Below are 144179 nucleotides of genomic sequence, written 5' to 3' on the forward strand. Positions count from 1 at the left end.
GTAGAGCTTTTTTTTGGTGTATATGATTTCGAGTGAACGCGATTGTGCATAATTTTGATGAGTCTGAGTGAACTGGACAAAGTAGAAGTGGACCATGCACTACCCAGTGGCCCGGGTAGGTTGGAAAACGGCTAGGTTTAGGTAGATACATAGGTAGATACATAAGCTGTTAGCCCACGGAGAGCGCATGAAGTACCCTAAGAATGGTAACGCATTAAAATAACCCCCCAAAAGTTCTGGAAAATCATCTTTCCGAGTGATACAACTGTACCTCTTCTCGGGGATTCGGGCGTTTAGGATTGCGCAAAAACGTTTCTGCTATGTTTATACAGGAAGGTCATTCCGATAGGCTTTCCCCGACAGAAGTAAAATGCCCGTTCACCAAGCCTATCACCATAACAGCTGCCACCATTTCCTCACTAATCAGCCACCTTAAGGTACCTACTTCTGCAGAAGTAGATGGTACCAACTCTGAGATTTTGAAGTCCGCTGTCATTCCTTTTAGCATAATGACAAGTGACTCCAGCTCCTTTTCGCTGTTTAACTTTTTCGACACCTCGCAGCCTGTTAGGACTGAATGAATAAAGAAATGACTCCCAATGTTAGCACCCTTTGCTCTCATATTGATCTTTGTATACCTGCATTTCACTATCTTGCCGCAACTAACAGAACGGATGTGGTATTCCATGCCAGGGTAACGGATGAACAAAGACTGTATTTCGCCTTTATGGCATTTATCTTCTTGTGTCACAGACACGTCTGCCGTTGCGATATCGACGTTAGGCTGTGCAGACACATGTACAAATACGGACGTTGCGCGAGCTCCCGCTAGGCCTTAGACGCGACATCCGCGAAAGGCGTTGAAGGCGGGCCGGAACGCTGAGGAGTATCGGAGGCTTACACTGGAGTGTGCAAGCAGGTCTCTGACTGGAAGACGCTCGCAAGCGGTTGTGAAAGGTGCAGCTTCAGTTCCTCCCTGTCGCTGACACTGCACCACGCGATATGACGGCGGAAACACAGTATATCAAAATATGTGTGCAAACAAAAAATACAGCCATGCTTTTTGGATGTTCGCTAAGATTCTTCATAAAGCGAGGCGTCCACATTAACGATTATATACAAAAATGACAATTAAAAATTACTTTAAAAACATAATAGTTTCTGTTTTATTCGCCGGCTAGAGTCGATAGGCTTGAGATAGCCTAGAATAAATTAGGGAAATGCAAAAAAGAAACTCGGACGGACCAAACTAGGTGTGGTTCACATTTGTATAATCGTATTTATCATTGAAGGCATTTGTAAAACTGCATGAGCATGGTTGTTTTTAGAGTAGCTCTAAAGAAATTGCAATTTTCCGGAGGGCAGCTATTGTCGTCGTTGTTTCAAATGTCATTAAAGTTGGCAGCAGCATCGAAATCAATCCCATTTTCAACTTTAATCATCATCATCATCATCATCATCATCATCAGCCTGGTTACGCCCACTGCAGGGCAAAGGCCTTTCCCATATTTCTCCAACAACCCCGGTCATGTACTAATTGTGGCCATGCCGTCCCTGCAAACTTCTTAATCTCATCCGCCCACCGAACTTTCTGCCGTCCCCTGCTACGCTTCCCTTCCCTTGGAATCCAACTTTAATCATTCGCAAGTTAATGTAGTTTTTTGCCCGTATGACACAGGCATTACGCCTTCCAGCAAGTAACACTAGCGTTGAGAGTGATCGTAAGTATCGCTGGTGGGAAAAAAAGCAGATCTCCGAGCCTCTATTATTTACCGCAATTGGCAAAATCCTTCATAACATAAACAACCTGCTATTTACTAAACTGTTGACATCATCTATGGGTCATGAGAAAGAATGCAGGCGATTTAGATCGCAAATTATTAACACGCATCAGATTGTTACGACGCCCGTCCCCGGTATATTGACACCCACAGTTTAAACCAGCAACCTGTCGAGCTCTGCCAGGGCTTTTGCCAGCGCACAATGGAGACCCAACGTTCATGATTCCGGGCATTACCTCGCGGCCAATACTTCGAGTTTTGAATAAAGGGAAAATCAGACATCCATCCGTTCGTAGCAATTGCTAGAAAGGAAACCTACACGGGTTCCTCGAAAGAAAAGCCTCATAGTTGAAGAAAAATTCTTCCTGGTCCGGGACTCGAACCCGGGAACACCGCCTTTCCGGGGCAGCCGCTCTACCATCTGAGCTAACCAGGCGGCTAGCAGATGGCAGGGCGAAGTCGAATTCGTCGACAACACGAAGCAAAGGCAAGAGTTTGACGTAATCTAATCTACGTCTACGTCAAATACTAATCTAATCTACTAGTCTAATCTACTAATCCACGTCAAATACTTCGCGTTTTATAAAAACCAACGATTGTGTAGCATAAGAATAGCCATTTCGACGAGCTGGCCGAAGTTCATGGTGTGATTTTTGCAGCGGAAAGCTCTGAAATGCGGAAAGAAAAGTAAAACAACGAAGGGTTAGCGATAGAAGAAAACACACTCCTCGTGTTTGTCCTTCTTTGGCTACCCCTTCGTTCTTTTCTTTCCACGCTTCAGTGCTTCACGCTACAAAGTCGTGCTTGTTTATGTAGCAATGATGACTTTCTCCTCACCAGATTGATCCCTAACTCGCAAAAAATACTTCGTTATCTATCTGGACAAATAAAGTTTTACAATCCAATCGATTTCTATCACCTAACAGTTACGCACTGAGCACGCGAAATTCAGGAAGGGACACTTTGGGCGTCATCTTCTCCATGTTAGCCCTTAAATTTTTTGCAGCCAAATGACTCTAGTCAAGGTTTCGAAAGAATATCTCCCTAATCATACTCAAACAGGGCTGCCTATATTAGGTCCCTTCAGCTCCTACTCTCCACAAAGCTGCTACCCTGGTTGAATAACTGCGATGCGAAGCCGCTGAAGAGATCCCGCGCTTGTCTGAGGGGCTCAGTAAGCTTCGAGAACAGGTCTTGCAGTAGTTTAGCAGTAGTTGTAGTAGTGGGTATATAGTAGTAGTAGTAGTAGTAGTAGTAGTGGTAGTGGTAGTGGTAGTGGTAGTGGTAATAGCGAATATATAGTAGTAGTAGGAGCAGTAGTAGTTCATGCATTTATTAGGAAAGGGGAAAAAGAAACAAAGACCTTGGTCTTCGTAACAGTCTCAACTTTTGGTGGGTACCCCAACCTTATCTTGGAGCAGACAGAAAAAAAATCTAAAAAAGAAGGCATCGAATAGCCGTCTACTAATTGCGTCCGGTACAGGCACCTCTGTATTTTCGGCTACGGGTATGTCCGGTACCAAGAAATATGAACCCTGAGTTCCACAAAGAGCGGCGGGCGGCGAGGGCTAAGGCGCTCATCGATCTCCATGCCAAAGACAGGGGTGCCGTGTTTGTGGACACGGCAGAGTATCCACATGACAGAAAGGCATTCGCCGCTGCAGTCGTCGGGGCATCGACCGGTGCAACTAGAACAGCGGCGAGTGTGCGGACTCGAGGGGCGCATCAAGCCGAGGAGGTGGCCATTGCTTTGGCCATCGCCGAACCCGAGTGCACGACTGTGCTCTGTGATTCTAGGACGGCAGTGAAAAATTACGCCAGAGCAAGGGTGTGTGGTGAAGCCGCGCGTGTGTTGCGTGTGGTCGATCTCGCGAGTGAAAGTCGGTGTGTGGTGATAAAGTGGTCTCCGGCCCACATGGGCAGTGATGTGTCGGATCGCGGCAACGCTAACCACAACGAGACGGCGAACGCGGCGGCGCGAGGACTAACCAACCGTGCCGCTGCTACTACAGCCGACCCGTCGTGGTGGTGGGAAACAAAGGACAAAATGACTTCCTACAATGAAATTGTGAAATGGTACCCACTAGAGCGAAGGACTATGCCGCCACCTCATCCGGGCTTGACCCGTAAGGAGGCGGTTTTATACCGACAACTTCAAACGGGGTCGTTATTCACCCCGGTGCTGATGAGGCACGTGTGTCCAAGTGTTTATGAAAGTGATCTGTGTTGTGTGTGCCGAAAGGAAAGAGCCACTGCAGCTCACATCCTTTGGGACTGTGCTAAGAATCCGCATGAAGCTGCAACAATAACAACGATCCCGCCGCGGTTCGAGGCCGCAACGAGATGCTATGACCAAGATGTCCAAACCCAGGCCGTCCAGCAGATCTCGGCGGCCCTCGAAAGGCAACGACCGAGCGAGACCGGAGGGAGGCTGCCACCCCAAAGGAGGGGCAGGCGCGGTCGACCAAAGGGAATAGTGCGGCCGCGGCCGAAGTAGAGGCGCCACACGCCGCGAAGACGTCATGGCCGCGTCACGGTAATGCCTCCCTAACAGGGGAAGGCTAACCGTCCTGCAGGCGTTCAGAACAATGTTTCGTCACTCACTCACTCATCTGAATACATAGGAAATGATAAATCGTCTTTCTCGGCAACCACAGCCCTGAAATTGATTATGTTTGTTGAATTTAAAAGAAAACTTTGAACTTTCATAACTGTAGGAAGCCTATTTTTTATTTACGTGGTCAGCTTTCTCATAAAGATTGATGAAAATGGTGAAATTTCATAAAGCGAAACTATCATGGGTACAATTCTGTAACTCGGCAATGAAAAACGATATCGTAATTCTGTAAACTGCACCTAAAGGTGTATCGTTTTAGATGCTCTACCCGATGCAGTCTACAGATTCACAAAACTCCGATATCTGTTTGTGGTGCAAAGTTACGGAATTCTAAACTTCATGATTCTATTCTTTTAAACTTAGCAATTTTCGGTAATTTTAGTAAAACATTCCAGGTTTTAAATCCAAATTCTACGTGTTACATTCATTAGACTTTACCTTACTTGCTCAAATGCAATACATTTCATCCAAATCGGTCAAGCGGCTATCTCACAAAATGATTTCTGAGCTTTATGTGTATTTAACTAGGTGGCATCGGAGTTGACCGCGAGCAGAACTTCCTCTTATGTCGGAATTATCACAGGATGATTTTCAACTGCAACCGATGGCTTCTCGGTAGACCTGTTAAGATATTCTGCTGATATCACATATTGGTTATTTTTATTGTGCTAATGTAACGAGGAGAGTGGATTTCGTGTCATTTTACAGCCCCCAAGACCCTTCCGCGTTCCAAGTCACTTTAAAACCTGGTAAGGACATATATGGTGCTCTGGATTTCAAGATCCGCCAACCAAGTCAGAAGATTAGATTACACAACCTCTGGGATCAACTCATGTTTGACTACACTGGCTGCTGGATCGGCTCATTTTTCTTGACCAAGCATTGGATCGTGGAAAATGCGTGAAAGGGCCAAAAGAAAAGTGCCCCTTTGAAAGAATGTTCAAAGCGACACTCCTTCATGCATAAAGGACAGAAAGAAGTGACGTGATTAGATAGCGTCCGAGAGCCTTTGGATGTATACATGAATGCAGATATAGAAACGTGCAAAGTACAGCAATACTACACAGAGAACTTGGATTCATACGTGCATTCTAACACAAAAGTACGCTGCTTGGAGTCGGGGCACTCAGCAGTTCAGCACTGTGTTCTTTAGAATTAGGAAATGTGCTGAAAGGAGTGTAGTGTGCCACAAAGGAAATAATTAGAGGCAAAGAAATTGCCAAACTTAGGTACAGCGGATGCTTCACTGTACTGTTACCCATTCTCCAGATTTTTTTTATTGTACCCCTTTTAAGTACAACATGGCAGTGGGCCACTCATCTGACCTGAGGACACAAACTATCTGAGTATAAGCCTTCGCCAACGTGAAAATCACTTCACACGCGGAAAAACCGATTTTAACAAAAGATACAGGATCTGTTTTACAGCTCACAGGCCTCGAGTGTATGCCCAGTAAAGCGCAGAGAATTTCGATGCTTAGTGCAAGATGGCTTTCTGCAAGTTCGTGTCCACGAAACCATATCTTTTTTTTTTTTCTGATTCTATATAGAGGGGGAGAATGACTGAGTCAGTTTGAAATGATAGACCAGGGCCTGTCCCATGAAATCGTCGCTCGAGCTTTTCTGACTGCATGGGTAAACAGGTAAGCGCACGATATTTCACCGAAGCTCGCCGTACATAGATTTCACGGAGGTGGTAGGTGCGCTGCTCTTCATAACCGCCGCCCGCACGCACGCACGCACGCACGCACGCACGCACGCACGCCTACGCACAGCTGAAAGAAGCAGCAGCCAAATTGCACTTGTGCCGCTTTATTTTTAATTCTCGTCCTCCTCGCCCGCCTCCTCTTCCTGGCATTCGTTCAGAGTGACCTGGCTGCAGCTTGGGGGTCACGTTGCCGTGAGCATTTTTTCTTATACTGCTGCTCCAACGCTAGCTCCTGCACAACCCGACCGCTGTTTAAGAAACTATATACGAATGCATACTAGCAAGGTGTGTACAATTATGCAGGTCCCACGTGCTGCTGGAATCGTACGTTACGCGGAGAATTTTGAAATAAGACGATTTCGCTCGCGCGATAACAACTGCGAAAGTGCGACCCCAAGAAACTTCCGGTCACGAGCCTTACCAGTCGACTTGCGTCGGAACACAAAGCGCGTTTTTCACTTGTTTCACTATGAGGGAAATATATAATTAAATTTTCAGATCAGAATCAGAATCAGAATTTATTTTTAGAAGTTGGGTCAAATTACAAGTATTTATAGTATGCAGCAGGAGGTCCCATAGTCAAAGACTGTATCGGGACCTCCTGTACAAAAATAGTTCTGATAATTGACATCTCAAAGCAACAGTAGCCTATAATAAGGTATTGTACAAGCAACAGGAAATTAACGTTAACAGAGCAAAATACAGGATTCATTGCAAATAATAACAAGGTTTAGCTTATCTCACAGTAACATAAAGAATTGTATGTGAAGAAAATGCTAGTAGTTTATTTACAAGAACAAAAACAAACAAAAAAGCAAGAAAGAGCAAAAAAGAACGGACAAGAAACAGTTAGAGTAAATTTTCTCATTAGTTTGTCAATAATAACTGCATTTTGAGTTCCCTTTTGAATTGATAAGAGACATGCGCATTACGCCTCAAGACTAAAACATAAAATTTTTTAGTATAACTCACTCCAATCTTGGCTTGTAAAATTCTCGTTATGCACTGAGGAAAAGAGTCGAAAATCTGCGAGCTTAGATTTTAACGCACTCCTGCTACCTCGATATCACCACTGCGTCCTTTATTGTTCGCTACATTTAGTACGCCGTGCCACTGAGCGAAACCGGAAGCCGTCCAGGGCCTGTGTTTGTAAGCAGTGAAATCGTCTTGTCATCCAGCATGGTTGGGGGCTCCCCAAACATCGCTAGGTGGACCGGCACGTCCATTTTTGTTATTTTTTTTTAAAGGCGAGCTATTTTGTGTGTGTGAGGAGAGAAACAGAGCAATGACGTGACGACTGATCTTTAGCCATTACGGTTAAGAAACACCCCAAGTTTCATTGTACATCTCCCAAAAATTCCGAAGGCGCCTCAATGCACGTGAACGGCAGGAGTAAGTTTGACTTCTATTCTCACGTTCCAATCATGCATCAGTTACGTAATGGAAGCTGAGTCACGCGTGCCCACCCTCACGCTAATTATTACCTCAGAAATTTATTGACATATCACGTGCCGCACGCGTCAATTGTTGGTTTTGGCACGGGAGAAGTCGACATGAGGGAAAATCGCAGGTGTTTGTCGCCGTCAGCGGAATGATCGACCAGCACGCTTTGCTAAGATGCGATGGTCTGCTTTACCAACAAATTAGTTTGAAGTTCAACTAGAATGTTATCGTGATTGAAAGTAACCTTACCAAAACGAGCGGGAGAAAAAAACTCAAGCTTGGAAGGAGAAAGGTTTACTGACGATTACATGGGCCACAATTTGTAACCATATGGTGTTGGGCTGCTAAGCACGAGGTCGCGGGATCGAATCCCGGCCACGGCAGCCACATTTCAATAGGGGCGAAATGCGAAAACACCCGTGTACTTAGATTTAAGTGCCCGTTAAAGAACCCCAGGTGTTAAAAATTTCCGGAGTCCCGCCCCACCCTACGGCGTGCTTCATAACCAGATCGTGGTTTTGGCACGTAAAACCACATAATTTAGTTTCAATTTTAATTGGTAACCCTCTTAATTTTTGTTACTAGCTATGGAATATTATGAGTGTCTGGCATATCGTATGTCCTGAATAAATGTTCAAAAGATCCATCGTCCATTAGCACTTCACGTTTCTACGAGACCTGAATGTCGAATTCCGATGAACAGTCATGCAAGTGGGCTTGCGTAGACTCCGTACAGAATTTATACTGTCTTCTAGTCCAGATATATATTGACGTTGTGCCAGATACTATTGAATGCTTACAAATTTTACAGGTGCATGTTTTCATGAATTTCCTCTGCGTAGTATCACAGAAAAGGCTGTCTAATGACTTGACTGGCTACTTGTTAGCCATCTTCATTTACCACTAGTAACTAGAGTCTGGGATCCCAGGGCAAAATGATTTAAAGAAAGCAAAGAAAATGAAAGTCAAACCATCCATCGAAAAAAATATTATTTTTCATATATTGCACAATGGTGCCCTTCGCGTTATAACGTGCGTTAAAAACGAGACATTTGCATCAAGGACGACAAATTCCCTGCTCTGCAAAAATGCTTGAACACTAGAACATGTGTTTGTAGAAGGCTGGGACCCGACATGCCACTGCGACGTCCTAGAGCGAACAATAAAAGGAACAAGTTTCGAATAACCCCCATACAATTTGATTCGAGCATCTTGATAACGCCTGTATAGTGCTGCATAATCTAGTGATGTTCTTGGGAATTCACATTTTGCGTAAAAAGTTGGCAGTCACTTTATCATATGCTAAAGAGGATGAAGGCGAAAGCCTGCGCACACGTGAGACATTCATTAAATTACTTGACATCTTCATTCGAATGCGTTGTTACCTCCTGTTACTTGTTTTACCCCGCGAAAGGTCGTGAAGTAGATTGCCTTAATTACCTCTATTTTAATTAACTGTGCCTTAAAGAACTTCGCCCTAATTAACACCAAACGTCCTGGGTTCGACTTTCACCAATGGTCGACGGTACGACTATCACTAAAGCTTGTGGGTTCGAGTGCCTTCACTAACAATATCAACGAATTGCACTTTAATTAAATTCGTCTTAAGTAACACTAATGATAGTGGGTTTGGCTCTGGACCTTCACGACGTCACTTGGAATCCAACTTGGAGATCTGGCCATTTCGCCCATAACTCTAAGTCGGGTAGTCGGTTCGAGCGCCTTAACTAACCTCCCTATAATTAGCAGGAAAGATCGTGGGTTCGACTCCAACCAAAGGTGGTGGGTTCGATTCTCGACCTTCACGATGGACCTTCACGTCAAATGAAACGCAACTTGTAGATACTACCGGTTCGCCGATATCTCCAAGTTGGTTCGCTAGAATTTAAAAAAAAATTAAAATTATGGGTTTTTACGTGCCAAAACCACTTTCTGATTATGAGGCACGCCGTAGCGGAGGACTCCGAAAATTTCGACCACCTGGGGTTCTTCAACGTGCACCTAAATCTAAGTTCACAGGTGTTTTCGCATTTCGCCCCCATCGAAATGCGGCCGCCGTGGCCGGGATTCGATCCCGCGACCTCGTGCTCAGCAGCCCAACACCATAGCCACTGAGCAACCATGGCGGGTATGCTTGAATTTTGGTACCATATAACGTCGGACAACGGATTTTTCGACCCATGAGGCATCAAAGGCTTTCGCCTTAATAAACAGACGTATATAGTTAAGAAAGCACAGGCAAATATGAGCTCAGTTTACAGAAATTTATTGAAAACGTGGTGCGTGTGTGAAAACAACACCGCGGACTACGTGAACGTTCCCAGTGGGCATTTTTAATAGCTATTTTGAAATGATCCCTTTAATACAGCCTGTGAACCGCGGAAGACTTCTATATGTTTTGTATATCTTGTGCTGATGTAAACGACAAAGAAGCGAGAAAAATAGAGATTATATAACCCATTGAGTAAGGACAAGTGCTATATAAGCTAACAGGCGCTCGTTCGAAGCCCAGTGGGCACAATTTTTTTTTTCTTGAGGCGGCCTGAAATGAGGCCATGCAGGAACCTACTTAGCGCAAATAGTGTGCCTGCTACAAAGCATGGAATGCGTAACATCAAAAAAGAAAAAAAAAACAATTCGGTAAATGTCATGCAAAAAAAATTGCCCTCACCCGACTGGCGCGGCGTCGAACACGATCTTTAGACTATGAGCGTCAGGCATAAAGAGACAGCATTCGAAACTGCGTACTGCTATGCAGCTCCTTTTGATTCAACGCGTTTTGTACGAAAGGGGAGGAGAGGTAAGGCAGACGAACGATGACAAGTTTGCGATGCGGGATTCGAGCAAGAGGCGATTTGTAATGGACGCAATAAAAAGATATACGGAGAAGAACAAAGCGTGCGTTCATATACTATAGCCGAGGTGGCATAGTTTCCCAAACCGGTCTATTGCATAGCAGCGCGCTTGAGTGCAGCTATAAATGCGTTTTCTTCTTTTTATCTGGAATTGTTGAATGTAGATCCAACAGCTGAGATTATGATAATAATAACACATAGATAGCGTGGGTACAAAGAAAAAAAACATGCAAGAAAGGGCCTCAGTTGGGCGCGGGCACTGCGACTCCTTGTTCTCGTCGACTTTTCTGCCTGGCCGCAATGGAGACCTGAAATGGATTCGGGCAGGGCTTTAGGAAAAAGAGAGGCCGCGGAAACGGGGACGGACGCATTCACGCGCAAACCGCCGACAAGAAGGCCTCCCCCTTGTTCGACGGCGCGCAAACTCCGCGCGTGTCGGAAATATGGAGGACAGTTCGGTGCCGCACACTACACCGCGTTCGGCCGAATGCTGTAGACGGCGTTGATGCAGCAGTGTCAACACCACCGACCCGCTTCCTCGACGAGCTGCACGATCGACGCGTTTATAGTTGGCCCGCAATGCGCTCGGTGCCATTAGACAGCTTTAGATCACGGGTACGCAAGAGACTTGCGCGTGCGCAAGAACAAAAACCCTGCAAGCGTACAAGCAGCGACAACCGGGCGACTTGAAATATGGTCGTGATCTTAACAACCAGACCAAAACGAAAAAGAAGAGGCGATCTACCAGATCGGCTACAGTGTTTTGCTGAGAGCGGGTAGCGTGCGCGAGGAGCACGCACGCAGTTTGTGCGCCAAGATTATTGGGCAGTTTCAGAAATAGGAGACCTCAAGTTAGTTGAAGCCATTCGCCAGGTTTACAATGGAACACTTCATTCGTGCAGAACCAAGGAATCTGGGGAGGGGGGGAAGGGGGGCGTTGTTGGGCAGTCAATTAAGGACGAGAACGTTAAATCGCCTAAGATGAAGAGCAAGACATTTTAGGATTTGGCATTTTAAGGGCAGCGCAATACTGTTAGCATACATGGCCTATGTAGCCTCTATCCATCCATTCATGGAGTTTCATAATATAATTACAAGAGAGAACTCTGGCGCTGGTGTCCACGGGAGTTGCAAGCGGGTCGGTTCAACCACCGTGAGAATGATGGCTAGTAAAAATATTTGTCTAAATTTCGTTCTTGGCTTTATTGCGATAAAAATTATATGGACACTCCAGGCGCATTTCTGCCGCCAGCGTCACCATGATGTTGCGTGTAAAGTCCAAAGGCAATAACATTGTGGCCGCGTGCCGGGTGCTGTATGTGCGGGGGAAAGCGTGTCAGGGTGAGCCGACTGGCTCAATCTCGCGGTCGCAAGGCCGCAAAGAGGGGAGGAAGCGCGCCGTCTTACGTCGCGCGCAAAGCACCTGTTGGAGGGAGAAGGGGCGGCGTTCTATTCCGGCTACTGCTGCGCATGGGCGCGGCCGCGCACGTCTGCGCAGATCTCATCTGGAAAGCGATCTGCGATGAGTGCAGAGCCTAGGTTCGCTGTGGGCTCATAGCTTGGTGTACGCTGCGTCGTCGGTTATATTGCGTTGAAGTCAGAGTCAGCACGAAGGTGAATTCGCTCGCTGCTGCTGCCGCTCTTCCTCACGCCAGTGTTTCGACAGCGAGGGTCCGCGCTCATCGAATGAGATGTATTCACGTTTGCCTGTGCACGCGTGACACCACGCTTGTTAATTTAGTGATCCGCCTTCGAGGATAGCGGCTATGGTATTGCTTTGCTAAGCACAACGTCGCGGGATCAAATCCCTGCCGCGGCAGCCTTATTTCGATGAGGGGAAATGCAAAAACGTCAGCGTCCCGTGCATTAGGAGCACGTTAGACATCTCTTGGTAGTCAAGATTAATCCGGAGTCCCCCGCTACGGCGTGCCTCATAATTAAATCACGATTTTGACATGTTATACGCAATATTCCTATAATCAAAATAATTTAGTTAGTAAGCGAATGCTTACCGGTTTGTACGGCCAATAAAGCTACTATGCTTACTTCGTATAGCTGTCTACTAATTTGCTATCGCATACGATGCTTCGCGTTTCGGGTGAAACTTCGACTTTTTTTTCTGAGGGCTTCGTGACTTTGTAAACTCGTCACTTTCAACAAAGTACTGTGAATTAAATGAATATTTGAGAGTTATTAAAATTGCCCGTTGGAGGGATTGGAGCAGAGCACCTGTAGCACAGTTACCCGATAGTGAGAGGCTTGCACACCGGAAACACCCTTCATAATTTCTCGAGGACAAGGTAGTGCGTTGAGACGCTTGGCGCGTTAAGCTTTTGGACACCTCGACAGGCTGAACCGTTGGAATTAGTAGAGATTAAGCACGTTCACAGGATTTTCTGCATTTATACAAGTATAGATTGTTCTGAAATTCAGGACACTTGGTCAAAGATATCACCACCGTAAATGGCGGTGCTGACATCGAGGCACACTACTGTAGCTGTCTTGCACGCGCGCTCGAGGAGTGGTTCGGAGCGTGTATACACATTGCAGAAGCATAACAGAGAAGAAAGGCGACGCGAGAAACTCGTTTGGTAATTCCCATCGCGTCGCACGTGCACAGTGGGCTCTGGAGCTCTCTGTGCTTCGCCACATTAACCTCTTGAGACCTGTAATTATCGGCGACCTCTCCGCAAGAGCATTGCACAAAGGTGCAGCGCTTACCCGTCTACTAACGCGCGAGTCCGCAGGGGAGATAGAAAGAATGGCAGAGACGCCAAGAATGGGTAGAATCGATGCAGTCACAAAACGAGTGAATACTAAATAGCCTTCCACTCTTTGCTCACAGTTCCCTACAGGGGAGGGGAGGAAAATGTGTGAGAAGGCAAGGAAATGTTGCTACCATAGACACGACTGCTGTTGGGGGCAAGCTGAAGGTACGGTATGGTACGTTTCAGCTATTGCTGAGAAATAATGCAAATTTGTCAAGCGGACAACTCAGGCTGGGCGCTTAGACGCAAAGCCGCATTAAGTCACCGTAGGCTCGAAGCGACACTGCGGAAGTGGTCGCACGTCAAATCAGCATGTCTGTGCGCGCCGCGGTATCTTTGAGGCTGGGTCGTGGGTTCGGTTCCGACCGTGGCAGCCGCATTCTGACAGAGTGAAATACAAACCGCCCGTGCACTTAGGTTTAGTTGCACATTAAAGAACACCCGGATGTCAAAATGAATCGGGAGTCCGTCACTACGGTGTGCTTCATAACCCGATTGTGATATTGTCACGTACAGCCCCGTTTTTCAAATATAGTTTAGCACTTCTGTAACGAATGTGATGTGCCATGTGAGGCAATGACAATGGTCTACCCCCTCAGAGGGGTCGAATAATAGCACACAAGAACATCTCAAGTAAACGCGCCTCCCTGTGTGTTCTGCGTACTACGCGGAAAAACAGCAATGGTGCACGCAAGCTAACGTTTACCATGAGCTCACCGCTCTTGCATTGGACTAAACGTCAAAGAAATTAAGCTTTTGCTGTCAACATCTCCGCTAATTATTGTCAATCAGTGCAAACAGCATAGAAAGCTTCGCTTACATCGATTCCCGCAGTGCATGGAATCGGCGTATTTTTCTTTTCTTTCTCAGTAATGTATGATATAAAAGTCGCTGACACTAACTTCGTAAAAAACATCTTCATTGCAGTACAGATACACGTGGCATACTTCACAACTGGATTCTTGACCGACTCCCAAACTTGGAACAAAAGAACCACTTGAAATACTATCGTACTTAGTGAACAAGGATGACAGTCATGAAAGAAAGAAACAGCAGGCCACCAGAGGCATGTAGAGTGTTGTGTTCATTAGTGTAGCCAAGTGCAATACTGCACCATTAAATAGATTTTTCGCAGTATCATGCTTTTGAGACTTTTGTATCACATGCATCAGAGCATGTTCAGATAGGTTTGTGCATATAGCTAAGACAAACAAGTATACGTACGATCGACATTGAATAGCCAACCTTTGAAATAACGTGACAATGTTGAGCTGTAGGCACCATCGTTTTCTCGCTCGAATCGCGACCTAATGTGGCCTGAAGAACGATGGTGCACACTGGAGCGGTCACTCTTGGATGTTCTTGTGGTGAATTGCGTGCTCTGCCACTTGCCGCTAATATCGCCGTCAAAGCCTCTGTACGATCACCTGGACCCGTTGCATGGGAAAAGGTTTGCAGACTGCTCTTCGTCAGCCACAGACAACTAAATAAAATAAAATTTTGTTGTTTTACGTGCCAAGACCAAAATCTAATGAGGAGGCACGACTCAATGGGCAGTCTGGATTAACTTTGAATACTTGGGGTCACTCAGCGTGCACCCAACGCATGGTACGCGAGCGTCATACGAACGCGGGCCTTCAAGGCTCCCGTTCCGAATCCGCAGGTGGTGGAACAAAGCAATGTATTGTGAAAGTAACCTAATATTATATTGTAGGTGTCCTGTAGAATGCAGCGGAGTATTTCGCTCACACGATCAGAGCAGCATTGTCTACAGATCAAGTACATCTTCTGGTATTGGGAAAGTTGTTCATTGGCCATTTATTAATTTGCACCTTACGCAATGGGCGACTACGCAATCAGCTGATTCACTTACTGGGCCTTCATGCTTTCGACGTTTCCGCTACGCAAGAGACCAAGATTGAATCAAATTATGGAACACCACGAGCGGTCACATCCGGCATTCAAGAGTATGAAGTCGGTAAGAACCATGAAAACAGTCTTACTCCTGCCTGCAAGTTTGCGAGGCTGGAGCCGCTGCCGAGCTACTTTATTGCCATTGATATCGATAGACAGCGTCTAGAAGTCTCGTTTCGAACCCTGAATAGCCGGTGTCAATACAGCCCGAATACTGATAGAGAACAATACTTTGTAGCTCATCACGTGAGATTGATGTATACGTGTGCAGAATTTCTGGCACTAAATATTTTTAGAGTGAAGTTTGGGAATAATTTTTTCTACGATAGTCTTATTTATTCCGCCAAATGAAACATTTAACAGTTCTTGAAAGTACGGCTTTACTGCTGCCAAAAGAGGAATCAACTCCAAAAGGAAACCATACCTGATTGGACAGAATAAAGTGTTTAACGACTTCAAAGTTATTTAACCCAATAAACGATGCAGAGTGCTTCCGCAAGTGAACTATTTACATTCCAGTTTGTAAATATCCTGTTTGTAAACTATTTACAAACCTGTTTGTATCACCCAAGTTCACGCCCAATATGTTAGTACCAGCAGACTTAAATGATGGCAGGTCTGTTCTCAAAGATAACGGTAAGCTGACGTTAGCCATAAACTACCGCCATGAAAATGTTTTGGGTGGTGTTTTGTTGATGCACACTGCGGTATGCCACACATTACCTGAACTTTTCCAACCGCACCTTGGTCCTGGTATTCGTGATCGCTTTATTAAGAGTGCTAGCCGCCGATTATCGATCGCATCTTTCCGCACCCTGGATATTGGCTTCTTGGACGAACACCGCGAAACCGACGATGCGCAAGGATTCGCACAGCATGAGCACTATGTTGTCTGAATCCTTGTGCGTTATGCGTTTCGAGCTGCTCGTTTCTTCTCAATTCGCCCAGCTTGCTGTTTTTGTCCTGGATACCGGGATCCTCCAGCACACAACATTTATAGCTATAGAGACAACCGAAACCATTTCAAAGCGATAACTGTGATAAGCTCGCTCCCCTGGTTCCTTTGATTTCCACCGGCGTCCGCTGGGCGCTCGTCCATCGCTGAAATCTCCAAGTCAATTGCGGGAAATTTACGGAGCAAGAAATATTCTCATTATGCAGGGAGCATTCGAACTTACTGCGAACAGATTGGCAATCCAGAATTGCACCTCTCAGCAACCCTGCTGATGCTACAACAGGGGAACGAAACAGTGGGAAAAAAATTGGAGGACGCTTAAGCTTCGCATTCAAGAGTGGGACGCGACAGCGTTCCCGTCGACCCGCCAAGGGGTATAAGACAATGCGCTACGGCACAGCGATCACTTACTATGCGCCCCGCATCGGACTTAGCGCCCACCTATCACGCGGTGAGCGTCGAGCAACGCAGCGTTCGGCGCGGCAACGAAACGTGCGCCTGAGCGAACGGAACGAACCAAAGAACTCGGTGTCTCGGAGGGGAAACGATCTACGCCAGCCAAACGTCGTGATCGGCACGGGCAGAGAGATAGATAGTAATCTAAACCGGGAGCACGGCGAAGCGCCGTCAGGGGAGAGGGAGTCCCGCGACGCGCCTGGCAGTGGTCCCAATGCGGGCGCGGCGCGCCTCCTGTCGGGGCAGCGCCGTACATTGAGAGGAGGGAGTCTTCTGTGTTTGCCGCAAGATGGCTCTGCGTGTGCGGAAAGCGCAGAAGAAATGCAGCGGAAATTCACTTCGCAACTCGTGTAATTGCGACTTCTGTACGTTACATGCTCATAATTACCGATATACACCGCATTATAACTTTCCACGGCTCGTTTCGAAGGCAACACCGCATTCACTAGAGGCGCGTTTGCACCGCTTGGAAGCATCGAACTCGTGGCTGAGCAGACGCGTCTTGGCTACCGAAGTGGAAGGACGTGCTATCATGTGCTCCCTTGTAGGGGCGGTTTCAGCGGCCCGTGTGGGCCGTGGTATCAGGTGTACTGAAAAGCCGGCTGAAGACTACCAGGTTGTTCTGCCTCATCTGCCCACAGGTGCTTCTGTTTTAAACACCGTTTTTTTGCATGCCGATGTGAAAGCCAGGCCATATCGAGTGGAGCATGTCCGAGATAGCCTTGCACGTCTTTCGTTGATGCCGGAAGTGGTGGCCCTCGGGGCATACCAAATGAATCACCTGTGGGCAGTGACGTTTAAGGACGAGGAAGGCAAGAGGAAGATATTAGAAGCTGAAGCGTTCAACGTTAAAGACCACCGCTGCATGGTCATCGACCCGCGCGACCGAGGTGTCCGACTGAAGCTATACTGGCTGCTTCATGGCGTACCGGACGAAGACGTGCGAGTGGCTTTGGCGCCGTTTGGAAAAGTGACGGAAATTAGCAGAGACAAGTGGAAGGTCAAGGGCTGCATTGACAAAGGATCAACCACCCGCTCGGTGACGCTGAAATTAAATGTGGGCCTCACTGTGGACGACCTACCACACCAACTGCGTGTTGCTGAGGATATGGCGCTCGTCTTCGTTCCTGGCAGAGCGCCGCTCTGCCTCCGATGCCGTGGCATCGGACACATCCGGCGAGAGTGCCGCGTTCCACGATGTGGGGTCTGTCGTCGCTTCGGCCACGATGATTCCCAATGTGTGCGCTCTTATGCCAGCGTTACAGGCCCACTCCAAAGGGACGTAGTATCCGAACACATGATGGACGCCGCAGATGCCGAAGAAGCTAGCAGGGAGGACAACGACGTGGCGAAGACTCCTGCAAAGCCCCTTGAACCCTCCCCAGGAGCTGTCCAGGAAGCGACCCTGGGGGGTGAGACCTTGGCTGCAGCCCCGGAAACGAAGCCAGAGACTGCGACATGCGACGCAGGCGTGAACGCAGCAAGCGCGTCATCGTCACTGCCGCAAGAAGTCGGCCAGGAAGCAACGGACGTCGAGATGATTACGACCGGAAGCATCGCTGCAAAGCGTGCTCACGAAGACACTGGCAATGCAGGAATAACTACTGCGTCGGGCACCGGCGAACCTCCAACGAAGGCATCGACTACGCGGCGGTCTATGCGCAAACCGCAGCCGAACGTGCCGCCTGGCAGTAGGGTGGCCCCTAAAACGCCTCCGCCCTAGCGGAGGACCCGTTCCAGTAGCCTTCAACGATGACTACAAGAACCCCACAGCTTCGATGTGAGTAGGACGCTTGGCCAAGCAACCCCATGAGATGGCGTCTAACTTTAAATCTAGCCTACGCGTTGCGACATTGAATGTGCGAGGAATGTGTTCGCGCAGGCGGCAGTGCCAGATTAGTCGCATGCTTTTAGAGAATGACGTTGACCTTCTGGCTGTGCAAGAAACAAAAATTGAGAGTGAGGAGCAAACAGAACAGATGGTTCAAGTTTTTCGATCTAGATACAGTGTATGTGTGTGCCATGCTGTTGGACGGTCAGGAGGCTGCGTCATTTTTATTCGCAATAGCATATCGGTTGTAGAAAAAGTGTCCACCTGCGAAAGTGGGAGACTTGTAGCATGTGATTTTATTTTTGCTGGTCTACTGTGGCGCGCTGTCTGCATCTACGCACCGAACAAAATTCATGAACGCGAAATTTTTTTTAAGTATGCTGAAGGATTTTTGAAAACAGAACGACATGTTGTGCTTCTTGGGGATTTCAATTGCGTCTGTACAGCTGAAGATAAAACGACGAGCCTCAAAGTACGTGATAGAAGCGCTGAGCTGTTGAACGCGATAGTAAATGAGAGAGAGCTTGAGGACATTGGTTATGCAATGACGCGAGATGGCCAAGCACGGTATACGCACTTTCAAGGTGATTCCCATGCGAGGCTTGATAGAATATACGTACCGGCGAAGTTTGTACCACTGTGTTCCTCTTATGAAACACAATATCTCAGTTTTAGCGATCATAGTTTGGTCTCGATTACGATTGGCGAAAAACGAAAGAGTGTCAAGTTTAATTGGTTCCTGTGGAAGTTCAATGAAAAACTGCTGCAAGATGAATTGTTTGTCACGAGAGCCAAGGAGTATCTTTCAAATGCCCTGCATACGGAAACCAACTGTTTCATATCAGTGTGGGAGCAGTTTAAATGCGACTTTAAAATTGCTGCCATCGATAGAGCATGCGTATTGCGTCACAAGGAAAGGCAACAAGAGGAACAGTTACACAGTGAACTGGTGTACATGTTAGGGGTAGAACATGAAGTGCCTGGAGCGTTTAAAAAAGAAATACGAGAGGTGAAAGCGAAACTCGAGTTGATCGACGAAGATAAGTACCGCGGCGCAATGATAAGGGCGCGCACTGAAAAGTTGTGGCTGGGCGAAACGCCCAATAAGCGTGTGCTAAGTGAAGAAAAGAAGCATGCTGCAAATAAGGAGATAAATGAAATTCGCTATTACAACAAAATTACCCGAGAAAGCGAAGAAATAAAACGTGCATTTGTTGATTTTTATACCGAACTTCTTGGAGGAAGAATTTATGACCGCGAGTACTTCAAAGCCCACTTTCTAACTCTTATGCCAAGATTAGAGGACACGGTTAGAGAATCACTGGAATCTGAAATTACCGTGGCCGAAATTGAAGCGGCAATCGATGACTTGGGTAATGGCAAGTCACCTGGGCCAGATGGACTGGGCGCAGCCGTATACAAATTCTTTAAGGCAGAAATGGCAGTGGCTTTACACCGAGTGATCGCTGAATGCTATGAAAAAAAGCAAGCGCCTCTCTCGTTCAGGACAGCGCACGTAGTAATGATCCCCAAAACTGACGATCCTGCAAAATTACTTTCAGTTGAGTCCTACCGTCCCATTAGTTTGACCAATACAGATTATAAAATATACATGAAAGTGTTAGCTAGAAGGCTCCAAAACGTTATTAAGTCCCTCGTTGGCCCGCATCAAACCTGTGGCATTAAAGGTAGAACAATTTTTACAAACATACACATAGCAAGAAGTATTCTGGAATGTTGTGACGCAATGCATGACCGCGTAGCTATGATTCAGCTAGATTTACATAAAGCGTTCGACAAAGTTGTACATGAAGTTCTGTTTTTATTGCTGGAGCACGTAAATGTTGGATCTGTAATTACTGAAGGCGTTAAAATGGTGTATCATGATTGCACAGCCAAATTAGTGATCAACAAAGAATTAAGTATGTCAATTCCTGTGCGGTCGAGTGTGAAACAAGGATGTGCGTTGTCCCCTCTACTTTTTGCGATATACTTGGAGCCGTTTTGTTTACGTTTGCTTGCAACACCATGTATTCGAGGCTTCACTTTTTTCAGCAGTGAAGTTAAGGTCTTAGCGTACGCGGACGACATAGCCGTGTTTTGCACTGATGCTAGAAGCGTGCAGGAAGTTGTCAGTGTTGCTAAGGCGTTCTGCACAGCAACTGGTAGCGTGATCAGTTGGTCGAAATGCCTTGGATTTTGGCATGGCAACTGGCAGAGCAGCCCCGAGGTGTACTGTAATATGAATTGGACCGTCTCCCCCGGAAATTACCTCGGTGTCCCACTAAATAACTACCTCAATGCTGATGAATATTGGTCTGAGGAAAATAAACGCGTCAAAAATGCTACCGATAAATGGGGTGGCCATAACTTCTCCATGTTCGCAAGAGCTTCCGTTTGTAATGTGTTTTTAATTGCAAAAGTGTTCTACGTGTTGCAAGTGATGGCCATGACAAGAACTTCGGTTCAAAAAATCCACCGAGTGTTTGCGACCTTTATTTGGGGATCGCAATGGGAGCGCACAAGCCGGTGCAATTTGTTTCACAAGGTGAAAAATGGTGGGCTAGGGCTCTCACACCTGTTTTTCAAGCAGCTAGTAAGCAGATTCTTCTTTGTGCGGGACCAAACTGATGTGTTTTTGAGAACTGTGATCCAAGCACGATTGCAGGATTATCTATCTGACTTTGTCGTGTCATCTGTTTCTTTTGGAGCTGGACCGCTCAGTCCTTATTTGCGTGAAGTGGTTACTTCTGTACGCCTGCTCAAGGCAAGGTTCTCATATGAATACTTGTGTGATGTCACGAAAAAGCGTTTGTATTCTGATATTCTCGATGTATTTTTACCATTACCGGTTTACCGAGCTGCCTACAGGCTAGGTCCTGAGCGCGATGTGCTAAAGCGCGTTAAAAAAATGCCAGTGAGACCCTCTGCTAAAACGTTCTTTTTTCAATTACATACTGACACTCTCCCTGTAAAGCCATGGTTACAAAGCAAAGGTCTTTCTGTACCTTGGTCGGTAAACTGCTTAATCTGTAATAAGCCAGAATCAATTGAGCATATTTTTATTGACTGCCATGACGCCGTATTTCTGTGGGACGTCCTACAAAGAACACTTAAAAAAGAATTGCCGATAAGCCCTTTTGGAATCCGGTTTCTTCCACGTGCAGAAACAGGGGAAGCGCCGAGTGATATGCTAATGCTGCTTTGCATGCACAGCGTATGGAAGACGAGAATGGACATCAGACATTGTCATATACAGGCTCACTCAGCAAGACACTATTTTGTTGAGAGCATTATATACACACGCGACTTGTTCAGAGCACTATGTGAACCCCCGGAATGGCTTCCTGTACTAGACCAATTGGCTTCTGTGAAGCCCTTCTAAACATCTTACACTGGCCGAGCTGTGGCTGGTGTTTTTAGGATATGTACATGTCGTGTAATTGATCTTTTTGTTTGCGTTTGTGAAAAGGCAATAAAGAAAAAAAAAAAAACTCGTGGCTGAGTGGTAGCGTCTCCGTCTCACACTCCGGAGACCCTGGTTCGATTCCCACCGGGCCAATCTTGGAAGTTGCTTTTTATTTATGAAGCGCCTGCCGTGATTTATCGCTCACGGTCAACGCCGCAAACGCCGACGCCAACGCCGACACCGGCTTTTCTGCGACACGAGCTCCTTAACGCTATCGCGTTAAAATATGATCCTCGGAAGCACAATCGTGTCATCACCTGCCATGATTCGATAGCGCCCGCTCGACGTCGGCGCACTGAATAGAGCTGCAGTCCGCGCCTTCGCGCTTTAGCCCGCAACGTTCCCAGTTGCGTAGGTGGTCCTAAATTAAGTTTTCTTCTTCTGGATGTAATTACAATTATTGAGTACGTCCGATTCATTAGTGTCCTTCTAGCGCTCGCCTTCTTCTCATGTTCACTGGATGGCGCAGACATCGTCTTGTTTTCTTCAAGAACGTGAGGCATATTAATGAGGTAGTCCAAACATGTATTTGAGAAAATATCCGCGCTAATTGAGCAGTGAGAAACTAAAGGGCTTGTTTTAGTAGAGACCAGTGGCTCAGTCACGATAGGCAAGATGAGAAAGAAAAGCAGAGCCTTTCTACCCTTCACTCCATGGAGGTCCTATACTTCCACAAACCAACATGACTCCCACTTCTTCTACTTCTCAAAAGAAGATTGATCGTTCTCACATCGAATGTTCTTTCCAGCAAACACCGCACGAAACAGCTTAAGGCTTGTTGCGCATTAGATTTCGACGAGCTTGAAAAAAATAGCAGCACATTTACATATACGTAACTCTGTACCAAGAACAGATATCGCAGTTCTCTATACTGCATCCGCTAACGTCTCAAAAAAAGACGAATTTAATATATTAATGAATTCGTTCTATTGTTTACAATGGTTTTGTAAAAGTCCTGCCCACATATTAGTGGCGAGCTGTACAGCCATGTATAATATGTCAATTCTGTCCGCCTCAGATGTACTATAAGATGAAATTTACAGAATTCTGATACGATTTTTTATTGCTCAGTCAAAATTGAAAACTTAATGGTTTAGCTTTCGAAAGTTTTGAGATATTTACTAAATGTTTATATTGATGGCCTAAACCAAAAATTCGCTTCTAGCAGTAACTAGGTTTTAACTTCTTCTAAAAATACCACAAACTCTGTCAAATTTGGTGCACTGATTGCAGAGAAAAACGATTTCTTCTTTCACGTGTATTTAGATAGGAGCCTCTTAGCTAAATCTTCCTCTTAACAAGATTCCCTACTAAGGCAGCTAACAAAGCTGGGCTCAATATCAAGATACTGAGATGGTGCTATAGACACGAAAAGAATTTCGTGTCGTCCACTCTCTGTAACTCGTTTTTTTGACCCAATAGCGCAGCTTCCTTGCCCTGTTCTGTCTAACCTCCCTCTCTTTCTGTCTATTCTGTTCCTTCTCTCCTTGCAGTGTTTAATTATGTTGACAGAATGTTCCTTTCCATTTTTTTTGTTAGCCTCCGCTCACCAAATTACTACGGTTGCTGTGTACAAACCAATATTTTGTTGCACTTCTTTCGTGCTAAGCTTTCAATACACCTAAAAGATTTATATAATTCTTTCAACTTCATTTTACAACTCACCATGCAGATGTGTCGGCTGGCGTCACAGCTGGAGTGATGATGGCTTGCTTCTGGAAAGAAGGGCACTGTGTTTTGTGCGACACCGCAGAAGCGACTTTCAACTTGCTTTTGTTAATATTAATATAGTAACAATATATATTATTTGTAATGAACATATGTAAAAAATACAAATTAACTAATTAATTACTTTAATTAATTAATTAATTAATTAATTAATTAATTAATTAGTTCATTTATTTATTTGTTTATTTGTTTATTTATTTATTTACAATGCCTCAAAGGCCCCAGAGGAGGCGTTTTACATGGGGGGTGAGCTATTCCAGACGTGTTAAATCTTATACAATTTCTCGATCGTTGCCCTGAAGTCGTTGATACTGAAATGGAGCTCAACGTACGACAGCGGGAAGGCCATTCCAGTCTTGAGATGCCTTGACAAAAAAATTAAGAAAGGTGCGCAGTGGTTCTAGAAGTTGGCGGGTATGCAACTTCGTCCTCATGGGTGTGATCTGAATGACAATGGGCTGGCTTGATGGCAGGAGTACAGGGTGACGTGTGTTAAAACTTGAAAAGTAGGCACAGACGTGTTGTTATGCGACGCGGTTAAAGACTTTCAAGGTTTGCACGAGATTTTAGCTCCGTGGCGTTTGAGTGATATGAGTAATCTTAGGAAACTGAATCGGGCTGCACGGTTCTGTATAGGTTATAGCGTTTTATTAAGATTACATCGGTGAGGGCCGCAAACATCATATGCGTATTCAAGTTTCGATCTGTATAATGTTTGAAGGACGAGAAGTCGGGTGGAAGGAGGTGCTAGATAAAGGTTACGATGTAGTCAACCAAGAAAGCGGTTAGCTTCATTTTTAACGTGCGTTATGTGGAACGATCACTTTAATCTGACTGCAAATTAACACCTACGTAGTTGTATGCACTTACACATGACAATGCTGAGTTGTACATCCGATAATTTGGTGGTGAATAACATTGCCGGCGGTGAGAAATAAAGTAGGGATGTGTTCATCGTGTTTAACCATTTGTCAACGAGTGTTGCCTACAGGCAACATACCAGAATTTTTTTTTCTTGCCGAGTTTCAGTATTGAGTAAAATGTTTCTTGCTAAATATCTTCGGCCAATACCGCATGACAGGCAGCAAGTGTCATTTGTTGGTTTAGAGCAGGAGCACTGGACGAGGAAAAAGGAAGTTTGGGACGCGGCTCCCTGTCTTTTGAAAGCAAGGTCAGAGGAGGGATACCGATGCAAGATATGAAGCTGCAGTGGTGTCACACATTGTGATGTAAAGCAAATGAAATGTACACCTATGGTTCACATATGACGAGAGCTGTCTATACAAATTGAAAACGAAGCCTTAGGTGGCTTAAGGTGAAGCCCACCTCCAGCTTCCTGCCTGGGGTTTTCCCTCTATTGCTGAAAAAAGATTCCGCAAATTATTTTTTACTTTTTGTTGATTATGCTAATTCTTGATTTGTTTTGCACGTTTAGATGAAAAATAAACATTTTTTCTGGGTATATATATATGTCTCGTCCTTAAAGGGTTAATGACATGAGCCACTTGTAACACCAGATTTCGATTCGATGAAGGTCTAACTAAAGTGGGTGAATGTCAGACACGTTATTAATTGGACGATAAATGACGCGGTATACTGCGTAGGGTCTGATGTTAGAAGAAATGTTACTCGTTAAGTCGTTGATATAGATTAGGAATAACAGTGGGCCAGGGAACGTGACCTGAGGCACGCCTGATACGACAGGATAGTAGGAAGACGACTGGTTATTGGCGTGAACGAATTGCTGGCGGTCACTTAGGAAGTCCCGAATTCATTGAAGACCAAAGGAATGAAGGCTAATGCACGGAAGTTTAGAAGCAGGTGTTTATGCGGAACTTCGTCAAGTGATTTCTTTAAATCTAAAAAAAAAAGAGCGTCGACCGGTACGTGTACGTCATCACCAGAGCTAATATCATTGATGAAAAGCGTGAATTGGGTATCGCAGGAAACATCTTTCTGGAAATCATGTCGATCTTTATTAGAACAGTTTAAAGGTATTAGAAATTTTAACTACGTGAGAATAGATAACACGTTGCATTACTTTGGGGCAGACACACGTGATGGATATGGGGTGATAACTCTGTGGACGATGATGTGGTACCTTTCTTTGGTATTGGAATGACCGTACTCACCTTTATGTCTTGTGGCATCACCCCAAATGAAAGAATTGGCTGAAATGTATGCGATAGGCTCATACTTGTTACATTTTTAGTATCCTTCAATATTTTAGCATTGATGCCATGTATATCAGTGAATGATGTTAGCGTTTATGAATGCATGACTTTGGCAATACCATGGGCGTCGAACGTGATTTGAGGCATGATTGGGTGATTAACAGGAAATGCATGAGGTGGTTCATTACCCGGTTTTACTGTATAAACTGAATTAAGCGTCTCATTTAGTACTTGCGCGACACAGTGTTCTGGGATTAAAATATTAGGTTTGTCTTGCAGCACAATGTCCAATCAAGGTGTCGTGGTTGTTGGGTTAAGAGTTTTCCAGAACTGTTTGGGGTTATTGCGTGGCATGACGGGCAAGGTAAATAAGTAAAATGAGCTCTTGGTTTTAACAGCAAGAGGTGGAATAACTTTTCTTTCTTTAACATTCAGTTACAACGCATGCGCCTCTGCATGTGTCTCGTTCCAAAACCGGCAAAATCCTACCTTCCCAAGTCCACTATAAGTCTCCCTGGCAGCCTTGATCATTTTTACAGCCAAGATATATAAGGCTAGGGATCCGTGTATTTTTAGTGTCAGTCAACGAAAACTGTCATCAATGGCTCATACCGCCATAAGTACTCATATGCCCGTAAGCAATAAAAAAACGCAATGGCTGATAGCCCCGTAAGGCGGAGGCTTCCATCACTCAACAAAACAAAGCGAACAGTGCTTACATTCTTTCTGATCATGCATACAACATACTGAACAGCATGTCTAAAACATTAATCATCAATGGCTCGTATACCCCTAAGCAGTGGATACTCCCGAGAAGCGAATTTCGATTGTGTTCTGCAGTTGCTACGGGAAGGACATCTATAGTAGGACAAAAAATGAAGTTCTCAACGGCTGTACCGATGTGTGTACCGTTCACACAACGGAGGTAATTGTTGTATACACTGGCACACCCAAGAGCAAGATCGAGAAGCTCATGTCAACGCACTTTGAATGGATCAGGGACGACAACACTAAGCCCATCATCGTGGTTGGTGATTTCAACCTCGACATCTCCACACCGCACAAGAAATGGCTTGCGCAATTAGGGCTGCAGGGCTTCGGTTTCATGTGCCAGATAAATTGCGCAAACACCACCGCTGACCACCGGTTGGGCATGCGTAGATTTGACTCTGGCTAGCAACGTGTCCAAGGTCGTGCCCGAGCCGATCACTGTGTACCATAGCGACCACAAGGTTATGGTCACGACCATAACGCCCGAATAATATTGATCCACCTATCAAGACAATATATTTGTGCGTATCTTTCGTCATGATCACCACAATTGAAAATTATGAGTTCCTACCTTTATTTAAAATTATGTGTCACCTCTGTGTCCTGTGCCAAACAGCTTCGCTAGTCATCGAACTTCACAGAGTAGAATGGCTCAAGATTTTTTTCTGTTTGGTCAAATGTCATTTCTGCTTTCTGCAACACAGTACTTACTCTTTTCACAAAAACACGAGTGTCAGGAGCTTGAGGATTAAATATGTGTCGAATTTTGACAGCGCTTTCAAAAAATCTACGGCCTTTGGCTCCTTCGTCGTCCCGTTCTTTTGATGCTAGGCCACGAAGCGAGATCAGGTCGCTATGGTACTGAACAGTCCACTTCATCAAAGTGGACCTTAGCGTTGACCTCGTGGGAAAAAAAATCCGCAAGTTTACGCTGTAATCTTTCTGAAATGCTTGGAACATATCTAGGCGCTTAGGGGAGCACGTAACAACGTTTATCATTTCTGATATCATGCTCAAGAAATCGCGACACATTTCCACTTTCTGACTGAGGTCCTGCAGCACCAGGTTACGTATGTGCGCAACTGTACGTACTGTGCTCGCGGCTTCTCCTGTTGTATGAGGGCTTGCGGCCCACTGTGTTGTCCTTTCATATCTGCAGCACTACCATAGCGTTGCCCACGGCAATTGTCAATGTTACTGTTACCTTAAGAAGGGCAAAAAGACTGGCTGCTCTCGTGTACGCAGTGTCATAAAATCCACAGAACAGCTCAAATTTTTCGAAGCTCTTTCGACAATACGAAAGCAGAACAACACTTGCTCCTTGGCAGATATGTCCGCTGTCTCATCCGTGGTCAGGGCATAGAGCGCTGCTTCGCAAACCTCATTTGTAAGTGACCGGATAACTTCATGAGCCAAAACTTCTAGCATATCGTTTAAAACAGCGTGGGAGAGCCACCTGTACTTGGTTTGAGAAATCCATGATTGCAGCTCTGAATGTCATTGGCGCGAAGTTCCAGAAGCTGTCTTAGATTACTTTCTGCATCATCATGAACATCCCTCGCTTGCTAATCAGTGGAATTAACATAATATCGCTATCGGTGTTTTCTTGCGTCTTCCATTTCTTTTTGTTTCCTAATCGCACAAGCAGCTGCTACATTCATCCCCTTTTTCAAAGCTGCAGTTTCGCCCATGGACGCACAGTGCAGATTCGAGGCCTCATGACTTTTGAATCTTATAAGAGCTTCCTTCCGGCTAGAAAACCCATTTTGCACAAACGTCCAGTGAGCGTCCTTATCCCTGGGTATATTTGGAAGAAAAATGTTCATCTCACAAGGAGCGCGACAGGTCTCACAAAATACCTTGTCCACTGACGTTTCATACAGAAGCCATGCGTACGCACGTTTCCAAGCTGCTTGGTAATGCCGTCCCTGTTGTGCTTTACCGTTAGGGGCTGGATCCTCATCAGCAATTCGCACACTTGCAGGGGCAGTGGCTACATTGGCAGATGTCGAGCTTGTACCGCTAAGGCAAGCCTCGGTTGAATGGCCGTTGAAATTCCCATACCGGGGGAAATGCGTGTCCTTTGGGCATCCTCTTTGGGAGGTCTGTTCTTCTTGATGACATACCTGTCCAATGTTTTTCATGGTTTTCTGGAATACAATACCATGAATGTAGTACCGCCAAAGAATGGAGCGCCAAAAGCGTGTGCCGTGTTTCAGAGAAATAAACTGGGGGCCAATCCAATCTGCGAAGGTGGAATGCCAGCGAAGCTGCTGTTGGGCTCACAAATTTGCTTTATTAATAAGGCAATAATAATTATTAATAAACGGTGCATCGTTGTCCAGTGGGTGGTAACGCACTCCTGTTATAACGGGTGGACTAGACGTATGGCAGCATGCGTCTGATCCACCCAATCCACCCACCCAGTCAGGGAGAAGGGACGTTGAGGGTAGAACACAGAAGGCTGTTGTGAGCGGCTATCAACATGCCACCGCCACGTTCATTTAATCGGTCATGATGGAACATACTAACATCGGGAAAACAAGAAGCCGAATCGGTATCGGGAACTTATTAATCCAGCCAAGTTTCTGTTAAAATGACAAGGTCACAGTAGGTTGTTTCGGCTATATGTGAGAGTGTGTCGTGCTCTAACGAGATACTTCTGATGTTGGTATTCTATATCAGGGTTAAAGCAGTATGCATAAGGCTTCCGTGAGCAGAAACATCAGGCGATAGCTATCGAGGCTGTGCAACGACTTTCTTTCAATTGAATAAAAAACATGGGTTGTATTAGCAATTACTAGTTTGTTATAAAGGAGCTTGAGTGTTTTTTTTGTGCTTTTCTGAATTGGACGACATTTTTAATTAAATGTTTATTGATGAAATAATAACAAACATGGCTTATTGCTATATAAGAAGAAGAATAAACGGCGTTTTGATCGCTCTAATCAAATGCTTTGTCATATCCTAGCAACAAAACATATATATTAAGCTTGCTAAAAATTTATTTATCCATCCTACGTAACCGTAAAGCCAGGGGGTTTACCTGAAACGCAGTTTACTACGAATAATGTGGCGAGATTTTATTTTTCCTGTGTGCCCAAAGCTCTCGAGCATAGAGACATGCCACAGTTAGGACCACTCTTTATCGGAATGGTCATATTATTAAAGCGTATACATCTAACTGCCTGAAAGGCACTGCTATTTTCTTGGACGGCGTCGTTCAGCGCAAACCCTAAGATACACGCGAGAATGGCGTGCTGCTTTCTAATGGGGAAATACACCTCGTATAGAGTAAGCCAGTTGCTAGCGAAAGCGTCGCAGGCAGATCTGCTTGCGGCTTATTCGCTATCTGCGTTTGCGTCTGTAACAAATGTGGCAGCGTTTAGCTTGCACCAGAGAAGGCAACCACGGGCAATTCGATTAACTGTCACCGGCCAAACATAACGTCACCGCGCTGAAGGAGGGCCTATAAAGGAGATGCAGAGAGATGTGCAACACGTGAGAGGACAAACACGTGAGAGGAGCGAAAGCCGAATCTAGAGATTTCGTCTACGTTAGAAGTGACCTTAGAATATTTTCGTAAGCCTGCGAGACATATCCGACGGACGCGAGGCGTGCTAGATAGAGTTGGCCATTATAGCATACGATCCGTCGAATGGTCAAGCTGGGGATAACCCGTTGCGCAGGGGGAAGCAGTCCAATACCGTGACCCCGAATGGGGGACGAGAGAGTCGGGTTACATTAACGCTCAGTCCGCCGCGCCCTCGCAGCACTGTTGCGGACGCGTGCAAGAATCCGGTAAACGCGCCTCGTGACGTCAGAAGCGCCGCCATGTTGCGGCACTGGCAACGCGGGATCCCTCTAGCTGGTACCGCGCGCGAGGCGGTGGCGAAGGGCGTAGACGCGTCAACGCCGGCGGAGCCAACTTGGAAAGCTAAGAAAAAGAAAAGAAAGAAAGGCATCAAACAAAGAATCAACAAGTGAAAGTCGGTGCGTGGCCGTGGCACAGAAAAAGATGAGTAGTCTCGGCGAGGGAGGAAAAAACGCCCGAAGGTCCGCCCCTGGCGGCATCGTCAGCCAGGCCGCGTTACGCCATGGGAAAAGCGAGCGAGCGTGTTTTGCGAGTTAATCTGCCACCTCGAGCGTCTTCGAGCTTTCGCTCTTTCTTTTCCGGCTGAGGGGGAGCAGCGGCTTCGCAGAAGGTGGCCCCTTGACGACGACGACGAGAAATCGCTAGACAACATTTCGCAACTCCCACTCGGGGGGAAACCGCCGGTGGCTCGTGGTGTACGCGCGATTTTTTAACGCTCCTTGCGAGGGGGGCAAGCACACGCACAACAGAGTCGAAGCCGAGCTCGGCAAGTGGACCGGCGCACCGGGACGGGCCTCCATTGATGCACCGCGTGTGGAGAAGAGCAGTGCGTCTCCAGGATTAACTTTCGTGAGAAGAGGTGAGTGAAAGAATGTATATACACACGGCGCCTGACCGCAATGACATTGAAAAGCGCGCGATTTTTACCTTCCTCTCTGTCGAAAAAGGTAGGCGGGCACCTTCAATACCCGCGACGTTCTTCTGGAGAGGTTTCGCTTTTCATTGGCTCAAGCAGTTCACGTCGCACAAGGCTTTTGCGTATCACTTCCCGGGAATCAGCTGTTTGCAGGGCGTTCGGAAGAAGAGGATCCCGATTGATCGATATCGCAATTAGCAGACAGTTTTTAAACGACACCTAGCAAGAGCATTGATAGACATTCATTGTGATGGTGACTTCGTGCATGCAAGGCCTGTAAGGGGGCTCGAAGTAGGCAATTGATTCAAGGCAAATGAATGATTGAAATATTCGAGAGAGGCCGAGTGATGGAAGCCTCAGCCTGCAACCGACAGTTCGACAAGAGAGGCTGTCGAAATATCGCCCAGGCAAAGAAAAGTAATTCCCTTGTCAGAAACAACTGGCTCAACTATGACGTTTCGCTCGATCACCCGCGGTTGATCCTGTCGGGTCGGGGCATCATGTGCTAAGCGCTTGTTCTATAATGGTGAGGCTGGTGTCAAAGGGTTCGCGAGGTGCCAATTTTGCCACGTGTACGCCAGAACCATCGATCAGGTATCAATAGCAGCAGAATGGTGCCGGGTTTTACGAGGAAGCAACGGAGAGCCCTTGCACAACAAACCTGAAGGAAAAAGACGTTAACGTACAAGCCTGCCGGCGCTTTACACGAACACGCCCCCCGCTGGTTTCCGTCTGTCCGAGACATGGACGCAGTTGAATCTAGGAGGATAAACCATCGTAACACGTGCGCTACAGCCTTTGTGTCAAACCAAAAAAAAAGAAAACAACAATCAAAGCTGAAGCACTTCGCTTCTGAATGTTTCAAGTGTGCCACAAACAATTTCTCGTGGCGAGTCTGGTGGTAGTAAAATTTGCAACAGTGAGACGTAAGTGATTTGCGGTGAATGAAATTATAGAATATCACTGCGGCTGCAGGGGAGAATACAATTATATGCCTTGTTTCTCTAAGTGAATAATTACCTTAGTATTTGTATTTGAAAACCAGACAACAGAGGTTGGAAATGTATATGCTCAGCGACAGAAATGAAAGTAAACGTGCTACTACGCATTAGTTTTCTTCTCACTTTGCTTGGTTTTCTTTCATTGGACCCGAAATAATTCTCGATACAAAATATAGTGCAATCGGCTGTTAACCGTACCGAACATCACGTAAGGCTCAAGAGCAACGAAGAAACTGCGAGAAAGAATCTTACTCTCTTCAAAATTCGATTGCGTGCGAGTATTCCTTGAAAGCGTGGCACAAATTGCCCACAAATTGCATTCTCGCAGCTGTTAACGTCTGCTGCCCTTGATTACGCTCGAAAATTTCGATCTCTTGCCGCAACGTCACTGCGGCTCCAAATATTAGTCAATGAGAAGTATGGTGTAACAAGGGGTCTCCTCGTTCTTGTGCTTCTCAGGAAGCTTGTATGGAAATATCCAATGGCAGCCCGTAATCTCGATGCGCACATTCAGATGCGCGCACCTCTCCTTTCTCTCATTCCGTCATATAAGCCCTTTCCCTCTGCTCAGGGTAACAAACCGAACATGCGTCTTGTTGACTGCTCAGTCCTGCATGTTCTTCCCTCTTTCTCTCTCACACATACAGAGCGACCGAAGACGCTCCAACTTGGCAATTGGTGCAAATCTCGTATAAAAATGACGACAAGTAGGTGCGTGACTAATGAAATATTCGGCACATAATAATATACTGCAGCACGGGCCCATAAAGCACGACTGATTGCGCGTTACGCCAGACTCTCCTTTAAGTGTCTAGAAAGACAAAAAACTAGAACTCTACTTCAGCGGCTATTTAGAATTGTGATAACATATATGTATACAGGAACTGCAGTACGCATGTAGTCACCTTTCTATGCCACTCTAAGCGAAGAAGAGGGGCAGTTGGCGCTTCTATACGTCATCTGTCCAGCTAACTGACGATGTGCACTGATGCATTTTATTTTCATTTATTCATTAATTCACTCGTCACACTACGAAAATATTGTACAAATAGAGCAATCACAAAAAGCCGTTACAATGTTCCTCCCTTTTGGCAATGGCAGTGACAAATCAACAAATGGAACAGAAACCGCTTAAATAAACAAGAAAGGTGAGCGAAAGCGCAGAGCACATTGACCGCACGTCGAACTTTGTACAACTAATATGCACATGCATCGATAATGTTGTATGAAGAGCAGCACAAGACAAACCTGGGACTGTATTGGTGCTTGGACTGATGTTTTATCACCTCCAAACAGATATTCGAGAAACAACGCTAAGGCGTTTCTGAGGCTTAGGCTTGTGACATCCATTTTTGCTTTTACGAACCCATGGAGGACCCGTGCCAACGGGTCTTTTTTATCATTGGCAAAATATCAATATTTGTGCAAGTACAAACCATTCATAGATCGTGTACCTTGTCGTATTATACGGACTAGAGTATCAATACATTATTAGCTTCCGCGTCTGCTTCCGGCCCGACAGTGCACCACTTGCATAAAAAAAAAAATTAAATGAACAATGTATAAAAAGATAGAACGGAAGGTAGGGTTCATTCAACTATGCCGGAGTAATTGCATTGACGGAAAACTCGGTGCCTAACTGATACGACGCCGGCTGCTTAGAGCACAAACAGCGAAATGGGCGAACAGGACGGGAAGCAAGACGGTGAAACAAAAGAGAGAAAAAAAGAGTGGGAGCAACGGCAGGGTTAGTATGGGTGTATAGTATACCAGGTTAACTGTTTATTTTACCTCCGCCTCCCCTTTCTCTATCCAGCCTAGGGTAGCAAACCAGATATTCACCTTTGGTTAACCTAGCTGCCTTTCTCCTTTCCTCTCTCTCTCTCTCTCTCTCTCTCTCTCTCTTTTGGCCACATGATCTGCCCTAGTGACGTGAAATATATCTGACGCCTCCCTCTCTTTTTTTGGCTTACTTACGAAGAATGGAACCGAAGTCTGAAACAGTCTTTGAGAAAAGCTTCAGGCGGGAATGTAGCTTTGAATATGGGACGGATAATTAGTTCAGCCTAGATGGGAATTTCACGCGCGTCAGCGGACTTCGCGGTAGCGAGCAGGTTCAGTTACAAGGGCGTGCACTTGCGCGCGTGATCGGCTTCATTAAACAGGATCGGAAAGCGTTTAGCGTCGCTGCATTTAATTTTCCTCGCAGCGAATGTGTCAGCCGGTATACTTTCTCGCCACGATTCACAAGCGCTGCGAATGCTGCTATAGCTGTAATTGTACACAGATAAGTGAGTCGTAATTATTCAAGCGTGTCGGTAACGATTCAAGGAAAGTTTAGCTTCACGCCTTCTTAAAATAATCTTTACACTCCGCAATTTTAGGTTAACGCTTTTATAAGCCTAATGAACATGAAACTGCCGCTGCAGAAAAATTGTTTGACTTTAACGAGCGCTCACTATATTATTTTGTATCTCTGCAGAAGACTGTCCGTAGATAAAGAAGTTAACATCTCTTACGCAATCCCCGGAATCCACACAATTCTTTTCAACTAGATATGCCTTGCAGTCTTACCCACTACAATTTGTAAATTGCAATACGTGCCTTAAGGTAATTAGGTACACACTTAATTAGTAATTTTTTGTTAATTAGTTGATTATGCATTTCAATTTATTGTGCAACAAATGTCCGCCTCTTCGAGTAGACTTGCCCATGGTCTAGAATTGAGCAACCTGCCACAGGCAATTAAAAAGAATTGGACTGCTTGTTGAAATACCCTGCACACATGTTGTCGCTCTTACGAGTACAGTAGAGGACATATAACCATGCAATGAAAGCAGTAACCCATTAAAAAAAGTGAACTCCGCTGTTGGATGGGGGATGCGTGCGGTATGCTCGAAGAGTTATTACCATACGAACTCTGAGGAGTAGCAGCAGTAGCGTTACTCGGCTTCCCGGGTGCGTGGCGTGTCAGTCCCCTCCCCCCCCCCTCTTCCCCCTCTCTCTTTTCTTTGTCTTGCCACTCCCTCCTAATTCTTGACGCACATTTATTGGAGTGATTGTGAAATAATTTAAAAGAGATCGTTCCTATTTGAGTCTGTGATTCAGCGTTTATTTTCATATTTTATGAACTACGAACAATTGAAATTGCTGATTTCTATGAATCTTTAGTTCTGAATTTAGCGTTTCAGGCACTGAATTAAAAATACGCCTTGCTTGCAGAAGAGGGTTATAGCGCCGAAAAAACACAACACACAGCAAGCGAGACGGGACAGGCGCCTGTCCCGTCTCGCTTGCTGTGTGTTGTGTTTTTTCGGCGCTATAACCCTCTTCTGGAAACATGCACCAACTAGCCCCCCAACAAGTACTACTCAGTTACGCCTTGCTTGGCATATTTCGGTAGTGAGTTCAATAATTGGGAGCCGTTGCTTGAAAGCATGTCCCATCATTTCTAGCATTTACCACGCTTAATGTACGCGGTGTCCCAGCTAACGTTCGCCAAGCTCTTAGAAATAATATATAGAATATATGAGGACGTTACCAATGGTATTTTATCGGCATAGACGTACTGCTGCAGGATAATTCTTTTTCATATTTATGATAGTTAATAAAAACTATGATATCAATAAAATGCGCCTTTCGCAAGGACCACCTGTAGAGCGAAATATATACAGACTCGCTTACTTCTTGACAGCGTGATACTCGCCACGAATATAGCATCACTGCTGAACTTAAATCGAGGCGGCTTGATGCCTCAGTGGCTACGGTGTCGCGCTGTAAACACGCGATAGGGGGGGGGGGGGGGTCAAATCTCGGCCGCAGCGGCTGCATTTCTATCGGGGGTGAAATGCAAAAATTCCCATACCTAACTTGTTAATTACTAAATTGATGGCGCGAATTGCGACAGAAAAGTAACACTTGTGTTTAGAAAGACGAGATTCAGTTGTTTTCAGTATGCTATGTTTCGCGCAATTCCCCCCCCCCCCCCCCGCCTTACTGAGCAGAGTTAATTCTTCCGAGTAACGCATAGGACCGCTGGTGTCCTGGCACGCAGACGGGTAATCATGCGGCGGTTTTCATATTTCGCGCGTTTTCTTTATAACGCGGGGAAAAAAATACGCGAGACATAGAACACTGCAAATAACTGAATCTGATGTTTCGAAGCACAAGCATTCCTTTTCTATAGAAATTTGCGCCATCAATTCAGTAATCAAAAAGTTCCTTAATTAATCGAATCTAATTACTCATATTTCAATCATGAAAAAGAAATTCCTCTTGATGCGGTATGTCACTGCTGACAGAATATCATTGGTTGCGGCCTCGTATAATCCCTATTTGATATTTAAGAGCTTGGCAAACGTTAGGTGGGACATCCTGTAGAAAGAAACTAATAAATTACATTCAGCCGTTGATCCCGCTGACGTTGGCAATTAAGGCGAAAATTTTCTTTGATACATTAGCACACGTTAAATGGCTCGCCATTCATACCTTCGAGAATGGAGCAGCCATTTTCAAGAATCTTAGCAAGGAACTCAGACTTCGAGCTTTCTGGCCTTCGAGACATCTCTGTACACGGAAGCATACCGTTGAGAATGTGTGTGCAACTTTTAGCTACAGAGTGAGCAAATACAAAGAGAATGTACATTTCACACTCAACTTCGTTTCCTTAAGAAATGGGGAGGCGAGCGAGCATTAGATTTGAAACTTCTGTCAACGATCACACCATCAAACTCATCTTTCTTTGTATCCACTCGGGCTCGGCGTTTGTCATGTACATCTTGTTGTGTCCTGTCTGAAATTTCCCGTTAAAAAAGTAGCATATAATACTTGTAACCGACCAGCCCATCTTACTTCACAGCCGCATCAGAGCCACAGTGCAGTAGTGGATAATCTCAAAGCCATTCGTCATTAAGGGGAAAATTTTAGTTTAATATGTTACTGACACTTTTACCACAGTCTTTCAAACTTGGCATTTCAGCTTCGCTGTTACTATTTCAGAGAGAACGCTTGAACATTCTTAAAACTCTTGCGTCCTCTCCGCGCTATGCTGGTTGTTCCTCTTCTTCATTGCTTACTACCAATGAGCATTGGAGCCTAAACTGAACTATTATCTTGATTTTTGAGCTGTTAAATCTGAGGTGAGCCTTTCTGCAGGACACGCAAACCCGCGGTGGTGATTCAGTCTGCGGATTTTACACATAGCGAAGATTCCCTATACAATGTCACTTTCTCGAGGTAAAAGCGGCTGCGTTTACTTTAGGTGGCACCGAATGAAGGTTCCTCGATTAGACGCGAGCACTCATGTATGCTGATATGCTGACTCATTGCGCACTTTGGACAATAGCAACCACGAAGGTACCATGCGGTTGCCCCTTGCCTGAGTACCATCCCTAGTAGTCTTCTTTGGCAACATATTTCAATCAGGAAGCACGAGAAATGAAGTTGCAGCAGTGTCAAATTTCTTGAAATGGGCTGATGAATACTGACAAGGTATTTCACCTCCGTTTATTAATTTAGCCAACATCGCTAACGCAAGGAAGCAAAATCTAGATTTAGAGTTTTTGGTTAAGTTTTTTTTTCAATCCAGCATTAAATTCAGACAACGAACGCCACAAAGCCCCTGAACGACACGGCACCAGTGACGTGAAATTCATCAGGGAAAGTTCTATAACAACCGCTTCTCCAAAGACATGCAGTACTAAGGATTAACGCAGAGACGAGGCACTGAAATCAATCAGCACTCTCTCATTGGTGACTCAGGGGGTGCCTGTATAGTCTCCCCTTCACGCTTAGCGTTAACGAGCATGCATACGGTAATTAGGTACTTCGAGAAGGAACGAGTCTCGAATACGGGTGCTATTTTCAACCACGAGTGACACAGTAGCGGAGTGCTCTGCTGCGTCCATAGCAGTTGGCATAGATGAATTCAGTCGCGATGTGAGATAAGGTTACGCAAGCAATGACCAATGTTTGACGAACCACGCAAATTCCACCAAAATATTTGTATCTCTTTCGAAGCAGCATGGGTGCGCCGTCAACCGTGCGGCGCTTCGAGAACGGGCAGTGCGCGCACATATGGCGTGACCACCTCACTTCCGGTGTACGCATCGGCGTTAATGTGCCTAAGGCAAAGTCAAGGACGAAGTGCATCGGGCAATTTGGCGCCTCACCCGCCCGGGCCTTTTACCTGAGCAGGTGCACGGCTCACGCGAACACAGTAAAGAGAGAGGAGAACGAACATTATAATTACGACGGGCATACGCTTGCCACGAAATGGATTGGGCTGATAGTATCGCCAAGGTTTCCCGCCATAGCTAAATGACTACACCACATCGCATTTCCAGGGCACTTCATTGGTAAACAGCTTCGTCTTTCTCTCCTCTTGCACACTTTCCACATGTTTAAGGTTTGGAGGTCGAATCGCTGGGTAGACTTTGCAGTGTGCCTATACATGTAGGAGGTCTGCAGCAGTCTATCTATGACTAGAGTCTCCGTTCCTTTTCTTCTATGTGTGTGCATTTGACACTCCCGTGCAACTCATCACAGAGGTAAGTAATATGCAATAACTATTTAAGGCAGCTTGCTTACACGTTAAGACCTTGATCTATAAATGTGGAGGCTGTTAACCGCTCTGCCCTATTCATCGCGCAGCGGCCAGTCTTCCAACAACAGACTTGTTAGCTGTCGCACGTGAATAAGGTGCCGCTCAGCGCAAGAATAACGCGTGACGCTTCTTCTCACAAGAGGCGGCGGACGCAGCCACCCATTTATGAACGGCCTATAGGGAACGCTCGTTCAAGCGTCAATGAGTTCCTGTTTTGGTGCGGATCTTCTCGTGCTTAACTGCCGCAAAACGTGCGGCAAAACGTTTCACTGCTACGAGCAAGCGAGCGGCCTCACGTTCAACCAGCCATAACAGTCGAAAGACCACATACGGCAGCACGAAGACGGTCCTTGAGAGCGCGTTGATTGTTATCCCTCGCCGCGCGAAGCCGCAGTGGCCGCAGGCCAAGGCGAATCTGTGAACAACACGGAGGACTTCACCTTGAAAAACCAGCTACGCGGCGCCGTGCATAATCGAGTTGCACCGTCGTGCTTGGTCTTTTGCCTGTTAGACATAGAATGAGCAATAACGACGTGCGTTGGGAAAAGAAAAGACGAACAAACAAAGAATGCTAGAACGAGCGCACTTTGCCGAAAGCAGAGCGATAGGAAAAAGAAATAGAGAAGCCAACAATATTAACCGGGAGAGCATCTGGTTGACTACACTGCGCTGGAGGAGGGGAAATGGGGTATAGAAAGAATAGAGAGAGCGAGAGGAGAGAGAGAACGACGGTGAATGAGTTCAGGAAATATGACAGAACACTAAAAAAATTTGCTAAGTCATCTTAACGTTGACGTCCTGCTATGTGCGAAGTATTAGATTAGATAGTTTCTTTTCTTCAGTTGCTTGATATTCATTTAATTATTGAGAGTCTCTTGCGTTCACATAAAGAGTTGTTTTCAACCAATTTTACCAGCTGCTTCATCAAAATTGTGGTTCAGTTACGTTTCTTTTACATACAGCATGATCTTTACATACTCATTGCACTGTTTCATTCTGTTACCTCTACGCGATGTATGGTGCGAATCCAAAACCATGTGCTGCATATCTGAACTTCAACAGCAGCAGTAAACTTTGTCACACCTGGAAGTCGTTTGTGTTTGCTCTCGTTTCTGTACCAAAAATAAATGAACCTCAGGTTTCGAAATTAATATATATAGCCTAACACGTCGGCCCCTTCAGACATGACACAGCGGTGCCGCACCTAGCAGTCAGTACGCAGTAAGATTGTGCTACCAATGTCGGCACAGGATTTGCAGCAGTGGGAAGTGTCCCCCCCCCCCCCAAAAAAAGAAATACACACACACGCGGAAAATAATCGTCTCGGCTGAATGAGCCATCTTTGACAGACAGCATGCGCTCAGCGCGCAGCGCGCACTGATGGTCACGCACTTTGGAAGAACGCAGTGGCTGGCGTCCCGTAAAGAAAATCACACACACCGTCACACCGGCTGTCACACCGGCTGTCACACCGCTTGTCACACCGCTTGTCACACCGGTAGCTAGCTACGCCAACATCCGTGCTCAAAGGGGGCATTGGAGGGTGACTCGAGGTATAGCGACGGGTCAACAAAGTTCCTGGACAAGCTACAGCCTCTAACATTTCTTTCAGCTCACCATGAAGCCACTCGCAGTGTCTTTAGTTTTCTTGCAGACTAGAATTACCAGCAGACGGCGTGAAAATGCTCAGTACTTTGATATGAAGAGGTATCGCTTGGTGACCAGGGTGAAGCTATTACACTGTGGCTTGGATTAGGGACGCTCGCCAGCTCAGAAAATTCTACCGTCGGTTTACTTTTATAGCGTTTATACCTCCTCCTCATCGCGGGTCAAATATGTCAAAAGTATTAGAGGCATACTTCACTTTTTACATGTATGGACGAAATTTTATTGCATTTTTTGCAATAGGAAGCGTGTTAATTTAATACAATTTCCCGCTACCCACGAATCTTTGTTCCTAACAAAACTAATATTTGGCTGTTTTTTTATGCTCAATGTAGTTAGATATTAGCAAAGACAATTTGGGACGCGGGCGTGCTTGTGTGCGTGTGTATGGCTATACCTTGGACGATATCAATGTGGTTGTGCGTGTGCGGAATACGGTGAAGGCGAACTTCATCCAGTATTGCACCACGTGAAAGCACCTTGTTGGGTCGCGCAATGCTCCCACGATATGCAAAGCACAACTCTTCTCTTTCTAACCGTAGGAGTTACGCCTTGGAAAATCAAATAGACAATTTTTTTGCAGGCAGTTACATTCTAAACGGACTCACTAGGATTGAAAGTGTCAGAGAGCCCAAACTGGCATCAGATGGGAGCTCTTTTTCAGGATGTTACCACTTCGTGCCATGGGATCGATGGGTCCGACCAAAACAAATTTTCTGTTTTTGAACGTGCAGGTATCCGAGCAACGAGCATGCGCACCGGGATACTGGGCGCACTGGTAGTGATCTCCCTCGCGAGCACAACTGCTGTCACTGCAGACAACACGACCATTCTCGTGCGAAGCAAGAGGCAAGGTAAGCAGTGAAGACATATCCGCGCGTTAGTAACGTACAGTCGAGTGGGGAGGATTTAAACTTGGTTGATTCGTAATCGCGGTTGATTAGACTTCGGTGCGTATAGCTTACAATGTGGACCAGCAGGACTTCGTGCATGCCATTTCTTTCACCGTTCAGCAGCAGGTTGGTGCGACGGTGTTACTTCCTACATGCATGAGGTCTTGGTCTGAGCTGATACGTGCCCGCTCATAGGCATAAGGGTTACTGAAGGACACCTCCTTCACAATATTTGCGCGTATTTCTAGAAACCATACACAAGCACATGCAATCAATGTCAGTTCGGGTTGTTGAAATAACTTCAGATTCAGATAGGTCTATCCGAACTTGAGAAATCAAGTCTGCTTCAACGGAACTTTATTAACGAACTTTTTTTAGGTAAATCCATTTATCATTACGTTTATTTTATTCGTTTGGTTTAAAAATGCTTCATCGGCAATGTCATACATCGAAAAAGGTAACGTATGCACCAAATGAGGTTGGAGAAAAAAAGAAAAAACGTGCCTCCATTCCACCCTGTGAAAGTGGATGTACAGCGAAGCTGGTGCGGACGTTAGACAATTAGCACCACCGCAATTGAAGGTAAATGACGTGCGTTACACAAGCACTATCACCACAAGCGACTTACGTCACACGCGCGCGCACATGTGCGGAATTACACTACACATCCTCATTCTTATAGGCCATACGCCAAGTGCCAGTGCCTTGGGATTGTTATTCGAATATGCGAGAAACCATAAATGTATTGTTATGCTGAAACTATAGAAATGTTACTTTATTGAAGAAAGTTTACAGAAAAGAACCCCTCTGGATGACGTTCAAGGATGCCCAAATTCTTCTACGGGAACTTGAGAATCATCTAATGACAGAAACATGTTGCATCATCTTCTTTGGAACAGTGTTACAAATTACACCTTTTGAGAGAATGGTCCATAGCGCTGAAATGAGCATTCCGATAGGGAAAACGTAACAGAAGGACACGCATTGTTTCCTGAGCCTTGCTAAACGGCAAGAACCGGGTATTTGCGGTCGGTGAAAAATGGTTTACAAAATTTAAAAAAAACGCGCATGCACGTGCAGACATGCACACACAAACACAGTTACACACGCGCATTCACACAAACGCACATACACGTCAGGTTTGCACGGGTGACCTCAGCGTTGACAATTGGGATGACATTTACAAGGAGCACAAGAAAATGTTTGTTTGATACAAACGCTCAGTTCAAATATTAAGTAGTCAACAATAAGAACAACCACACTATCACGTTGTGCGCAAGGTTGTTCATTATTTATTTTATTTTATATGAAAGAAGGGAAGTTAAAGGTACCAAAGCAGAACCAGTGTAAGTGTAGCCATACGTTGTCGTTTGTAACGACTTTTTTTGTGTTGTTTGGTGCTATTTCTCGCACTTTCGACGTTTAGCGGGAAACTGCCTACTGTTAGTCGTGGCATCGAGATTTTGCTTGCGTAACCGCTTATGATCGTTTATCTAAAGTTTCAACGTATGCAGTGTCACTTTCGATGAGCACGTGGTAGTTCTAAGATGTTGTTTACAATACCGAACATAAAACGCAGCTTTTGGTTGACAGATATAACGGGTCGAAAGAAATGGTCAACGTGAACTGTAGTTTATTATCGCAACTATATATTAGCGCTGGTCACGATGGTTACTAGCGCCGAATGAACATTTAGGTTGCCCCATACCTGAGGTAACTATTAATGTTTTATAAGGTAACTAGTTTCACTGCTAGGTCCACGGATGGGCAGGCTGCCATGTCGAGAGCTACAATAGTAAAAGGAAACAACGAGGGAAACACAAAAACAAAACAAAAAGATTTGGGTAGCCAGTTGCCGTGGCTCTCGAGAGCTTCCCTCATCTTCCAGGCATCAGGTCGATGGCAAGTTTCAGCAATGCACGCCATGATTCACTGAGAGCCTCCAAGCTCGTGTTTTAGACGTGACCTTCGTGGCAGGGAAAAACCTGGCTCACAACGAGCGGGCACCAGGGTGGGTGGCTGACGCCACGTAGAGATACCCACATGCGCGTGAGAGATGCATTAGGATTCCACACACGGAGAAAGGAGTGTTCTTGCACCGGCGTGCTTACGTGCTGCGCTGCTGCTACTGCTACTGCTCCGTCACGCCTCCCGCAAGGACAAATCGCAGGCATTGCTTGTCTCAGTATATGGCACGATCGTGTATTCATAACATTTCCGAGCCAAGCTTTTCCTCCCAGCGAAGCAGCAGCAATTTCCATTCCCAGTGCCACTCGAATAATAATCGGGCAGTCTTCATCCTTCTCAGCCATAAATATGCGGTACATGCTGTTTAAAAAAAAATTGAAGGTCAAACCAAAACGTTTTCATACTGAAAACAGTGCCAGCATAGGACGGAAGAACAAAACGGCCGGTATTTTGAGCTGTTGTCACTATGAAACCTGACCAAGAACACGCGTTTTCGGAAGCAAAAGATTGTTCTGTTTGCATAGTTTTGTTGAAATGAACGAACCAAAGCTCTTATATTATTCTACTTCCGAAATAACAACTGTTGTTAATGCTACCGGCATCTAAGAACAAGATGTAGATGGTACCTTTCTTCTGTCTCCTGGTCTAATTTTGCTCGATATTTAGGGTGCACCCGTTGAAGCTTGCCCAGGAACTCACAGCAACCACCGTGTACAAACCAGCACTGCAGTATTTTCGATTTGGTTTCTTGTCGCTTGTGCGGGTACCGCACTTGATCTCGACTCTTCCGGGTTGTTATCGCTCGACTCTCACTGCTGGTCATGATGTTGGCGGTTTCGCTAGTGGTCGTGGAACAGGCGGCATCAGGCTGGTAGTCGCGACCAGCATTCGCCCTGCCTGTAGCGCCTGTTTCAGGTTAGTATAATTACGCATCACACGACTGGAAGCCCGCTACTGTGACGAAGAAACACAAGCAGAAGGCGTAGCATTTCTCTTCAGACAATCTGATGGCCCTGAAAACACTGGAAGTTGTTCGAAAGCGTGCGGGAATTCTCTTCTCCACATGAAATTACAACGATAATAAGATGTATGACGTATTGCATGAAGACGTATCAGGTGTGAGAGTTATGACTCCTATTATTTACCGCGATATACTGTTCCTCATTTCGACGCAGCGTAACGCGTGTCTGAGTGTTTTATCAGAACAAGCCAAAGGGGTTTGTGTGATAGCTGTTTCACTGTTGACATCGCATATATGTCTAGTTGAGTGGGAAAATTCAAAAGGCAAGCAAACCTAGCGCCGCAGAGGAGTCGTTGACATCAGAATGAGAAACGTAATTTACACAATGCAGGTTCTTGGTTCATTAGTTCTACCTTCCCGCAAGGTTGCCGCACTGCAGCTGTCAAAGCGAGGATGAACAGTCAGTGAGGGGCGTGGACGTTACGCTACTGCTTATATTTGCCTGAAATCGACAAGTGGAGTTTCTCCTAACCAAATTGTGGAAACCTTGTTTCTGTGGGCGGCTTAGCAATGTCGCGGCCCCGTTGCACTTGTACGGTACATTCGTTTATGCTTGCCTATAGCTTCAACTCGAGTCTGTCAAAAATACCAGTATGTTTTGTTAACTAAACTTGAGACGTTTTGATACAAAAGCAGTTTTTTCTTATACCTTCCCGAACTTGTCCGAACTATTGTCCGGAGGAGTCGTACCCAGCTGCACTTGCAATTAATTTTTTACTTGCTAAGATCACTTATTACAAATAGGTTTTGAACCACAGAAATATCGAGAGGCTGAAGCATGCCGCTTGCTTTCTAAGTGCCGCGTGTGGTCCACTCAAGTGTTGCACTGCGGCTAGCAGGGATGTAAACGAGTTACCTATACCGCTGTAACTCAAGCACATTGAAAACGACATAGTTGTATGGAAAGAGATGACAGTGCACCGACGGGTGAAAACAAAAGTAAATGGTTCGCTCTTAATGATTTAGCCAGCAAAGGCAAGCCGATAATAATCTAGGAGAAGTTAGGGGGTAAAATATGGTAATGCATCTGGTGCATCCGACAACGAGGCGCTGGCTTATGAGTGTAAAATCGCAAATCATATTGACCGCAAAAAAGACGGGGACATAGGAAGAAAACACATAAACAGCACAGGTGTGTTTTCTTCCTATGTCCCCGTCTTTTTTGCGGTCAATATGATCTGCAGTAAATACCAACTAGGCCAAACTGAAGTTCTTCTGAAGCATATGAGTGTAAGGGGGCACGGGAACCAGTTAGAGGCAAAAACTCTGGATTGAAGGGATAAAACTTCGAAAAGTTGACTGGCAATGTTTTCTTAATCCCTTGGTTACTTTTCTCCAGGTTTTTCTCAAATTTATTTACTCGTTTTAGAGGAAATTTAACGCGTGCGTGGTTTCCATCAGCTGGGCAAGTCCCGGGGAAGATGTAACTGAAAAAATTATGAGTATATTACTGGCTAGACTTGCAAGAAACAGGGCTAACTGCTAAATTGAGATACAGATTCAACGGGATAAAAACGAAAAATTTAACTTAGATTTCTGAATTTGGCGTGAATATGAAATGAGATTGCGACAACCTCGATATTTCTTTTTAATAAATGATGTTTTATTATTCATAGACAAGATACCATATCTTGTCTATACCATATATATTGAACATATCTGTAAACCTTTTTTATATTATTATTATCGTTTACGTACGCAAGTCGTGATGATTTGATTTGGCGATATTTAAAAAAAAATTCGCTATATATCGGTGGGGCTGCATGTGTAATTTCACTCTTGCTCATTTTCTTTGCCAGGTATTCTAGGGTCACTGTTCAAGCCTCTTCTGGATGCCGGCAAGCCCAGGCAACAGGAGCAGCAACAACAGGGTGCCGAGCATCCCCACGGAGCGCCCATCCAAGACAAAAATGTAGTGAACAAGTTCTTAGAGAACCTTCAGCGCTCGCAGTACAACTTCAACGTCCCGCGAAGGCGCTCCTCCTTCTTTGGACCAGCCATCAACGCGCTGAGGCAGTTTCAAATATGCACCACACCTCTTACAACACCCGGCAAGTGCCGCTACGTCAGGGAATGCGTGCTTCCCGCGTTTCTGGAGAACTTCGACGTGTTTCTCAGTTACTCTTGTGTGATCGGCAATCGCCACCTCGGCGTGTGCTGTCCCGACGAGTTCTTCGGCAACATCCTGAGGCCGCGCAAGCCTCTCTTTCCCATTATTAGCGGACTGCTTAACATCGGCAAGAACCCATCCAGCCCACATCCCGACCAGAATCCTGACTACGAGGTTGATCCCGCTGGCCCCAACAACCACCAGCCGTTAACGCCCGACGAGCAAGTGCACGGGCACGGTGGGGTGCCGCCAAACAATCAGCAGGTGCAGCCCCAGCCTCAAGTTAATCCCCAGCCTCAAGTGCAACCCCAGCCACAACCGCAGCCCAGTCCCGCACCACAACCGAAGCCAGTGCAGCCGAAACCAGTGCAACCGAAGCCGGTGCAACGTCCGCCGGTGCAGCCACCACCGGCGCAGCCCACACCATCGCGGCCTCCCGTCGTGCCACACCCGAACAACTCGCCGACAGCTAACGCACCTATCCAGTTCCCGGATGACGACGAGGAGGAGGCGGAGGGGCACGATGCACAAGCGCAGAAGCCTCCGTCCCAGCCCCAGCCTGACGGCGGGCACACTAGTGAACGCCAGAAGCCGCTGCCTCCGGAGCCACCTGGACTGGCCCAACTGAAGACGTGTGAGTGAAGCTCTTTGCATATGGAAGGCACCCAACGATGGCCGGCCGTTTCGGCAAGTGTAGTGAATATGTGTGGTTTGGATTTCTTGTTGCAAGGCTTCTAACTCGCGAGTGGCAACGCGTCCTCCGTGGACTGCTGTGCAAGAGTGCAAGGTGCCGCCCCCTCGAGTTATTAATTCTCGCTACCAGTCTACAGGAAATTATAGGGAATCACCTAGAGCTCTCTTTGGAGAGGAAGTTTAGCGCATAAACCCTTTTAATTTGCCGCCGGCTTCACCGGCTGTCCCTGCAGTCCTCAGAGATCGATGGTGCGCTGAAGGCTTAGTCTAGTTTTCAATGTGTGATCACGAAAAGTGAAGCAGCATCATGTTCGACTGTAAAGGATTGATAGCAACAGGGAGGAAGGAGATGACAGAGTGTTGTGTCCCACTTGTTCCTCCTGACGCCATTCGCATCTTGTACTTTCTGCTGGTTGTATTTACCTCCTTTTTTTTATTACAGCGTGTGGCTTAAACTTCAAAACAAGGATCGTGGGTGGTACTATCGCCAAGCCTGATGATTGGACATGGATGGTAAGTGCGAGTCGTATCCAATTACTGCGTTCTCTGTGTTCTTGTTCTGCAAAAAAAAACATAGAGTGATTATGCTATTTCGAGGTGTTCCAATGTGATTTTTGTGTACCTCTGCGTTGAATAGCGTCACATGAACGTGCCTTCAGTGTAAATAGGCATGACTAAGTTTTGTCATTTCATCTGCTGGATCATGTATAGTCGTAAAGACGTGACTACACGTTTTACCGGAATGTACATGGTACCACAGGTAGCTGTGCAATAGTTACGAGAAAAACATGTAAGCTGCTATGCGAATGAAGCAGCGAGCTAACACTGTTATCTTGCATACTTGCTTCGCTCGCCTTTTTCCCTCCTACAATGTAGAGCAGCACCCCAGAGAGCTGCCGATCCCCCTGCCTATTTAAGTAAGTTCCTCTTTCTCCGCAAGCATTTGCAGTACCACCAGCACTACACTTGTTACCATTTACGACTTAGTGCCCGTGCTTGTACACCTTTGAAAATCAAATTCGTATCTGAATTTAAATGATGATGCACTCGCCTACTGAAAATAAAGCAAGGCATATATTGATGCTCGCACGCCCTCAACTTGCTCATACACCACATATGGAATTATTTACGCCAGCAACTGCGTAACGTCTGTAATTATGTCTCATAGACATATCCCCTAAAATTGGGTATCTGATCAGCTTCCGGGATGTGTTTATAGTGTGACCAGCAGATAGTATGCATAATGACTCTGAGAGATGGGGGAATGATAAATTCTTTGGTTTAGTAGTCATAGAGCCAGATGTTTTTTTCTTTTTTGCGGTGTGGCCAATTTATTTTTGATATTTTCATGATGCACGGCGGTCGACCAACAGTGCCTTTCGGCCGCATCAGTATGGCGTCGCTTCAATTTTAACGCCATAGCGTTAAGGAGCTCATGTCGCAGAAAATCCGGCGACGTTCCAGCAAAAAGATTTTCGAACCACGTATGCCCAGGTTTTCCATGTAACGTAAGGAATACACTGAACTTACTGAATTTCTCAAGCTAAAACACGCAGAAAATTGTAAATAACGACTTGCACACAACCTACAGACATGATAGCGCTCGGATTGTAATTTCAGTACGCGAGAAAATATAATTCCGTTAGGTGAAAACTCAAAGAAACCTCTTCACACACACACACAGAAACCGGCTGCGGCGTTCACAGACCGGCCGCGACGTCCGCCATTTGCGCGCGTCGGCGCGCGGGTGGGTATCTCGGGGGCCATGGAGCGACGCGCCCGGTTCCTTGCAATACCTCCAGCTGGCGCTCGCCTCCGCCGCATCGCGGTCCACGCTAGAGGCCGCGTTTCTACCACAAAGCTCGCCTTCGTGCGTAGCATTCGCGGCCACCGCTTCCCGGTAAACATTACCGTTACATACGCTCCAGGTGCCGGAAGCGTGAGAAGCAGTCAGGGATCTATGAATGTTATCACATTCCACTAATAAAGGCGAAGCTCTAGCATCCTCCAAATTTTTCTCGTGGTTTCTGTCTGGTTCAACTAATGTTGTTTGGCTGGCAATCTTGATTCTAATTTATGTAGAGGGCTCGAGGGAGTTTCCGTCGGCGATGTGGTTTCTTCATCTTTAACTTCAGGATCAATGTGACATACTTTGGCTGTTGTCGAAAAACTTCTGATGCTGTTTTGCACGAAGCATATCTACGTATGGAGGCAAACACGCGCCGAATTTCTTTCATTTTGCAGGCTGCTCTTTTGCGGAAGGCGGATGACGACCAGTTCTGCGGTGGTGCTTTGATCAGTGATCGATACGTCATTACAGCAGCTCATTGCACCCAGGGGTAAGCTTTTATAACTCTGAAGCTTTTGTTACTTATGTGCGCAGCAGTGTGCCATATCTTTCTTATTTAACTTTTAAGTTTTTATATCGCTGTGGCCATGTAACCGCAAGCGGTACGTTTGGAAGTTGTTGTCTAGTACTCCGTAGCTTTTGATCAAAGATAATTCATGTGTTAGTCTCGTGCGTGACTAAGCGTCCATTCTGTCGACATTGCAGTTGTTTAACCTTCGCATACATTCTTACTTTTCGTATAGGCGAACTGGAATGCCGAGAAACGTTTTGCTTGCAATTTATGCATTTCAACTTAGTTCACCCCTCCCTAACTTACTATAACGTATCTCGTTCGCAGCACTAACGTAACTGTCTCAGAGCAGGTACAATTCTGATTGTCAAGTTAGAACTGAAGTAAAACGATATTTTGGGCACTAACTCCTTAAACTGCACAGTTTAGTCCCAGTTTCCTGCAATTTCAGTCATATTTTTCGTTCTTTTTTTCCAAATACAGCAAGAGACTCAGAAGAGCACAATGAAATTGCCGATTATCTAGCTCTTATACTTATCTTGCGCATAACTTGTGAATGCTGGAATGAAACTCTTCAGCACGTGCTCTTACTACGCCAAATTTTTAACATTCATCGCCGTTTGACGATGAGAAAGTCGCAAGAAGTCTTTCCACTTCATGATATGTGCTTATTATTTGTTCTCTAGAGGTCAAGCTTCAAGTGAATACGACGTTCCCAAGGCTGTACAAGAATTATTTTCAATTACTGGGCTTACTTGTCATCTGTACAGTGCTTCCTCCCTTTGTGTCACGTGATGTGTTGCACAGTGTTGCGCGTTAAAATACACCGCTGCACTAATTCCTCAAACCTGAGAACTCAGTGAATTGAATGCGGTGCCTTTCGATGCTTGAAAAGGACCTAAATTAACGGCGATATATAACCCGCCATTTTTACGTTACCCATTTTACGTCAAAACGACGTTTCCTGTGAGCCGGGATGGTGCCTATAGCAATGTATTGTATATTGCTCCTCTCTTAGTTTTCCTTTCCGTGGTATACTTGCCGTAACTCTTTAGAGTCTGCATCTTACGAAGGTGCCCGAGAGTCAAAAAAGGGTGGTAACAGGTCGGGAGAGATGCGTTAGCAGCCGCCGCTTCCTCGTTTGCTGAAAGTCTAGATGGGTCTTGATGCGGGTGACAGAGTTCGCCCAGGAGTAACTCATGGTCATGAAAAATTAAACAATGGCTGATGCCTGTGCTGTGTCGCGCAGCTCTTGACGCCATAGAGGTGCAAATAGAGAAATAACCCAAAGCGAAGGAGAGAGCAAGCGATCTTTACTCTAAGATTGCGGGCTCCTTCTTGCCTACAAGGGAATCATATTGGGCTCGCACGTTCGGGACATTGTTGTCTACAGAATACGAATGTCTTATTACGGAGTTATAAAAATGTTGTTTCGGGCGTGTTAGAATAGTGAGTTCATCGCAGGCAAGACAGCGCTCAAGAAGCGATCAAAAAGCAGAGACGTGACACAGTGCTGCCTTCCATTTCCTTGAATTATGTACCACACATACATGAGTTGAAGGCATGAGAAAATAAAAGAAAGCAGGTTCTAAAAGAGAAACACCTTCAATGTAAACAGAATTGTCTGTAGCTGGTGATACCATCGTGATACTGATGCAATCGCGGGCACCTTGTTAGTATACGCTTTACTGACGCCGTGCTCATGGACCAGTTGCACAGCCACGCCATCTCTGTCGTCGCGAGTTTCCCGCGCGGCCCCCTCAACCAATCGCGATAAAGCAAGTAGCGCAAGAAATAAAAAAAAAACTTCTTGGTTCACACTTCGTACTTCTCTACATTTTCGATTTTTTTTTAAATCTGCAGTGTGCAGGCAAAAAAGCGTTTCATAAGGTACAAAAAGGAACGCGACGAAGGTCGATGCTCACAGTAAGTGTCACGATTTCAATCTCGCTGTTCCCACGCAGTCTTCGACCGCAGAACATCACGGTGCGGCTCGGAGAGTACGATTTCAAGCAGAACACAACGAGCCGGCTGCCCCGAGACTTCAACGTGTCGCGCATCCGGCAGCACCCGGAGTTCCGCAAGGACACCTACCAGAACGACATCGCGCTGCTGCGCATGAGTCGCCGTGTGCGCTTCTCCGAGAACATCCGGCCCATATGTCTGCCCAAGAGTCCCGACGAGTCCTTCCTCGGCAAGCTGGCCACCGTTGTCGGCTGGGGAACGCTGTCCTTCGGTAAGTGCGCGTGCAACGCGAGGGACGAGCTCTTTGTCGGTGCAATCGAGGAAAAAAAAAACGACCTTAGTCACGATGTGCACATTATCGTCATTGTCGTTGTCATCCCCATCAGCATCGTCATGGGCACTGCACCACGAAATGCTTAGAGCGTTCTGCAATTGCCCCTGTACCGGGTTTGTCGTCTGCGTTTTACGTCTGGCCATTCCCTAATTACATCCCCAACCGTTTGTAAATAAAATTGACTTCTATATCGCCACCACTTAACTCACGTACACCTACGAATGTTAACATGTGATGTAGCGGGGAAAGAGAAATCGTGATCATCGATATACATTTAGCTTAAACCCCCTTCTACACGAAATCAGCGCAATATACGTGTTATGTATGACGCTCGGAATATTGCGACAGACTATTGCCTTGCGAAAGAGACTACCGTGTTCGATGTTTTCTTATCTGCGAATCCGCTAGCGGCTGTTCCATTCACGTATCAAAATCTCATAACCTTGTTAGAAAATAAACCACGGCTCTTAATTATTATTTCAGTTATTTTCTGTAAGCGGCGGAGTGCCTCTGACGGCGCAATGTGCAACATTAGTAACTCTTCGTAAGCGCGGTAATGGACCAGCAATCAAAATTCAGATACTACTGGCTAGAATTTCGTTTTAGGGTTCATTACTGTGTTTCCATCGTAATATACAACTGTAAAAGATTATTACTAATCAGTCACGATTTCTGACTTTCTAAAAGCAATGACGACAGTGCCAGCGTCGTCCTCTTAAGCTCTTACTGTTGGCATGTTGCCTGCGTAAACAATCGTCTAGATCATGATTAGGAGGCCTGAGGCAACGCCACTGCAAACTTATTTGCATCCTTTAGAGTGCGTTTTCTCTACAATTCACACCCTTGCATCCTTTAGGGTTGCAAGGGTGCGACTTATCCGAGTCGTTAATGAACCTTAAGAGGCTGTAGAGTATAAAATGGATGGAGAAGGCCCTAGGTGATTTTTCCGGTGAAAATTTCTGTGGCTACTTTTGGTGGTTATACGAATCGGTAACGAAGTCTTGCGAGACCAGCAAGCGCAATAAGCAAAGTGTTTGCTAGCGATTACGTGCATGCTGCTGCTGATCTCAGTCTGCAGTTAACTGAAAACTACGCCGGAAGAACGCTTCTGCGTAAAATACTTACCGGAAAGGAATATAGCAACAAAATATCGCTATAATGTACCACGCTGGAGCAAGTAGCCAGTTCAGAAGCGTACAGCCACTATCTGATGATGTCAAACAAATCCCCACGTTGTTGCTTCTTTTTTCTTTCTTATTCTGTGTACAGATCGACCCCTAATGCGTTAATGAATACGATTTTTTTCGTCTGTGTTCAACCAGCACCTTCTGCCCTTGTGCTATGGAACAAAAAAATAAAGAAAAGGGAAAAGAAAACATGGTCAGAAACATCTTGTTCTGAGTGCGCAAACATGGCACCGTCATTTCCGTGTTTGGTAACGGCTGAAATCAATCACTGCACGCGCAGGCAGGCTGCCAGGGCAACGCTGTTTGACTAAGACCGTCGAGAAGGAATACTGAAACTCACTCTCGCAAAGTAAACGCATTCATTCGGAGTGGAACCGACGGGGGGGAAAATAAGAAATGCCTCCGCGTCATCCACGGCGACGAGAAAAAAGAAAGACCGTAACGTCTTTTTCTGCAGCCTCGAACGCTCACTTCTCAGTAAATATGTTTCGTTTCAAGCGCCCGCTGTCTGGGCGGCGCCCTCCGTGAGTTGACTCAACCGCGACGGGGGCCTTGTTTGCCTTGAGTAACGTTTTCCTCGCTCGCAGTGCATATAGGAGCGGTTCCCGCCATAACGGCAGCGCATTAGTGCACATTCACGGTATGCGTGCATACCTGTGCGCGTGCACCTGCACAGAAAACCGCTGGTATCCTCTCTGCGCCGGCTGTAATAGATAGCTTTGGTATTGTGTGTGTGCGAGACGCATGCGTGAAGACTGCGTTAGCGAGACGTCAGTATTACTTTCGCCCCATTGCAAAGTGTGAGGAGTCAATAAGGAAATAGGTTTTTATTTTTGCAATGCTGCGCTCCTTAGGTGGCAAACACAGGGACACGCAAGTAAATGCGAAACTTAGTACTGTGTCTCATCAGGCTCACCTGGTGCAAGGTTTGTGTTCGTTTCGTGTTTACATGCCACAATCCCAATGCGTGTCGTATACGTACGCATGTGGCGCAACTTCTACAATAAAATCGTGCCATGTCGACCAGCCCTTATCGAAGTGCTTCAAAATAAGAGAGCGGAAACTACACACAAGTAATAGAACAATTGTTTGCATTGCACACCTTTTGAGCAATGAAAAGTTTTCAGACCTTCGACACCCCATGGTTGCCTAGTGACTATAGTGTTGCGCGATCGAGCACGAGCTCGAGCCATCGAATCCTGGCCATGGCGGTCGCATTTAGATGGTGGCGAAATGCGATAACACCCGTGTACTTTCATTTAGGTGCACCTTAAAGAACCCCTGGTGGTCCAAGATATTCCTGATGTCCTCACTACGGAGTGCCTCACAATCAAATCGGGGCTTTGGCACGTATAACCCTCTGATTTAATTATAATTTAGTGTTACTGTCAGCTGATGTTTTGTTATAGTACTGCAGATATTAGTATACACCTAACCAATTTGACGTTGTTACTGAAATGTTGTGTTCAAGCCAAGAGTACCGACTTTGGGGCTAGTTGGTTACGCATAGCAGATCACGATCAAGCGCGCACAAGCAAGGACAAAGTGAGGAGCAGACAACTCCTCCCTGTTGTCGACTCTTCACTTTGTCCTTGTTTGTACGCGCTAGACGGTGATGTGCTGTGTTCAAACGATTGTGCGAAAATGTGAAATCATTTTTCAGCATATTAAAGCTGCTAAATTGCGGTACACTTTAAGGAAGCGTATATGGAGTGGTGTGATCATGTCAGCCACAAATTATGTCGGATTGTCGATACACCTTTCAAAGTTACATAATTTCATTCCGACACACTTTAGACTGCATTGAAAGAAAGTCAAGGTGGTGGGACATTACTTCGTGAAGTTTTGTGTAGCCGGTGCCTATACGTGGCACCGGCTACTTTTTACAGCGAAGTTGTTTACCTTTAGCCCCCGTGTACATCCCCCCCCCCCCCCCCCCCAACCACATGCGTTCCCAGACGGGGTACCCTGGGCGGCTTGCGTCCGCACCATGCACAGGAACCCGCGCTCAGCCGACCATTTGAGGGAAAGGGGGAGAGTGAGGTGACGGCCCTGCAGCAATGTAGAAGGGCAGGGGGACGGGGGCGAAAGTATGGTGATGGTGCCTGTGCACGTGGTCTGCGATTCTGTGGTTATAACGTCACGCTCGTTGGAGGTGCCGGCGCTGCTGGAATGGAGACTGGTAGAGGACAGGGGGAAATAATGTGACGATGGCGCTGTAGCATTGGAGATGGTTAGGGAAGATGGCGAAAGAGTGTGGCGACAGCGCAGCAGCAATTTAGGGGGCTAGGGAGAGCGAGGAGAAAAGTGTGGCGATGGGACGCTTGTGCACGTGGCCTCCGCTTCTGTGGTTATATCGTCACGCGCTTCGGAGGTGCCGGCGCGGCTGCTGGCTTTCGGGGCGACTGCTGGCTTTCGGGTGCCGGCGCGGATGCAAAAGCTATTGAGCTATTGCAAATTGAGCTCCTCTTGAGTATCACATTCCAAGCACAAAAGCTAAGACACGCACGCAGAATAACAGCATGTAAACAAGTATATGTGCCTTATGGCTAATACCAGAAGCGTGTGATAGTGCACAGATGGGATTCATCATGGATGACATGCTACAGCCTCTAAGTGCCGTGAATCGATCACTCAATGAAGGACTTATTTTTCGAGTGCCATGTAAATCACTGTGGAGTTTCAAACTGGTTGATTTCTTCCTTTGAGAGGGACTTGCTCGGTGCCCCATTTACACGGTCATCAGTGGCGGCGGATGACAAGGATGAGGGAGAATAGAAATGAAGCAAAATATTTTACTACGTGGTATACTCTCCTAGGCCGTATTATTGTAACGAAACTGCTGCCACGTTATTGCTTTTCGCATTCCGTCAGTGATACTATGAACGTTCCACGGATGTTATGACCGAGAACAGTTGGCAATGAACGGTGTAAGCCAAGATATGAATATCTATATGAACATGAACGTGATATCTATAGATATGAACGTGATATCTACTAGGGGGCTGATTGAAAATAACCTCGAAAGAACAGACCGGTGGGCAAGTTGGTTCTGCATAATTTTAAATACAGAGCAAACATGCACGCAGGACGACAGAGAAGACGAAAACACAGCGCTGTGTCGTCTCGTCTGACACCCTGCCTGCCCAATGGCGTTGTACCTGAAGCTTCACAAAGCTTTTTGTTCGTGAGTGCTCTTTGCTATGAGCTGGCCACATTCGTTCATAATGTGTTCAGCACCAGGGTTGGCTCGAACTTGCTATTATGAACTAGTTGGGCGTAAGAGCAAATGTTATCAAATCCTGATGTTGGGTATAACCTTCACGAAGGCCGCAGGTCAGTGGCGAAGAGTACTTAGGAACTAAAAAACCTGGTCACGTCAACCCGTGGGCCCGTATTGACAAAACTTTTCGTTAGTGCGCATTCCTTGCAATTTGTATGTCGCCTTTGACAATAATGTGTCCAGCTGGAAATTAATTATCTGGAACGTTCTCTTACAAACAGTTATAGCGAAAAGCTTTCCTAAAACACAGGCCCTCCAGCCAAATTAACCGACTTTTCTTTAATAAGTGCTTTTTGCGACTTGCCAGGCGCCTTCGCTAATTCTACGTCCATCAAGATTGACTTCACTTTTCGCTCGCGAACAACCTCAGCGAATGCGAAAATTGTGAACACGGCCCCCTCGTTTCTAGTGGACGATACTTTTCAAGCTGTCATGTTAGCGGCCGGTTTATGCTACGAAAAACTTTATGCCTGCATTGTGACACAGACGATACATTTGTGACTTATCAATGCGAATCAAGCGCCATGCATATAGTTGCACGCCGTTCGTCTCTGACTGTCCCTTTTTTTTGCGTCCAATGTAGGTGGTCCATCGAGTTCCATTCTGCGGCAAGTATCGCTGCCGGTGTGGGACAACACAGAGTGCAAGACCAAGTTCACGCAGGCCATCCCCAAGATATTCCTGTGTGCCGGCACACGGGAAGGTGGTCAGGACGCCTGCCAGGTGAGAACGGGGCTTTGCTGCAATGCCTCAAAGCACTGAGCATGCATCGCGTTGTAGCAGTGCTTAATTTAAGAGTGAGCTCTCCTACTACAGGTCGGGTTTCAATAAACGAGTAACGGGAATGGTTTCTTTCGGCATCCGCTAATCGAACTAACTTTGATGGGGTTTTTTGCAGTTGGAATGAACAGGCGGCCTTGTTTATTAGTCTTAAACTGCCTAGCAGCAACTCCGCGTTTTTTTTTTCTTGTTTTATTTTTATTTTTTGTTGTGGTTGAATGATTATCGCCCTATTAGTGTGATTTCTTACTCCCAAATGAAGTGAAATGTTCTTTTTCTGCTTTACCGTAGAGTTTTCGATAAGTTTAACCCGCTCTATTACAGTACTTTTGCATTAGTTTACGCTACTTCTTGAATTGTCACAAATACAAAAGCCATGACAAGATTAAACTTCTAATGCACTTGAAAAAACCTTGGAGCCAAGGCTGCCCTCCAACTCATTTCCGCTTTTTTATATATGTGACGGTTCATGGTCATTCAGCAGTATGACTGTGAATGAGGAAGAAGTGCGCGCAACTCGGAAATAAAACCCAGTGCTCAGGTCGACATCATGGCCTCTGCGTCACGTTAAGCCTACAAGTTCAACCTCAGCAACATGATGAGCACATCCAAAGAGGTGGTCGATATCACGAAATACAAAAGAGAAAAAGATGACGTCCCTGTGAATAAATGGCTACTCTACTTTGACTCCAAGGCGACAACCACAGGATGGCTGGAGCGAGTCAAGTCAAACAACTCAGCGATCACCTGGAAGGTGAGGCCTTCCGCTGCCATATGACCGGGATTTCCGGCATCTGCGAATCATGGGATAGCATCACAGAAGGCATGCTCGAAAGATTCACTGCGCCCGTCGGGCATCCATTCCGCATGTTGACACATCGTCGCCTGAAGAGATCTCAACCCATCAAGCAACATTTCAAAGACAAATTACAAATGGGCCGCCTCGCTGACTTGAAGGATGCCCACATCATTTCAGGCTTTACTTACGGTATGCCTTCGGAGATGTAGAAGCATCTTGCTGCGAAGACATTCTGAACGCCAGCGTCGACCTGAGCACTGGGTTTTATTTCCGAGTTGCGCGCACTTCTTTCTCATTCACAGTCATACTGCTGAATGACCATGAACCGTCACATATATAAAAAAGCGGAAATGAGTTGGAGGGCAGCCTTGGCTCCAAGGTTTTTCCGCTGCACTAGAAGCAGATTCTTCTTTGCAACGCCTATACATTCGTCGTTCTGCAAGGTGGGTAATGATAAGTATGATCGTGCTGAGAAGCGTCAAGACTCGGCAGGACCACGCCACGCATGCCTCCCGGTGACTGCCGACACGGCGCCTTTGCTGGACTGAGAAGACAGCTTTACTGGCACGACAAATGCCTTCACCGTGAAAGCGTTCCCGCCATTGCCGCCGACCAGGAAAAGGGGGAGAGTGACCCAAAGCTGTGCTGATCGGTTTCATGATCTTGTGAACATGAATACTGGTAGCGCGGCACTAGATACAGGAGCTACCATTTCCTACAATGAGACTGTGTTCAAAGCTCTAAAACTGCAATTACTCGAAGATCCATGCATCACCGCTCAAGAAGTCAGGTCATCAACAAAAACTTTGGGTTGCGTGCAAATAGAAGTCAAAATAGGAAAATTACAAAAAAAAAACATTCCAAGCAAAAGTGCTGGGAGGCATGAAAACTCAACTATACTGGGCCTGGACAATGCCTGCTTTTTTTACTTTTTCAACCGCTCATTGAAACTCAACAACATGACTTTCTACCAAGGCAACAATATTATTCAATCCGCTCCGACTTAGCGAAAGCACGTCTTCAGCGTTGACGTTTCTTTATTGCAAGGTGTTCACGCAACCCATCTCGAGGAGTCTGAACAAGCAGCATTGACGGACGTCCTCCAATATTACGAAGACATTTTCTCGAACTCGGAATTGGACTTCGGGTGCATCGCAAGTGAGCAACACTGTATTGCAGGGACCAAAAACGTTGCCATTCACCAACCACCATGCCGATGCCCCCAGGCCGACAAAGCGGAGATTGCATGACAAGTTGCCTGTCTTCATGAAAAAAAGTGTAGTACGACCACCTCTCTCAGTTTACGCTGCACTTGTTATTGTAGTGGCAAATAAAACCGAAAGCCGTACCCGTTTTGTGCATCCACTACCGGAAACTAAACACCGTTACATTGCCAGACTATCAGCCTACCCCTCGTATTGATGACGTTCTAGATAACTTGGGTGCCTCCCGTTACCTTCCAATTCACATATTACATCACGTTATAGGCACGTTCAAATGCATGAAGAGAATATTTCGAAAACGGCTTTTCTAACACCTGATGGCCATTATGAATGGTTAGTTATGCCTATTGGTCCAAAGAATGCCTCCGCCACACTTAAAAGGGTTTTAAAATCAGTTATCACAAAGCATGATTTAAAGAATACTAACTACTGCAATGACATTGTAGTGTTTTCTAACACATTTTCGAAGCATGTAAGCCACTTGCAAGCTTTATTTGAAGCCCTGAAGATTGAGAATATTTAGCTGAAGCTCAAGAAGAATCCTTTTGTTGAGAATTATATTGGCTATCTTAGGCACAAAGTTTCTCAAGGCACAGTGACACCCAAAAGGAGCAAAGTTGAAGCAGTGTTGCTGTTTCTAAAACCGACATGTCAGAAAGACCTGCACCGATTTCTAGGAACCATCAATGTCTACTGGCAGTACACTCCCCATGTTAGCAATATCGTTCATCCTCTTACGAGAATGGTCCGCAAGGACATCCAATGGGAATGGGACGTCTAACGTGAAAGGGCTTTCATTGAAATTAGGAACGGATAGCCGAAAAGCCAATACTAAGAATAATCAGCTCCGACAAGCCATGTGTTGTTTACTGCGGTCCAAAGGGGACCGCAGAAACGCAACGTTTCTGTGCTCCCCTTTGCGAAAAATCCTGTCAACGCAACTAGTCTAACAGCTTACTATTCTAAAGCTTGAAATGTAGGCATGGAAACTGTCCTGCAACATACAGATGACGAAGGAAACGAACACCCTGTGGCTTATTATTCTCGAGTATTGCTGAAGCGCGAACAGAATTACGCAGTAACAGAGCTCGAATGCTTGGTCATAATTCACGCTGTCGAAAAAGGACATTGCTACCTGCATGGAAAGCCTTTTACTCTCATAACTGACCATGCTGCCTTCCAGTCGCTTAAGGACAAAACATCTGCACACGTGCCTGTTCAGGTGGTCCTTAAAGCTCTCTATGTACGACATCAACATCAGACACCAGAAATGTATAGATGAAATTGAAGCAGACGCGTTCTCTCGGAGTCCTCCCATCCAACTTCTTTTCATACCAGAGCTGCAAGACCACAGAGATGACCGTCCGCATTGCAAGCCCACGATCCAAAATGGACTCACCATTGACATCAGAAACGGAATTCAGAAAGTATATATCCCTCACGCCCTCCGACTGGGACGTCTAGAGAAAGCCCTCCGCCAATTTGGACATGCTGCAGTGAAGAAACCCTTGTGAATGCTTTCACCGCAGTATTACTGTCGAGAAATTATCAGTGATGTTTCTACATACGCCCATTATTGCGTACATGCCAGAGATGCAAGAAACCAAAAAGCAAGTGATTTGGGTCACTGGAGTTTCTGCCACCTGCAGAACAACTATTCGACCTACTCGGTATGGACACTATCGGAGGCTTTACAGGATACGGCTCATCAAAGAAGTTCGTTCACTTGGCGATAGATCACTCCACGCGTTATGTGTGGGCGTTTGCTCATAAAAGTGCGACATGTGTTGCCTACATATCTTGCCTGCAAAACATCATCACTGCTGGAAAGCCGAAAATATTTCTCTCTAACCGTCGAACAGGATTCACTGCAGGCATTTTCAAGCAGTTCTTGAAACACAACAATATTCATCAGCTCTTCACATCGTCTCAGCTCCCACAATGCCACAGCATGAATGAATTAACAACACAGCCTATTGTGAGTCGACTCAATTTCAAAATCAATGAAGAGCCTCGCGAACCATGGATTGAACATCTTTCGGAAGCCGTTCATGACTACAACAACTCCACATTACCCGCCAAGATATCCAGCTTCTTTTCTTGTGTATGGAATGCTTTTTTATCTACCACTGCTAAACAGCGAGCCCGAAAATCTGGAAGAGGCACGAAAGGCTGCAGTTCGTAATTGCCTTGCAAACTACGAAAAGAACAAGGTCATATACGACAAAAAGTTTCTACCAAGTGAACTTCAAGTTGGTGACACTGTGCTCTACGAGAGACCATGGCCTCTAAACGAAGGAAAACTATGTGCAGTGATGGAAGGACCTTACCATGAAAAATGATGTGACAGCACATGCATTTGGCTGTCTTTGCGAATTTCCCTATTAGCAGTTCTATTTGCGCCTGTCCCAAAGATTTTGTTGATGAGGTGACTTGTTGACGGCTGATGCATGTATTTTGAGTAATTGCCATTTAAAGCTTTGAACACACTCTCGTTGATACAGGTAATGGTAGCTCCTATATGTAGAGTCGCACTCAAAGTTTTCAACGTTCATAAGGGCATCAAGTCGTATCAAAATAGCTTTGAGTCACTCTGTTCGTTTCTTCGGTCGACAGCAAAGGCGAAAACGCTTTCACGGCGAGGGCATTCTTTGTGCCAGTGAAGCTGTCGTCTCAGTCCAGCTAAGGCGCAGCGTTATCACTCACCGGGAGGCATGCGTGGCAGTCCTGCTGAGTCTTGTCACTTCGTATCAGGGTTACACTGTACCATTGCCCGCCTTGCTGAATGGCGAGTGTTGGCGCTCGCAAAGACGAATATACTTCTAGTGTAATGGAAATCCACTTCGCTGGCGTTGAGAATGTCTTCGCAGCAAGGCATCTTCGGTGGCAAAACCTCACTTAAGCTTGAAACGATATGGGCGTCCTTCAAGTCATCGAGGCGGCCCATTTGTGCACTTATTCTGTAATATTGCTTGATTGGTTGGCCTTTCTTCAGGCGACACTGTATGAGTCAGCAGAACGGATCCCAGACGGGTGCAGTGAATCATTCGAACATGCTTTCTTTGATGTTATCCCATGATTTCCAGCTGTCGAAAATCGCAGTCAAATGCCAGCGGAAGGCTTCACTTCCCAGGTGATCGCTGAAGTGGTTTAACTTGTCTCGCTGCAGCCATCTTGCTTGTCACTTTGGAGTCAAATAAGCGTAGCTATTTGTCCAATTTGTCCACAGGGCCGTCATCTTCTGCGCCTGTGTGCTTCGGGATGCTGATCAACGTTTCGGATGTACTCGTGATGTTGCCGAGGTCGATCCTGTCGACTTTGTGTGACGCCAAGGCCACAATGTCAAACCGAATGCTGGGTTTTACTTCTTAGTCGCGCGCACTACTACTTTCTCATTCACTCTCATCCTGCTGAATGACCACGAATCGTCACAGTTTCCCCCTCCCCCAAACAAATGGTCAGTTGGATGGCACAGTAATATCGGCGAAACTTGCTGACATGCATAATGTCGGTAGTTCTACGTAGCGGTATCACGTATCGGTCAATATACTGATTCATTGAGGGCCCTTTGCGGATTACTTAGTGAAGTTCACGGTCACTCAGCAGGACGACCATTAATGAGGAGGAAGAGTGCAAGTGACTAAGAAATGAAACCCATTGTTCGGGTTGACATCATGGCCTTTGTTCCACGTATATATTGTACACATCGTGTTCGTTGCAATACGTTTGCCCGGAGCGGAAGTATGCGACAATAAATATTTGATATTTCGCTTGCTCGCAAAACAAAGAACGATGCCGACTAACACAGTAGAATGATAGCCAGGGTTCGGCACAATAAAGATGTGCACGTGATAAAGGAGAACTGTTTATGCTTAAGGCCGCACAGTGCATTTTATAGAAAATGCGTGTTATCGTTATGCAATAAACGTTGAGATTAGTGTTCTGTTTTCAGTCTTTTTTGCAGCTGCATACGTAGTGTACGTCGGAGGGCAACGTAATGGGGGAGGGGGAGGGGAAGGGTGGAGGCTCATGGTCGCGTGCGCCACCGCTACTATATATCATGTTACCTCCACCGCCTCTTTGGAGCAATTTCTTTTTTGGCCATCAGTCGAAAAAATACCAAGAATGGCGACATCATAAGTGAAGCATCAAGTACACATTTCTAAATTATCAATTAAGAATGATATCACAACTCAAGATCACAAACTGCAATAATTATACAGTATACTGCAGCTATCTGGAAGATATAATTTTTGGCAAAATTGACATCTTATCTAGTGCTGCAAAATGTGATTTCAGTTTGAGAGTACAGCCTCTGCTAAACTGACTTATATCCTTGTCAAGCGGGCAAGTTAAGTGCACTTACGGGGAGTGCACTTCGGGACCTTGAGTGACATCTTAAGCTACCCGGTGCTAAACGGGAAAACAGAGTGCACTCGCACTAAAAAAATGGCGACAGACTAAAACCATGTTTCTTTAAGATGTAGATTAAAATAAAATAAAACACCTAAAAATCGATTGCTTTAGTTGCACTATAAATAAAAAGACAATTGTAATCTATATTTACTCAACAAAAAATGAAAGTATTTTTATCATAAGAGTGTTCCAAGTCAACGCCAGCCAAGACGAATACCTAGCCAATCCAGAACAAGATGGTGGCGTGTGACGAGGCGATGTTTTATCCTGCTAGAACAGAATATCAGCGAGTTATGCTCTGATTATTTTGCTAAAAGCTGTTCAACAGCTAGAATTAACTTCTGTGTCCTTTTTCTATGGATTACACTTTGTACCGTTGAAACCGCTGGCGGCGAGGCTACATACTCGACCAGCCAAGTGCCTTCCGTGAACGCACTACGACCGGAGTGCACTCTTCTGCGAGTACACACCGCTTGCGACGTTAAGGTTTGGGAAAGTGTACTTAAAACCGAGTGCACTCTCCGTAAGAGCACTTAGCTTGCCCGCTTGACAGGAGTATTAAACTTTGTAGCGATATCACATATTTTCATTTTTTTTTCTTTTTAGTTGCTCCACAATCTCACAGACGGAGTTTATTGCGATATCTGCTTTGATGAAGGGTTTCGTAGCTGCAAACTCTGCGCTCCATTTACTTATTCAGAAGTTTTCGTGGATTTTTGAGATGCTTAGAGCACTCGAATCGAAGTTTTGCTTCAAGCAGTCGGTGCAGTTCAGTTTTCCCCCTTAAATGCGTCGAATATTACATAACTTGCTGAAGTGATTGTCTCAGGATATAGTTTCTGAATTTCACGTGTATTTTGTTTTGAAATGAGATCAATAGGTGTATTTCTGTTTTAAAAGTTTGAATTGTTGGCTACAAGTATAGACTATATATAGTGTCGAAAGGTACTTCATGATTCTAAATTGTTAAACGAATGAAGGGTTCGGATGGGTCCACTGAAGCCTGTCAGCTGTTTAGCAGTTCGCTTCCAAACGTTCAGCATACGGTCGAAGGTTAAAAAGCACGCAAAAAAGTAATATGTGTCACGAAGTTTTGGGGTATGAAATCACACTTGAATAATCCACAAAGCGAAGACAACTAGAAAGTGAGAAAATTATTAACAATACAAAAATAAACAATTAAGACAAATAAGATTAAACAGGAGTTTGCCGTCAGCTAAAACGTCATTTAAAGTCACGTGCCAGCTACTCTCGCACGTAGTACCTTAAACTTTGCAGTGTCAAACCCGTAGTTTCATTTTGGCTAGTCTAGCTTTGTCGCTGCAACGCCACATTGGTACATAGCTTATTCGTTTAATTCGTGCTAAAGACAGCTTTGCGTTGAGTGACAAGGAAGACTTACATGAGGAAAAGTTGGTAATTATTGTATTTCTTGGTGCGGAGGACGGGGTGTCGTGTAAATTGGTAGAGGTACGTTTCCTCAATGCTGTATCAGCACCGTACAATGTTCTTATCATTTGTCGTGATCCTTTTTATTTGCACTCGCCACACTTTCGTCGCAGCGGCTATAATAGTTTGCCACGAAAACAAGAAGACGACGCAAAATTAGAACTATACGATTCCAACTTCACTTGCCCTTCAGACCGCCGAAATGACTGCCATTACAGGCATCCTCCGATGAAGCGGTGACGTTGTGCAAGTCATCGCGAGATCAGTGCACCACTGATTAGCTCAGTTTTCCCCATTACTACACACCACGCGCGCTGCAACACCTTGCAGTCATGATACTTATGAGTGAAAAGACATAAGTAAAAAAAAAACTTCTGGAACAAAAGGTTACTTCAAATATGCAACTGAGCTATTTAAGAAATATATTTCTAGCATACTACAGCTTTTAGGCGTCTGAAACAATTGTATGCATTGTTATTCCGTTAATGCAAATGAAACAAACACGACATTGGTAAAAAAAATATGAGGTAGCAATTTAAAATGTTACCCCTAGTTTGGATCTAAACATAAGGCATCTGTTAGTTATTGCAAACATATACAGTTTTGATAAAGTATACGTTAAGGAATACTATTTCCTTTTTTTTAATCTGAATCACTGGAAAACTTTCAGATGGAGGATTTGTTGGCTTCAGAAGCCATATACAAGCTGTTGCTCGTGGAGCGGTTCACGCAAACTGTGTATTTTGTAACATGTTCCTAGTGCAACATTGGCTAATGATCTAAACTGCAGATATAAATAAGTATACTGGGTAAAATTTACATGTAGCACGCGTTTTATTGACTACTGCTCTTCTTTTTTTGTGTGTGTGTTTTTGATATATGAATTGGTCGTCGTTGCCAAGTTTACCCAGTAAGTTCTCAGTTCTTTCAAATGCAAAAAAAAGAAATTGTTTCCAGCTTGCAGATAAGAAATGCCGAACTGAAATAAATACATGATGCCCACAAATCACTACTCAAAATTTCAACCACCTCTAACCGCGGGAGGAACGTTTATTTTCTATAATGAGAAATTTCTACAGTGAAGCCCGTGAGCAAGACTTCCCTGATAGGATAGCGCGGTTGTAATCTCTGAGGCCTTGACATGATCTGCTAATGTGACCTCATGAGAGAGAATGGTGCTACGATAATCAGCAACGCACATGTCAAGGGGTCGCTTTTCCTCTGTCGTATTTCTCAACGGGCCGCCCAATGATAATTTCCGACATATCGATTTTCACTCAATTTGACCATAATCAGCTGGAGCTGTGCAAGTTTGAGGAAACTATCAGGGTGCACGGGTAGCTCATACAATTTCCTGGTGGCGTTCTGCGGCAGGCTGCTGTCTGATCGCTGTGAGGTAACCATTGTGCGTTGCCGCGTGTGCGTGTGCACATGGAATGAGCAAAATAGAATGTCGCGGTGTTGATTGTACAAACTGTGGGCATTGTTACGCAACGTTTTCTCTCGTGACAAGCCGCCCTGCGAGTTGTAAAGAGATGTGCACGTAGAAATAGCACATGTTCTAATGGAAAGCCTTTTTTTTTTCAGGGAGACTCCGGAGGGCCTCTGATGGTTGAAGGCGAAAGCACTCAGTGGACGTTGATAGGTGTTGTGTCTTGGGGCATAAAGTGTGCCGAAAAGGGCCTGCCGGGTGTCTACACGCGGATAACAGAGTTTCTCGGCTGGATCTACGAGAATGCTGTGTGACACACGCCCGAGGAAAAGGAGTCGAGGAAGAATTCAACACTCACAAGCAATCAACTCATGTTCAGTCATCTTCATACTTCTCACCTGCGAAGGAGCAATCCTAGGAAGATGTTTTAAGAGTGGAAAACGACGGGGTCATTCATCACACAGCTCATGAACTGGATATACTCTGTAACGCCTCATCCGTCTTGAAAAACCGTTTTCAGTGAATAAAAAGATTAAACTAAATGAGGCTACTCATTTGCTGCTCGCCTTCATTTTGAAGAACACTTCAAGTATGTGTTCTTTATTCATAAAGGGTGCCTTAGGAGTATCTGAAACAAGATATAATCGGCGGCATAGCTGTACCTTGTTGGTGCGAGTAGCGCTGAGTAGCGGTTTTTGTCGACAGCACAACGTTCTTCAACTCGACGTTACGCTGCGGCTATTCGCGACTCCAAGTAAGCGTTCGCTGCCAAGCGGCCGGGCGGAGAAGCAGCCGATCTAGTTTCAGGCTTGAAGCGAAAGGCGGTGTCCCATCACGGCATGTGCTGGATACATCGTAGTTGTCAAATCGCCGTGATGCCACCGCGCACAAGCCCGAAAAAGAAATAAGATGGCTGTCGAAAGACTTTTTGTTGTGTACTATTCTGCGTGTCATCATGGTGGAAAAGCAGCATTGTACGATTTCATCGTTTCTAGAAAGAAGCAGAAGACGGTCGTAGGAGAGCAATTTGGATAAGGAACTTCCGCATCGGGAAAAGCTACCTAACTAATACTTTACCACTTTGTTCGAAACCCTTCACTCGGGGCGAATTCTTCCTCTCAGGCGAGTAGATCCTTGCTTTTTTATTTACTTTAAATATCTTGCTGACGTTTCAAATAGCGGTGCGTACTTTTTATAGGCAGGCGCTTTGATAAAATATATAGATATACGCTTAAGCTTCATTGCTTTTGTTCGTTTATAGTTTTCTGCCCCACCATTAGTGTTGGTAATGCTTTAGGCAGCCGGTATATTCTCGCTAGTGTACTTTTGCTCGCATGCATTGTAGCAGGAATAATAGTCACCTCTGAATTAAGGTCTGAACTTCATCATTACAGATGTTATGCCGCGAGGCGACGTATCGTTTCGATAGCATGGTTTAGTTAAGCGGTGCAGGCTGAAGGCGATGTTTTCTCATTCAACGCGGTGAGCTGTAAATTTATTTTCTCGCCAGAAATTTGGAAGTAACTGTAAACAACGCTCATTCCAGCATTGCAGCATTTGACCGGCGCACAGCTCGGGTAGTTTGCTTTCCGACATGCATTTGCGCTAATACAGCTGACTTTGCCAAAACAAAACCCTCGCTAAATTTTGGAAATCTGTTGGAATAAACTCAACTTGGTCCGACTGGTTGTTGTTCACTTCTCACGTTTCACCGGGTTTGAGAATTCCTACGGGCGGCAGGTGTTTGCTGTTTTTCCCAAGCCAGGGCCCTACCTCGAATGCTGTGTACTAGCTGCGAACGCCTGTTACAAGACGCAGACGACCTTATAACACGTATCAGCTAACTCTAAAAAGAAGGTGTACCTCGAATCAAAAAGGAAACTCTAATTTGTTTTGATACCAAGACACACCGACCAGGTAACGTTACAGTCTTGAGCCTCGTTCTATCGGTGCAGAATATCCGTATTTAGCTCCGGAAAGCAGGACAGAAGTTACTATCTAAATATTTTGAGATGCTCTGTGTGACACACTGATACACGAGTCGCAGTTAGGAATCGCCTACGAAGGTCGAAGGCAGTCAGTGTCGTATACCTGTAATTGTGGAGCAATGCCACGAACAAATGCTTGCGCCTTTCGGAGAGGCTCGCTACGCAACTGAGCTTAATTTTTTCTAACCCTTCGCTAGCTCTAAAGGCTCTTTGGCTTTTAAAAAAAATCTGATGCGGCTCACTGGACCGCAACGCAGATGCAGACCGCAAATACTTCCGCGATTTGGTCAGTAAAATCCTTGAGACCAATCGACAGAAGTAGATCGGCAGCAAAGACCATTTTGGCTTCCCTGAAACACCTCAATTCGATACCACAAAAGTGAAACGTAAGCTCAGCAGCAAGCGAAGTAGCCGCCGTGAACCTGTATGTCGTGAGCATCTTTGTTCAATTGGACAGCGTTGCCAGCCCAAAGAAAGGATTCTAGAGTTTCCAACATGACGGTGCCATCAAGCCTATTTCCCGCAATTACAATAGGCAGTCAAACATATCTCAAATCAAAGTTGACCTTTCGTTTCAATCACTTAGTCGTCGTGACGTGACATACGTTCATCAAATGAGGTCATCATCTTTGCTGCTCGAACATAGAAGTTGCATATTACGATGAGTGAATAATGAGTTAGGTTGCAATCGTGTCTACAGAAACACGCGTGTATTTATTCTGACGGTTTTGCCACGAGCTATCCGTTTGTAGAATTCCCTCCATGAGAGCACTGTCATGCAAACGGATAAACTTAGGCAACTCCTGAACATGTTGTTCTTGCCCTAAATAAGTGTCATACTGTCTTCCACGTTCTGTATATCTATGTAACGTCACGTAGATTATTTTCCCTCTTTCATGTTTTACAGTACACTTTTTTATTACGTGCGCCAGCAATGTCGTGATAAAATTAATCAGATGCTTATACGCTAGCTACCCCGGCATGAAATTTCCGTTTATCTGAGTATTGTCATTATTGTTATTTCTATTCCTTTACATGCTTTAAAATACTTCCTTTTTTTACACGATGTTTGATTATGTGCGCCCGCAGTGTGCGGGATAAAACTTAGATGCTGTTTGTTTGCTACCGCATCTCTGCATTTTCAGTCCTGTTCTGGAGCGATTATTTCTACTCATCTTTCCCTATTCACGTGTATAACGTTCTTGCCGTGAAGCTCCCCCCGCCCCCTACTCTATGGTCCTCATGGGGCCTGTAACGCATATTGAAATAAAATAAATATCATAGCACATTTGCGAACAGGATTACAAAATTTGCTAAAGTGTTTAGAAGCGTATTCGCAAAGCTATTGAGAAAATGAAAGCACATAAGCTTGGGAATAACAGCGTTTGATGTTCAACCAAGACCACCGTGACGTCACTATTCATGGGTGGGTTTTTGACAAAAACCTCTAGGCGACTTGTTCTTTCACTTCCATATTCCCCTGGCTTAGCCTCATCAGGCATCTTTCTCGTAACTGCAAACCACACAAAATGCACTCGACGACGAAAAAGACAGAACACACAAATGCGCACTCCCAACTGAAACTTTAATGAAAGTGGACACATCCCAAATAAAATTTAAGTTAGTTGTGCCGCTGTCCATTGTTCACTTTTGTTCTTGTTCGCCGAAGTTCTCTATCTTATTATACTTATTTTTGTTCCCGACGTTAAAGTTGATTCTCAAAGAACGCCTTTTGGAATGCGTTGAAGCCGTGAACACAAATTCGGAAGCCGAGCTGCGCACTAACATAGAAGATGCGTTGTCAGAAGCGCTCATTTCAATGCGCAAGCAGTAAATTCAGTGTATGTACTCTGAAGGTGACTACTTCGAAAGGCGAAATAATTATCTATCTCGGAATATAGTACAAGCAAGTTATTTTTACGGAGTTCGTGACCTACCAGGACTGATCTTGTATATTAGCGTTTCTCAATTTTTCGCGTAGAACAGTACGCACAAAGCCATGGATCACCAAGTCTTTTTAAAAAATGCAGTCAGCTTCCAAAACAAGACGCAGCTCTTCTTAACCAAGCTTCTTTTTTCTAACTTGAACAAAGTTCTAAAGGTCTCTGAACGTAGGCAGCCAATGGCTTTAAAGTAGGCTTTTCGTAATGCGCATCCTTATAGGGAGAAGTCCACTTCTAGAATTTGTTTCAGACAGCAGCATCACATTCATCCTTATTTTCAGCGTGAAGATAACTGAAAATGCGGCTTTCGTCACTGAACAAGCGCCCAGGTAAGTTAGTAAATTTTATTTCGTTTCCAGGTTGCCCTGCAGAACCTAAGCATTATATCATGGACGTGGATACATGATAATGCTATGAGCCACCTATCCTGTGTACGAAAAGAAGCAGTTGTAATATAGCACATGACAAGGCAAATAATATGTGTCCTGGCCCACCATATTTGTTGTGGCGCCGCTACCTGTCATTGTGTAAATATTGCACATAAACTTTTTTTTTGGACCTTCCTGGAGCATCTATGCTAAAGGTGCGAATAGACACAAAAGTAGACATGCAGTATTGAACCAGAAGGGCGAGCACAGCACGAGGTAAGAAAGCAGCATAACTTAAATAAACATTACAATTGGTTAAGCCGTGTGCATCTTCCATTAACAACAACAAAACTATGTGCCAAACACAAAAAAAACAATTAGCACATGCAAGTAATTATGCAAGTATGGAACAAATATCATTACCCAAAATTATTGCTGTGAAACAAAAGGCAAAACAATTTTAGTCCCAGTTCAGAGAACGAGCTAACAAAGGAAATATTGTTGGCTGATATTAAACAAGATGGAAAGGAATTTCACTTAGTAAGGAGAAAAGAAAACCTTTCACGTAATACTCATGATCTCTTCTGGATGGCACATAATGTGGCGGTCTGGGATATATACTCTCCTCAATTTCTGTCAAATCGAAGTAGATAAACTGCAGCAGCTTTGCTCGGCTTCTCTGTCGCCTTTCCTGCAGTTTTTCCAGTTCCAGAACTTCCTCCAATTCGGTTACGCTGGTTTCCCTGCAATATTGCTTGCACATAAACCAGACAACGAGGTTTTTCACTTGCTCTAACCCCTTTATAATGCCCCCTTGGTGAGGATCCCACACAATAGCATGTTCCAAATGACGTCGTACAAGTGCCTGGTAGGCTACTAGCTACAGCTTCATGGAAGCGGCAAATAACGTCCGCTCAACCAGGATAACCGCATGACTAGCATTTTTAAGGAACATGTTTGCGTGGTTGTTAAAGATCAAATCATTAGTCAAAATTACTGCTACATATTTAACACCGTACACTAGCTTGAACGCAATTATTGCTAATTTCGTAAACATCGTTTTGATGCGAAAGCATCAAATGGCCCTCGTAAGCATTATTATTTTCAAAGCGAAAGCATCAAATGGCCCATTGAACAAAAAAGCCAGCGTCTGTAGCAGCGGCGCGGCACCTAAATTCCCATTGGCTGCGACGCCACGTATGGCGCGCGCCTCGGCAGAGCAGAGAGGGCGAATGAGAACACCTTCTGCCGCAGTAGCGCGCCAGTTGTTGCGTGAGGGGAGAGTGGATCGCCGCGATGCCACGTCACCAGCGCGCCGCAATGGAGCGTGCTGATCGATTTCATCAGCGTGGAAGTTGCCGGCATGCTTGAGAAAAAATGGCTGTGGCTTAGCTAAGGTTAAGCCCAGGATGCGAAGCATACTAGCCTTTATTTTAGTTGTTGAACCACTGTTTAGCCTGGTGAACTGCTATTGCTTGGCTATATTTGGTTCGGCTAGACGAAGAAACAACTCATGCGTTACTCTGCTTCGCCTTCAAGAGTGGAACGCGACAGCGTTCCCGTCGACCCGCCAAGGGGTGTAAGACAATGGGCTACGGCGCAGCGACTACGCGCCCCGCATTGGACGCGGTGAGCGTCGAGCAACGCAGCGTTCGGCGCGGCAACGAAATGTGCGCCTGAGCAAGCGACGCACGCCTGAGCCTTAGAAACAGCTCGTTTCTAAGGCAACACCGCATTCACTAGAGGCGCTTTTGTGCCGCTTTGAAGCGTCGTACTCGTGGCTCAGTGGTAGCGTCTCCGTCTCACACTCCGGAGACCCTGGTTCGATTCCCACCCAGCCCATCTTGCAAGAGTTGAGCCAAAGCCACCTAGAAACAAGCGCAGCTGCTTATATACCGCCGCGACGCTGCGAGCGACGGCGCGAGTTGGAGCCCCGTTTCTCCTCTGTCGTGACGTCACGGTGTCACGTGGTATGGCATGGGGTCAAAGGTCATTGAAGGCGACACCGCCGCGCCTGAGGAGCTGGGTTGAGCTCTCGTAATATGCTTCGCATAAAAGGTAGGAGATAGCTGCGTTGATACGGCATACGCAACCCCTTGTAGAGTAATGAGCACCTATCTGTGCTCTCCAAATGGAGTGCGCGGAAACCGATTTTTCATAGATATTCTATGCACGCTTCGAAGCGCCCACGTCCGCCGGTTCAAATCTGGTGCCACATTGATGGCATGCGGCGAAAAAGGGGGCGCGCCGTTGAAAGTCCACATAAAGAGCAAGGAAAAAAATAACATATATTGTTCAAAAACATAGCTGTGAAATATAGTTGTCTAGGTTGAAAATATGTCAGTATGAGAAAAAATTAGCTAACATTACTCAAGCGCAACGCCGGTAGCGTAGGTGCCGCCAGATGTAAATAATGCCGCTTCCTTCTTTTTCTTTTTTGCCCATATTGAAATGATTTCGAAACTTTCGGCAGCGGTGGCGGAGGTTCGTTGGTGCTGTTCGTTTGCTTAAAACGTCGTTTCACACGACACGTCCCAGATCTGAAACGCGACCGTCGTTGACTTCATTGAAAAAGAATTGCACTAGATTGCTAATGTGTGATTAAGGTTTTACCGAAGTATTTTCGCCGAGAAAAAAAATATTTTTCCCGTTAGATCACGTGAGCGCACTATGAAGTTTTCGCGGGGAAGCAAAAGTTGCTTGGCGGCAAATTTTTGATTCAAATCTGAAACTAGGTGCAACATCAAATTTTATTTTAGAGCATTCTATTGGCCTCATTCTTTCATACGAATTTATAATTGAATGCATGTTACAATTTTGCACACTTATTTAGCTCAGTGAAAAGCAAGAAAAGTTGCGTTTTCAGAATTTTTTGCATAAACTGCGTTAATTTGTTAGCGACAGTAACTTTTCTCTCTTTGCGCTTGTTGCTGTAGCGTATGTTAACATTAATTTTAAATTATGAAGTGCTCTGCAAAACAAAGGGCAGTGGGCCTGTGGCAACGAGACAACTACGACGAGAGAGAAAAACCTTGTTTCGGTGCTCGATCGACAGTGCTACCTCTCGCTGCTCTATCGTTCTAGCCTCGAACGTTTTCTGTTCAATGTGCTTCGCGACATTTGGTGGATGGTGCTGGACCTTTTGCAAACCAGGAACTCCGAAGCCGGACGATCTTTGTCACATTTCCCATGCCTGAAAAGACTAGTCCTATCGATCCACCTCAGGCACCACCTCCGGTTGTCGGTCCTGGTGCGCCACGCCGACGGGATCCTCCCATATTCAATGGCACTGACGATCATGATGTAGAGGACTGGCTGTCATCGTACAACCGAGTGAGTGCCCACAACAAATGTACTGAAGCTGACAAGCTGGGTTACGTACCATTCTACCTTACCGGGGTCGCCCATCTTTGGTTCCGAAACCATGAGGCTGACTTTTCCACTTGGACAGCATTCCAAAGGGCACTTGAAGAAGTCTTCTGTCGCCCTGCTGTGCGCAAACTTCTGGCTGAGCAACAGCTTCGCTGTCGTGCCCAACAAAAGGCGAAACCTTTAGCAGCTACATTGAAGATGTAGTTAACATTTGCCAGCGTATCAACCCAGATTTCGCCGAAGATGACAAGATCAAGAACATCTTGAAAGGCATAGAAGATGAGGCCTTCCAAATGCTCTTGGCAAAGAATCCTCAGACGGTCAATGACCTCATAACGTGTTGCCAGTGCTATGAAGAGCTACGCCAACAGCGTGCCGAGCTCTGGCTCCGGACGTCGCGCTTTCAGCTCTGAGTGATGGTGTCAATGCTACTCCTTGCAGTTCAGCAATCTTCGACCAAATCAAGCAATTTCTACGAGAAGAAATTGCACGCCACCTCTGCCTCCTGCCAGTCAGTCCAGCGTCCAAGTGGCCCTTGTCTCCCGATCTCCGTCAGGTGATACAGGAACAAGTCGCTAACGCCGTACCACTTGCTCATCAACCGCCTCCTACGCGTGTTCCACTTACGTGCGCTGCCGTTGCCGCGAATCCAAAGCCACCATCTGCCGCTATTGTATCCAGACTTGCCAGCGTCTTTCCCTCACCTCCGCAAGCAGCTGCAACATATGTACCTACAAGCAGCTATCGCTGAGCGAGTTGGAGAAATGCTCCAGCGCGGCGTCATATAACCTTCGCACAGTCCCTGCGCTTCTCCTGTAGTGCTGGTTAAAGGGAATGATGGCACAATTCGCTGTTGTGTGGACTACCGGCTACCCAATAGGATCACCCGCGAGGACGTTTATCCACTACTCCGTATTCACGACGCACTAGACTCCCTCCAAGGCACCGAGTTCTTGTCATCTTTACACTTACGATCCGGGTACTGGCAAGTTCCAGTGGCTGTGTCAGACCGTCCAAAAACGGCCTTCATCACACCTGACGGTTTATTTGAATTCACGGTGATGCCATTTGGCCTGTGTAACGCTCCTGCCACATTTGAAAGAATGATGGACAACATCTTGCGCGGCCTCAAATGGCAGATATTCCTGTGTTATCTAGACGACATCATTATCTTTTCACCGGACTTTCCTTTCCACTTCGACTTGTACGCGCCCACAAGTGCATCGCCGATGCTGGCCTCCAGCTTAACTTGAAGAAGTGTCACTTCGCTGCCCGGCAGCTGGTCATCCTCAGCCATGTCGTGTCGAAAGAAGGTGTACTCCCTGATGCGGCGAAACTACAAGTTGTTGCCAAGTTTCCGCGACCAACAACCTTGAAAGAACTGCGCAGCTTTATTGGGTTAGCGTCATACTTCCGCCGCTTCATCCGCAATTTCGCCACCACAATAGCACCTTTAACGCAGCTACTTCGTGATGGCCACAACCTTTCGACCTGGTCACCGGACTGTGATGCCGCATTCACAAAGCTGCGTCGTCTCTTGACGTCACCACCAATCCTGCGCCATTTCGACCCAAGCGCTCCCGTTGAAACACACTCGGATGCCAGTGGCGTCGGCCCAGGTGTCATTCTCGCTCAGAGAAAGGCTGGCTTCGATGACTACGTTGTCGCGTTCGCCAGTCGTGCACTTACTAAACCTGAATCGAACTATTCTGCAACAGAAAATAATGCATGGCTATAATTTGGGTGACAGATAAATTCCGTCCGTATCTCTATGGCCGTCCATTTGACGTGTTAACTGATCACCATTCGCTGTGCTGGCTGTCGTTCTTTAAGAACCATCCGGACATCTTGCTCGATGGGCCCTAGACTGCGCGAGTACGAAATTCCACTGCTGAACTGAGTGCCTTGTCTCGTTCGCCACTAGCAAATAAGGTTAGCTCCCCGGATGCCTCATTGTTCAAGTCTTCCCTTGCTGCCACGGACATTCTTCTTGAGCAGAAAAAAGACCCATGGTCCATGCTGAGTTTTTGTTCCCCCCATTGACACCCACTACCAATCACACATTACGTCACCAAGCACATCACTTCTCCATTCGCAACGTGCTCTTGTACCGTCGTAATTTCCTCCCGGACGGCCGCAAATGGTTGCTTGTCATCCCTCGGCATTTCCGTTTAGTTATTTGTGCAGCGTTCCACGGTGACCCCCAGTGCGTGCATGCAGATGTACTAAAGACATACGCGCGTCTACGCCTTCGTTACTACTGGCGGGGGAGCATCGCTTTATCCGTCATTATGTCCGCTCCCGTCTCGTTTGCCAACGCCGCAAAGATCCCTCTCGCCGTTCAACCGCTCCATTGTAGCTTTGCCTTGCCCAGCACGTGCTTTTTGATTGAGTAGGCATCGACATTTATGGACCTCTGCCGACCACACCAGACGGAAATCGCTGGGTAATCGTGGTCATCGACCATCTTACGCGCTATGCGGAAACTTGCCCTTTGTCCAGCGCGTCTGCACATGACGTCGCCTGGCTTCTCGTGGGCCACATCATCCCATCACCACGAAGCTCCCAGGGAATTACTCAGGGACAGAGGTCGCGTCTTCCTCTCCGACGTCATCGAGACTCTCCTCAAAGAATGCCGCATCATTCATCGCACCACTACTTCATATCATCCACAGACTAATGGCATGACCGAGCACTTTATTCGCACTCTTGGTGACATGCTGGCCATGTCATCCGACCAAAGCAAATGGGACCATGCTCTACCATTTCTGACCTACGCTTACAATACCGCCACGCAGACTACCACGGGATATTAGCCCTATTTCTCCGGTACGGATGCAAACCTTTTTCCACAATGGATACTGCGGAATAAGAGGTAATCGACACGACACTCTGGTAGTTTGCCAGTTGTGCCAAAAGAAAGGTCACAAGACAGACAAATGCAGGACTGGATCCGGGGGCAAGACGGCATGTACCACGAGATCAGGAGAGGATGGACAAGGATAGCAGGACATGCCTGTAGTGGAAGGCGAGGTACAAGGACGCAGAACTACAGTCTTGAGAGACACGGGAGCCAGTACTATTTTAGTAAGCGGTAGTCTAATACCACCAGAAAGCATGACCAGGTACTTTAAACCAGTAATATCTGTATACGAGTCCGTTAAATATCTACCAGAGGCACGGATTCAAATATCGACACCCTTTTATACAGGGCTGGTCACGCAAGATATGTGGAGGACCCCCTTTATGAATTAATTGTGGGAAATTTACCTGGGGTGAAGAAGGCAGACGACCTAGACCCAAGTTGGCAGAGGACAGGGAAGGACATGGAAGAGAAAGAACACTCCGAAACGCAATAAGAGGGGATGGAAGAGACAGATGCAGCGGCTGCAGTACAAACACTAGCAAGAAGTAGTGGTACCAATCCTCCGACAGCATTGCAGGTTGCAGCCAATAATGGATTAAATATAACCGCAGCAGAATTTAAAGAATTACATAACGAGGATGAGTCAATACGAAAGTGTGAACTAAAGGTAGGGGAACTGGTGCGAAGGAAAAGGAGTAGGACAGTAGGGGAGCATATAAAGAAGAATAATGTCACGCGCTAATACAAGAGTAAGTGACAGTACGAGCAGCCAGAGACGAAAAATGCCAAGCACTAAGCGATGGTTCTCCAGCTGGCGCGGGATCCTTGACCTCGTCGTCTTCTTCGCCGTTCTGCTGGGCACGCAATGCTGAATGGTCGCTGGCTCATAACACCGGGTGACATTATTCCCCCTCCCTATGAAGCATCGACTCGATGCTCAAACATAAGACGTACACGGAAAGTACGCACATTAGGTAAGACATTAAAAAAAGGGGGAAGCGCGCTAGCACACATACGGGCATGCACATGAGGCAAAAAATGGGTTCTGTCGTCGGGAACAAAAAAAGAGAAAAAGAAATACTTCGCAGTTCTTTGGAGGGCGACGCGACGACAGCAAAAAACAAAAGTTTGTTTCACCGGTAGACTTAACATCACCGTGCAAAATACGGCTTGAGGCGGACGACATGTACAAGCTCTGCGCGTGGTAAACGGCGCTTGGGCGATGGTAGGTCTCCGTATGGAACCACTTCATAATTCACGTCGCTTACACACCTTAGTACTATGTATGGTCCGAAGTACTTGCTCAGGAGTTTCTCGCTGAGGCCTCGCCGTCTAATGGGGGTCCAAACCCCCACTTGGTCACCAGGCTCATAGGTAACTTGTCGATGGTGAAGATTGTACCTTATGGCATCGGTACACTGCTGCTGTCGTATGTGGACATGGGCCAGTTGACGCGCTTCCTCGGCACGCTGAATGTACTCCTCGACGTCAGGAGCTAACTGGTCGAGCTGATCGATGTCTTCATATGGAATCATGGCGTCGAGCATAGTTTGAACATCTCGACCATAAACGAGGCGAAACGGAGTAGATCATGTAGTTTCCTGTGTGGCAGTGTTGTACGCAAACGTTACGTACGGCAGGATTTCGTCCCACGTTTTGTGCTGCACATCGACGTACATAGAGAGCATGTCTGCCAGTGTTTTGTTTAGTCTTTCGGTCAAACCGTTAGTCTGAGGGTGGTATGCAGTGGTCTTTCGATGACTCGTGTAACTCAACTTGAAGATGTCGTCCAGAAGCTTCGCCGTAAATGCCGTCCCTTGGTCAGTGATGATGAATGATGGTGCGCCATGCCGAAGCACAATGTGGTGCATAAAGAACTGGGCAACTTCCGATGCTGTCCCGCGTGGTAGTGCCTTCGTCTCAGCGTAACGCGTCAAGTAATCAGTTGCGACAATGATCCACTTATTGCCGGAGGAAGACAAGGGAAATGGTCCAAGAAGGTCCATTCCAACTTGATCAAACGGCGTACGCGGAGGGTCGATTGGTCATAGAAGGCCTGCAGGCTTGAAGGGTGGTGACTTTCGGCGCTGGCATTAACGGCATCCTTTCACGTAGCGTTTGACGCAAGCAGTCAGTCTAGGCCAGTAGTACAGTTGCCGTACCCTGTCCAGAGTCCTTGAGTAACCCAAGTAACCAGATGTCGGCTCGTCGTGGCAGGCTAATAGAATGTCGTTGCGAAGGGCTTGAGGCACTACTAGAAGATGTGGTTTGTCGCCGGCACCTGTGTTTCTTTTGTATAAGATGCCCTCTCGAAGTCAAAATGATGACAACCGTCGCGAAAGTGGGCGAGGATTGGACGCGATGCCGCCTTCTAAGTGATCAATGAAGGGCCTTAACTCAGCGTCCGATCGTTGTTTAGCGAGCAGGTCCGGTCTGCTGAGGGCTCCCAGAAAGGCGCTATCGTCTTCCTCGTCAGGATTCTGAGATTCAACAGGTGCTCTTGATAGCGTGTCAGCATCTTCATGTTTCCTACCTGACTTGTATACGATGGTGATGTTAAATTCCTGGAGTCGCAGACTCCAACGTGCCAATCATCCAGAAGGGTCTCGGAGGTTGGTCAACCAGCACAAAGCGTGATGATCGGTCACAACATTAAATGGCCGCCCGTAGAGATACGGCCTAAACTTTGTAGTAGCCCAAATAACCGCGAGGCACTCCTTCTCTGTGGTGGAATAATTGGACTCTGCCCGTGACAGAGTGCGGCTCGCGTAGGCGATAACTCGTTCAGTTCCGTCTTGCCGTTGCACCAGGATAGCTCCAAGACCGACATTGCTGGCGTCAGTGCGTACTTCTGTGTCAGCACCCTCATCAAAATGACCGAGCACAGGAGGAGAAGACAATCGATGTTGTAGCTCCGCAAAGGCAGTCTGTTGTTCATCAGTCCAGTGTAATGGCACGTCGTCACGCGTAAGGCGAAATAGCGGCTCTGCAATCTTCGAAAAATTTTCAATGAAGCATCGATAATAGGCACACAAACCCCAAAACCGTCGGACACTTTTCTTGTCGGTTGCAGTGGGAAACGCAGCTACGGCATCAGTCTTCTCGGGATTGGGCCGAACACCTGCCGCGCTCACGACGTGACCAAGGAGCTTCAGTTCCTCGTAACCGAAATGGCTATTCTCTGGCTTGAGTGTAAGGCCAGCCAATCGAATGGCTTCGAGTACATTCCGGAGGCGTCGAAGGTGCTCGTCAAAAGTCTCCGACAGGATAACGACATCATCGAGATAGACGAGGCAGCTTTTCCATTTGAGGTCAGCGAGGACGGTATCCATCATTCGCTGGAATGTGGCTGGCGCGGAACAGAGGCCGAAAGGGAGTACTCTAAATTCGTAAAGGCCATCGGGAGTCACAAACGCAGTTTTCTCGCGGTCCCGCTCATCTACTTCAATTTGCCAGTAGCCACTTTTCAGATCGATAGAGGAGAAATACTTCGCGCGCCTCATCTATCCAGAGAATCATCGACACGAGGCAACGGGTACACGTCTTTCTTTGTGACGTTGTTTAGCTTCCGGTAGTCAACACAAATCCGAAGCGTGCCATCTTTCTTTTTAACGAGAACGACTGGCGATGACCAGGGACTGCATGAAGGCTGTATTATGCCATCTTGAAGCATTTCCTTCACCTGCGTTTGAATCGCATGTCGTTCTGTCGGGGAAACACAATAAGGCTGTTGCCGTATGGGGGGCACGTCGTCATAGGTGGTGATACGGTGTTTCGTAATCGACGTTTGACTATCTTCGACGACCGTGCAAAGCAAGAGTGGAACTCGAGCAACAGCTCGCATAGGGGTTGTTTGTTCTCTTCAGGAAGCGTTGGACTAATGTCGACGTTGCGTATAGGTGGTTCAGCATTGTCGATTGCCTCGGAAACAAAACACTCAGTGACATCGGCGATCGGGTCGGCGTAGGCGATGACAGTACCGGGGAAAAGGTGCCGGTGTTCGTAGCTGAAGTTCGTGACAAGAGCCTCACAGTGGCCATCGTGGAGATCAATAAGGCTTCTTGCTACGCAAACACCTTGAGAAAGTAGGAGAGAGCGATTGCTTTCTACGACCGCTTCACCGTATAAGAGTCTGTCACATGCCACCTGAACCACGACACTTGCACGTGGTGGTAACGTGACAGCGTCGTCGATGACACGACGAGGTGCTCGAGGGTGGATGGTGTTGGTCGTCGCTGCGGCGCTCTTTGTCGAGAAAGTGACGAGGCGTTCTCGAATGTCGATGATAGCTCCGTGCTCCCTGAGAAACTCCATACCGATGATTAGGTCTCGAGAACACTCGAGCTGGCAACAAACGTGGAGCCGCGAATCTGTATTCTTGCCGTGCACATGCCGAGTGGGGTGATGATGTGCCCGCCAGCTGTACGAACTGGCGTTTGATTCCAAGGCGTCGTCACTTTCTTTAGAAGGGTGGCCAGTTTTTCGCTGATTATAGAATAATCCGCTCAGTGTCCACTAAAGCAGTCAATTCACGACCGTCGAGCAGTACAGGAATGTCCAAGGAAATTCTTTTTCTGTAATCGGCAGGTACTGTCGTCGTCGGTGTATCGTCGGTCCGTGTACGCGTCAGTAGGGATCCTTGAGCACGTCCAGACTGAGCGGCCTCGCCCCCGAAGGCCGCTGTGGTTAGTTTTCCCGGTGCGGGCTGGGCGACCGACCCCGCACCACGCTCGAACACGTACGGCGAGTCGGAGAAAACCGCCGCGGCGAAGGGGAGCGTAACTGGTGTTGAGTTGATGGGGATCCGCACTGCTGGGCAACGTATTGTTCAATTTCAGGAGGACGCTGGCCGAACCTAGGTCGCGGCGAGTTTGCTGAAAATCCGCGTAGTCCGAGCTCTCGATAGGAGCACTGTCGGTAGACGTGCCCAGCTTCGCCACAGTGAAAGCAAAGGGGACGGCGATCAGGTGCCCGCCACACGTCTGACTTCCTTGGGGCCTGTCGGTGGTCCTGGTAATACGAGGCCGCTTGGACGCGCCGTAGCATGGCCGGGCACGCGGTGCGAAGCGGGGAGGGAGGTGGGGCAGGTTGCCTCAAAGCTTGCGCATACGACATACGGGAGCTGTCAGCTCTTAGCGGTCGAGCTTCTGTGTCGAAGGCTGGTTCTTTTAGCGCTTGCTGGACTTCGTCACGGAGAACGCTGGAGAAGGAGTTGAGCGTCGGCGTTGAGGGTACCGACAGCTTCTGGAGTTCTCCGCGTATTACGGAACGAATGAGCTCTCGAAAGAAATCGACGTGGCCCCCGAGAGCTCCGAAGAAGTCCGTAGATGAGGCAGCGTTCACTTGGCGTTCGTATGATGGTGCCCGCTGCCGAAGCGCCTGTTCCATGGTGACGGCCTCGGAAAGAAATTCTGACACCGTCTTGGGAGGACTGCGCACGAGACCGCCGAACAGCTGCACTTTCACTTCGCGCATCAGGTACCGCACCTTCTTTTTTTCCTACATGCTGGGGTCGGCTCGTCGAAAGAGACGCGTCATGTCCTCGACATACATTGCGACACCTTCGTTCGGCATTTGTATACGGGACTGGAGATCACGCTCAGCTCACTCCCGGCGATGTACAGGCGTAACCACCGGTACGGGGCTGGAGCTCCTGCTGCTCGGAGGGGTGTTGAGCATAGATTAGATTACCCAGCACCTCCACCAGTTTGTCACGCGCTAACACAAGAGTAAGTGACAGTACGAGCAGCCAGAGATGAAAAATGCCAAGCACTAAGCGACGGTTCTCCCGCTGGCGCGGGATCCTTGACCTCGTCGTCTTCTTCGCCGTTTTGCTGGGCACGCAATGCTGAATGGTCGCTGGCTCATAACACCAGGTGGCAATAACCTACTGTACCGAAAGTGTGTGCTTAGTTCAGGTAGGGAAGTACTAGAGTTGATGATTCCGAAGGATCTGAGGGTCACAGTACTGAAGATAGGGCGCGATAGTGTAATGGCCGGTAGCCAAGGAAAAACGAACACGTTATAAAGGATCTTATAAAGATTGGGTTAGGGAACAAACACGAATTAATGACATCTTAGTTGAAATCAAGAAAAAGAAATGGGCATGGGCTGGACATGTAATGAGGAGGGAAAATAACCGATGGTCATTAAGGGTTACGGAATGAATTCCAAGGGAAGGGAAGCGTAGCAGGGGGTGACAGAAAGTTAGGTGGATGAATGAGATTAGGAAGTTTGCAGGGATGACATGGCCAAAATTAGTACATGACCGAATTATTTGGAGAAGTATGGGAGAGGCCTTTGCCCTGCAATAGGCGTAACCAGGCGCCGCCGCCGCCGCCGCCGCCGCTGCCGCTGCCGCTGCCGCCGCCGCCGCCGCCGCCGCCGCCGCTGCTGCCGCCGCCGCTGCCGCCGCTGCCGCTGCCGCCGCCGCCGCTGCTGCTGCTGCTGCCGCCGCTGCCGCTGCCGCTGCTGCCGCTGCCGCTGCCGCCGCTGCCGCTGCCGCCGCTGCCGCTGCCGCTGCCGCTGCCGCCGCTGCCGCCGCTGCCGCCGCTGCTGCTGCTGCTGCTGCTGCTTGCTGCTGCTGCTGCTGCTGCTGCTGCTGCTGCTGCTGCTGCTGCTGCTGCTGCTGCTGCTGCTGCTGCTGCTGCTGCTGCTGCTGCTGCTGCTGCTGCTGCTGCTGCTGCTGCTGCTGCTGCTGCTGCTGCTGCTGCTGCTGCTGCTGCTGCTGCTGCTGCTGCTGCTGCTGCTGCTGCTGCTGCTGCTGCTGCTGCTGCTGCTGCTGCTGCTGCTGCTGCTGCTGCTGCTGCTGCTGCTGCTGCTGCTGCTGCTGCTGCTGCTGCTGCTGCTGCTGCTGCTGCTGCTGCTGCTGCTGCTGCTGCTGCTGCTGCTGCTGCTGCTGCTGCTGCTGCTGCTGCTGCTGCTGCTGCTGCTGCTGCTGCTGCTGCTGCTGCTGCTGCTGCTGCTGCTGCTGCTGCTGCTGCTGCTGCTGCTGCTGCTGCTGCTGCTGCTGCTGCTGCTGCTGCTGCTGCTGCTGCTGCTGCTGCTGCTGCTGCTGCTGCTGCTGCTGCTGCTGCTGCTGCTGCTGCTGCTGCTGCTGCTGCTGCTGCTGCTGCTGCTGCTGCTGCTGCTGCTGCTGCTGCTGCTGCTGCTGCTGCTGCTGCTGCTGCTGCTGCTGCTGCTGCTGCTGCTGCTGCTGCTGCTGCTGCTGCTGCTGCTGCTGCTGCTGCTGCTGCTGCTGCTGCTGCTGCTGCTGCTGCTGCTGCTGCTGCTGCTGCTGCTGCTGCTGCTGCTGCTGCTGCTGCTGCTGCTGCTGCTGCTGCTGCTGCTGCTGCTGCTGCTGCTGCTGCTGCTGCTGCTGCTGCTGCTGCTGCTGCTGCTGCTGCTGCTGCTGCTGCTGCTGCTGCTGCTGCTGCTGCTGCTGCTGCTGCTGCTGCTGCTGCTGCTGCTGCTGCTGCTGCTGCTGCTGCTGCTGCTGCTGCTGCTGCTGCTGCTGCTGCTGCTGCTGCTGCTGCTGCTGCTGCTGCTGCTGCTGCTGCTGCTGCTGCTGCTGCTGCTGCTGCTGCTGCTGCTGCTGCTGCTGCTGCTGCTGCTGCTGCTGCTGCTGCTGCTGCTGCTGCTGCTGCTGCTGCTGCTGCTGCTGCTGCTGCTGCTGCTGCTGCTGCTGCTGCTGCTGCTGCTGCTGCTGCTGCTGCTGCTGCTGCTGCTGCTGCTGCTGCTGCTGCTGCTGCTGCTGCTGCTGCTGCTGCTGCTGCTGCTGCTGCTGCTGCTGCTGCTGCTGCTGCTGCTGCTGCTGCTGCTGCTGCTGCTGCTGCTGCTGCTGCTGCTGCTGCTGCTGCTGCTGCTGCTGCTGCTGCTGCTGCTGCTGCTGCTGCTGCTGCTGCTGCTGCTGCTGCTGCTGCTGCTGCTGCTGCTGCTGCTGCTGCTGCTGCTGCTGCTGCTGCTGCTGCTGCTGCTGCTGCTGCTGCTGCTGCTGCTGCTGCTGCTGCTGCTGCTGCTGCTGCTGCTGCTGCTGCTGCTGCTGCTGCTGCTGCTGCTGCTGCTGCTGCTGCTGCTGCTGCTGCTGCTGCTGCTGCTGCTGCTGCTGCTGCTGCTGCTGCTGCTGCTGCTGCTGCTGCTGCTGCTGCTGCTGCTGCTGCTGCTGCTGCTGCTGCTGCTGCTGCTGCTGCTGCTGCTGCTGCTGCTGCTGCTGCTGCTGCTGCTGCTGCTGCTGCTGCTGCTGCTGCTGCTGCTGCTGCTGCTGCTGCTGCTGCTGCTGCTGCTGCTGCTGCTGCTGCTGCTGCTGCTGCTGCTGCTGCTGCTGCTGCTGCTGCTGCTGCTGCTGCTGCTGCTGCTGCTGCTGCTGCTGCTGCTGCTGCTGCTGCTGCTGCTGCTGCTGCTGCTGCTGCTGCTGCTGCTGCTGCTGCTGCTGCTGCTGCTGCTGCTGCTGCTGCTGCTGCTGCTGCTGCTGCTGCTGCTGCTGCTGCTGCTGCTGCTGCTGCTGCTGCTGCTGCTGCTGCTGCTGCTGCTGCTGCTGCTGCTGCTGCTGCTGCTGCTGCTGCTGCTGCTGCTGCTGCTGCTGCTGCTGCTGCTGCTGCTGCTGCTGCTGCTGCTGCTGCTGCTGCTGCTGCTGCTGCTGCTGCTGCTGCTGCTGCTGCTGCTGCTGCTGCTGCTGCTGCTGCTGCTGCTGCTGCTGCTGCTGCTGCTGCTGCTGCTGCTGCTGCTGCTGCTGCTGCTGCTGCTGCTGCTGCTGCTGCTGCTGCTGCTGCTGCTGCTGCTGCTGCTGCTGCTGCTGCTGCTGCTGCTGCTGCTGCTGCTGCTGCTGCTGCTGCTGCTGCTGCTGCTGCTGCTGCTGCTGCTGCTGCTGCTGCTGCTGCTGCTGCTGCTGCTGCTGCTGCTGCTGCTGCTGCTGCTGCTGCTGCTGCTGCTGCTGCTGCTGCTGCTGCTGCTGCTGCTGCTGCTGCTGCTGCTGCTGCTGCTGCTGCTGCTGCTGCTGCTGCTGCTGCTGCTGCTGCTGCTGCTGCTGCTGCTGCTGCTGCTGCTGCTGCTGCTGCTGCTGCTGCTGACAAACAAACAAGTACAATTGTTTTTTGGGACTTACAGGAATTGGTAGATAACTTATCCCAAAGTACGCTGAAGTAAACTTCTGAAAAGAGGGTCTATTTCTTATGTCAGAGGAATGCGGCGCAGAAAGGAAGATGAGGACGATGTGCAAGTATCGGTCTCAATGGCACGAGCCCTCGAGGCGCGTCACCCGAACTGTGATCGAGGAAGAAGCGGCGCCGAGCTGGCGTTATCGACGTGGCTCTGGGCCGAAAAGGTTGTAGCGTCAGCATCGCACTGGCAACGGGAGCCACGGAGGTTTGGTCAGGCCCATGACGTAGGTGGTCCAGCGTGTGACCGTCGACCTCGGCAACGTTCGAGCGAGGCTCGTTGGACCCGCTGCAGCATCTCACGGCAGTGCCGGACTCTCCAGGGAGGATCCCCCTTCAGAGGCAGACTACCATGTACGATACTCCCCGGGGCGTCTCGTCGTCACTCGAAGAAGATGTAGCGGCGGAACCCGAAATTAGGCCTCACTGGTGAGGCCGAAGTGCCACATCACCGACAGAGTTCGGGACACCGGTGTCAGAGACGGACATTACGACTAGCCAACACCAACACGCAGTCGGCGAGAACACCGACTATGATGAAGATTCGACACGCATCAAACTCGGAAGAAACGTGCGACGACAAAGTCTGTAAGAAAACGCTCCTTTTTGATAGATCGTCACCCGAGCCCCTCAGGGCGACGATCAGCTCAGCCGCGTCTGTAGCGTGTGCCCGTAGCGGACGCTCGTTCAGTCTCGTCTGGGAGCGAAACAGAGCGCAGCCAGGAGAAGGCCCAGAGTACAAGGAAGGCGTTTACTAGACGACCACCTTGGTGTTTACGATAGCTGTTACACCCGTATCGGCGCGGTGCCCGTGAGCCGAAGCTCCCGCAAGTCAAGGGTGACACTCAGTATCATAAAACGCGGTAACATGCCGTTATACGGGAGGATGGCGCCCAGCGACCGTGCTACCAGGAGCACATTCTTTCAGCTCGGAGTAGCCTCCGAGGGCGACTCCGCGCAGAACGACCGCGCAAGTCAAGTGAGCCGCGTCTCTTTGGCGTAGCCTCCAGAACAGGGGCAGCGAAGAGGTACGCAACCGCCTCGGGTCAAGGACCTTCGGCAAGACTGGCCAACCCAAGGGCTGAACGGGAGAATCGGAAGTCAGTACACACCACTCCGCTGTACGAGAGCTTCTCCCCGCGTTGCCGCTCCTCGGTCAGCTTGAGCCGCCAGGAGAGAGGGAACGCGGGTTTCCACCCAAACAGACCAATCGGGTGAGTCCCTGGACCGTTCGGGGCAGACAGCAGCAAGTGTTTTACGGTCCCGCTTCTGTTCGGCACCTTTGGAGGAATGAGGGAGAGGGAAAACGGTGGACCGCGCGCGCGAAGTTCGAAAGCGGCCACGCCGCGATGCGGCTCTTATGTCCAAAACGTGCTGCGCTATGGCACCGCAACGAAATGGACAACGCAGTCCCCACAAGTTTTACTTTGAGTCAACAGGGTTTTGAGTTTTTGAGTTTTGAGTGTAACTAAACTATGTTTGCTCTGCTGCTCTGCGTCTCCCAACCTCATCTTTAGTAATATCCGCACGCCCCGAGATCGGTGACACACGACAACGGATAATGTCTTGCACCGCACTCTTGAATGACTTTTTCAAGTCGAAGATGGATTGGCTTCGCAGTGTTCTTCGGTCACAGATTGAAATTTAGTCCAGTCAACTCTTTGGATCGTATCCTCTATCTCGGAAGGAGACAATCCTCTCATCTTAACGTACGTGGGGATATGCTCGCTTCCGGGCGTCTCTATCTCCGCGAACCACCCAGCACATCTGACAAGCCTTCGTGAGACAGAAGCCAAGACAGCTGCTGTATGTGGAGCCAAGTAAAAACGTAGGGTTTTCCCAAGGAGGATACATAAAAATTGCTGGAGTGGAGAGGGCGCGCTCCGACCGAAGCCTCCGTCCGCCATCTTGCCAGAGGCAGAAAGCGCGCTCGGCTCCGGCGGCACCGGCTCGCGCTGCTGTTTTCGTGAGTTGGTCTGCAGTGCAAGTTGATGTGAGGGGCATGTAAACACCATCGATTTGATTATGGTTGCCTCTTGCGTTGCCTACGGATGTGCGAACAGGCTGAAGAAGGGTTGTGGCCTCACGTTTCACCTGTAAGTACTCGAGAACACGTTCATTGAGCCACTACGCTCGCGTTGCCAATGGATGTCAACTGATAAGTTGTGTGTGTGTGTGCAACGACTAATAGTCCTGGAATTGCCGACAGGTTTCCAAAAGATCCGGAGCTGCGGAGCCTGTGGGAGCGGGCTGTTCGCCGTGAAAGGTGGCATGCGAAAGATGGAGATCGCCTTTGTTGTGTGCATTTCGCGCCGGAGTGCTTCGACCGCACCGGACAGACAACGCGACTGCGTGCGGGTAGTGTTCCTTCTGTGTTCCCTGTGTTTCCGGAGCATCTACAGAAGCCCGTGAGTATGTTGGAACGTCGCGCGTTGTAGTTGTGGCGGTCTCGTTTTCGTTAAGAAGTGACCGTGATAAGCCGGATAAAAATCAACACTGTGTGCCCTGCCAGCTGCAAAAGCGAGAAATGCGACTGAGTTTCTCGAGCTCATTAGACCACGGATGTCGTTTTCAACTAATGTCATTAAATATACCATTGCCACAGCTAATGAAGGGCATTACCTTTGAATGACATTCTATGAAAATTACATCAAATTTGCCGTCTAGCAGGGTCGCCTCAGCTAGGCTGAAACCATGACCTTGGATAGAGACCGCTATTGCGCCTAGATTTTGCACAGCTTCAATTTTTTTTTCATTTTCATAGGATAAAAAGTACGAAAACTGCTACTCATAACCGTAGGCTGCAGATGCGGCTTCAGTCTGCAAATCTGTTCAGTAAGCGCGCGTCGGTGGTGAGGCGAAGAGATCTAATTAATATGCAAGCTCAGATGCTAAACAAAATAAACAGGCTAATGATTTGAAAATATGCTTAAGCGAAATTAGAGAATAATATACATCCACCTTTATGAAGCAGTAAGTTTTGGTAGCAAATGAGGCATAGCTTTACAACTGCTCTTATTTTTCTCTGACTTGAGACTCATCAGATGTACATATGGCGTCTATTTCTGGTGAAAAGGAAGCGTCCAGGCCGCAAGCATGAAGACACCCCAGCCAGTAACTGCTCACCGCAGCATGAAAAGTCTGAAGCTGAAGAAGAGCCACCTGTGCCTTCACCCACCAAACAATGGTACAAAGAAAAAGTCAGTGCCTCTGAGGAAGAAATAACTCAGCTAAAAAAGAAAATTAAAACTTTGCAGCAAACGAAGCGAAGACTCACAAAGAGAAATGATACAGCGCAAGAAATTATCAAGGAAATCAGAGATCAAAAACTCCTTTCAGAAGAAGGATCACAGGTGTTCACGTCTTCATTTTCAAGTGATATTCAGCAGCTTCTGAACAGAGCGGGCAACAAGCAAAAGGGTGTATACACACCCGAGCTCCGCGCGTTCGCGCTGACTTTGAATTTTTATTCCCCGGCCGCGTATGACTACGTCAGGTCCAAATTCAATGATGCCCTTCCTTCACAGCGGACACTTAGGCAATGGTATCGCTCAGTCCACGGAGCTCCTGGCTTTACAGATGAACCATTTTGCTTCCTTCAAAAATTTACACAATGACGGAATGAGCCATTCTACTGCGCTCTGATCGTGGACGACGTGGCCATAACAAAACACGTAGAACTTGTTGGAAACAAAATTGTCGGGTATGTGGACTTTGGAACAGGGCTAGATGACGACAGTCTCCCTGAAGCGAGAAATGTGTGTGTGTACATGATTGTTGGTGTAAATGCCAGAATCAAGATGCCTGTCGCTTACTTTTTGATCGACACACTCACTGGTGCCGAGAGGGCGGAGCTGACTAAGCAGTGTATTGACAAGCTTGAGTCAGTGCAGGCTAATGTCATCTCTCTTACATTTGATGGTGCCTCCTCTAACTTCACTATGGCGAAATGTTTAGGCGCTGAGCTTCTACTGTCTTGTCACCGGTTTTCTACAAGCTTTGTCAACCCTGCTGACTGCACCAAAACATTCAGTTTATCTTAGATGCCTGTCACATGATTAAGCTTGTGCGGAACTCACTGGCAACTGTAAGCCACCTTATTGACATGGAAGGAAATCACGCGAAGTAGGCTTATATACTGGCATTGGAGGCATTGCAACGTGGAGAAGGGTTGCGGCTTGGAAACAAGCTCACACAGGTGCATGTCCAGTGGGAAAAGCAAAAAATGAAAGTACGATATGCAGTACAAGCGTTGAGTGCTTCAGTTGCTGACGCCTTGGACTTCTGCGAACAAGTGCTCAAGCTGCCACAGTTCAAGGGTGCCACTGCAACAGCTAAGTTCATTAGGCTTTTTGATCGCTTGTTCGACATCATGAACTCTCGAAACCCACTTGCAAGGTCCTATAAGGCACCTCTTCGCAAGCAGAATGAAGCCCTCTGGAAGCTATTCTTTTCCGAGGCCCGTGCCTATATACAAGGGCTAAGAAGACCCTGCAGGGCGTCCAGTAATAGAAGGGCTGAAGAAAACTGGGTTCGTTGGATTTTTGGTGTGCATGACCAGCACAGAAAAATTGTTCGATGAGCTTGTTCGCAAGGATCAGCTGAAATACTTGCTGACGCACAAGCTTAGCCAAGATCACGCCGAAAACTTCTTCGGGTCCATACGTGCACGAGGTGGTCATAACAACAACTCAACCGCTGCGCAGTTCATGGCTGCATACAAGCGTCTGTTGGTTTAGACAGAAGTGACTTCATCAAGCTCTGGAAACTGCTCCCAAGACATAGTCTGAATTCTAAATCCAACAACTACAGGAGCTTTGGTAGGTGAAAGCAGCATGCTTACTGATATGCGCAGGTCATCAATCCTGCAGGCCGAAGACCACAACTATACCCATCACATTGACTGCCCAGAAAGCCTGTCAACTTTTGTCGGTGCTGTAGTGCCGTACATTGCAGGTTTCGTCGTTAAGAAAGTTCGTTCAACGGTAGCATGCGAACTGTGCATCGCAGCCCTGCACTCGGATGAACTGGCACCTTTAATTAGGCAAAAGAGCCGAGGTGGACTTATTTCACCGTCACAAGACGTCGTTGGCCTGTGTGAAGCAGTTGAAAAGGGGCTGCGACGGCTACAGGCAGAATATGATACTATTAAAATGGTGACGGTAAGATCAAAACACCTCATCCTTGAAGTCCTGGGCACCTGCACAGAGAAAAACTGGTTCCAGAAACTGGAGGACCACATCCTTGATCTTGATCCACTTGATAACCATATTTATATCTTGTGCAAGAAATCGCTGAAGAATATATAAAAGTGAGAATACACCACATGACGAAAGAACGAAACCGTGAACTGATCAAAAACAAAGTGAGACCACTTTTGTCGAGGGTGATTATTTTCAATCACCAGTAGGGTGTCTATTATGGTGTTCTTGACTGTATGTGAAATTTTCTCCTTAATATCTGCTCATTTGAACTGCCTTCTGCATATCAGTTGGCTGCTGGTTCATGGTAAATAAACGACTACAGCTAGAACCGCACATTTGCATTCCTTTCTAAATGGGAGCAGCTACATCAGCAAAGCGAAAAAGCGCGAGCGCAGCTGCATTACGCTTTTCTCCTTAATATTTGCGCAGTTACACTGCCTTTTACATTCCAGTTTTCTGCTAGCTGATGGAAAATAAATGTATGTAACTAGAACCACTCGTTTTTGTTGCTCTGTAAATGCGAGCAACGTCATCCGCAGCGCGGCAAAGCACGAGCGCGGCAATGCTAAGCTTTTCTGCTTAATGTTTGAGCTGGCAAACTGCCTTGTACATGGCAGTTTCCCTTTGGTTGACGAAAAATAGACGTTTAATACTGGAACCGCTCGTTAGCGTTGCTTTGTAAACGCGAAAAAGGGCGGCTGCGCTATGCTTTTCTCCTTTAGATTTCCGCAGTTACATAGGCTTCTTCACGCCAGTCGGCTGCTACATTTGATGGGAGATAACCGTTTACAACCAGAAGCACTTGTTTTCATTGGTTTCTGAATGCGAGCGCCTTCATGAGCAGCGCGAAAAAGTAAAGACGCGGCTGCGCCGCTGCCTTTTGCCTCTGGTAAGATGGCCGCCGGCCGTTCGGCGCGGCTTCACCCTTGCCCATAGGCGCGTATAGGCGGCTTCCACTCCAGCAATTTTTATGTATCCTCCTTGGGTTTTCCTCATTCAACAGCCGAAGTTCATTACTGGAGGCGAAAGATATGAGAGTTCTGCCGCTCAAGTTGACCTTCGAACTTCCACAGAGTCTACGATGGGCGTTGAAATCTCCAATAATCACCCATGGGTAGGTAGTTGGGGACAGGATGTCTCGTAGTCTTTTGTGACCAAATCGACTTAAACGGAGGTAGGTAGGCGCTTACATCAGTCAAGGTAAAATAATTTTTTTTACTGTTAGGCATATATATTGATTACCGTCATTAGGTGGCACAGGCTGATGAATGTAAGTGAGCTCATGGCGAATAAACACCAAACCCTTCCTGTTGTCGACTCATATCTAGAAAGCCTGATCGTGTTGAATAAATTCGGCCAGCAAATGATGATAATGGGAAAGAATGGCGTAAACGAAGCGACGGAAATCCGAAAATTTTTGCTCTCAGTCCGTGGGCATTCCACTGCAAAATGGCTGCTTTTCGGTCCTCATCCCTGAAATATAGTGGCTGGGAAGCCATGATCTACTCAAGGGTTGCCAGCACCGGACTCAGAGCGTCCAGTACTTGAAGCGCACTTTTGGTAAATGGTGCGTGCATGTTTAGCAACACGCGAATGGCGTTCAGTAAACGCCTAAGAAGAGCTACTACAGCTTGCTGATCAGTTTTTGGCGACCTTCGGATGCAGCACCTTGCTGTACTAGGGGCGACTTCTGCTGTGGCTCTTCTACCGGTCGTGCACGCGCAAGTGGTGGCTATTCCTTTGTACAGAGAGTTCTGGCAGTTTTGTCCCTCCGAAAATCGGTGTTTAGCGTGCTGGAAACTTCCGCTGACGGTGCTGCTTGACGAGTCGACGTTTTTTTGGAAAGCTGATATTTTACGTCGTGAGGACCTTCGATGGTGACGTCCTCTTCGCCGGACTTTCTCAGCGGCCTCTCTTTGGTTAGAGATGCCTCTCACCATTTGTTTGAAAATGGAGATCTCTTTCTTGATCTGGGGACAGTCTTTAGAAGAGGCGCAGTGATCACCTTGACAGTTAGCACACTGCAACGAGGTTGCGCTGCAGTCGTCTTCTTACTGGGGTTTGGCGCAACTGCAGAATTCCGGCAACCTTCACTTGGGAAATCTTCTGAAAGTTGAAGCATTGTATTGGTCTTGGAATAAATAGTCGAACCTGGTGGTGAAAGTGGCCAACCTACATCTTGGAGGGAAGACAGTCACCTTCGAACGTTATCCTCGCACAACGTGTGCTACCGAGGCGAGCAACGTTCACAATGACGTTGTGTTCACTTGCTGGTTTTATGAGAACTGGGAGGTCTGTGTTAGGTATTTTATTGTCAATGTCATAGATGAATCTTGTTATTGAGGCCCCATTCGCTACACGATGGATCGAACCTTGATGTTACCCAGCTGCGTTACATGTCATAGTGCGCTCAGCGGTCTTGGGTTCATCTCATCGACTGCCAGGATGTTTCTCCTAGTGTTTATCCTGACATCCTTGATCTCGTTTGGCACGGTTTTTTCTAGATACACGGAAAGTGCATTCCAGAGGACGCGTAGGTTGCCAGTAGCGTTATGTGGCACAAACAGGATGGAGTGAGGTGATCGTTGCGGCGCAGTTTTCACGATGGTCGCACTTGACGCCAAAGATGCGTTGATAATTCTTCCCTTGGCCTTTAGGTACAGGACAGGTCAAAAGCTGTCTTCCGAGGACTCGACACCTGATGCGGAGTACAGCTCCGTGTCCTCGCTGTCGCTTGATGTATTTTCTCGCTTCCTCGAAGTGATGTCCGCGAGTGGACGGGAACTGGGAGGGTCCTCGGGATGTTTTGCATCCATCACCGCAATTTAGGGGGCGCTTGAGCCCACAAATCCACAAGTGCAGTGAGAAGTCCATAAAATCACAGAGACGGGCGAGATGTGTTCCACAGGAGAAGCACTTCGTCTTCCTTCCCCAGTGCAATGCAGAAATTCATAGTACAGTAGGAGCTGGCAGCAAGTGCATTGTCACTCGCAAATATGCACGGCATGAATCACGCACCACACCTAATTGTCACTCGCAGAAAATGAGTCGTAACAGTATTTCCGGCAGGGGAGGAAGGTTCCGACAGGCCGAGGTCAGCAGCTACTGTCCGGAGAAATGGCCATTTTAGCTGTGATATTCTGTCTTATGGGATGTACCCATCGTTCGCAGTAGGTCGATTCCTGGGGATGCAGAGGTGGAGCCATCCAACCGAGGTTGTATAACTCGTGAATGTGGTGCTTCTCCATTTGGTCCGGGCCTGGTAATGTTGGATTTACAAGTTGATCTCGTGGCTCCATGTTTTTTTTTTTGTCATGTCCGGCACGGCGCTGGATCCACAACCACTAAGCAAGTGAGCACAAGGCCACTCCCCCTTAAGACACATCATGCTTTTCCACACGCACACAAAAGTATTCGCTGCTGCTACCCAGTCTTTATCACTTGCCCTTGGCCCCCCTCCCCGGTTCAACTATTCACAACATTAAAAACAGCGATTCCCTAACGCTCAAGGTAGTGATTAAAAGAAATACGACAACAATCAACTGCCTAAACACGCGAAACTTAAAAAAACGTAATTAAAAACAATATTCGAACAGAAAAACCACGCAGAATGGCCAGTACCCATTGAGGCTATCAAGCACCCAGGACAAAGATTCACTCACTGATGCTAATCACTACTTCCAGTTCCCAACTTCATCCCTAAAATTTCCACGGGCATTGTACTCTACTGAGGCAAAACCGACAGTGGTTAGGAGAGGACATAGGTCACTTCAACCATTATACATTAAAACTCGCGACAACCCACGCACTTCCTACTGTTCTTCCTATTGTTCCTAAGTACCTTACAGCTACCCTTATCAAAAATCAGAAAAATATGTCTGTTATTCCAAACACACCGTAATATAATATGTTAATAAGGTCGACCGATTCGTCACAGGGAGATTCGATTGCCTTTTGTTTAACCTCGTAGCCTCGTAGTCGGGACAAGGATTTCGTTAACAACTTGCACATAATTTCGGTCATCGGCCATTTACCAAGTACGTTCTGCGTTAGCGTCTCCAAACTCTCGCTAGTCCGAACCAAGGCAATGGCACCGTCTATGACAGCCCGAGTTTCCTTTCCCGGTGAATCCGGCACGCTCTCTTTCTTAACTACGCTCTCTTCAGAAGACCTCACTTGACTACTCTCGCGTGCATTGCCACCAGAGATGCGTCCCTCTCGCCTGGCCTCACGTGCCGTGTACCATATGCGATGCAATGTTCATTTTACTATTCATTTCTTTGAAATCTTGTGCGGCCCCTGTGTGGGGTTTCCGAAGGCCAGCGCGCTTCTTGCCTTTGCCCCTCGGAGCTTCGCGTTTAACAGCCGCTGTGATAGACGTTGAAGGTTCTGCCAGAGTTGCGCGTTTTTCCTTTCGTCTGCTCCTTCCCCGTGCCTTCGAAACTATCGCATTTCTTCTTTGCGAATTTATTGGAAAATAGGTATAGGGTATTTGAGCGAGACATCCTGCGATGCAGCTGCCTACATTTCCAAGGTGCCAAACGGGCGCTTCATGCGTATCTGCACCACTGAAGAGAGGGGCACCGCTTACATAGACGTACTTACCGAAGAGGGAGAAAACCCTTGCCCCCTACTGTCAGAAGTAACGGGACAAACCAAATGGTATTTGCCCCTTCCCCCACCACCCCCTCACTTTAAAAGTGGGCGCTTTTGGCTGGCAGCTCGATATTCCAATAAAACAACAGCTTAGGCCAAATTTTATTTGTGAATGCATTAGCCACGTAAGTAATGCTTTTCTTTAGCACGTGATGATAATTTTTTTTGCACTAAAAAGAGCAGTACCCGACAGATTTTTGAACCATCCGTAGGGTTCACTTTCATGAAATGTTTAATATGTATGCTTAGAAGCTACTGAAGATTTTGTTTTATTCACTTGTGGCTTCTCTTAAAACAGCATCATGAACTTCCGTTCTTTACTGGCATCATTCTGCGTAGGAGGCCTCAGCTGTAGGCAGCCCTTACCTTCGGTGACCGCACTTTCTTGCTCGCTGCCTTTGGTTTCATTTGCTTCGCTTTCCTGTCTAATAATGAAGTAGACATACTTCCATGAGCTAAATGTGGAACCATCAGCAGTTATTTTCCCGACTTTCAAGGTGAATAAACGGTCCTGAGACGGCTTTCATGCGAAATTCTTGTGGTATCGCTTATTTTTTGTCTGTAGTCGCTGTCTGCGAGGGCTATTCATGCGATCATGTCTAAATACAGTGCGTAGTGATGAATAAAGTATCGCAACTGTTTAACATCAGACATGGCTGCTGATCGACCACCGCATCTCGAGTCGGTAACGGTATTACACAGCTCCCGTTGCAGCCTCGAAGCCAGTACCATATTCACGTTTTAAAGAGGCAAAAAGAAAAAAATGCTGACTATCCCGTAATCGAGAGTAGATGTCAGCATGAAATGGCTACCGCCAAAACAGATTGTCTGGAGTAATTACGGCGGTTACTTTCAACGATCTGCGTTGCGTCGGACGCTGTCGGGCTGGTTACGCAGCGTGGCGCCATCTCTCGAAGGACGCGGCGCAAAACCTGCGCTGCGGAGCTCACGGACCACTGGCGTTCAAAGGAGCTCAGGAAACCCTGTCTTAGCGCTAAACGGTGGCAATAAGGCGTATGGCGCACTGTATCTGTCTTTTGAAAGTCGCTATTGGCGCTTTCCAAATACGCTAGCGCCGCCGCATCGGGGTTATGGATTTCCCACTCACACGGTTTCTGCAGCTGTGTTGGCGTATTGGTACTCTTCGATATGGAAAAAAAAGAGTGAACGAGCGATGAGCAACCACATGTGCAGTGTGCCACAATGCACAAATCGTGCAATATTGAGAAAAGTAAGGCTGCACCACTTTCCAAAAGAGAAAAAAAAATGGAGGAAAGTTGTGGGCGATCAAGCTCCGCATAGGGAAGTAAGTGAGCGAAGAAATGGTCGTATGAAGAGAGCTTTTCAACAAAGGCGACTTCTTTTGGGGCTACCTTGGTGAGTGTAATTGACTGTTGCTCAATGATTTCATGTTATTTTTGTGGTGAGCTGATTGTGAAACTTTGCCTTAAAGACAAGTTAAAACCCTTACGAAAGCAGCTCAAGAGAAACGCCGTGCCTTAGGAAAAGACCCCGCTGCGGTCCCACAAAGCAAGAGTGAGGCCTAGGGTTGGCCATAGAAAGCCCTCCACAGATTCTCAAAGCAAATTTAAGTACGCAAGTGTCACCATTTATTAAATTTTCTGCCTGCACTACGCTGTTTCGGCAAATACTCTGCAAATACTCTGCGACGGTGCCTGACGCTGCGTTGCGAGCACTGCGAACTAGAGAACGTGTTCCGCAAATGTTCTTAGCCGTTTTGTGTGAGAATGAAACAAGAGGTCTATGCGCAAGGCGTTCGCTGCTTTTTTTTGCCGTAGTGGAAGGTCTGTACCGATCAGAGGTCGAGCGCAGGCGTTTCTGATTTTGTATTTTTGTTTGGTCTTAAAGCATTTCTTCTGCATGAAACAAGGGCGAGGACTACGTACCTGAAGCGGTCATTGATGAAGACTGGGCATGCGAGCTTCCCTACAGCACGCGAAAACGCTAATCGTGCTGGAAACTGGGCGCGCTGCCACACCTCATCGTCTCGTTCATATATTGTAAATCGGCACTACTGAAATGTATCTCTGTTATCTGGCATCTTTAACAACCATCCCGCAACTAAGCCGGTGCATGGAGCCGTGTATCTCGTCGTGAATGCACACAACGTTTATTTGATCCCCTTCAGTGACGAAAAACTGTCGATACGTATCTGAAGCATAGATAACTTTATGCCAGTATGCTTGAGACCGCACTGAAAGCAGATCAATGTGGTAGAATGACTCTTTGTGTATTTTATGATGAGTCATCATAATTACAGAGTAAGTAAATATTTCCATGTTGTAAAGTCATTCATGCTACGTTAGTCCAAAAAAAGGACTGAATCACCCGCTCGAATTTCATGCACAAGTTATTTATTGGCCGCAAGCATTTCAAGAAAGAAAAGAAAACTATTTCGAGATTGCTACCGACATACCTCACGTCAAACGTCACGTAAAACACGACAGTGCCTTAACCAAAGCGGGACTGTGTAACAATGCATATCACTCAGCAGTAAAATGGAAGTAATTTAGGTTAGCAGAATTTTCAATTTTCCCTAAGCTTAATATTTGTGCTCTATTTCTCGGTACCACTGTGCAGAAAGGGCGAAAATATGTTGCGTCCACAAATGTGGACGCCGTGACTGCAGGGATTATGCAGCGGCATCGGGGGAACTGCGCTTTGTTCACATCCGAATGCTACCGACGAATTGCTTGGTGTCAATTCTTGTACATCGCACATAGATTGCAAAAGGTAAGGAAAAATAGTGACCTTTACGGTGCCGGTTACATTACTGACTTGAACTTTTATAGTATATGTGAGGCGCGCCTCTCACGACGCTTGTCTGCAGGCAGAGTGACTAGACCTGGACAACCACGCTTGTTGTCTCCCGTATTCCACACCATATCATAAGGCCAGCGTTAAAGGTAGCCTCTTCCTCTACAACACACCTCTGCGTTTCCTTAGCAAAGCCAAGGATCGCGCTTAGAGATACAGAGGCCCGTAGGCCGACTGCTTCTGGAGATGCGCACGCTTTCACATCGCCTCCTTCAGTTCTATCCCCACCCTATTGAAACGTTCTCCGTGCCACCTAAAGGCGCTGGAAAGTGCGAATCGGAAACGACCAATAAAACCTCAGCGTTCTACAATTTACAACTTGAGCGATATTGTGAACAAAGATTAGGAATAACTCAAAAGCAATATTATGTCTAACTTCTTTGGGCAGTAACTAGCGTATGTAATGGGATTCTGTACAATGGGTTGGGAGCCGGCGAATGCATTGATGAAGTTTGGCTGGTTGCCCCGATAATCTCGTGTTGTTTCTGGCAACTATCTCCGCGTAACGGCTCTGGTTTTTGGTTGAAGATCACTCGAAGTTTGCCGACAACGGAGGCTGAAAACATTTCTTGCTAAAAATAGCTGCTAGGAACTAAAACAATTGTAATCTGAAACAGGCTCCGTCAATAACTGCATCAGCGCCACAATTCAAAACGGTAACTGAGGTTCGCGCTGTTCAAATCACACGTTATTTTCAGCGAAGTACGAACCCATTCATGATATAACACAATCACTTACCGAACTGTAATAAAGCGGAGTTGTTACTGTCGTTCTTACAAGCACAATCCGTATTTCTACACTCGAAAACTCTAATAACTTTGGAGTCATTCCAGGAGAAAAGTCCTAGACCTCAAAACCGGCCATCGTTAATTTTCTTGAAAAAAAAAATTGGGCTGGATAGATATTGTGTGAATAAGGACTCAGCAAAGTATTTTCCTCAAAAAAAAATTGATCATGCGAACTCCCTTTGAAGTTTCCGCGAAGAAACAAAAGTTGGTTGAAGGCAATTTTTTTATTCAAGTCTTAAACTAGGTGCAATAGCGAATTTTATTTTAGAGCATTCTATCGGCACCCTTCTTATATATGACGTCATAACTGAATGCATTTTAGGATTTTCCGCATTTGCTTGACTCACAAACAAAAAAGTTGCATTTTCAGAAATATTTTGCATAAACTGCATTAAGTTTTCAGCAACAAAGATGCTTCACCCTTTTTGCCTGTTGCAACAGTGTATGCTAAAAATCATCTAAATTTAAGGAATATAATGTTTTATGATAAATACCTCTAAAGTTGGCAAAATTACAATTTTTTGCGAGATTCAGTCCAAATTTAAGTACTAAGGCTCTCCACATACACATGCCAGTTAGCTCAATCTGCGCACTGACCTTGTGAGTTTTTGGAAATTGTTATTCGAATACATTTTGTTTGATGCGAAAAACAAAATGTTAAATGTAGACAGCCCATATCACCAGTAGACACTGCTTATGCGAGTAAATTTTGTTTGAAGCGAGAAAAAAGAAACGTTCGAAGTAGGTAACCGATATCACCACTAGACACTGTTTATTCGAGTAAATTTTCTTTGAAGCGAGAAAAAAACGTGTTCGAAGTAGACAACCAATATGACCAATAGACATTACCGAACTCAGACTTCACTGCACAATGCCTACGTGTGACCAGATAGTTTTCGGGCTCACGTATGCACTCCCGCTCTTTGCCGGATGAACGTTGGCTGTATCGGCTATGTCGCTTGAAGTCAGTCAGCAAATCGTAAATGACCCATTTTCGTCTGTTAACCACTTGTCATTCTTGTGGCTATGGGCTGTCAGGTTGGCGAACGCAGCATCCATGTTGACGTTTTGCAGTGACAGTTAATGGCACGGAGGCAGGAGACTCACATGCTTACTTCTTTTCTGCTGTTTCATACTACAATAAGTACGGCTGCTGACCGGGCCGCAGACTAGTCATTGTGCCTAGTCATTTTGGCGTGATCGGCAATGGACTCGCTGACAGTGAGGCAAGATTGGCCTTCTCTTCCTCTGATGAAGTACGGATTGCCTACTCGCGACCTCACACCAACTCTATGATCAAGGCACTCATGCAGGACCTCACGAAGGCATACAGAGCCCATGATGGCAACATCCACAAACGCCTATATATGATCGACCCAGACGGCAAATTCTGTTCGCCCGCGAAGGTTACACGTAGCAAAACGTCATTGCCACACAGAATTCGGCCGGACGTTGCTTTCACCCGTCGCTAGGCGCACCTCATCGGCCAGTCTAACAGCCCTGATTGTGAACACTGCCAGACGCCTGAAGCGCTGGAACACATACTGTGCGATTCCCCAGCATATATGTCAGTGCGATGGATGTTGGAAAGTTCCCTAGCCAGCGTTGGCAGGCAACCACTGTCGGAGGCCGCTATCTTTGGCCCATGGCCCCACACTGCAACTTCAATGCGAGCAACTAAAGTACTGTTGAAGTTTCTGAAGGACACCAAGCCAGACGAGCAGCTCAAGCAGGGCAACTGTCTCATATGCATAAGCACTCACCACTTCTCTTATTATCACGACCCATCCCAGTACTTTCACTCCCCTTCCCCCTTCCCCAGTGCAGAGTAGCAGACTAGAGCGCACTAGCTCAGGTTGACCTCTCCGTTTTTCCTGTCAATCTTCTTTACTTGAACTACTTCAGTGTATCAGGTGATGGCAAGAAGAAGAGTTGTAACGGTCATTGGTATGAAGTGGTGGAACAGTCGCGTTGCTCAGCGGTTGTCATGCCGAGTCTCAAACCAGGCTCTGTTCTTTTTCTTTGTATTTTGGAATTTTGTGTCCCTGTTACTGTTTTTCCCTTATAATACTTTCGGCCCAGCCAAGCAGGTCCTCTGGTGTTTGAATGTGGCCGTAATATGGTCACTGTTCTGTGCGCGTCGCGAATGCACGGCCAGACTTTTCTTTCAAGAGGGAAGCGGGCCTCCCTTACTTTTATGGCTTTCTCTTTCACTGGCCCCCCGCGGACTCCAAGCTGTGCGCGAGAGAAAGGACCCCGCTCCCTCCGTTCGGTTCCTGAAAGAAACCCAGTGACGACGCTTCGGGGTGGTCGGCTGTTGTTTCCCGTGCCTGGGGGCGGCGACGGGGATGGAAACCACAGTTGGAAAAGCGCGGGACGGGCAGACTCGCCCCACCAGCCCTAGAGACCGGACCACTTTTTTACGGGGCTAAAACTGAACGTTTTGTGTATTTTTGACTTGCTTTTTTGACCTTCTCAGTGTAATTAAAGTTTGTTTTAAATGTTCAACTGCGTTCGACCCGTTATCTAGCTGGACAGCGGACGCTTTGATCCCGTCAAGTGCGATCCGCGAGGCCAGCATAGTAAAAAAGTGAAGTCGACTGCCATCGGCCGCCAACTCAACATCCGCTGCAGTGGAATACGTCGTACGGCAAGACCTCCGGTTTGACCATGACATCCGCCTACTGCAAGGACACGGCATCGCCTACAAGTTGAGCAGCTGACGGCACACAGGGCATCGACAAGGTGGGCTCGTTTCAAATTTCATCGCGCAGCTTAGCAGGCTTCACCACATACGTCCGCTTTGAGTGAGATACGTCGTGAAGCACGCACGCCAAAATGGATCAGGACAAGCTGACGCCTGAAACGACTCAAGTTATGACAGGAGAGCATGAAGCTTCTACGGAAAACATTCGATCCCAAAGAGCAACTACGTTTTCCATGAAAGCTAAAGAAACATATGAAACAAGCCGCGAAGAGCACTGCCGGAGAATAGACGCTGCCTGGAAGAACGTGGAGACAGCTATTTTCAAAGTGTCATGTGCGAAAGAGGAAGACGTTAACAGCGCCGCAACGCAGCTTCGCGCAAGCTATGAGCGCTACGAGCATGTCGCCGCCAGATATGCTACCTTCCTCGCCAAAACGAGCAGACCTGAAACCCAGCAGGAATTAGAACTTCAGAAGGCAATCGATGCAGATCGTTATGTGACTGTAAGCGACAAATTACGTGAGGCTACAGAACGAGAATGCGACCGCTTACAAGAGGTAACGTCGCAGCACTCTCTATCGGCCCACTCAAGCGTTTCTTCAAGGTCACGACGATCGGGCTCGTCAACAATCAGCCTAGCCGCCGTACAAGCACGCGCACAAGCTGAAGCCGTCCGGGCCAGAGCAGAGTTTGGTCGCAGAGAGGCCGCGATGCGTATTGAGAAGGCAAGAATTGAGGCTGAATTGGATATTTTGCAGCATGAAAAAGAAGCGGCAGCTGCAAACGCACAGGCGAATGCGCTCGAGGCAGCCGTGGAGCAGGATGGCGGGGAGCGCATGCGCACGCTCCCTCCTGTGGACCGAACGCTGCAGACTAGGAGTTATATCGATGAGCAGCAAGCCCTACGCAACTCTGCGCTCGTGTTTACTGAGGAGGCCGTTACCAACTCAAGCGACGACGTAAACCATGCTCGCTCGTCGCCGAGGGCCAACACAGCTGCGAATAATTCGATGTGTCTGCGAGATGATGAACGTCCACCTGACTACGATGCTGCCCCTAACAACCCAAGTTGTAAGCATGCTGGAGCTACGAGTCGTCCTATGAACTTACGAGTTGGTCCGCAGCTGCTTGTGCACGCCCCGACACACAACAGTTCAAGCTCAGAGCTAGCCGATGTCCTCAAATTCCTGTGCCGCAAGGACCTTGTTTCAAGCGGTCTTATCAAGTTTGATGATCGACCTGAGAACTTTCGCGCTTGGAAATCATCGTTCAAAGGTGTCGTCAAAGATCTAGGTCTTTCGGCCCAGGAAGAGTTGGACCTTCTCATCAAATGGCTCGGCCCTGAATCATCAAATCAGGCTCGGAGGTTGAAATCGGTGCACGTGGATGACTTTTCAACGGGCTTGAACGTTGTGTGGAAACGGCTCGACGACATCTTCGGGCGCCCTGAGGCAATTGAGGATGCACTACTGAAGCGGCTGGAAGACTTCCCGAAGATAGCTTACCGGGAAAATACCAGACTCCAGGAACTTGGCGACCTCCTGCTAGAACTCGAGGCTGCGAAAACTGACCCGTATCTTGCCGGTCTTGGCTATTTGGATACCGCAAGAGGGGTCAACAAAATTGTCTCGAAGTTGCCATCTGGACTTCAAGAAAATTGGATGTCGGCGGGGTCGAAATACAAAAAAGATCATGACACTGCATTTCCACCCTTTTCTTTCTTTTGCAAATTTGTTAGAGATCAGGCCAGCATGAGGAACGACCCGAGTTTCATCTTGCATGCACAAAATGCGCCATCTGAATTCAATCAGAGGAAGCAAGACAATGCTACCAAGACCACGCGGCAAAGATCGTCTGTGTCAGCGAGAAAAACAGAAGTGGATCCTGCTTCTGCCAAAATTAATCAAGATGCCACTGCTAACGAACAGCAACCGGAATCGAGGGACTTTAAAAGGTGGTGTCCATATCACAAGAAACCTCACCCTTTGGAAAGGTGTCGCGTCTTCCGTGAGAAAACCTTGGAAGAGCGGCAATCTTTCATAAAGAAGCAAGGGATCTGCCTACAATGCTGCTCATCCAAGAACCACATGCAGTGGCAATGTCAGGCAGTTGTGAGATGCCTCATATGCGACAGCACCGACCACGCCACAGCGCTTCACCCAGCACCGCCAACCTCAGAGCCGTCAAGGGCTAGTGGGTCTGATGACAGTACCACAGATGACTCAGAAAGAAGAGTCACATCTAGGCGTACTGAAGTGGCAAACGCTGACAACAGCACAAGGTCGTGTGCCAAAATCTGCCTCGTAGAGGTCACCCATGAGACTCAGCCTGAGAAGACAGTTAGAGCGTACGCGATTCTTGACGACCAGAGTAATCGCTCGTTGGTTAGGCCAGAACTCCTCAACGAGTTCGGAGTGAAGGGGACGCCTACGCAATACACGCTGCGCACTTGCTCCGGCAGTACTGAAGTGGTTGGAAGAGTCGCTCATGGTTATTTCGTGCAGAGCATGTCAGGCGAAGTCAAGTTTCCTCTTCCACCTCTCCTCGAATGCAAGGCAATTCCAGAAAACAGAGAGGAAATTCCGACACCTGACGCTGCAAGGCACTACCCGCACTTGAAGTCAGTAGCAAATCACATTCCGCCTCTTGAGGAGGCTGGAATACTGCTCCTTCTTGGCCGGGACATCCTAAGAGCTCACAAGGTTCGTCAGACAATCAACGGACCCCACGACGCGCCGTATGCTCAGAAGCTCGACCTCGGATGGGTCATTGTCGGTGACGTTTGCGTTGGTCAAACGCGGAAAACGGGCAGCGTCAACGTGTTCAAGACCCATGTGCTGGACAGTGGGCGACCATCTCTTTTTGAGCCATGCCCAAGACATTTCTTTGTTAGGGAGGCGCCGATTCTCTACTCTGCGGATAAGGCCTCAAAAGATTTACGATTGGCAGCAACATTGGATGACAACCTGGGCCCGAATCTTTTCGAGACAACCGAATTTTACAACCAGCGTGCTCTCTCCATGGAAGACAAGACATTCCTCAAGATAATGAACAGTGAATTCACCCAAGACAAATTAAACAATTGGGTCGCCCCTCTCCCCTTTCGCACACCAAGAAGTCGGCTTCCGAACAACAGAGAACAAACTCTGTCTCGTCTGCTCTCGCTACGGCGTACCCTGCGAAAAAATCCTGAAACAAGGGAACGTTTCGTGAACTTCATGAACGAGCTCTTCATCAAGGGTCATGCGGAGGAAGCTCCACCACTTCACGTGGACGAAGAATGTTGGTATCTGCCCATATTCGGCGTTCACCACCCCCAGAAGCCTGATCAAATCCGAGTCGTGTTTGACTCCAGCGCTCAGTATGAAGGGGTATCTCTGAACAACGTTCTCCTGACCGGCCCTGACCTGACGAATAACCTTGTGGGGATTTTGATACGCTTCCGGCAAGAACCAGTTGCGGTTACAGCGGACGTCCAGCAAATGTTCTACAGTTTCATGGTTCGCGAGGACCATCAGAACTACCTGAGGTTCCTCTGGTTTAAGGGCAACGATATCTCCAGAGAAATCATAGAGTGCCGAATGAAGGTTCACGTTTTCGGCAACAGCCCATCGCCAGCTGTTTCAACGTATGGCCTTCGACGGACTGCCCAACAAGCTGCCCCACGATTTGGCGAAGATGCCAGGAAGTTCGTTGAAAGAGATTTCTACGTCGATGATGCACTTAAGTCTCTTCCGAGCGAAGAAGATGCCATTAGTCTGCTGCAAAGAACACAGAAAATGCTTGCAACGGCTAACATAAGGCTGCACAAGATAGCTTCGAATAGGCAGAATGTGCTGAATGCATTTCCTCGAGAGGACCACGCCCAGGGACTGAAGAACCTCGACTTCGGCACAGACGCGTCGCTTACGCAGAGAAGTCTCGGTCTGCTGTGGGGCATAGGCGACGACAGCTTCGTCTTCAGGGCTCCTCGTCAGGACAGGCCATATACGCGGCGAGGAGTGCTGTCGGCCGTCAACAGCCTTTACGATCCACTAGGGTTTGTGGCTCCAATAACGGTTCAAGGCAAGTACCTTCTCCGTGACCTCGTGACGAAGGGTTACGACTGGGACACGCCGCTTTCGGACGAGAAAAAGCAGAGATGGGACGAGTGGAAGAACTCTCTCCAGGCACTACAGCACCTTCACGTGCGAAGAACGTATGCGCCAGTCTCGACGCTTGAAGCCGAAAGCAGGGACATTCATGTATTTTCAGACGCGTCCACAAGGGCCGTCGCAGCTGTGGCATACCTGCGCGTGACTGACAAGCAAGGAAACAAACACGTCGGATTTGTCATGGGAAAGGCCAAGCTTGCTCCACAACCAGAACACACCATCCCAAGGCTTGAGTTGTGTGCAGCAGTGCTTGCTGTAGAGATGACCGATTCTATGCTACGAGAATTGGACTTCCAGCCGAACTCGGTCACGTTCTACACGGATAGCAAAGTGGTCTTGGGTTACATATACAACGAAACAAGAAGGTTCTACGTGTATGTGGCCAACAGGGTGCAGCGGATACGTAGCAGCACGCAACCTGAACAATGGAAATACGTTCACACAGACGAAAATCCAGCAGACCACGCCACTAGAGCGATTCCAGCAGCACAGCTTAAAAGCACGAACTGGTTGTGCGGACCTGATTTTCTCTCACGACGAGAAGAGGAAGCACGGTCGTCGAGCTTCATCCTCTCAAATCCTGACGAAGACAAAGAAATACGCCCTGAAGTCTGCACTCTGGCGACGGAGGTGAACAAACGACAGCGACTAGGAGCTGAACGCTTTCATAGACTCTCGAACTGGAAATCTCTCACTCGTGCTGTAGCAAGTCTGATCCAGGTTGCCCATCGCGCAAAGAACGCATCACAAGGAGAGGTAGCTCCCGTTGAGGCGCTCTCCAAAGCCAGGCTCGTCATCATTCGCGCAGTACAGCAGGACGCATTTTATGAAGAGATATGCTGTATCCAGAGAGGAGAGCAGGTTCACAAGACAAGCTCGCTTCGAAGGCTTGACCCATTCTTAGACGCCAACGGCTTGATCCGCGTCGGCGGCCGCTTGAACAGAAGCGACCTTCCAGACGATGAGAAACACCCTCTCTTATTGCCGGGTCGGCACCATGTGGCGAAGCTTCTCGTGCGCCACCACCATGAATGCGTGCAACACAAGGGCCGACACTTCACAGAAGGAGCCGTACGAGCTGCTGGGTATTGGATCGTCGGAGGTAAAAGGTGCATCTCATCCGTGCTGCAAGCATGCATTTCATGCAAGAAGCTGCGAGGGCGCTTTCACGACCAGAAGATGGCTGACCTTCCGGCAGACCGAATCAGCACAGATCCTCCTTTCACGAATGTTGGAATCGATGTTTTCGGTCCCTGGATGATTGTCTCTCGCCGAACGAGAGGTGGTGTTGCAAACAGCAAGCGCTGGGCAGTCATGTTCACTTGCTTAAGCATTCGCGCAGTGCACATTGAGCTGATCGAATCAATGGATACGTCGAGTTTCATTAATGCCTTCCGAAGGTTCCTAGCAGTGCGAGGGCCCGTCAAGCTAATACGCTCTGACTGCGGGACCAATTTTATCGGAGCTTGCAGAGAACTTGGAATCAGCGCAGAGGGCATTCATCGCTCACAAATAGGCAAGTTCCTCAGCGGAAACGGCTGCAAATGGATATTCAATCCACCGCACGCGTCCCATATGGGCGGTGCGTGGGAGCGGATGATAGGCATTGCACGTCGCATTCTTGACTCAATGCTCATGCAGTCACGTCATCAACGACTCACGCATGACATTCTTGCAACCTTTTTGGCAGAAGTTGCGGCCATCATTAATACCAGGCCCATAACTCCTACTTCGTCTGACCCCGAAGATCCCACAATCCTAACTCCGGCGACACTCTTAACCCAAAAACACGGAAGCGCATCTGTAACAACTGGGCAGTTAGATACAAGCAACCTCTACAAACGGCATTGGCGTCTCGTGCAAAACCTGGCTGACGAGTTCTGGAAGCGCTGGCGCACAACGTATGTCACTACTTTGCAACAACGCCGAAAATGGCAAGCAACAAAACCCGACCTCAAAGAAGGCGACGTCGTTCTACTCAGGGATAAAGAAGCAACCCGCAACGACTGGCCCGTCGGAGTGATTACACGAAGCCTGCCCAGCGCAGATGGAAGGGTGCGCAAGGTCGAGCTGAAAACAGCCAAAGACGGGGTTGTGAAAACATTCTTCCGGCCAACAACAGAAGTTGTGCGTTTGCTGTGACCGTGATATAGTGGTGGCGTCTTAACAACGGAAGACACCAGACGGGGAGTGTTCTGTGCGCGTCGCGAATGCACGGCCAGACTTTTCTTTCAAGAGGGAAGCGGGCCTCCCTTACTTTTATGGCTTTCTCTTTCACTGGCCCCCCGCGGACTCCAAGCTGTGCGCGAGAGAAAGGACCCCGCTCCCTCCGTTCGGTTCCTGAAAGAAACCCAGTGACGACGCTTCGGGGTGGTCGGCTGTTGTTTCCCGTGCCTGGGGGCGGCGACGGGGATGGAAACCACAGTTGGAAAAGCGCGGGACGGGCAGACTCGCCCCACCAGCCCTAGAGACCGGACCACTTTTTTACGGGGCTAAAACTGAACGTTTTGTGTATTTTTGACTTGCTTTTTTGACCTTCTCAGTGTAATTAAAGTTTGTTTTAAATGTTCAACTGCGTTCGACCCGTTATCTAGCTGGACAGCGGACGCTTTGATCCCGTCAAGTGCGATCCGCGAGGCCAGCATAGTCACTGCAAGCTTACTCTTGCAGTGGGCGGATGAGATTAAGAAGTTTGCAGAGACAACGTGGCCACAATTAGTACATGAACGGGGTAGTTGGAGAAGTATGGGAGAGGCCTTTGCCCTGCAGTGGGCGCAACCAGGCTGATGACGATGATGAAGCTTACTCTTGCTGCCAGACGTTTCAGTGTGCCGCCGACACCATCGTACGCACTTTTGCCGTGTGAAGTGGCGAATAAATGTCATTCTACCGATAGACTGTGGCCCTCTTCGTTGTAGCAAAGATTCAAAGCGTTGTTTTTGTTCTTATATTATGGTGAAGCTTCATCAGAGAAATAATGAGTTTTTTACTTCAGGTAGATCTTGTTTGGCTATCTTAAGCACTGCACTCTTCAATGTGTGTACTGAGACTGTATCAGGCTCCAAACAGTCTGGAAGAGCAATGGAATACCACGCAGAGACCTGTCCAGAGTTGCTTTGGTCCTTGCAAAAATAGACAACTACGTGGTTTATTGTGGCTTCAGTGTTAACTTAGTGGTACAGCTGTGGTGTGCCATGAAGTATAAAGCTAATTTTCCGCGATATCCAACACCATGACGGCCATGTGCTGACTTTGGTTAAATTTCTGTCTCGAAAGTAGTGAGCTTGATGCTTACTGATGAAATGGGAATCTTAAGTTGATTCCACATATCTGTGAACTTCTCAGAAATTTCTTCTGGTGTCAAAACAATGTTTTCAAGTCTACAGATGACCCCACTTATCGATTGCTGGACATGTATGTTGTCTCTGCTCTCGATCACATGGGCAAGACTTTGCTGAAGAAGGAACTAGATCCGTGTGATTTGTGGCAGGGCAGGATGCCCGTTCGCTGAAAATGCAATCTTGGTTACCAAGTCGACATACAAATGTAGCCGAGAGCTCTTCCGTTGTCTCCTTGGGCCACTAGAACAAAGCATTACTTTAATGTTCTGATAACTCATGCAATGTGGCACTACCACTTCTATCAGCCGAAACGACGAATGTTTAGAAGATACACTTCAAAGCGAAAGTGTGCTTTCATTCTTCACGCATTTTCTTCAAGTTCATCAATAATAGACGCCTTTGTTGGCCCTTCAAAGTGTCCTAGGCAATAAGACACTGAGTTATTCTCATAGAATGTTCTGATCAATAGCTTCACTTCGTCACTAACTGGGTGACTACGCCTTCTTCACCTTATAGAATGCCACGTGGAGCCTTGACTTTCATTGCCTTGCAAAGTTGTTCCGATGCACCAACAATCTCCATAACTTTTTAACAGACCGAGATTGGTTGGTGAAAGTTGGGCACTGTATTTTTTTGTCTACTTTATTCCAGGGAAGCCTCTCTTTTTATTTTTGTTCAGGTCTTGCATCAAGCAGACTTAATCATTCAGGAGGAGTTCAGCACCCTCGTGTTTGTCACAGATAAATGGCTGGCACAGTTCCAGGGACGTAGCCGTTATTCCCTTTGCTTTTTCTTGCAATGTTTCCGCTTTCCTTTTTTTGCGTATAACTGTCACCCGCGCTGTAGTTGTTAACGCGATTGCGTTAAGGGCCTCGTGTCGCAGAAAGACCAGCGTTGGTGGCCGGCGTCCAGCGTGAGACGTCGCTCTGACAAAAAGTATTTCAAACCATGCGTTCCCAACCGCGCAGCTCTGCATGTGGCGCAAGGAAATTACTGAACTAATTGAATTTCTCAAGGTAAAATACGTTGAAAAATCGTAAAGTACGACTCACACACAACCTACAGACATGATAAATCGGACTGTAATTAGAATATACGACAAAACATAAATCTGTTACGCGGGAACTCAAACACGAACCCCTTTTAACGTGATATCGTTCTCCAGCTGCCATTTGAGGTCTACCTTAGTAGGAGCGGCGCGGCCCCCTCGGTGCCTTGCACATCATCAATAAATTTACCACAATGCTCGCCTTCGCGCATAGCGTTCGTCGCCAGCGTTCCCCGGTGAACATTACGGTTACTTAAGCCGCAGTTGCCGAGAAGCGTGAGAAGCACTCAGGAATGCTATCGCGTTCCACTCTTAGAGGCGAAGCCTAAGCGTTCTCCCAGTTATCTTCCTTTTACACTGCTCCCAACACGTCCTTCCAAGGCCTCCATTTCTGTTCCAGTATCACTAGCTTCAGGCTCATTTTCACTACCTCCGGACCGAGCGTCGAGATCTTGTTCCGACAGCACCATATTTGTCATATTTTGAGTACTGTATAATTGGCGCATGCAAGCTTCACAAATTCGTTTTCCTGGAACTAGACCCAAGGTAGGGTGACCATCAACAACTGCCAGTGTAATGACCATCTACCCTTGGCAGCGTTTCCCATGTCTGAGAAATAGGTGCGAACCACACCATGGCCCTACCTAAAGCTTCTTCTTAACCTCCCTGCCTTGCCTCTTCATCTTCCTCTCTACATTGCACTTGTGCGGCAGGGCGCTTCGTTGAACGTTGAACTGAATGCATCTTCCACCCACGTAATACCTATTAAGGTCGTGTCGCTGGGAAGAAAGGACTTCCTGTCGAGAAGTATATACTTGCGCGTGACAGCTGCTGCACGGAGATGGGGATCGTCCCTTTCGGCCCACAACGAATGCACATGTAATCGCACCATGTAATGCAGCGGCCACTTGAAGCGATGCTGACCTCGATCCCTCTCGGAGAGTCGAATACGATTCGGCCTGAAGTCGTCACCACGAAGCAAGAGAGATGACCTCCTCACTGGAAAAGACGATGTTACGGCTGCCACCAGTAGTCACGGGGACGGGGTTTCGGTGACCTTCAACATCGTTTGCTTGGAGCTCGAACCAGGTTGACCATCGAAGACGGTTCGGCAGGGAAGGCGAGGTGATGTAAAAACAATAAAAGAAGTTTAATACATCATTACGGGTGAGCAGTGTGCTCCAAGACAAGAAAACATACGGGAACGTTCGGCATGCGTGCTCCTACACGTAAGGGCTGAACGGTCTCCACGTGGCGGCTCGCTGGCCTTCTTATACCCTCCACCATCCTGGCAACCTTGGTCTCTCTTGCTGCCTGGTAGAGTGCCTCGTCAGCACATGTCGGGTCAACTCACACAGAGGAACACGGAGAGAACCCACTCTGGCGTAGACAGGTTGAACATAGGTCCCGTCGAGTAACCCACACAGAGGAACACGGAGAGAACGCACTCTGGCGTAGACAGGTTGAACATAGGTCCCGTCGGGTAACCCACACAGAGGAACACGGAGAGCAACAGCTCTTTTGGGGTAGAAAGTTCGAACATAGATCGTGTTATGATCGACCTGTCAAGTGTGAGAAAAATTTAAAAATTCAGGCATCCGTTCCCATGACGAGATAATTGCCCTGTTCCCCCAAAAAAGCTTCATCCTTTCACGCCCTGAGCAGACACAAAGGGAAGGACGAAAAGAAGACCCGAAGGGCAGGAGATCGTCAACTTCCGAAACTTGAAGGCACATATACTTCCACACGCTCCCCAAGTTTTCCAAGACATCGACTGCCACAATACCACAAGGGGTTATTTAAGGCCGCCTTGTTCCCCGTGTTAGGCATGTTATGATAGACCTGTCAAGTCTGAGCAACGTTCAAGCGGGTGTTCTCATGTCGACAAAATTGACCTCTTCCCCGAAAAAGCGTCACCCCTTTATGCCCTGAGCAGACACGAAGGCAAGGACGTAGAGAAGAAAACCCGAAAGGCAGAAGCTCGTCGACTGCAGAACCTGACCAAGGCACTGATAATTCCACAGGCTCCCCAAGTTTTCCAAGAAGACATCGACGACCAAAGAACGCAAGGGGTTGTGTAAGGCCGTTCTTGCCCCCGTGTTAATCAGAACCACTCGAGACTCGGAAAGTGCCAATAACATGTACCAGTGAAGAGAATACATTCTGTCCTATTGTTTTTTTTCATCGTTACGATGCCCACCTTCGTCGTCGTTTCCTGATTCTTGCGGTGAAGACTCACCTCACCCGCTCAGGATCTTATCCGTCGCATCGGGTCAGCCCCCACGAAAAAAAAAAAAACATGGAGAGAGCCACTCTGGCGTAGAAAGGCTGAACGTAGGTCACGCCCTGGTCAACCCAGGCAAAGGAACACGGAGAGAAACCATTCTTTGGGGTAAAAAGGTTGAACGTAGGGCAAAAGAAAGCAGGTTTTGCACTGGTGCATACTCCCGTCGCACATACCCGACGGACAAGTTTTTTCATGTTGACGAGCGTGACGATAAGGCACGTGTTGTCTCCGGAGTTTGGCATCCATTCCATTCATTGCCGCACAAAGTGAACCGTCAAAAGCGATGACTTGGCGCACTGTCTTGATGAGTAATCCAAAGAGAGTAGCGGATGCTACGTGACGACCGGCTAATCAAAGCGAATACAGCACCTCTTTCCGCCAGGGCTCCTACCCGCCCAAGGTGACCGGACTGCACCCATTCTTTCGTCGAGGTTACTTAAAGAGCCCGCCTTGTATCTTTTATTCAATCTTCTCATTTCATTCCTTCGCCATCTTGTAAATAAATCGTTGAATCTTATACAACGCAAATTCCTCATCTTTCCCCGGTCGATTTATCTCCTGACGCTCACGGCGCGTGCAGCTCGGACCACTATCACTGAAGTAATAACGGACGGCAAGCCACGACGACCAAAAATACGGCGTTGGATCATCGCTTATATGCTCCTCAGCCTACGAGAATGGTAGGCTACGCGTGTAAACGCTGCCAAGGAAAGCAATTTTGCCTTCCAAAGACAAATACCCTTTTCGAAGCACTGCCTTCATCATGAGGCTTCGCTTGTCCACTCACTGTTGGTCGAAGTAGTACCATATATGACTGAATCTCTGAAAAAAAAATATCGAGAAAACATGAGAAGAAACTAAGCACCGCTCATCGGACGATTCAGAATAAAACGATAGGCACAATGTTAAGAGAAAGATTGAGCTCGGGAATTCCTGTCTAAATATACGGGAAAGGAGCAGTCGTTTCTCTCGGTAATTACTATACGAAATTTGATGAGGTTTGTTGCACCTAAAAAGAAAAAGAAGTTAGAATATTGGGACTGTTGGAAGTTGATTTTCTATTTAGACCCTTAATTTCTTTTAATAAAAACTAACAAAAATCATAAATTTTCAGAAAACGTGACTAACAAGTTTACAACTTTTACTCAGCAATGAAAAACGATATCACAAATATGTAAATTTCACCTAATAACACATCTAAATTGGACAAATTTGATAAACATATACATGGTTCTCATGTCCGTCACTAATATGTGAGTGGCAGCTTTGCAAAAAGCTTGTAAGCATTGTAACAATATTATCTAAGATATAAATTAGTTCATCAAATTTGTCCTCTTTGGATGGTCTGGTAGATGCAATTCACAAAACAGCGATATCTGTTTTTGATGCAGAAAGACAAATTTATAAACTTCGGGCTTCCATTTTTTAAACAGGAAATTGCACAAAAATCCTTGCAGTAAATTTCAGGCCATAAATCAAAAATCCGCTTTTAATAATTTACCTTTTTCTCTCAAATGTCAAAAACTTCAATCAAACCGGCCCACGGGTTATCTCAGGAGAGCATTTCCGCGTTTTACATGTATTTGAATAGGCGGCATCGCAGTTGTGCCGAGCTAAAGCTTTCTCTTGAGAGACGGCAATACGAATTAGAGTGCCGAAAAAGTGTAGAGTGACAAGAGTGACATTATTGTTAAGTTCAAAAGGAAGGAATGGAGCTCAAGGAAGATCGCTGCTGCTCTATTGGTGTAAGGGACTGGCTGCAATTAAAGTGATGCGATTTGGGAATTAGTCTAAAAGAAACTGTGTCTACGGACGAAAAACCGGGGAAGATAGTATAGAGAACCCTGGGAGAGGTTTGTGCTCCAGCAGTGAATTTAAAGATAGACTGATGATGACACGAAATTAGTACCACTAAGTATGGCACCAGGAAAGAAAGTCCCACATATAGTGGTACCGTGGAAAACATTGAAGTGGCCACAGCGTTGGGGTGACCGCTTCTCTGAGCGCTCGGAAGCGCGGACTCGACCGAACGCCACAGCGGTCACGTGTGTGTTCGAGCCAGTACAAAATTACGACAAGCCGTTCTGTCCAAGGACACGTTTGACACGTGTTTGCAGCGGGCCCAGAGTTTATTTCCTGCTACTAGCGGCAGATGTCGTCGACCAACTCCGACTTACGAAGGCCAGCACGTCCAGGCACGAGGATGTTAAGTATAGCTGTTTACATATTGATACAGACTTACAGAAAGTGCAAACTGTCTGCTGTTAGACGCCCAGAAACACAGCAAGTTTTTTTTTCCTCATGTGGCCTCTTCCTTCAGTGCTAGTGGCAGTGTTCAGGAACCTAATTTTGAAAAAACTAAGCAACCAATTGCTGCGCGACTTCATAGACAATGTGCATCGACTGAAGTTCAGAAGCATACCACGTGTTTTGAAGCTGTGCTTGGTCGCATTGTATTCGACCTATGTGCAATAATCGCTAGGTCTGCAAGACTTCCTGACTATGAATAAACAGCAGCTGGAAACCTAATGATGCAAAGGCAGCTTCGAAATATTGCCCATAGGGAAGGGAAAAACATAACGGTAAAATAATCAATCCTACATAATTTCTATCCGCCATTTCAGCATAATTACATTGGAGTTTCCTTACTCATCAGTGCTATCAGATCTATAGTATCTCAAACAAAAGTTAATACAACGCCGAACTCCTATTTTTGCCGCTCGCTTGCTAATTTCAATCAGCGGCTGTTCGAACTAATGTATCTAAGGTCATGCAAGCGGCTGATGGGGCAGCCAGCTCACTGACCGCCATTGATAAGTGAAGTAGCATTCTCATACTTGTTTCGTACGAGGCTCTCAGTGAAACAGCGAAGGGCCGGGCGGAATACAGTTCAGTACTGCCACAAAATCGCACAGATCCTTCCTTTCTTTGCCACCAGTCATCAAGCAAAGCATTTCAAGGAGAATGTAGAGACGGCGGAATGCTTCGCCTTTTTAACTCTGGCTGTCGAATCTCTGCACAGCATGCCCAGTCCTAGTGCGCGTTCCGGCACTGTGTAACACGTCGCCCCTTTCCGCCCCGGCACGAAATACTTCCGGCCCTATCCCATCTCTGGGTTCCGTTCCGGGGCAAACCACTCGACACGGAAACGGTGCCCATTAAAACCACGAGCCTATCGCGCTCGAAGGCACATCCCACTCCTCCTCTTTGCTAGAAGAGTGTAAGCCCGTGACGTACGTACTTCTTCTCGAACTTGCATTATGCTCTTAGCTCGTACCCAGCCGTACACGCTGTGGGCAAAAAGAAAAAAAAAGGAAAGAGAGGAAACGAGATAAACATTTCACAACCGTGCGGTGAGCGCGTGCACGGGGCAATTTCCCAGCACCACGAGCCTGTCTGTATGAGGTGAGAGAGAGAGAGAGAGAGGATCGCCGAGACACAAACAAGCACGAAACGATAAAAAAGGGGCGCCTCGAGCAACGGAGAAGCACCAGCAGAAAGCAGCAAGCAGCGGCAGGCAGGCAGCACAGGAAGAGGTCGCCGGCGGAGGAAATCGCGCTCAGAGCAAAGCCTACACGTACGCACACACACACGCACACCAGCGCACACACAAGGCGAGAGAGTGCCGCGGCGAGGGATATCCTTCGGCGACCTTGGCAAGAAGGCACCCCCACCGAGCGCCCGTGGTGCTCGCCGACTTGACCGGTCGGCCGCGCGAGTCCGTCGGGAGTGCAGGTCGCACTGGTAGCCGCCACCGGGACATCGCCGAAGAAGATGCCGCGAAGTTTGGAGGAGGACCGCTCGGTCGGCGCCGTCGCACCCGCAACGAGGTGACGGCCGCCGTCGGAGAGACGAGAGGTCGCCCGCCGCAGAGTTGGGAACAACAAGCGTGAAAGACAGAAAGCGCCTGTGATGACCCGCGCGGCTCGCCTGGTCGCCTTCGCGCTGTGGGGACTCGTTGTGTGTGGACCGCGGGTCGCGGGATACGTGTGGAACCAATCGGACAACGAGTCGATTTACACGCAAGGTAGGGAACGATCATGAAGCTCGGCTGCCTTCTTGATGCGCAGTTTTTCTCACCTTCTTAATTAATTCAATGACCTCCTAATTTGTTTGTGTTTGCATTATGGCTGAAATTTTCTTTTTCTGACCTCCTTCTCTTTCGAAGGGCCCGTTGGTCCTTTATGTCTTTATCCGTTCCACCTATGTGGCCGGGGACAAAAGAACGCGCCCTAAGCTTATAATTTGGTGTTTTAATAATGCACCAATGCCGTTTGCTTTCTTACATCACTGACCGCTTTTCACCCTTGGCTGACGCAGTGTACTGGCGTTTCCATATTAGTAGGGGCCACCGGTGTGAAACTGAAGTGTGTCATAGCGTGCGGTTCACCTTATGCGAAGAGTGACCGCGCAATGGTCTATCAGCGAATTGTCAGGTTTTTCAAGACAAATGAAAGCACTGACAAGGACGTCATGGACTTTTGGTGACGGGCACCCCCACGAATGTTACTACATACTCGCATTTAGTCGATGCCATGGCGTTTCTTCTTTTGCTGGTGAGCTAGCTCCCTTCAGTAAACGGAATACTTTTGAGGTGGAGCATACTGTATCGACAGCGCGCGTTTCATGTCCCAATATAGCACCTAAGTAATCGTCTAGTGTTCAGGTACTGATATCATCTTGTACAGGTATACTCATCAGATTAATAAAGTCAAATGATTTTCACCAATCTAAATAGACATTACTATCAAATTGAAATCAATCGGTCTGGGCAGCTTTTCTTCCCATCGCGCAACCATAACGTGAAGGTTATCTTTTTTTACAACGAAGTTGTTGGCCTCTAGTCGCTCAGGAATTTTTGTGTACGCACGCGCGGTGCTCCTTCAAAAATGTGGACCCATCCCGGAGACAGTGCAAACACTTGAGAAGCGCACAGTGGGCTGCTTCTCCAAGAGGCATCACATGACGTCATCAGGTGACCTCATCAATTGACGAAGACGTGATCGTGTGACGTTACATTTCGAATGATGACGTCATCAGATTACGTCATCATGCGATATCGTGACGTAACGATGCCGTTATTCTAGTTTGTTCGAATTACAACCCGAAGCTCTCTTGTCGGCAGTTTTCGTGCAACTGGTACTTGAAGAATTCTCTGACTCGGTTTACTTTGCAAAATTGAATTAGTTCAATAAGGCACTTGCGCTTGGCGGTGGCCTTTGAGGAATGACCATGCATGTTGCACTTCCACACACGTGCGTGTGACATACGTCACTAGTAGCCGTGATGCTTTCCTAACGTCGGCAACAGCTTCGCTGTATACCCAGTTTCACAGGGTGGAATGGAGGCAGATTTAGTACAAAAGCTAACCAATTACTAGAGATGCGTCTCCTTCAACTTCGATTACTGAAACATTCACTACAACCACTCATGTTATGCTGTTACTACCAACACCGCTACCAATACCATCCACGACGCCTGATATAGGAACTAAACACTTCGTAATGCTGATGCAGTTTTTCTGTGTGCGTTTTTCGGTGACGTTCCCCTGAACGTTTTGTTGTTCCTTTAAATGTGTTCGTTCGATTCCGCAAATTATCTAAACCTGCGTTTAGGCAAGTGCAGCTTTTCATTTACCCCTATATTTTGAGTTGGCAGTAGGTGTCATACCCTGGCTCATCGATATAAGCTCGCATAACTTTAATGCGATTAATATATTTCACCACTAAATTTGATATCACTTTAGAAATCAGTATGAGTTTCAGAAACCCGACTTATCCAATAAAACGAAATAATTTAATGCCAGCTGAAAAATGTGAAAGGCAACACCATACGGAACCAAGAATGTGCCGTATTATAAGTTAAATATTAATATTTTTCACACCGCTAATACAAAGTGCGCGCATGAAAGTGCGCGCATTTTATGGCGCAATGAAATGCTGCATAAAAACGATACATAGAAATCAGTCCAGCAAATTTCGGTATAGCAGGACGTTGTTGTTTTCAGAAGTATCGGACAAAGATCTCAATACATGGATTTAAAGAATAGTGTCAGCACAGCGACTTAAACCGACATGTTTCGAGCCGAATGCAGAGCATGTCGTTCCCTTCAGTTTGATACTCCAGCCGTGGCAAAAAGCAGACACCAAACGCTCACCCAGCATGCGAAGTGAAATTGTTTGAGTTCGAATCGAACAGTCGCATCTTTGTAAAATCAAAACGACAAATTCATCTAATCGGTCGTGTCTTTTTTTCTTCACAAACTCGTCCCCTGTCCCCACTCCTTCAACGACGCTTAGAGCGAGAGGGCAAAACACAAGATGACCCAGAGCATCTGGAGCACCGAGTCGACATCGTTTCCAGCTGGCCCAAGCCTTCGGGAGGTGCGTAACAAATTACTCCTCTGTACCTTGACTTAAGCTGCTACACGCGGCCTACTTCGACTGCCCGATTTGCTTCACGCACCCGGCACGCTGTCTTTGACGCGGATACGCGACAGGCGACAGCCGCTGTCACGGACAGTAAGCGGTCGCCTCCAGTAAAAACGAAGTGGTGGCAAGTGCATTCCTTCATCCTCTTGGCGGTTCGGTTCAGGCGCGGCAAACTTCAGTCCGACGCTTCTTACATTTGCGAGCTGCGGACGGGGCGGAGGAGCCCCGACGCGGCTAATGACAGAAGTTAAGGTCGAGCGACCTGGCGACTCGGGAGTGCCAATCTGATGGGTGGATGCCCTAAAATTGTTGAAGTGAAAAAAATAAGTACTCAGTGGCCAACGCTCCTTAAAAGCCCCGTTCTGTCCACTATGACGCACGAAACTTATTGTGGCTTCTCTACACACCACATCCCCTCACTGCCTCCTTGCTGTGTCTTCTTAGAGCGCTGGAGTGTAGGGCCCTTGCATCCATTTTCTGAAGTCGCCTGCACTAAACAGGTTCCCCGTGGGCAGGTGGAGCATGGCTGGATAACTGATGTATCATAAATCTAAGGTTCAGAAGTAGCGTTTCCAACCACCAGCTACACTATTAGAGAAACTTGGCGCGGTCCCAATATAGCTTGTTGGCGCGCGTTAATTGCATGCGTGGCTTCACCAACACGCTTGACGCATAGGGAATGTGCCGCGCCGAGTATTCTAATTGTGTCCGCGTCATTCCTGCCTCTACGTTTATTGCACATAATGTAAGCATACGTGCGTGTCGCGCGAGGCCTACTTACATCGCCTTCTGCGAAGTACGTGCTCTCACTCTTTCATATTTCGAAACTCATTCTTTTATATCGCGAAAAGAGGCCTACCTCCTTTCGCGATGTTCTTTTTTTTTGTAGGGCTAAGGTAAAAACAATAGCAGTCGCTGGGTATGCGTGGAAACATTTAACAAACAAGAAGAGGACGACGGAGTACACGAGACACGCGGCGCACCATCTTGGAGCAAGCCAGTCACCAAGCGAGTCGGACGCTTCTTAGTTTTATCGAACGTTGTTCCTCCCGCAAAGGCGTCGATCTCCCTTCGGTATGCTTGTATGTGTTTCAATAGCAGCAATAGCAAAAGACCGACACAATATAGACAACGACGAAGAAAGGTTGAACGAGACAACTACTGGCGGACAAGCGACGCAGGCGCAGCCTACGCACACGTCACCTCCGGTACGGCCGCGGCTTTGGACCTTCATTGCCAATCACGTTTTGTCGCTGCATTTACAAGCCCGCATAGAAATATTTAGTAGGTATGAAACACAGTTTGTCGGCGGGATGTTTGTCCACCTGCCTTTCGCCCGCCATGCAGTGCTTCTCAAATATTGAGCCGCATTTCTTGAACGCTAAGGCAAGTGGAGAGAAATATACACCCCGAAGTAGGATTAAGAAAGAAGCGTGTTATCTTTGCAGCTGAAACCATGGAGATTTTGCAACGCTGTATATGCCTATCGCAGTTCTTTTTTAAACAGAAAAGTTGTAGTTGCTTCTTCGAAATGAAGCGAAGCGGATTCTTTCATTCAATTAAAGAAACAAAGCAACGGACCGCCTCACGAGTCCAGATCCACATTAAAGTTCGTTCCGTCAGGCTTCCCATATGATTATATTCACAACAGAAAAAAAGGTACTGTAATTGTTTGGCTAAGACTCAGTTGAACCTCTTCTTCCTCCTGTTCAGATCGGACCTCGACGTCCCTGGACTTACCGGATCCGTCAAACTACGCGCGCCCTCCGAGCCGCCCTGCCGATACCCATCGCCACCGGCACGCTCCGGTCAGCGACAGCAACGCCATTTCCAGGTTCATCGACAAGCTGCAGCGGTCTCTCGAGCGTTCGACGCAGTTCGGAAGCCGCGCCGATTACCACGCCTGCCTAACGCCCAGCGGAAGCAAGGGTTGCTGCACTCCCGTTAGACTGTGCGTGCTGCCCGTGTTCCTAGACAGTCTGGACATGTTCCTCAAGTACACGTGCGCTATAGACAATGACCACATCGGCGTGTGCTGCCCGGCCGAGTTTGTGGCGAACACGAACATACCTCGGCGACCGGATGGCACCTTCGTCATTTCCACCGTCCTGAGTCCCAGCCCTTCGCGACCGACTAAACGAACGACGACGCACGCGATCGGCTCGACGGGTGGCTCGCGGCCTGTGCATCCTGTGTTGCACGAGGAACCGGCTTATCCGGACACTTCGGACCGCGGCGGTACCGACCATGTGAGTTTCATGACAAGTCACTAGCACTCAATATAGTATTTCGTCACCACTTCTTATTTCTGTTCGCGACTTTCCCGGACCCTTGATCGCCCTTGTGGAAAATTAGCCCAGAGGCAGGCTCCACCCATTTACGTCTAAACCCTTCCTTATCGTTAATGCCTCTGTAGCTTTGTTTATCATAAGGCTTTAAGTATTCCTTAAGGGAGTGGCCCTTTTGCCACCAAGAACGCAATATGGCTGAAAAAAAAAACAGAAATGGGCCAGCAAGAGTTTGTGAACTGTATCCTTTTATGCTACACAAATAGATTCAAGTTGAAGGGAACGAGTAGCGAAGCGCGTTGGTGTCAAAGCGAATCATTAAAATGTGCCTGTCGTGCCTGTGAGTTAAAAGCACATTGAATACCAAATATTTGAAAGTGATATGGCTTTCACAGCGAACCGGTAGACACAGGAAATGGCGTATAAACGTAGTAGGAACAATGGGTTTGTGTTCAATGAAGAATGATAGGAAATTTCACAAAGGTACGGCAGTTATTTATTTTGCTACAAAATACGAAGGGGGGGGGGGGCACAGGTTTTCTTGGAGTATTGAAAGCAGGACGAGTTGGCATTCAAAACTGACAAAAAGTCGCTCCATAAACAAGGAATGAGAAAACGACTGCTGACCAGCAACTGAGATTTATTGCAGAATCTTGAATATCTAGCATAGCTCGAACACATGTAAAACGTTTAAAGATTAGCGGTCAAGTACTCTGTATCTAACTTATGCGGCACCACCACAAAAAGCCACACAACGCACATGTCACCGGAATTGGGAATAAAGAAAGTTTCTGCACTCTACCACAAAGTCCTATCTTTTTGTCTCAACAACGCCTTCATATCAGACGGCCAAAAGTTGCATTCTTGTTGTTTGGACGAGCAGCTCCTCTTTTACACAAAAATTATGGATGAACCCGCCGTTCCGTCTTCCGTGTTCAGGACGTTTCCGAAGCTTTTCTTTTTTTTTTCTCGAAGTGCATGAGAAGGCATAAAGAAAGCCAAATCGCGCACTTAAAATTGAAGTAAACAGACATTTTCTTAGTGCCTCAGCGACAAAAGCAAAGTAAACCAAACGACAGTCATCACACAACAGTTTTTTCAGCGCTTCCAGAGACAATGAAAACACAGCATTAGCTAGGCTAGCGCAATGAGCACACAATGAAAGTAAAAAATCTGGACGACTTTTTTCGCTATTTGAAAGAATTCATGCAACATTGACCTCGCACTAGTCGAACCCGTTTCTTTATTAATTCCAAGCAACTAATCTTTTATGCATGAGGCACCTCATTGAATTACAATAATGTAGCCGGAGCGAAGAGAAACAAGTAAATCTACTGTTCTTGTGTGGGTATCGCGACACCATGTGCTTCAAACGCAGAATTTTGGGGGACGAAAACATTCATTCCGAATTTATCAACGGATATGAGCAACGTTCTTCTTGCGGTGCAATTTGTAAGATGCAAGTCGCCAGCTGTTACGAACACATTGTGGATTGAACGAAGAAATTAAATCTTAGACAGCTACAGAGTCCTTCGTGAACCGATATTCGTCAGAAACGGCATCAATAGCTTTTGGAGGCCAGCGGCATCGTTCCGCAGTACAAAGATAGTATTATACGCATGAAAGTACGATGGTTTGTCGACGCATTTGCGTGCGGACAAACGATATTGCTCGAAAGTAAAGTTCTGTGCCTCCTTTGTTGTTTGCAACTTCTAATATTTGTTCCGGTCGGAGTTATAACCATTACCGGAAGTTTCGAGGCAATGTCACGGTGAATTTCTATGATGGTCTGGACAGTTGATGGGAACTTGATTTAAGCACCACCTGACTTCCAATAGACGCATTGCAATTTAGGGCGCTGTTTGTATGTATAGGTTTTTTGAACTATTGCTGATGTTCTGTGCGCCCAGACTTGAATTTATGCTCCAATGCCTGTAGTTTTGTGTTTACTTTAGAAGTAGAAGAATGTCAGCCTTTCCGAATATGAATAGAATACGACTAGTAAGCCTCTAACATTGAATAGAGTGTCGAATAGTAAGACACAGACGCATCAACGTACACCACAAATATTTTTTTTGGTGTACTTAGACACAATGCCTGTACTGACTAGCACAAGAAAGAGGGATAACTGTCACATAGAATCAATTTTAAACCTACAGTCAATAATTGTCATAAAAAAAACTCATGAACAGCCTCTCAACATCTTTAAAGCCTGGTTGCAAATGAACTAGCCAATAACGAATGGCTACTGTATGATTAGCGACGAATAGCTGTTCTGTAATATTTGTTTAGTATTTTAAACTTCAACCATTCGCCCACGTGTACTTTATCTTGCACATGGCATGGATATTAGCTGTAATTCTTCACTGCAAGGGTTTCCTTGATGAAGTGAAGGAAAAACGAACTTTCATTACGGTCAGATTACCTGCAAGCACATTCTCTGAATTGGTCTTCGACGGGTGTCTAGTTTCGACACTCTTGCTTCATAAAGCAGCCTATTTGTCAAAAGAATGAAGAGCAGGAAAACAGGAAAGGTCCAGAAACTGCTTGCGCACTTTTTATCAATTGAATGCTTAGGTCAAATGATGGGAACATTGCAAGCGGACCAATTCAGTGCAACCTAGCACTAGAATGAGCTTACGAACCTATGTGTGCACTTTTATTCTTGGCTATACGGGCACACAAAATCTCTTGTTCTTCCGACGTTAAAATACAGCTGCATCAAACAATTTTCTTGCGGCGAAAGAGGCACGTGGCATCAACACCCAACAACGGTGGCAGGCCGAGCAGCAATCCCGGTGCCAAGCCGAGCGACTATCCCAGTTCCAAGCCGAGCGACTACCCCGACAGCAAGCCAAGTGGCTACCCCGTCAGCAGGCCGAGTGACTACCCCGGCAACAAGCCGAACAGCCGTCCCAATAACAAACCGCAGGACGGCATCAACACCAACCGGGCCACAACGAGGCGTCCTGCCGTAAGGCCCGGCACGGACCCGCATTCTCCCATGAAGAGGAACGCGACAAAGCCGGAGCCACCAGAGCTCCGGGAAATGCGGCCGTGTGAGTGTCGTCGAGTACCGAGCAATCTTACTTACCGTACTCAATCGAACACAAGGCGGCACCGAATGTAAACTGAAGCGCGAAAATCTAAAGGTACTGTGGGAGCCGGCCTCGAAGAGGCAGCCGCCATAGTCACGGTTAATTTAGGCCGGCCAACACAGATGAAGTGCTAGCGTGTTCTACTCGTCTTGTCTTGTCTTGTATCCCAGACAGTGGCGCGTAACCACTATCGGGGACTGGCCAAGAAGCAGGCGGTTTTCCGTATGGTTAGAAGTACTCGCACAACATGAGCACTCGTCTTCTTCGCTGGCTCTCGGGCGATAGTTGCGCCGCTACAGTTCAATAAATCAAAACAAAGATTTTAACCAAGGAGACCAGACTAACAGCAAAACAAAAATGATTTGCATTCTTACTGAATGGTAGTTCCAAATGACATGACGTTACATAGTCCAAAATGACACGAAAAGCTCATACGACCAACATAAAATGCTCACTGTCCAAACGCAAGCTCAGTCGCTGTCTCCAGAAACATCGCGTTATTTCTTGCCACTTAGTTTTTTTCAAACAAGGTGCCGCTACCCATTGCGCATGTTGCCCTTAAAGTGCACCGCTTTTTTAAAAGGTCGCGAGATCTACTTAGGCCCACATACCTTTGGCAGACATCCACGCGCCCGCCATCGAACTCGCCACAAGTCTTTATCGGTCCGCACTTGGCCCCACGCGACACTGGTAAGGATTGCATTCGCTTTCCGAACCACTCTTATCGTACTGTGATGTAGGTGGAGTTCTTGAACAGATGGCTAACAGCTGTATGACAACGTGCAATTTCTTTCCAGAATCTATGAAGCACACAAATTAATTCAATACGGCCACAGAATTTGGTCTACGACATTTTATAGAAGTCATTACTTTTCGTCGAATTAATACCGTAAAAATAACTAACCGAACTTAAATGTCTGAAGTAACACTTGAGCGCGTGGAGTATAACTATCAATGGTTTCGGAATAGTTCCTACCACGCGAAACGGGAGATTCTGTAACGTAGACTGATATTGAAGTACAATACGCCTTCCGCTTCCATGAGAGTGCAACAGAGATTCGAACCTACCGCCTCAGGTAGAGCAGCACAGTACCACGAACACTTAACTACCACGGTTATACAAAGCTTGTGCAAGGACTGTTGCCATCAGAATGTGACGCCGACTGATCGCAGTAAGAAATTTTTCTACGGCCCCAAGTGGACGAACATATCGAATACTATGTTGCTTAATTTGCAGGTATAAAATTGAAACAAACCAGCAAATAAACTAAACACAAACACACCCTTGCTCAAAATTGCTGTCACAGTTTTTTTTTTTCACGGACGGCATGCACATATTGAGGATTTCAAATCTGCCGCCGCTTTTTCTTGCTTTCCGTGCCAGCACCTTTGGCATGAGGGTTTTATTACGGCATCTTCTGTAGGTTCTCCTCAGTGAAAGAATTTAATTAGAAACGTATCCTGCCGCAGCCTCCTGATGGAAAGGCAATGAAGATATATTCAGAAAACGTTACACAGAGAGTGACAATGTCAGAAACAGAAGCCACTAACATAGCGTTGCGCAAATATTTACGTACAATTAGAATGGCAGAAAGGCAAAGATGCTTATTTTGATTTAATCTGGTGATGTTAGTTTGACTTAGAGTTTTTCATTCTACTTAGGTGAAAACTATGGTACGCAGGGTAATCACACAAGCATACGAAACGACGCAAACTCTGATGGATGCCCCACCTACACGCTCAGCTTATTCACAAAGTCAGAGTAAAAGAGTCAAAGAGTTTATTCAGACAACATATGGTACAGTTGCCTAGCGCGCAGACCAAAAGGCAAGTGGATGCCTGACCAGGAGTCTGCGTCCTTCTTGCTCCCATTCGAGAGCACAAGACATTCAGCGCAGAAAATAAACACTAAACGAGATGGAAATACAGAGTGGTTGGTTAACATTGAAAGTCTAAGAAAGGCCTGCAGATATTAAGACTACCAATAAGAACCGCAGCTCCAAGATCGAATCGCGCTGCAGGCATAAAGCAACCGTCGTATACAGTCTCTCAGAGAAGTATGGCAGCAGTCATATGGTACATTTTGCATGTCCCTGGAATCGTTGCACATTCAGCGCATAGGGAAGTCCATTTACTGAATCTCCCGCTTATAGTGGTCCTTGTTGGCCACGTTTGGTCTAATGCGGTTAGAGCATGCCTGTTCTTCTCTATTGGGGCCTCGGGGCAGAGCAAGTGCTATACTGATCAGTTTTATAACAATGTTTCTACTGAAAGCTTGCCTCAAACACGAGCTTTCTAATTTGTTAATGTGGTAATGAGGGTGAATGGGGTGATGAGCTGCGTCGAATCATTGTCCGCACTCTTCTGTTCGGTGACGGTGAGTGCTATTAGAATACTCGTTTTGGTGTAACCGAAAAATGCTAAGCTATTAGCCTCTCTGTGCTCAATATATGAATACTGAACCTGAAAATTCACACACTGATATGAGCGAGGTATTCATTTCTGTGTTGTGATCAGCGCATTTTCATGCCTGAACTACAGGTGTGTGTTTGAGCCAAACATTTAGTCGCCTTTATACTACCCCTCTTCCTGCTTTTGCACCTTGCTTGCTTTGCACATGTAGTGAAGTGCTTCTTTTAACAGCAGGCCCCACTGTGTCCATTGATAAAGTTCGTATTTTCTGATGCACTCTTTGCGTGTGAGCTGTTCGTTTCATATAACTGGACTTCGGAGGAGCAATTCACCATTTGTCACTCATAATGTTGCCTTTTTTTCTACTTTCTTTGCTTTGTTTATATATTTTACTCTGGTCCCATGTATGCTGTACGATCCCCAAATAACTAAGCCAATAAACGAATTAACCGATATAATGAACTGCACTAAGCTAAAATGGCAGCACGGCAGACCACGCACAGAAATATAACGTGCGCTGAGGAGAAGAAAAATCTGCGAAATGGTTTTTTCCCGAATGAGTCAGAGCGAAAAAACCCGCAGGGAGAATAACCGACGCAAGTGTTCTTTCAACGAAATAGAATGGTCAGGAAGCGCAAGGGGTGAAAGAATAAAGAAGGCCCATACAGCTTCTGCCCGAACACGCACCACGTAAACAAAGCGCGTCTTTATGATGTAAAACACAACAGACGCGCATTAGTGGCGGCACTGGAACATTTATACCTTTATTCAAAAAAAGTGCTACAAAGTGCCAAGGCATTAGGAAAAAACTTCCTACAAAAGCAACTTGACTGGTCCTAATAATCAGAAGGTCCAAAAGGCAGCAGACAGCAAGGAGCGAGAAAAAAGAAAAGACGAAAATGAAAGGAAATAGGAACAACGAAAATGGAGAAAGGAAAGAGTAATGGCATGTAGTACATAGGTCTCACTTAAACAATTTGCTTCACACATGAAACAGCTCGGGAAAAACAAACAATATCTGATTTCGAAACAGATACTTCATTTTAAGGGCACATTCAAGTATTGCTCCATCAACGTTTTAGCCGCCCTCAGATGCACAGCTATGTTCGCGTCGAAGTAACGTTCTCTTTTGTTTATTCAGCGAAGAAAATCTTAACATAATCAATTTTGCCCAATATTATAACAGCAATTTACTGTGTCATTTTCAGCATGCGGAATTCCTGTACTTCACAAGAGAATCATCGGTGGGCACGAAGCCACCCCCAACAAATGGGCGTGGATGGTAAGTACGACGAAGAAATTTGGAATTCGCTTGAAGAAGGCGCAGCACGTTGGACAGCGATAGCAGTCGAAATATTTGGAATCCGCGCTATGTATGACTTTATTTCGCGACTTGAGCACAACAGGCGTACAGTGTCACCCATGCCGTCGCGTCAGCCATAGTCTCAGGTACAATGCAAAGTTGGAAGAGTGCAATTAAGCTGCTTTCGTGGTCGATAAACAGCGTATGCAAAAGATAGGGCTAAATGCTAATCAGAATAAATCACCTCGTGAGTCAAACCTTATAAGCAAAGGAAGTTACATGAGTTCAACGGCTGCAACTGTCTATTGATTGATTGCTTCATTCCTTCATTCATTCGTTCCTTGGTTTATTATTTGATTGACATCGTTTATTGCCACGAAGCAGCAAGTTCGCTATGAGATACGACGTAGATTCTGTTGAATATTTGCGACCCACGTGCGACTGTTTAAAATGCTCCTAAAGTACAGCGCATGAGCGTTTTCGCATTCCACCTCCATCGGAATGCGTCCGCCGCCGTCGGGAATCGTGCCCACGACCACGCGATCAGCAGCAGAGCAGCCTTTAGCACTCAGCCGCAGCGACCTGTAAAGTCTGCTATTTATTCGAATGACCGTTTATGTGGGATTCGAAGAAAGGGAATTAGGCTGTCTAGACTTCGTAGAACCTTTACAACTGTAACATCTTAAATAGACTGTGTCATAAAAGAAGCTCTGTTTTGCTATCATACGCTACGACAGGCTGCCCTACTGAGAAGAGAAACAGGCGAGCTCTACTGTGGTGGAGCCCTCATCAGCAACAGATACGTCATCACGGCTGCCCACTGCACAGATGGGTAAGTTGCCGGAACTTAGTGTGAAGCTACAGTTCTAAACAGTGTCGGGATCACCGACCTGCTTCTCATATCTTATCGGAAATGTGAATCAGCAGCAGCCGCCACGTGACGGCGCCTCGTTGGTTGGTGGTTGCAAGGCGGCCACTTGGTGGTCAGCGCACGTCTGAACAAGTGTGGCAAGTCAACGCCGAGAAGGATCAGCGGGGCAACTGCCTCGGGCCACTGCAGCGATCGCGTGTGCATGCGGCGCGCGTCACCGCCGTGACCGAAGTTCATTGGCCACCGGACAGTGACGTATGCAGGGAGCCTCTACAGTTTGTTTATCAGTGTGGAGTTCGTATAATGTGCGCTAAATGTATTGTAATCTGTTAAGTTCGTTTATTATACAGTTGTTTGTTCCCGTCAACAACCGCTGCCTCTTTCTGGTGAGGACTATATATAGCACGGACTCTGCAAAGAAGTCAAGGCGTTTCAACATGCAATTGCGTGAAAGGGCGGAAACTACGCACAAAGTTTTATACTGCGGCTACTAGTTCGAAAGTATAAGCGTGCACCATTAGCGTGGACATGAGAATAAAGGCCAGTTCAAGATTCATCTAAAATTTGTCCTTTGAGATTCATGTGTCATTGTTGCTTCTGACAAAAACTTTCTTTAATCTAGATTGTCGTCGCGAATTAGCTGTATGGCAATGGTAATTATTTTTTCAGCTCGAAGCCTCATCGTACAACTCTTTTCAACGAACAAAATATTGGTAATTAAAAGAAATTTCCGATGGTGAGCTTTGCTATCTAAATTGCGACACACGTCGTATAGAGTAGGTTATTTATGAGCTACATAAAACCTGATAAATATTCCAAGGTTAACACAGACGTCTAACGACGGAAGCGTGTGGTTTATGTCTAGAAAATTAATACAGACTGTAGCACAGAAACAAAGAACACAGAGAATCCCCCTTTAGGGCTAGGATAAAGTTTGACAGTTTCGTAACTGACATTGCCGCAAAGCAATTACTTATAGTGCTGTTCGCTTAGAACGCAGAAGATTCGTTTAGTGCTGATGTGTTACTGCTGTATCCATGTGGCAAAGGTGAGGCATGCCCGTGTCATCACAACAGAAGCTCGCATAACATCTGCCGTTCTTTCATGACGATTCAGCACGTGGTAAATGTCACGCTCGAATGATTTAAGCTGCGATAGCCGAGAGCGTTGTAAACTTTCCTCGCACGTGGTAATGGTTTGGGACGTGTTTCATAATAACGCTTGTAACTGAGTCTCTGGGAAACACACCCTTTCCCACTATATTAACGTTATTCGCTCTATTCTTATCGATAACTTACTCAAACTGGCCACAGACGTCGTTCATCATTCAAGCCTGCGGCAGCGGTGGAACAGTAGACCCAACGTACGTGGTGGGCAGACTACTGGAGCCCACTGCTTAACATGGCGTTCGTTGCGTGCCTGGCATGAAAAGAAGCTGTCCCGTGATACGCTTCATATCCGGATGTCTAGCCGGCCTGACGCCATTTCGTGACGTTGGCCTTCGTGCAGTCCAGAGAAACACCGGGGAGGGATTACGTATTCAGTTGCCAGCGCGTGGAAACAGGCTTCAAGCCATTTGTTTGCCTCTGGAAGAATGTCAACACGTTCTCCGGCCCTGACCGACCTTGAAAGGAACACGTAAGCGGAAAGCGAGCGAAAAAGGCTTTGGGAGCGAAAAGTAGAAGGTAACAAAAGCAGGAAAATAACGACGCGCAGCCTATTACGCTGTTATGAGTGGAAAGGAAACGTAGAGGGTGTCGTCGGCAGCCGCACACAGGAGACCCGTCTGATACCGTGTGCGTAGCAGAACACGAGTCGCTGTGAAAGCGCCACTTGGTCATTCGAGGCCTCATTCGATGAGCAAGACCGACAAATGTACAGGATGCGCTCTCGAACTGGTGCTTTAATAACGCCTTCGAAAAGCGTATGTTTACAAGTATGAAGAGGTACTAGAAGTGCAGTACGCGGTATTGCGTTAAGTTTTCCGAACGCTGAATCACACATGCAACCGACAAAAACACCAATTGCTTTTGTAGTCAGCCATCAGCAGAGAACTGAGCGTTATATTCGCACATTCCAACGTTCGCATTCCCAAGTGGCAAGTACAAGCCATGACGAGGTGGCATTTTTTTTGTGTGTGTGTTCATTGGCCGGCATTAAAGCGGGAAGAGTAGGGGGGGGGGGGGGGGTGAGGGGGCGATGTTCGATTAGTTCGCATGAAAAAAGAATGAGTAACAGAACAACAAAGAACAACGCACACAGTCATTAGTTTTCTTCGACGAAATGCTGGGAACGTTGCCGCTAATTATTTCGACATTTTCGCTGCTGCGAATGGATCAAATTGGCTCGATAAGTCCACCAACGCCGTTTCAATGACTGAACCACTGAAGCAATGTTAAGGCCAAGCTGTCGCTGTCATCTAACCGGAGCCTACATTGAAGGGGCATCGGTAGATTGGCACTCGCCTCTGCCATCGCGCCCTCACCACGACAATGTCTGACACGAATAGCGGGTGCCTGAATGTCCAGAAATGGCAAAACACCCTTACGCTGAATTTTGGCGTTTTACGTGCCAAAATTGCGATTTGATTATGAGGCACGCCGTAGTTGGGGGGACTCCGGAATAATTTTGACCACCAGAGAATCTTTGCCGAGCCCCCGATGCGCGGGACACGGGCATTCTTGCATTTCGCCCCCACAGAAACGTGGCTGCCGCGGCCGGGATATGATCCCGCGACGTTGTGCTTAGCAGCCCAACACCATAGCCACTAAGCCACCGCGGAGGGTAAACTCTCTTACGTTAGAGATGTTCTGCGAATAATACCAAATATGCCGTTACGCCAGAACTGTTCGAAATAGGTGATGCCAGCTGATCATGATGTTGACCATAATGTTAGCGAAGGCCTCAGGCCAATCGCAACCAACGCTTACGGATGAGAAATGGTACCGAATGCATGATGTTCTCCTTTCGTCAGTTCTCTTTACAGTTGGCCGCCACCTTTGCTACTAATATTTAAAGCATCAGAGCTCGGTGGAATTCGCTCTTACAAATATTTCTAGCGCTAGAGCTATTTGTGAATACGGGCCCAGTTTTTTTAGAAAAGGAGCATCAGTGTTCTCGCTTAGCACTTTTCCCACAGCTTTCCTAAAAACCAGGGGGAATCGCTTCATTTTCAATAAATGACGCTTCAATATTGGCGCTTCATCTATTGAAAGCTATGCCCCAACTAGCCCCACAACGTGTTTTACTGAATCGCTGCACGTGTCTCCGAATTTACGTAACAGTCTGTTCCATTTAGGAGGTCAGGAATCGAGTTCGCAATGCTTTTCGTTCGTAAGTGTCATTAGCCATTGGCCGGCCACCTTCGCTAACTTGATGTCCAAAATTTAAGAACTTGTTTGAAGACACGTGGCACTGATATACTAGTACAAAACATTTCTGCATGTTGCAGAGTGAATGGTTGAAAATGGTATGCGATCCGTTATCGATAACTTAGCAAGCCCTCGCTTGCGTTGAAACTGGAATCTTTGATACAATTATCAAGCCCTACGTAATCACACAAAGCTGTCTGGCATTGTACAATACCGAAATGTCGTTTTCTGCTAGGCGGCCAAATTTTACTTACAAGGAAGAAGTATGTTTGCGGTTTCACTTATCTTTTTGTGCCGGCAACATCTTGTGTTCCCCAAGGGACAAGTTAAAGCACGCAACGAAACTTGACTTCTCCTTATAGCATTTTTAACAGAGTCTGGTTTGATGGACGCGTAGTGAGACACCGCAGTGATATTGTGAGAGACGCTTGTACAGAGGAATTGCCGACCTTAATCGCATGGCTACACCCGCCTTTTGCAGCAACCCGCCACCACCACCGTCTTAACATTGAGTCAACGCATAGTAGCAGCACATCTTGTCAACTATAGGCCTCTGTCGTCGCTTTTCTAAACCTCTAAACAGCCGCAACAAGATTTTGTGAGATTGTGTGTGTCTTTGTGTGCAGGTGTAAGCGTGCTATTGTATGGGCAGATAAGACTGCAGTCATATTGAGCGCCTTGCAAGGAGCATTGCGAAGCATTCCGATTCTCAAGCTCGTGCGCGAAAACATCGATGATTGATTCATGTGCGGGATGTATTTTCATAGTTTCAACTGTAGCGTAATATGAAACCTACTAAGAGATGGCTGCCGAAGCATTGCTGAAAACGTAATCTTGTCAGCAATGCTTAGTGTAGATGAGCCTTTACCGATATTTAGTGGTATCCACGTTTGTTAGAATATTTCATGCGCGTTGTGAAATGGAAATTACGTCAGCCAAATTACAAGAAAAAACACCTCGTTCGATGGCATTGTTGTCAGTAGAATTATTCCACTAGTGGTTAAGCGACTAATGCAAATTCTAAATGTGAAGAGCATCCCACTTATATTTGAATGCCTATCTACGCCGCAGAGCAAGCACTTCGAAAGATAGGGTGGAAGTACTAGTTATTGTAAATGCTCTGTGATTCACTGGAAACTTGTGCGATGCAATCATCCGCGTCTATGCTTTTCGTAAAATTGCTAAATGGAAGCACGTTTTAATCATGCACATTTTGCCTTTTCTTGCAGGCTCAAAGCCGCCAACATAACCATCAGGCTAGGTGCCCACAACATGCAGGAACCATCGGTGAACGTGAAAGATTTTGAGGTGTCCCGCATTCGAGCGCACCCCAGCTTCCAAAAGGACACGTTCATGAACGACATTGCAGTACTACGGCTCAAGCGTCCCGTCACGTTCAACGAGTACATTCGGCCTGTCTGCCTACCTGAGCGGACCGACCAAGACTTCTTTGCAAAGACAGGCATTGCCACTGGCTGGGGAACACAGACTTTTGGTGAGCACGGTTTCTGGAAAAGACAAGGAGAATGTGTGGGGGTAGATAAGGATGACCGCACGCGATAGTTTTCTTTTTTCTTAATTTTACTTGCGACAGCAAGTTTTACCTAGTGCTTCTACAGGCTCATCGTGACTCTTGTGCGCGTCATATTTGACTCTGAGATGTGCAATCAATCAAGCATTACTTGGGATAGCACGCCATATTGAGTGTTTTCACTGGTACGTCTATCGTGTTTGAAGTCTCTTGGCGACAGAAGTGTAATCGCGCAGAAGGCAAAATAGATCACAAGAGAAACGTGCACCTCCAACCCCGCCCCCCTCCCAAAAAATATAGAACTTTCGATAGCGTGCATTGAAATTAGAAGGTACTAGAATACTCCTTGTAGTAGAGCATACTCTAATTGAAATTTTGGAGACAACAGCCATAATTCAACGAGTGCACCATAGATGGCGCCACAGTACCTCGCCAGGCCGTACCAAGGCACCTATTCGCACTATTAGCACAACTTCTGCTTCGCGCTGTTGAAGGGGCGATTTATGATCAAGAGCATCTACTATTGAACTAGCTCTGTTAAGCGGCACCGTGGGCACAAAAACCTAACTCGTTATCGCGAGTCCTTTCATTCGTAGCTCTATGCGCGAAGCCTGTGGAGTTTTATCGGTGAATTGGTTCGCGGCTAAGTGTGCAGCAAACTTTCTGTATCCTGATATTACGGAAACCACGTCATGGTCTGACATGGTGTCGCCTAACTTGACCGCTTCAGGCAAAACTAAACGCAAGTTTTGCCCATTTTCGCCTTTCGCGAAAAGGGAATGTTGTAGATTTTACTACTTTCATCTCCTTTCGGCAGCAATGTTCTAGCGCTGTCTTCTCGGTCTTTCGAGATTGGCTCTCGATATCCAAGAATATCAAAGGCTTGCCATGTCATTGACTGTGCTTGGCGCGCCTTCAATCAGCACATGCCAGCATACGCTCTCCTTCTTCCTTGGCAGTTCGCGCTTTTAATCGATTGAAAAATTGTTTGACGTACACAAAAGCCCGAACATGTAATTTTATTAAATATAATGGCGGCAAATAAGCGCCGTCAAAAAGGCACGTCCGCCGTACTGATGCTTTCTTCAAAGTGGATAGAGCGCACACTACAGTCACTTTCACCACAGGCACTTTTAGGTCTACAGTCGTGTTCAATATGAGCTAGAATATGCTGCTTGCGCATGAGTGGACCCCAGAACTCTACGGCAGCACCGACAAACTAAACAGTAGGAGAAAAATTTCTCGCGATGAGTGTCATTGGTAATGCGAATATCAATAGAGTAATGTAGTGAGAGATCATATTCCTGAAGTCGTATTTGTTTATCACGTGTAGTGGTAACTATCAGACCTCCGTAGATTGGGTTATATGCCAAATAGCCCGATATCGTCCCACTTTGCTATGGCATTCGCTTGCCAAGGTGATCCGTAAGCATGGAGGCATGAAGACGACTGTGTGACACTGACGCAGTAACGATGTAATGGCGAACAGGAATTCATATCGGTCGAATAACAAAGGCGTACGATTCCAACAGCATGACGACAACGGGATGTGGTTATTTAAACTATGACGATGGTGTAACGACGATAACGTGACGACGTCATGAGGACAATGAGATGACTGCGTGAGGACGATGCGTTGCGATGATGATATAACGACAAGCGAATGAAGAAGCGGGAATGAAGACGACAGTACGACCAAAGCGGCACGATGACGATGCTATGGCGACGATAGCATCCGTGTGACGACGACCCGCCGACGATGGCATAACAATGGCGGCATCACCACAATTGCGTGGCCACACCATAAGTACAATGGAACGACGCACAAGGAATGATGTTGATAGAGCGACGAAGGTGGCACGAATACGACAAAATGACTGCAATGGGATGACGACGCTGACATGATGACAATGGTTCCACGCCAACGTGACGATGATGGCGTGACGACGATTGCGTGAAGTACACGGCATGGTGACAGTCTGACAAAGCAGGAATGTAGACGACGCAACGACCACGACAGCATCAGGTCCCCGAACAGTGGTCCAAGCTATTGGACAACTTGTACCACAGGGCTGAAGTAGGAGTGACGGCGGAAGCATGACGAGAGTGAGATCACGAAGCTGCAACGAAGGCGATTGAACGACCACGACGACATCACTATGGCGGTGTGTAAACAAATGCATGACGACTGTGTGACGAGTATGGGGTGACGACTACGGCATGACACTCGTCATGCCGTAGTCGGTGACAAAGCTGGAATGATGGCAATGCAACGTCCACGAAGGCATCGCGACCCCGAGCCCATACTTAGTGGCCTATTCTAGAGAACGTGGGCCACTGAGTCGGGATAGAAAGTAAGACAACGACAGCATGACGAGAGTAAGATATCAGGAAAATGGAATAAGGACAATGGAAATACTGCGATGCATGACTAGCGGGAGGAGATACCTAGTGTCCCACGCATGTAGGCAACTTGGGTCACTGGGTTGGTGTAAGACGACGGACGGACGGACGGACGGACGGAAGGGCTATAAACGGCTGAACTAGGGAAAGAATGCCATTCGCATTGTTAAGGTTCCCGCCAGTTGTTACGGAGACGGCGTTTGGTGGACATTTAAAAGCGTCTGCTTGGAGTTCAAACAAGGTTGACCATCAACGAGGGTTCGGAAGGGAAGGCAAGGTGTCGTCGCTTTTCTAAGCCTCTAAAGAACCGCATCAAAATGTTGTAAGCTTGTGTGTGCCTTTGTGTGCAGAATCAAGTGGGCTATTATACTGGCACATAAGACTGCAGTCATATTGAACTCCTTGAAAGGAGTGTTGCGAAGAATTCCGATTCTCAAGCTCGTGCGAGAAAACATCGGTGGTTGATTCATGTGCGCGATGTATTTTCATAGTTTCAATTGTAGCGTAAAAAGAAACCTACTAAGAGATGGCTGCCGCAACATTGCTGAAAACGTAATTTGTCAGCAATTCTTAGTGCAGATGAGCCTTTACTAACATCTAATGGTAGCCACGTTTGTTAGAATATTTCATGCACGTTGTGAAATGTTTATTGCGCCAGCCAAATTACAACAAAAAACGCCTCGTTCGATGGCATGGTCGGCAGTAGAATGCTTCCAGTAGTGGTTAAGCGACTAATGAAAATTCTAACAATAACAAATTTATTATATCATGAGGAGTGAGCAGTGCGCTCCAAGACAAAAAAATATACAGAAGCGAAAGAAAGGACAGAGAAGATCTGTCTCCACGCGGCGGCGTGCTGGTTTTCTTACACACTCCACCATCCGGTTAACCTCATTCTCTTTTGCGTATAAAGGACACGTCGCGTCAACCCACACAGCCCATACATATCATACGGGGTCAACCCATACGGGGAGAAACTACTCCCTGGCGTAGAGGGAGTGAACGTAGGCCACGTTGGGTCAATGCACACAGAGAAATACGGGGAGGAACTATTCCCTGCCGTAGAGGGAGAGAGCGTAGTACAAAGGTCAATAGGATTTGTACTGGCGCACAATCCCGTCGCACCATCCGGTGGAGTCTTTTCATATCGACGAGTGATGATTGGGCACGTTGCGTCTCAGGAATTTGACATCCGTTCCATTCATTGCCGCACAACGCGAGCTGTAACAGCATTAATAAACGCTTCCCAAATTACTGCCATTTATTGAACCAATTTTTCTTATCTCGGCACCGCCTTGTGGCCTTGCAGCAGCTCAAACCACGGGCAGCGTGTTGAGTAGGGTCCTTTGTTACCGCGCTAATGACGCAGAGTGAGGCCATTGCCAACCAGGGGTTTACTTGCCCACCTAGTTTTATTTCATTGTATCTACAGGTTATATCCGAAAAGGAATATAAATTAGTTGAATAAAAAAGTTATTGACCATATCAGTACGACACATTAAAATAGTTCAAAATACGATCTTCCTTCGTCGATACATCTATTCCAGCAAAATTTCCAGGCATCGAAACCGTCATGGTGGGCCTCCTCAGGAATGTCCTTTAGAGCCTTGGTGCAAGCATCTTTGACTTTGTCAACTGTCCTGAAATGATGTTCTCTCGCGGGAGTTTTCAAGAGCAGAAACAAAAAGGTGTCTCGGGAAGCCACGTCAGTATTCTAGGGTAGATAGGGAACCGTTGGTAGCTTTGAATCAGCCAGGAAGCATGTCACGAGGAAGGTGGTGTGGGCTAGCGCGTTGTCATGGTGATGTTTCCAATCTCTCGTGATGTCAGGCAGGACGCGATGAACCCTTCGTTTGAGTCTCTTGAGCACTTCAGCGTAGAGTTCGACAGAAGAGTATGCATCTGGGCTGGTTGGTTCATGATTACGAGCAGTAATCAGCGCTGTATTCTGTGTCCCTTTCCTTGTCCTGTTGTTTAGCGCTGTTTACTGCTCGAACAGTTCGGCGTTGAGGGTTGTACCATGTGGATTAAACTCATGGTGAACAAGCCCCTTGATGTCAAAGAGCCCAATGAGCATGCTCTTGACCTTTGACTTTCTCCTTGTGGGCTTCTTGGGGTGAGGGGACGCCGAGCTGTGCTACTCGGCACTTTGAGTTTTTGTTTCGGTGTCTTATTCAACAACGCAAGGCCCTTCACCTAGCTGTGATGACATTGCCTAGAAAGTAGGGGTCCCTTTCACACAAGTCCCAAAGTTCCTGCCACGTTTGAACTCGTTGCAATTTTTGGTCATCCGTTAACACCTTGGACACAATCTTCGCGCGCACTTTTCGCATGTGCAAATGATTCGTGAAAGTATCGTGAACGGTACTTTTTGGTATGTTTACTTTCTATGCAACTAAACGGACATTAAAACGACGGTCTGAGCTCAAAATATCTCGCATACGTGTCACGTTTTCATCGGTGATGGTCACTGATGGCCGCAACAACGTGGGCTTAGTCATTGGCCGCTTCACGACCTCCCCGAAAGGCCTCGTGCCACCAGTAGAATTGACGTTCCGACAAACAATTATTACCAAAGGCTGTGTTTATCAGAAGGAAGGTTTCCACTGCGGACTTGTCGAGTTCCACACCGATGCATTGCGGCATGCACGAGAAACGAAAACTAATTTCACGAAAAAAGCCTGTCCTCTCTCTCCAGACGGTTGCAGACGACTAAGCGACTGCGTGTGCGTGAACAAATTTCCCCCTCCATGAATCACAACCAGTCCTAGCACGCTGTGAAGTATACTCGTTTCACGATATAATCACTGACATTACTTTTCAGACAGACCCTGTATATGTAGTACTCAAGAGGCTTAGCTTATGCAGACATCTAGTTTTGTGCAGAACTGAAATAGCCCTAGACTTTTGTTTTGCTTGCTTCTGTATTATGTTTCTCGCACGTACACAAGAGCCATACATCAGAGCATATTACTCAATAATTACTAGCTGCAAGTTAGCGCTTCAATTCAGCTCCTTTACCGGCCGCGATAGTCCAGTTGCTATGGCTTTATGCTGTTGATCTCTAAGCCGATGGTTTCATCCATTCTGCGGCAGCCGCATTTTGGTGAGAGGAGCATGCAAAAATGTTCTTGAACGTTATAAACGCACGTTATAAAGATTCTTAGATGCTCAAAATTATTCTGGAGCCTCAGGCTCACAATATGGAATGCCTCATAATTACATCGTGGTTCTGACACGTAAAACCTCAGAACCTTATAAATTTAATTTCTAGCTGCATTGCATTGTTTAAACTCTCCACTTCATGGTTGCAACTGCCTCTTCAGTGGTCAGGTTTATACCAGCAAGTGAACCTGAACATAAACATGGAATCTCCGACAATCATTTTTTTTTCGGGAATCAGTCGACGTGAGCCGTTGTACCTAAAATGTAGCGGCAGTTTATAGTCGATCAAGTATTGTCTGCCTATATAGTAACAATGTGCGCTTCATTTTGCCGACGGTAAACTGTATGCGGGAAGGGAGTCGGAACAAGGTTAGAAGAACAGCTAAGGCTTCGAACCTATTTAAAGCAGTGTTTGTGAAAGACTCCCATTTCAGGACCCACTGAAAAATGTAAAGATTCGTGTCGCGCCAGTTTCTTGAATAAGTCTTTTGTGGAGACAGCAAGAACGACAATTTTTGGCATGTCATACTTACACACGTCACTTTTCACCAATGTTTAAGGCATTCAAATCCAGCTGCATTTCAGTCCTTCTTCTTTAAGCGTATTCAGAATGCCATGAACACTTCTTTGTTTAAAGGACGTCAATGTGTCTCTTTTAATGTAGCCGACAAGCTCACTAAAAACAGCCTACCACTTCCTGCCCGTACCCGTAGCCGTAATCGTACCCGTAGCCTGCGGTTACGGGTACGATTATTGCAAGGAGCTTCGAAATTGTTCCAGAGCGTTATATGCTGCGGATTCTGTCTTGGCTGAAAGAGACGTCTGGCTTTGGATGTGACTGATAGCAGCCGCGGCTATGTTCACTATAGTTAAGCATTTTACTTAAGTCAAGGTCTGTTTGCAATCTTATATGTGGTAGCGTTAATATGGGGGTATACAAATTCACAAAACAACAAAGATTTTGAGGCGGAGCACATGGCTATTACAAAGTGACCCACCAGGATAAGTATCTGCCAGCCAAGATGAACTTTGGGTGGGGAATCTTGTATTATCCCTACAACGTTCAGGAAAGGGCAGTAAAGTTCCAACGACGTTTCATCGGTCTTATGTGGCCAGAAGTTAGAAGGGGAATTAAAAGAACACAGGCGCGTGACCCGGGCAGGCTTCTTGTGTGGGGTTCTCGTCTTTTGCTTCGCTACAATTCTGGTAATTAATAATTTCCGATACCTGTGCATGCTTATGCTTCTGTCATCGGCGCTGGTGATATTTTGGTAAATGTCCAAACCAAACCAAATAGTGAGTTGGTCATTTCTTGTTCTTCTCAACTTCCTAAATATACTCATCACCGCGTATGCACACGATATGAGCTTCACCTGAAACTCACATTAATTTCCGGCACCACACAGTTCGCAGATTTTCTCGAACATCGCACAGATGTGATTTAGCTCTCGTGCGGTGCCGCAGCACACAATCCCATTTGAGGAGCCGAGATCTGGCAGCTGTACAAGTCCAACCAGAAGTACTCTAGCAGCAGCATAAACCACTCTACAGAGTTTTGAGCTATAGCTTTCTAGGTGGCTTAGGAAGGGCGTGGCCACTACTCTTTGCTTAATTTGTGGCAATGCTGGTACTTTATGCGAAGCATATTACTAGAGCTCAACCCAGCTCCTCAGGCGCGGCGGTGTCGCCTTCAATGACCTTTGACCCCATGCCATACCAGGTGACACCGTGACGCCACGACAGAGGAGAAACGGGGCTCCAACTCGCGCCGTCGCTCGCGGCGTCGCCTTCAAGGCTGACCACGTGACACCGTGACGTCACGACAGAGGAGAAACGGGGCTCCAACTCGCGCCGTCGCGGTGGTATATAAGCAGCTGCGCTTGTTTCTAGGTGGCTTTGGCTGAACTCTTGCAAGATGGGCTGGGTGGGAATCAAACCAGGGTTTCCGGAGTGTGAGACGGAGACGCTACCACTGAGCCACGAGAAGGTGGCTTCAAAGCGGTACAAAAGCGCCTCTAGTGAATGCGGTGTTGCCTTTGAAACGAGCTGTTTCTAAGGCTCAGGCGTGCGTCGCTTGCTCAGGCGCACATTTCGTTGCCGCGCCGAACGCTGCGTTGCTCGACGCTCACCGCGTCCAATGCGGGTCGCGTAGTCGCTGCGCCGTAGTCGCTGCGCCGGGTCGACGGGAACGCTGTCGCGTTCCACTCTTGAAGGCGAAGCAGAGTAACGCATGAGTTGTTTCTTCGTCTAGCCGAACCAAATATAGCCAAGCAACAGCAGTTCACCAGGCTAAACAGTGGTTCAACAACTAAAATAAAGGCTAGTATGCTTCGCATCCTGGGCTTAACCTTAGCTAAGCCACAGCCATTTTTTTGAGCTGCCATGCCATTAACACGAATTATCCTTGTCAGCTACTGCGCAAATTATTGGGGAGCAAGTTGATGTTCTAATGCAGTCATCGTGAAATAGTGCCCGCAAAAGTGCAAGATTATCTTATGCTTTAAAGTAATTCTGTATTCTTTGCGGCTCCTTGGACTCAAGTATTCCCGATGACTTTAGCGCGATGACCATCCTGGCTTGTTCATTCCTATAATAGTGTGAAACATGACAGAAATTACCAAAGTAACTGCTTTGGCGTTCGTTCAGAAACGAATTTCTCTTTGCTATGCATTACACAGTTCTGTAAAGACAGATTACCGATTATTAGAAGAATAGACTCTTGGAAAAACAGTGACGTGTCCAAAATTGTTGCTCATTGAGAATAGGCAACAGCGTTGAAAATGTGCCCTTGCCACGCAGGTGGTCCTTACAGCGACGTTCTGCGTGAAGTGAAGCTCGTAGTCTGGAACAACACCGAATGCAACGACCGGTTTGCGCAACCAATCACTGAGGTGTTTCTCTGCGCTGGACCTAAGCGACGGGAAGGAGATGCCTGTCAGGTGAGAATAGAGCACTACTTATAAAACAGCATAGTTTAGTAACATCTGCTGTCGGGCTAGTTGGTACACGGCTTTTAGAAATGGTTTTAGGCCCAAGCCATGCCTAAAATGCATGCATGCCATATGCATGCCAAAGCATGCCATATTAGACTTAATCGGTGGTATAGAAGTTACATAACATGAATAAATCGCCCCGGAAAAGCTGACCATCGTTTCAATAGGTGGACGTATGCCTGGTCTCGCTAGTGAAGCCACGAGGCCTGTGATGTTCACAGTCGTGGACAAATGTATGCAACGCTTCATATTAGCGCCATGCGTCATTCCAGAAACATTGCGGTGCAGGCCACTGAGTTGAGAAACAATGAGCCACCGTGAGAAAACCTGCCACCGCCAAAGTCATATAGAAAGCACTGAAGCATTTTAATCGCAAGAGCAGAAGTTTAAATGCCTGCGACGTCCATTTAGGTCAGACCCAAGAGTTAGGACGGTTCTTTGCTGTGCTAGTGGCCGGTCGTATAAATCCCAGGGGGATGCATAACGCTCATCTCAGCCTCACACTTTGTTGAGGCGGTCAACGATTTCATTGCTAAAGGCAGAATACGCAAATAAGTTTGTAAGCAATGGCAAAGTGAATAAAAGTTAGACTTCCAAGGTTTCTGAGAAAGCGCTGCGTGTTTGCTTTATAGCCCCTTACATGCTGCTCTTCATCTATTGCCCTATCTTGATGTCCACCGTGGGACGAAGGCTTCTTCCTGCGATCTCCAATTACCCTTGTCTTGGGCTAGCTGATTCCAACGTGCGCCTTCAAATTTCCTAATTTCATCACCCCACCTAGTTTTCTGTCATCCTCAACTGCACTTCCCTTCCCTTGGCATCCATTCTGCGAATTTAATGCTGCATCGGTTACCTGCCCTACGCATTACATGACCTGTCCAGCTCAATTTTTTTGTCAGGTGCCACTCTTGGAGTGGCGCCTGCCACCGACAAAAAATTTCGAGGGCTAGTGGGGCTATACCAGTCCAGGTGCAACCAAATTAGGAAGGCTCACTAAACTTCAACAATGACACTCCCTCAGCAGTACAGGACTTGACTTTCCTGGTTGACTACTGTCGGTGACCAGGCCGGTGGTCATAATTGTGATGCGGCAAAGGGTTCTAAGAGCATCGAGATCCATATGGCCACCACTGGAAACTGAACTTGGCAATGTTTAAAACGCGAACCCTCTTAGGGATTATCAGGCATTGCCTGGGATTTTGTTGGCCTTAGTGAGGTTAGAACAGGTGAGGTTTATACAGTGCTGACTAACGGCCATGTCTTCTGCTACAGAGGTCATCCAGATAAGAGAAAAAACCCGGTCAGATTTCTCATCCGTAAGGACATAGCGAGCAATATTGATGTATTATGCAGCATTAATGAAGGGGCAGCAGTCGTCCTAATAAAGCTGAATAGGCGCTATAAAATAAAGGTGATACAAGCATATATATGCTCTACCTCCGGTCATGATGACGAAGAA

General features: G+C 47.1%; 3 protein-coding genes and 1 pseudogene across 5 annotated transcripts in view; all 4 read left to right on the plus strand.

The window, feature by feature from the left end:
- The first annotated feature begins 16998 nt into the window (after positions 1–16998).
- LOC135907166 (uncharacterized) lies at positions 16999–19486 on the plus strand. The gene has a single exon (XM_065438837.2). The coding sequence runs from the start codon at positions 17029–17031 to the stop codon at positions 18217–18219; it is 1191 nt and encodes a 396-aa protein (XP_065294909.1). The 5' UTR covers positions 16999–17028; the 3' UTR covers positions 18220–19486.
- A 10995-nt stretch (positions 19487–30481) lies between these two features.
- LOC135907141 (serine proteinase stubble-like) lies at positions 30482–66705 on the plus strand. Of its 2 annotated transcripts, none has more exons than XM_065438794.1 (8): positions 30482–30923; positions 40985–41104; positions 45932–46876; positions 47378–47448; positions 49180–49274; positions 51260–51531; positions 56648–56787; positions 66319–66705. In XM_065438794.1, the coding sequence occupies exons 2-8, from the start codon at positions 41002–41004 to the stop codon at positions 66475–66477; spliced, it is 1785 nt and encodes a 594-aa protein (XP_065294866.1). In that variant the 5' UTR covers positions 30482–30923; positions 40985–41001; the 3' UTR covers positions 66478–66705. The 2 variants fall into 2 exon arrangements, with proteins under 2 accessions (XP_065294866.1, XP_065294867.1); XM_065438795.1 differs by lacking the exon at positions 30482–30923 and adding an exon at positions 38410–38529.
- Positions 66706–90540: 23835 nt separating this feature from the next.
- On the plus strand, positions 90541–91241 carry LOC135907142 (uncharacterized; annotated as a pseudogene).
- Positions 91242–116401: 25160 nt separating this feature from the next.
- LOC135907140 (serine proteinase stubble-like) overlaps positions 116402–144179 on the plus strand; it is a 32666-nt gene continuing 4888 nt past the window's right edge. The window contains exons 1-8 of one of the 2 annotated variants that reach the window (XM_065438793.1): positions 116402–116881; positions 119154–119237; positions 120999–121534; positions 124320–124632; positions 128292–128365; positions 129124–129218; positions 133858–134123; positions 142527–142666. In XM_065438793.1, coding sequence (XP_065294865.1) covers positions 116767–116881; positions 119154–119237; positions 120999–121534; positions 124320–124632; positions 128292–128365; positions 129124–129218; positions 133858–134123; positions 142527–142666 — 1623 coding nt within the window. In that variant the 5' untranslated portion in view covers positions 116402–116766. Of the gene's footprint in view, positions 116882–119153; positions 119238–120998; positions 121535–124289; positions 124633–128291; positions 128366–129123; positions 129219–133857; positions 134124–142526; positions 142667–144179 lie in introns of both variants that reach the window. The other variant, XM_065438792.1, reaches the window with a different exon arrangement.

Source organism: Dermacentor albipictus, chromosome 4, assembly GCF_038994185.2.
Source record: "Dermacentor albipictus isolate Rhodes 1998 colony chromosome 4, USDA_Dalb.pri_finalv2, whole genome shotgun sequence".
Lineage (NCBI taxonomy): Eukaryota > Metazoa > Arthropoda > Arachnida > Ixodida > Ixodidae > Dermacentor > Dermacentor albipictus.

What these genes read in the sequence shown, in the direction of transcription:
- LOC135907166 (XM_065438837.2), top strand. Translation starts at nt 17,029, where the DNA reads ATGTGCTCCCTTGTAGGGGCGGTTTCAGCGGCCCGTGTGGGCCGTGGT.
- LOC135907141 (XM_065438794.1), top strand. Translation starts at nt 41,002, where the DNA reads ATGCGCACCGGGATACTGGGCGCACTGGTAGTGATCTCCCTCGCGAGC. An exon ending in CTGGGGAACGCTGTCCTTCG is followed by an intron (nt 51,532 to 56,647) that starts GTAAGTGCGCGT and finishes CGTCCAATGTAG; the next exon opens with GTGGTCCATCGAGTTCCATT. An exon ending in GTGGTCAGGACGCCTGCCAG is followed by an intron (nt 56,788 to 66,318) that starts GTGAGAACGGGG and finishes TTTTTTTTTCAG; the next exon opens with GGAGACTCCGGAGGGCCTCT.